This window comes from Cibotium barometz, chromosome 8 (assembly GCF_041138505.1).
Source record: "Cibotium barometz isolate CiBa-2024 chromosome 8, ASM4113850v1, whole genome shotgun sequence".
Lineage (NCBI taxonomy): Eukaryota > Viridiplantae > Streptophyta > Polypodiopsida > Cyatheales > Cibotiaceae > Cibotium > Cibotium barometz.
In genome coordinates, this window is record NC_141053.1 from 2839120 (window position 1) to 2983298 (window position 144179).

Consider the following 144179-nt stretch of genomic DNA (forward strand, 5'->3'; position numbering starts at 1 on the left):
AAGAAATCACACTATATGGCTCGAAATGCATAGTTCAGGCACACACAACATGGTGGTGGAAAAAGTAAGGCAAACAGCCTACAAGAAGTGTTCCAATGGTTCTATAGAAGGATACTACAACAACTACATAAAAAAGAAACCTTGAGGTCATCCAAACTGATGCAGACACTCAGACATATGGAAAGGAAGAGATTGAAGCGTTTCAAAGCATTTAAAAACTCAGATGCCATCGAAGCACAAAACAAATGGAGAGAACAAATGATTTTTGTTAATCATCATTGGACAGATAGATGTTACACATAATTCTTTCACAATGTACCTTTCCATTCTAATGACTTTGGCAATTCTTATGGTTCTGGCTTTGGTTTATACCTTAGCAAACGGTGTTTGCCATACTCTTCTAGTTCATCTGGGTTCTCTATGCCTAGAGACAATGCTACTGCAGCATATGTATGAAAGTAACCCCTTTAGTTGTTGCTGACAGTATAACCAGGGTAGCATCCAAAAAATTTTAAGGTAGTAGGCTTCTCTATCAAAATAATCTTCTCATAACTTTTAGGAATAATCATTGCACCTAGGAACAGGGACAATGTCTTGAATTAAAAAAATTACAACTCTCCCTTCCTGGCTCATGGCATTGTGGTAGATTATAATCTTTGCCTTAGACAATTTGCTTAGGTAGTGAGAGAGAGCTATGTCTCTGCCACGGTACTCCCTTTTATGCCACTGTAAAAATTCATCATTGACTTCAAATGTACTCTGCAAAACAAAATAATTAAGGAAACATAAGTCTACATATCACATTCACACACAGACACAGACACATAACACACACATACACAAAGAGAGAGAGAGAGAGAGAGAGAGAGAGAGAGAGAGAGAGAGAGAGAGAGAGAGAGAGAACCTGAGTCTCATCTGTCTCACAAACAGTTGGTCTTGCCAAAGAATAATAGAACTTTTATTGTCTTCTCCTACTCTATTCATCCACTCCTTTTTAAGGTCATTCAACTTATCAAAGCCATATTTGGCCTGCAGCTCCATGAAGGTTTTATTGTTTAGCACAAATCCGTCATCTTTGAACTTCTGTGCTTTGCCCAAACATATGCGGAGACACTCTTTACTATTGTAATTTTCCTCCAATGCTAAGTCATCACTATCATCTTCTGAGACAAAACCACTACCCTCTTCCTGAAAATTGGCAATAGCACATAAAGCAAAACCTTCCCTAAGACTGAAAATATTCTGAATGTCAAACAACAGTACATAACGTTTGTTATCCACAACGAATTCTGGCAACACTGGCAATACTAGACCAAACTGGTCCACTTTGAAAAGATCTACATCCAGAGGTCTCTATATTGTTGATGTCTTAAGAGCAACAATATCCATAGACTTTGCCTCCTCTTCCTCTCCTGTAGTAACTGTATCTCTTTCTTAACTTCTGCCTCCTCAAAAGGTAACTTATCTTCTTGGGGAATTTCATCTTGAATAGTACCTTCATACAGTACCTTCATACAGTAGTTCTTCACCCCTTTCACAGGAAGCTCTTTATAGAGAATTTCATCTTGAATAGTACCTTCATACAGTAGTTCTTCACCCCTTTCACAGGAAGCTCTTTATAGAGATAGTGCAAGTAGCAGAGGAATCCAAATGGCTCATACAACAGCTTGCAGCAGCAACTTAAATGCAAGGTACACCAAGTAGGCTTATAGGAAGATGGGAGATCCTAGTACTTCTTGTATAGAAAATAGTTTGCCTTCTTGCTTCGTGCATAATCCAGCAAGTGCACATAAGCCTAATTAATTAAGCAGTAGCCTTCCTTTGGATACTAATTTTTTGAAACCGTCCTTGTGTTTCAATAGGTACTCTGCATGATGCTAGTCCAAAATTGACTCTACTGGTAAAGACTTGTTAAACATCTTAGCAATAATGTGAAATTCGTCATCAGCAGCTCCCGCGTTACAGACAAAATCCAAAAGTTTCTCATCAATTAGAGCAAGATCATTGCTCTCAAAAATTTCCTCCTTCTTTTCCTTCATGTCAGTGCTAAGACGTTGCTCCTTCTTCTTCTACTTCTTCCTCTTCGGCATCTCTTCCTTAGCCTTCATTGAGAAATCGAAATCCCTCTTAACAGAAAGACTCTGGCGAGCAGGTCGCTTAGAAAGGGACACCAGACTAAGAACACCTGCTTTCTCCTGTTCATCTGTCTCCAAATCTTGGTCTTCTAAATGGGGTTCCTCATCACTATAATCCAAATCTTGGTCTTCTGAATGGGGTTCCTCATCACTATAGTCCTTTGCAAAGTAAAGGGGGGAACTTGATTCTCCCAGCTCCATAGTTGGAAACCCTTGATCTTATGTCTATCCTCTCATAAGTTGTGGCTCATCTCTCCTTGCCATAACCTCTGTAGGGTCGTCAATAGGTGAAGTCAATAGATCTTTTCTTTGTGCTCACATCAATAGCTTTGCAGACTTCATCTGCATGTCGCTCCTACTTGCAGCACTAAACTCAGGATCCAGCAGTGACTCCCCACTTAAGCTTTCTCTGTTTTGATACATAAGACACTGGCATGAATTAGAAAAGGAGAGAAACCCCTTCTTATATTTGTGCAATTTGGCACGATAAAGCAACTACATTACCCTTACAAAAGCCATATCGTGCCAAACTGCACAAACTTCTCTCTCTCTCTCTCTCTCTCTCTTCTCTCTCTCTCTTTGTGTGTGTACTATATGTGTGTGTCTGTGTTGTATATGGTTCTCTGTGTTGTGTGTGTATTTGTGGATGTGATATAAGTGTATATGTATGTTGTTGAAATATACAAGTGAATAGGGTGTGTGCGGGAACAAGCCCTTGGTTAGAGGCTATAAAATAGAATGTGTAAATGTGAAAGAACCTGTGAAAAGGTGAGAAGAATCTACTGGGAGAGAATAAAGGGTAGCATAAGAAGATTTAGGAAGTGTGGAGATATTCTGGGAGATATTCTGAAAAAAGTGAAGAGGTCGAGAGAATCAAGCAAAAGAGGTGGAGTGAATCAAGGAGAAATCAGTGGGATTCCATGCTTGGATGTAAACTCTATAAATTGAGGCATTGGCCCAATGAGAATTGGATTAGATGCTTGGATGTAAACTCCATAAATTGAGGCATTGGCCTAATGAGAATTTGCTAGTTTTTTATTATCCATGCCTACATTAAGCTATTTTCTAATTACTCACTAATTATATCTTAATTATTTGCTAATTACTCACTAATTATATCTTAATTATTTGCTAATTATATCTTAATTATTTACTAATCACTTTGTTAATGATGTTGATTCTAGTATTTGATCCTCCATAGCTAATCACATTACTCTAATTTCAACATGGTATCAGAGCCATGCCTAGAATCCATCAGGTTTATGAGCCTATTATCTAATTAATTAGGATTAGTAGATAATTAGAAATTAATCAAATTTTTAGTTATTTTTCAACTCACCTCTACACCCCTAGCCAGTGGGGAGGAGCTCCCTCTCCTTGCACACATCAAATTAGCCCAAACCCTTCTAGCCCAACATAGCTATCTCATTGCTACTCAAGTTCATCAAATCAGCACAGCAAACCGCCGCCGCGAACGGGTTCAGGAGAAAACGCGTTTTTTCCAGGCGCCTGTTTTTTGAGTGAAAAATGAGATCGTCTCTTCCACATATCCAATGGGTCTAATTCCTCTTAGCCCCAGGGGTTTTCAAGCATGCTTTACAAGCTGGTGAAGACAAAATTCAATTTGATCAAGTCTACAGTGAGATCCAAGCTCTTCATCAAATCTGCAAGTGACTTTGGTAAAACAGAGATTAAGCATTCCATGTTCGGTCAAATCTTGTGTTTCTTGGCTTAATCCTCTACTAGACTCATTGCTATTGATGGCTGTGAAAGCATTTGAGCTCATTTGAAGTCTAAGGCCCTAGATCTGGACTCCCCGCATACTCTATTTTTTACACACAAAACAGTGGATTAATTTGCTAATCAATGAATTAATCAGAGCTAATCACTATAGTTTGGTGCAATTGAGGGTTCAAATTAACCATTAGGTATCTGATAGATCCCTATAACTTCATATTGTAATTCGGAGTTGGTTTAATACTCCAACCATTCCGTACAAATTGGTTACCCTTGATTTAATGTAATTTTTGGTAAAATTATACTGATAAATTTGTGATAATAATCATTTTACATTTAACCCTCGGTTAATGCCTGTAAATCTCACTCAAATTCAAGATTATTCACAGCCAGAGTTGCATTTGGGAATGTGCATAAGAATGAATGCTAGATGCATTATGTATTAGACACATTACATTAGTGTAAAAATGGGATCAGACACTGTCCTTGTCCAAAATAAGGCAAGAGGTAAGACCCCCCGCATAAATTTGGGTTTGCATTGCATAATGACACAAGATAAACATCAAAAACCCAAAGGAACTGTCAGGAAAACATTTAAACATGTTGCTCACATGGAGCAAGAAGACCTGACGGACAAGCTCATGGCCCCAGCCATGAAAGAAGAAGAACATCTCTTTCCAAGAAGAAGATCCAGACCAAGAAGATCTAAAGGAAGCATTGAAGGAAGACATGGACACGAGAAGAGAAGCTGCCATAAGAAGATTGAAAGAAGAGGAAGACATGGATGCGAGAAGAGAAGCTGCCACACGACAAGAAGACTGAAGACAAGAGAAGATGTGAGGCTCCAAAGAGTGAGGAGCCATGTGAAAATCTCTGAGAGAGAGAGAAAGAGAGACCCCACAACCCAATGTAACCTGCCCCAACAAAGTAAAACCACCTCTGAGCCACCGATGATGTAGGCCACGTGGTAGATATATGTGTGAGCACTTTAGTCAAGGTCCGGGCACTTGTAGTAAGCCTTGGACACATAGAGAGAGAGTGTGTGTCAAGGACTATGAGATTAGGGAGTTGAGGCACTGGTCTCGCGGGCTATCAAGTAAGAGAGAAACTTGGTATAGGGTCCATGTGTGCTAAGTTAACTTGAGGGGAGGTGTGCTAGACACTGGTCGCAGACTATCAAGTAAGAGGGAAACTTGGTATAGGGTCTAGGTGTGCTAGGAGTATTCGTTTGAGGGGAGGTGTTGAAATATACAAGTGAATAGGGTGTGTGCGGGAACAAGCCCTGGTTAGAGGCTGTAAAAGAGAATGTGTAAATGTGAAAGAACCTGTGAAAAGGTGAGAAGAATCTACTGGGAGAGAATAAAGGGCAGCATGAGAAGATTTAGGAAGTGTGGAGATATTCTGGGAAAAGTGAAGATGTGGAGAGAATCAAGCAAAAGAGTTGGAGTGAATCAAGGAGAAATCAGTGGGATTAGATGCTTGGATGTAAACTCTATAAATTGAGGCATTGGCCTAATGAGAATTTGCTGGTTTTTTATTATCCATGCCTACATTAGGCTATTTGCTAATTACTCACTAATTACATCTTAATTATTTACTATAATTACTCCACTAATTACATCTTAATTATTTACTAATTACTCACTAATTACATCTTAATTATTTATTAATCACTTTAATGATGTTGATTCTAGTATTTGATCCACCATAGCTAATCACATTGCTCTGATTTCAACATATGTGTGTGCAATTTGGCACGATAAAGCACCTCCACTACCCTTACAAGAGTCATATCATGCCAAATTGCACAAACTTCTCTCTCTCTCTCTCTCTCTCTCTCTCTCTCTCTCTCTCTCTCTCTCTCTTTGTGGGTGTACTGTATATGTGTGTCTATGTTGTATATGGTTCTCTTTGTGTGTGTGTGTGTGTATGTGTGTGTGTGTATTTGTGGATGTGATATAAGTGTATATGTATGTGTGTGTATGTGTGTGCAATTTGGTGCAATAAAGCACCTCCATTACCCTTACAAGAGCCATATCGCGCCAAACTACACAAACCTCTCTCTCTCTCTCTCTCTCTCTCTCTCTCTCTCTCTCTCTCTTTGTGAGTGTACTATATGTGTGTGTGTGTGTGTTATATATGGTTCTCTCTATATGTGTGTGTGTGTGTGTGTGTGTGTGTGTGTGTGTGTGTGTGTGTGAGAGAGAGAGAGAGAGAGAGAGAGAGAAATAGATTGTGTATGTCTGTTCATGCATGTCTGTGTGTGTGTGTGTGTGTGTGAAAGATTGTCTGTCTGTGCATGCATGTCTGTGTGTTTGTGTATCTGAGTGTGTGTGTGTGTGTGTGGTAAGAGAGAGAGAGAGAGAGAGAGAGAGGAGCAAGCAAACTTACCTGTTGCCATTGCTTTTTGGTTACGTGGGCGTGGATGTTGGATTCTCTCTCTCTTTGTCGCTCTCTCTCTCTCTCTTTCTCCCTCGGGTTCCTAAAAACACTGGATGCTCTCTCTCTCTCTCTCTCTCTCTCTCTCTCTCTCTCTCTCTCTCTCTCTCTCTCTCTCTCTCTCAAATACGAGAACCGTTAATAGTGGCATGAGGATTAAATAACTTTATACAAGCCCACATGTGTAGTAATAATGGACATGTGTGATGTTGACAATTGAAATGTGGGATTTGTGAATATTAAAAATGACTCTTTTTTTATTCTATTTATAACGGTGCGCTTAAGAGAGAGAGAGAGAGAGAGACAGATCCATCAAGCACGACAGCGATCCATCGAGCACAACCGCGATCCATCGAGACACCGATAGCTTTGGTATGTGTTTCTCTTGCACACACTCATGGACGCACACGCACACACTCATGCAGGAACACACAGAGACACACACACACACACTCAAATGTCTACACACACACACAAGGAGAAACACATACAACACAGACATACACATCCAGTAATGCTAGAGAGAGAGAGAGAGAGAGAGAGAGAGAGTGCGTGGTTTTTGCAATTTGACGCGATAAGGCACTTTGAAGCCAAACTGAAGAGCTTTATCGTGCCAAATCGCACACACACATATACACTTACGTGACATCCACAAATACACACACACACACACAGGGAGATAGAGGGAGTGGGAGTGAGAGAGAGAGAGAGAGAGAGAGAGAGAGAGAGAGGGAGAGAGAGAGAGAGAGAGAGAGAGAGAGAGAGAGAGAGAGAGAGGTATTTTTACGGTTTGGCACGCTATGGCGCTTGCATGTTGAACGCAAGCTTGATATCATGCCAAACGGCACTAATTATTATAGAGGCTCGCTGGTGCAATCTAACACGTGAACACACACAAGACATACAGAAACACACACACACACACACACACACACACACACACACACACACACACACATAGAGGCACAGAGAGAGAGAGAGAGAGAGAGAGAGAGAGAGAGAGAGAGAGAGAGAGAGAGAGAGAGAGAGAGAGAGAGAGATTGTGTTATGTCTCTTTCTACCAAGCTAATTGGTAGCTCAGGCGAGGACAAAGGCCACTGCAAGGAGACAGGGTAAGGGGCTTGGATTGGCCGCAAAGATTGCCTCTTAGAAGAAGCCAAGGAAATGAAAATCTATCCATATTCTGAAGCAAGCCAAAACAAGGAGATTTTCACAGAACTTCTACATTCTGAGAGGGAGATCAGTAAGCGCACAATTGTGTAGAGTTATGTGTTCCCAAGCTCCCTTTCCAAAGGGTGTGCAAGTCTATATATGTGAGAACTGGAGCCTATCCGTAAGGTGGAAGAGGACAGCCTTGCTCTATCTACAGGAGACTGCTGAAGACTTTCTCATAGAGTACTTCAATGACCTATGTGTTGTGTGTGCCCACCACGCACATAGGATGACTATAATGCCCAAGGATAGTGAGACATTGAAGAGGCTTAGGTGGAGGTATGAGAAGCTTCTACACCCTACAGAGCTTATAGACCCAAAGATGAAAAACATCCTCATGATTCCACCAGTAAGAGCTCCTCATGAGTGATAAAATAAAAATAATAGATATTACACATGATATTAACACAAGAGCCAGGGCAGAACAACAGGAGGCCAGACGGGAGGAAGAGCAGAAGGCAAGTAAAAACAAACCCAAAGAATCTCCAAGAACAGTACATCAAAGAAACAGAAGAGTTGGAGTCAGTCAACCTGGAGACTAAGGAGCTTGAAGAGGGGCTGTTTTGTCTTCGTCGTGTGAATATGGAAGATGGTGAGAGACAGCTCTCTCTTGACATTGTGGATGTCAGAACTTTGATGGATAGGACATCACAGATCACAGATCACAGATACTATCCTATATGTATGTTTAAACTAGGTATGTGAATTGCATTTTTTGATGATATGGTCCTTCTGTCTTTAGTTCTTTCCTTTTTCTCAATGAATTACCCTTGTTTTTACAATTTAATAAAATGCCAGCTTCCACGTGAGAGCCATTCTGAGGTGTTTATTCTCAACTCTCAGTTGGCACACCACTACTAAGAAGAAGGAGTACTTCCCACAACAAGAGATTCAAAAGTGGTTCACCTATTTGAACATGTTGGAGGTTACCGTATATTAATTTTTCCATATGAATCAAGGTATGTTACTCCTCTATCTTGTTAGTTATATACATCTAATAGATAGGGGATGCCTTAGTTTTAGATATTTCTACTTTTGTAGGAACCATTGGAGCCTTGCCATTATTGAATTGGATAAGAGAATCGTGTGGACTCTTAATTCAGTACCAAGATCATATCCTGAGTTAGGCTTGTAAGTAAACATTCAAAGCACCTTTCTCTAGTATCTATGGCTCCTTGAAGTTGGCAATGTATCTTTTGTGAAATCTTATTTATTATGTAGGTGTATAAAAAGGCTTCTTCATGTTCTTGGTTCCCTATATGGAGACTATGAGCTATACAAATCAGAGGTCAAGCTTGTTCAAGTGCCCAAGCAAGGAGACTCACACTCCTGTGTAGATGGAGATCGATGATACATGTAGAATATATTCTCTAGAGTCTCTTCTCCATGAATTCCTTCATGTCCAAGGTAAGTGGAAGAATCATTGGGTGGACATTGATTTAGCTCAATTTGTGGTATGACATTGTGAATTTTGTTTTTTCAGACCGCATTACAAAATTATGATAGGAACTATGTGGAGCGGTATAGAGTGACCATGATACAATTAATACTAAAGAATAGCACAAAGATGTCTGAGGAGAACTAGCCGGAATTCCCCAATCCTGTAGACATCGAGGTGCTTCTTCAGGCTGAAGGGGGCGAGCCAAATCCCTCTGAGCACATAGAGGTAGAGCCAAGGTCCAATGTGGAGGTTAACATTGAACAACCCAAGGCTGATGAGGTGGAGCAAGTTGAAGAGGCAGAGTGGAAGCCTAAAGAGAAGACAAATGTGAAGCAGACTGTAGAGGCCAAGCCGGGACCTAGTAGGAAGGCGAACAATGAAGAACCTAAGTTTGATGAGGATCCCAAGGCTAGTGAGGATCCCAAGCTTGATGAAGATCCCAAACCTAATTTACCTGATGTAATGTAACTAACTCAATTTTAAGAATTGTTCTATTAGCTATTTTTGTGCCTTGACAAATGATTATAAGCTTCAATCATATTCAGACTGATTAGAAGTATGAATCATGTCAATAATGGTTCTAGGTGCTCAGGAGGCTTATCATCTTGGATGTTAATGGATTGCTGCTCAAAAGACAGCCCAAGAGCTTTGGACCAAGTGTTACAAGAAATTACAAAGTCAGGGAAATGCATGTCATGCTAAGGCCCAAACTGTATCAATTTATCAACTTTGTAACTAAGCACTTTAGATTGGCCATCTGGTCCTCAATTATGATGCATAATTTGAGGCCTCTTGTCACACTAGTTTTGAGAGAATCTAAGATTGAGGAAACACAATTGTATTTTGTATATGACCAAAGCACTTTAGATTGGCCATCTGGTCCTCAATTATGACGCATAATTTGAGGCCTCTTGTCACACTAGTTTGTAACTAAGCACTTTAGATTGGCCATCTGGTCCTCAATTATGATGCATAATTTGAGGCCTCTTGTCACACTAGTTTTGAGAGAATCTAAGATTGAGGAAACACAATTGTATTTTGTATATGACCAAAGGGACTGTTACATTAACCCAGGTGTTTTTCATCCCAAAAACAAACCTAGGGTGCCCTTACTTATGAAGCTCTATGTGGATATCCAACACCCATATAATCCCACAAATACATTATTAATTGATGATACCCTGAGAAGGCTATGTATAATCCCATTGGAATGGATATCACCCCTGAGAAGGCTATGTATAATCCCATTGGAATGGATATCACCCCTTCCTTTTGAAGGTAATGCAAATGATGTTTATTTGGAAGAATAATTGATTCCATATTTAGATGGATTGTACAAATCAAAAGACTCTGTAGTACAAGATTATGTAATGAGAAATCCTTTTTTGTAACGTAATGTCTTCAACTGTTCTATTCTCACTCAAGTATTGTGTCTTGGAAAATAGTATATATTGTCTTGTTTTTTGAAAGTACTGCCTTGAACAAAAGGCTCTTGATTAATTATGTTAAAAGAGTACATTCAAATTTGTAATGTCAAGTAGGAGTGTCATTATCAAGATAGACTTGATTAATTATGTCAGAAGAGTACACTGGAGTGGGTATTGTCAAGTAGGAATGATCTTGATGACTGTGTTACCCAATTCTTTACATTGTATTAGTCGCTCCCTTCTAAGGAGGACCTTTCTTCCATTGTGAATGAAATTAAAGTGTGTTGGCGTGTCTTGCAACAAGGATTCTTTGATAATATCCTTCCTTGGCTGTTGTAAATTGCATCTCTTGTATAGAAACAATTGTCACCAGTGTTGAAGCTTCATCAACCACTTCAATGTCTATGACTTTGTCATCCATTGCACTTGCGGCTTCCTAATCCATTAGTACCAACTCTCCATTGATGTTACGGGACCTGCTATACCAGAAGGACAAGATAAATTTTTGAGTTGCAATCATGTACTTCGCAAGATAAATTTTTGAGTTGCAATCATGTACTTCGCAACTACTGTCTCCAGTGCAATGTTATAATGGATATCATCAAAAACTTTACTCGGCCATCCCTCATCAAGAAGTCTTGCTAAGAGGAATGTGTCCAAATCTTTGCAGACAAGCATGGTTCTCGCTATCTTCACCTGAGCTGAAAAGTTCCACAAACATAGTAATTGGTAGGTAAATAATAATTTTTACTACACGAGTTGGAATGCTCCCTCGTAGAGAGCGCTGCACATCCTTGAAGAGCTTACTCTTTGATGAATCCATTACTGAGGGGTCTGGGATAGGCCAATCCATGTAGTTCCACTCAGCTTGCAAAGGTAGCTCTTCCAAGTGGCCACCACGATTGTGTTTCTTGTTTAGCAGCAGACGGTAGAAATGATCATAGAAAAAGATTCCTGCATCTACAAGGCTTTTGCTGCTCCTTCCCTCATACTGTAGCCAACCAATGTGTGCGTGAACCACATTCATAATTTCAATGATGCATTGAACTGGCTCCCACTCCTCATATGATGAGGGGTACACATGTGCAACCATAGACATGGACAGTTTACACAGTTCATTAGACCATTATGAGAAAATGAACGATTGGCCAAGCGTTAACTTATAGTTTGGTCTATGCGAGGGAAATTTTACGTCATCTAGATTCTCAAGCATAAGCTCATTATTCATATATATATGTTGCACTAGGACTTCCTTGATGGTTGTCCTTTTACAGCCTCTATCTTGAAGTCTTTCACTCTTCCTTTCCATGATGCCCTAAATGTATTCTTGTTGCTTGTCTTTCTTCTCTTCCTCCTTGACTGCAAAGGACCCATGTGCCCTTGGTGATTAACACTTCAGTCCATTGATTTTGCACATTGAGAGAGTTGGATACAAGTATAGCAAACATTGATGATCTTGGTCTCCTTGCCCTAAGAATTGATGGGGCAAAATCGGGATGATATAAAACGAGATTTGCTACCCATCTTTTCAAGAAGAAATGGAGTACAAAAGGCTGAAGCTTCAGAAAATGGACTGCAGAGCAGAAGAGGTAGAGGAAATGAAAAGAGCGTGAGATATTGTTTAAGCCCAAGAGGAAGTTTGAAAAGGAGGGAATTTTTCCTCCTTTTGCAAAGATAAGTATTTAATACATGGATACGAATAGAAGTTTCCCTCCTACAAAAGTGTAGGTGTGTTTAATGCATTCGGGTGTGAAAAGTGACTATCAAGTGTAAGTAGAGTACATTTTGAGGTGAAAAAGAAGAGTTTTTGGATTTAGAAAAAAGAAATAACCTATTTTTCAATGTAACGTTGCCTTCTTCCTGATTGGATGCACTCCTTTTTCTCTCTCTACTAAAAGTCCCTACAAATGACCTCCAAAATGTCCTAATGGTTCTCATCACAAGTAGGAATGCATGTTTCTAAGTTTGACATGGAAGATCTACACAATATTCTCATTAAGGTAAGATTACATAATATTCTTCCCATTAAGAACGGTTAAAAATTGACCAGCACGTGGCCCTGATTTCCACCACTACACATGGGAGACCTGTCAAAATTATGTACGTGGGAGACTCACGTACATAATTTTGTACGTGGGAGACTCACGTGGCCCTAACTTCCACTACTGCACATGGGAGAATTATGTATGCGTGTACCTATGTGGGAATATACGTTCACAAATCCACATATGTTCTCATCTCAAATCAGATATTCATAGATCTTACTTGCCATGCACATTCTCAGTTCCCCATGCACATTCCTAACATTATGAAAGCAGGTTCGCAAGTCTTGGCCGTACACGTTTCCAACTCACTTAGCCATCCATGTACCTACATGGAAACACACGTTCACAACTTGTGAATGCATGTTAATAAGTCTAACAAGGATTAAAAAACATAAAAAAATTCTTCTAAATTCAGAATATCCAGGACCACCACTTGACTTGTGTCAGGCAGTTTGATCTAAGCTAATCACCCTTACATGTACATGATGTCAGGAAGGATTTTTGGACTCAATCCCATGCTTGAGGAGAGTGCCTCAAACGACGTTAAATGAAGAGCACCTTCCCAAGAGGAATGTCTACATGCTTAATAATCATTGAGACCTCATAGGAGCTAAGAAATCCTAGGAACTAAACATTTGAGCAATAGCAAAATGAGGATGCTAGCTTGAGTGAGACTTGGAAACCTATCATTTCATAGATGCATATGGACTAAGAATTTGGAGTACCACTTCCCTACAACTACTCAAAGGAGTTTTATAGACATCATTAGAGGACCAACCGCAATGAGTGGGAGTGAAAGACTCATCAAACTATCCAGCAAGCAAGAGACTGCCCACTAGAGAAAGACCAAACATGGAGGCATCTACACCCAATAAGGCTCCTCTCTCATTTGGCTCAAAATTGAGAAGCACAGACCCTATAGAGGAAGAAGTAATCCTTCCTAGACCACAATTGGAATGATCACAGACAACAATCACATCTGTACCTTTTGGCTCAGCTAGCTCTTAGAATACGAACCTTGGAGTGTTCGAAATAGCCGAGAGGCCCACTGTATCTTTTGGCTTTATAACATCAAACCCCAGTACAAGAAAAGCATGGGGATTCTAGTTCAATATAACCATAGACGTTGCAACAACCTAGGCAACTAGGGTTAAAGAGTCAATCCAAGCTGCTAGGTACACGAATATGGGAATCTTGTGGCACATAGAAAGGAGATCTAGACTAGACCTGCTGTCTGACACTCAACAGTATGACCCACAAGGACAAGGACAATACCCAACATATGCCATGCCACCAACCTACCCGTTTCCATATTATTACTCACAGCCCCCACTGCCTCAACCTCCACCTATACCTTTACGTGTGCTCTAATTGTGCTGAAGACATCTTGAGGATAGTATCCCAAATAGGGAGAGGATAGAAACGAGGCTGGTAGGAGCAATAATTGTAGCAATTGGACTAAACCTTTGGCATCAAAAAACTATCAAACCTATGCAAATCATAAAATTTATGTCCAAGTTCAATGAGACTAGAGATCCCATCACACACTTTTGCAAGTGTTTGATCAAATGTGTGACACATGTGGTCATGGCTTGATGACCTTCCATGGTGAGTGCCGTCGGCCTCACCATGGAAGAAAATACAGGTCTCAATGGTTCCGATCACTGAAACTAGAAGACAAGGCTGACTTTGACACCCTAAAGATTACTTTCACAATTGGGTACTCCTGCCTAGGAACCCGATGGAATCCAGTCGATCACAACTTTACCATGTCAAACAATAAGAGAAAGAATCAATCAAAGACAACATCAACACGGTGAGATACCTCCACTCTGCTAGTCGCACCAACTCCACCCACCTAACACCTAGCCTTGCCTACTTCATCGAAAAGACCCATTCTCGCCAATGTGTCTCACTTGAAGTAGTATATGCCTCAAAGAGGAGTTTTAAGAGTTTCCCTTGCTACTACCTCTAGTAGTGCCACAACAACAACCAGCCAGCCCCATTCCCAAGGTGATCCCCACAAGCCAATTAACCCTGACAAAAATACTTAAGGGTGAGGAAGAGAGAATAGGGGGGACTCTAACTACCTAAAACCCCTAGAGGCTCTATGTTCCCAAAGCTAAATCCTAAGTCACTACATTCACAATGGCAATGGTGTCTACCCTGTATATATAGCAGCAATGCAATCCAATAGGGAGAGTGACATCAATGCGTTAGGATCCCATATGCCACACTATAGCACTACAGATGGTAGAGTGTCCCATCAACAAGGCTATAGTAGCTACACCACTGACCAACCCAACTTTGTACAGGTTGCGGTATTTACCATATGTATAAGGATTTTCCATTAAGAGCATCCATCCTAGGTCTAGCCTAAGAGCATAAACCAACAAGAACAAGCCTTAACTTACTAAGCATCAAGTATGGGTTGCTACAAATGATTCCTCTCAATGTGACTAGAATGTAGAATAGGGAGGAGAGCCGTCACACTTATCAAGTCGGACAAGCTTCAGATTCCTGTACTCAAAGGGTATGAAAACCAACCTAAGTCCTGCTAACCGACGAAGTTTTGAAAAATGTTAAAATTACTCCTAAGACCAAAAGATAAAGATCTGAGAAGATAGGACAAGGGGGAGACTATGTGACATTTTAAGAGGAATATCAGGAGAGGATACAGTTTCCAATATCTCTTCATCCTCTTCAGAGGGAAGAAATAAATCATCATCCCTTTCTAGAGATGTGGAAGTACTACTCATAGAACCTAGTTACTTGCCTAGGAAGCCAGAAAAATATCCCAATCCTATTGAGAAAAAAAGCAAGCTAGAAGTGGCCTAGGAACTAGTAAGGGCATGCCAAGCATAAATGGATGCTGAGCCTCTCGTAGTCCCCACACGATTGAAGAGGGTTCCAAGGCAAAAAACAATTTCACCTTACTCAAGAGAAGACTAGGAAAAGAAAAAATCCCATCCACAACCCAAGAAAACTTGGAATAAGAATTAGGGGATGACAACAAAAGCTTTGAGACCATGGCCTCCAAACTCTAGGGTGATGATAGAAAAGGACCACAATCACCTATACACATTCCATGGCCCAGTACTGACCCTAAAATCTATGTAAGTGATGATGCATAAAAACCTGGAGACATAGCAGAACTCACCACCTTCCTTTCCTCCCAAGTCCAAATTTTTATTGGCTCCTTACTGTGTGCAAGGAATCTCAAGCCTATGATGGAAGGACTTAAAGGATTGGATGGATGTAGGGTTGAAAGCAAGTATGGAAGAATAATCAATTCAAGACTCCTCAAATGAGTTAAATAATAACGGTAGTTCTCACTAAGCCTTTTCAAAGGTACCTGTGAATAAGTTGGGCAACTACTTTAATAGTGATGTCATCCTCCCCTATAAAACACAAGGACAACCCAAGTCATAGCCATCCTAGTTGGAGAGGCTATAGTCAACATCATTACCCAGTAGTGCTGGGAGAAATGGGAACAACCATCACTTGACACTACCAGTCTATAATAGTCAAGCTGGTTGACAGGGCAAGAGCCAAAACCATGGGGCTATTATAAAATTTGAGAATAAAGCATTTTGCTCTAAGCTTCTACCACTCTTTTGTGGTGTGAGGATGAACTTTCAAAGTAGCCCAATTCTTGTAACTATATCCTTGTTAGACCCTTTATGAGAGAGACCTAAATGGTCCATGATTGGGACACAAACCACATCTACATTTGGAAAAGGAATGAAACCCTCAAAGTAAACTTACAAACATGGAAAATTCATTCTATGAGTGGTGGACCTTTTGTTGGAGATTCAATAACCACCAATAATGCCATTGAGCTAAACATGTGTCAACAAACTTGTCATAAAATATTGGATGAGGAATGTGAGAACTTGGAGTTTGCCTCGCTTCCTCATGACTATGTACATCCATCCAACGGGAAAAAATATGGCAAGGAAATCACTTTGATATATATATTGAGTGTGATGCACAGTAATGTAATGAGTACCAAAATTTGAAAGGCAATATCCATGAACAGTAGGAAGTATCTTGCGGCCCAAAAAGATAAAAAAGGGATAACCTATATCTTTTCTAATGAGGAAATGAATACCATTGGCTTCTCAATATGTTGAGGCCAAAGACTTCCACCTAGACTTTTGCCGTTAGTGGTGGCAAAGAGAGCTCGATATTTCCAAATTTTTGGTCAGGCCCAACGGCCACAAAGAGAGGTAAAGCTACAAGATCAAATGAGTCTATAAAACACTCTCACTCTGCAAGAAGAGAAAAAAACATAGCCCTAGCAGCAGCAGAGGCTGAAAAAAAACCTAAGCATATCCTACAAGATAGCACATAGAAAGGCACCTAAGCATTTCAAAACATATAATGTGGGTGACCGATTTGTACACTATGAGAAGGCAAAGAGAATCCTTGACAAGAAGCTTGGAACATCCTACGATGGAATTACTAAAGTTAAGGAGTTCAAGTAAGTAGGACCCGAAGGATCCAAACTTGTATACATTGGAAAAGACCTATCTTCAGAAGAACAAAAAGCATTGAGCTACTCACAGAATTCCAAGACTGCTTTGCTTGGAAATATACTAACATGAAGGGTGTACCTCTAGAGGTGGTCAAACACACTATTTCAATTATGGAAGAAGAACGGCCACATCAAGGCATAGCGCTTATCAGAGATGAATCCAAAATACTTTAGAATGGACAAGAACAAAATTGACAAACTCATCGAAGTTGGATTTATTTTACAAGATAGAGCACACAAAATGGTTAAGATCTCCCAACTAGGATATTATTTTCCATATGTACATAGATGCCTTGGCTTTTGTAATTGGCTACATTTTGGCACAACCAAGAGATCATAACATGGACTTTCCTATTAGCATTGCCAACCGCCAATTGAATGATGCTAAATAAAACACTACCACACCCACCACAAAGAACGACTCTCAATGGTTTATGCTATAAACAAGTACCACCATTATCTTTTATAGCAAATAAATTCATGTTTTTTGTAGACCATTAGGTGCTTCTTAACTTGGTCAATAATCCTTCTGCTATGAGAAGGATAACCTGATGGCTCGTAATCCTACTATAGTTTGATTTCACAATGATGACCATGTGCAAAGGCTCACAGCATCTGCATGTCGATCACTTGTCGTGCATCCCCAATGGTGGAGAACCATCGGTTGGAGTGGAGATGAACTAGCTAATGTCAATCATTTTCATTGTTGTGGAATGGGCCAAATAGATTGCCCATTATTTAGCTACTAACAATTTTTCCCAAGAGAGACACTTCAATCGAGATAGAGCACAGTGCCTTATCAAAATGGTAGCCCCTTACCAATTTATTTCTGTGGGGAAATTGTACAAGTTAGGCCTAGACAGTATCATGAGCTCATCATGAGGTGCTATCCTCAGGAATTTGAATATGTCAATGTCCTTGAGTAAGCCCACTCCGGTGCGGCTAGTGGACATATCTTGGGAGCAGATATACCATCACAAAAAAATGCTATTAGCAGGCTTGTGGAGGTCTAATTTTTTTGCTTGGAGATGCAGCTAAATTTGTAAAAGGTTACAATGAATGTCAACGATTCGTTGGGTTTCACAATGGTGTATGAAAATTTATTACTAGATTTGGGTGTCCACTCAAACTAGTAAATGACATAGGGCTCATGATGGTGCACCGTAAATCCTCACCCTACTAACCCCAAGCCAATGTCTAAGATAAGAGTACCAATAATATTATTTGTGTTATCTTGACTAAAATAGTGGAAGTCTCACGTAATGACTAGAAACATAAGTTACAAGGTACTCTTTGGGCTTACAAAACAGCCTACAAGGTAGCCATCACACAATACTTTTCAACTTGACATACATAATAAATGCCGTCACACCCATGGAATTCTTAGTACCAAGCTTAAGAATTACCATCAAGGAAAGATTGACGATTATTTAAACTTGAACACTTAGAAGAAGCTAGACTACTCTGTGCGTTATCTATGGAATGATAATTAGAAAGCTGAGGCACAAGGAGTGGTTCAATGAAAAGCTCAAATACAAAGATATCAAAGTCGTGTATATAGAGATGGGATTGTTTCTTGTGTGCAAACTCACCCCACAAGGATCATATTCTACATGCATTGAAACAGTTGATAGTGTGACAATGAAAGGATTCTTCAATGGTAGCAAACTTAGATGCTACTATGGCCCATTAACTACAAATGTCTTGAAGGTTATTCATCAAAACAAAGAGGAGAAAATAAAAGAAGTTGCGCTAAAATGTGAGGCCCAACAAGATGCTAAGGCAATCTTGACAAGAAAAAGTTGTGCAACTTGTGCCACATTTCTGTTAACATGGCCCAAGTCGTTAACTTAAAAAATGAGGACTAGTAGGTGCTAGACTTTGGTAGAGCATGACCACAAAAAATGGCTTAGAACACAAGCTCTCATGCTCGTCGTTGATATACAACGGGTGCTAGCTATAGTCTAATGTTCCACACAACTTGGTGTACACTGCAACAACCACAGTTGACATCCACAAAAGCGAGAGGTAAAGGAGTAATCGCATTCAAAACCTCATGTATAAGTTCGTTCACTGCTATGTTTCACATTAGAAATAACCCCTTGGAAGAGAAGTTTTAGGGCATGATTGGTGCCAAATATTGGACTCACGTTCCATTGAAGATGAATTTCTTTACATTAGGTTCTCACTTTATCAGGAACGTATACATATGTAATACATCTAAACACTTTCAAGTAAGATACATCTAGTTTTATGCATGTAAACTTCTCTTTAGGCATGAACATCAGCAATGGGAGTCCTGTTTATAATGTAAACAGGAGTTATTTTACTGGTACTTTAACCCAAAAATAATTTGACATGTTCTTTTTAGACATCAAGGTACAAGACACTTATGTAATGTGCCTATTTTTTCATCGGATAGGTGAGTGTCCTAATGAGGAGCCCATCTCAAACTTCAACATCAAAAAACCATTCTGCCATCAAAGAAGTGCTCCAACCCATTGAACATCCAAATGTATCCCACACTCTAGCCATACTTCTTAAAAAGAGGCCTATTCTATAATTGGCCATAGGGGTAAGTCTCACCAAGCTCCATTAAAAGCCTTGCCTAAGCAAGATCAACCTTCACTATCCGAGTACCCCTGAAATAGGTGCCTGAAATAGGTGGCCTCTCCAAAAACTAACCTAACTAACATAAGTACTGCTAGCATTTCTAACCTTACAGAATTAGCACCGCCCCAATGCCACCCCCACCATCAATCCCCCGCAAATACTAATGTTTTCATGATCAAGGTGACAAATGGTGGGTACCAAAAGTAATGCTCCAAGAACAAGGTTAATATGAAGAGAAAAGGAAAATCTGGGTACCCAAGAGAGGGGTCCAGCAAAACACGAATCAAAGCGCCATCAACTTACAAACCACGTAAAAAAACACCGAAGCCAAATCCAAACCAAAAACATGGTTCATTAAAATGGAGTTGTTGGAAGCCCAAGGGCACTATGTTGGACAAAAACAACTCTAGCCACCCAAATCAATGCAGTTAAAACCAACCCGTCGACAAGACAACCCTCACAAAAATGCACTAGCCAATGATCATGGGTACTTAACCCTCTTCTCATGGCCAAAGGGTATTATGAAGGAAACAAAAGCATTTGGGTCCCTAAAGTCACACCATCGTTTCTCCAACTGCTTCAGTCACAACAAAAAGAACCAAGAAGAGAAATGGCAACCTAACAGAATCCAATTTGAGAAGAACATGGAGCACAAGCTCACCTATCACACATAGGAGTGCTACCAAGTTGCCTTGAGACCAGAAATCATGGAACACCTGGATAGGCTTAGACTTGGGGGGCTAGCCACTCTTCAAGCTTGGGAACTAGACCTCACCACCTACTTTAGATTCATTTTCGCTTAGACACCCACCTTAGTAGTATTGGCACACTCCATGATTATATAGGTGCTAACTTAACCTTGGCCCTCATTGTGGATATTATCCGAGAAGCCTTGCACTTGCCACAACTATAGAGCCCTACCAAACACTAACTAGAGCACAAGGACATCATAAAAGGCCAAGTGAACAAGGATGAACATTTCTTGACTTGACTTGCTTACCTCAGCCCAAGTCATCACCATGTTGACCAACCTCCAATGGATAGATAGGTATAGTAGTTGTAAACCGCGCCCTCCTCGCCCACATCAAACAATGGTTGCCACTAAACTAGGCCGACTATTTCCCACCATGAACTTAACAAACATTTGCACGAACTCGGTCTCAATAAGTTTGGAGCAGCCATGGTCCTCATGAAGGTCTAATATTATGATGTCAGTTGGGAAGAGCTCCCCAAACTATACAGTTCGGCCACCCCTAGCAAGCCTCTTCCGTGTGGCAAGCCCCCATAGCACCCTCCTCCCCTAAAGACTCTCGTAGACCAAGAGGCTTGGATTAGGAGATAGTTGCAATTACAGCCTTCACGGATTTTTTGGAAACAAACCTAATGTGGACACACCCATAGGGCACGTGGCAGCGAGCATCATAAGTGGAAACCACGACAACACAGTTTGGTGCTACCCCCCCCACAGATCAATCCCTAGGCCCGAGGAAATACAAGCAAGTTCCAAGAACAAAGTTTATTTATAGATTTTGAGGGTAGCAAATTCTCCAATCCAGAAGATACCCAAAATATTATTGAAACACACGATGGATCTAGAATGGAAATCTCGCCTCTACTAATAAGCTTCTCCTAGGCCATACTAAACTCTTAGGACCGCCTTTTGGATTTTCCCACCACTTTTTCTTCTATGATCCACAATATTGTTGGGCACATGAAGGGATTTCATGGCATGGTGTAGCCTAGCAAGCACTTCTCCAATCTATAAGATACCCAAAATATTATTGAAACACATGGTGGATCCCAAATGGAAATCCATCTCGCCGATACTAAAAAGCTTCTCCTAGGTGTTATATGCACATTATGTGTGCATATACTAGGAGGCTAACCCACATTAGGCTTGTGAGCATAGGAGTATGGGAACAAGCTCTAGTGGAGCATGGGTTAGGACTAACCTTAAGGGTTAAGGTTAGGGTTAGGCATCCAAGGGTCACACATGGAAAATGGAGAGTCAAGAGTCACTTGAGGGCCCTCCTATATAATAGGGACATGGGACACACTCAAGGGGAGGCTTGGGGCTTGTGAGGCCAAGGTTATGTTATGCTCTCTTGTGTAGAGGATCATATCTATTCACCTACCATTTCACACTATAGCTACATGCTATTGGATTGGAGTTATACCTCTTGATGGTATGGGACATCAAGGTAAAGGTATGATGTATTTCATTATATTTCATGTGTGCATCCCTTGGGCTTGGGGGTGGTCGAGTGGATGAGTTTATGCTTGATTTATGCATGTTTATGCATAACAACTATCTAGAGAGATCTTAGGGTTTTTACAGTGGTATCAAAGCAATCTCTAGTTAATTGTTGTTGATTTTTTCTTTCTTATTGTAAATTTTAATATTTACTAAATAAAAATATTATTTTGTTGATTTGTGTTAATGATTTGCACGTGGATCATCGATATGGCGGTTGGAATGTGTGTTACTACTATTGAATGGACGAATCGATGTTGCAGGGGAATTCCGTGAGTTTAATGCTATTTTTTCCTATTTTTTGTGGTTTAAAATAAGCATTAATAGAAATTTTTACCAAAATACCACATATTTCATTGTGGATATTTTTGGTAGAATGGATTCCTTGAATTTCTACAATTTTTAGGAAATTTTTCCTAATTTTTAAGAAATTTTTAGAGCATTTCTATGGTTAAAATGTATTTTTTAATGCATTTTTGCGGGTTTTCCACGGATATTCTATCCATTTTCTACCGATTTTCTGTTGAAATGCAGTAGGGGTAGCATGTTGATGCATGGAATGCTCTCACATGTGCATGGGATCCTCTTCATCTCTCAAATCTGAATTTCTCTTCTATTTTCCTCCCGTCGGTGAGAACGCCTCTTAAGGCACAATTTTATCAAACACTAATCATAATTAATTTTTAATTATGATTATGCTTGGTTTAATTAAATTCTTTAATCAAAAGATTAATTAATCTTTAGTCCTCCTCTCTATTATTAACAGAGAAGGAGGGGATGGAGAGAGAATTGAATGGAGAAGGAAAGGAGAGAGGGGAGAGGAGAGAGGACTCCCTCTTAGTTTCAAAACGCGCACGAGCGGGGAGGAGGCTGCAGCGCAACCTGTGGGCAAAAATCCCCCCCCCCAAAAAAAATTCAAAAGCTTTTTATCAAAGCTTAAAAGCTTTAATTTGAATTTTGATTTTTTAATAAAAAAATAAAAAAAGAGTTTTTTTTAAATTAAAAAAAAGCTTTTCAAAGCTTGGAAAAAATAGGAGAAAATATGAAATTTGAGAAAAAAAATCTTTGGATTTTTCTAAAATTTTCTCTTGAAGCCCTTTGGCTTTCCCCGTTCCCGGGAAACCTTTTGACCTTAAGGGTTAAGGTCAAAAGATTTCTCAGAATTCGGAAACCTTTTGGCTTTCCGAATTCCAAGAAATCTTTTGACCTTAAGGGTTAAGGTTAGGGTCAGGCATCTAAGGGTCACACATGGGAAATGGAGAGTCAAGAGTCACTTGAGGGCCCTCCTATATAATAGGGACATGTGACACACTCAAGGGGCCCTCCTATATAATAGGGCCCTCCTATATAATAGGGACATGTGACACAATCAAGGGGAGGCTTGGGGCTTGTGAGGCCAAGGCTATGTTATGCTCTCTTGTGTAGAGGATCATATCTACTCACCTACCATTTCACACTATAGCTACATGCTATTGGATCGGAGTTATACCTCTTGATGGTATGATGTATTTCATTATATTTCATGTGTGCATCCCTTGGGCTTGGGTGGATGAGTTTATGCCTGATTTATGCATGTTTATACATAACAATTATCTAGAGAGATCTTAGGGTTTTAACACTAGGCCATACTAAACTCTTAGGGCAACCTTTTGGATTTTCCCACCACTTTTTCTTCTATGATCGACATTATTGTTGGGCACATGACGAGATTTCATGGCATGCCAAAAGGAGCAGGTGGATGCAGCCTAGCATGCACTTCTCCTGCCAAATGCCACTATTACTCAGCTAGAAACTCAAAACATTGTCATTGCCCTAAATAATAGGCTACAAGTGCAAACCTAGAAGTTAACTCCCAAATCACTTGTCTAAGAGCAGGAGGTCATACACACTGAAGTCAACGGGGCTAAAGTATCCAAAGCACAAACATATGAGGAACTCACTTTGGCTCCCACAACAGCACTCGAGAGGGATGAGACCATGGCACGCAACCGCCGCTAACAGCTCGTGGATTAGGTCCACAACTAGATGTTTGAGCACCTCAAAGACTTCCAGAGGGCCATCGACGCAAAGGAACTAACCATTGCTCAACTAGAATAACACATTACAAAGCTAAAGGCTAAGCAACAAGAGCATATCATAGAACGTAAGGTAGACAACCTGATGGATGAGGCTACCGACCTAGCCAACCTTGCCATCCCTCTAGCTCAACCACCCTCTAGCCTCCTCGAACCTGCAGCACTCGAACCCTGCAGCTCAACCTCCTCCAACACAAAATCTTCATCGATGAGTAGATTCCCATCTCCAAAGCCCCTTATGCTTCCCACACCACCCTCTCCATTCTCTTCTCCCAAAACATGATCTCATTCACTGAGCCCTCCAGCATCTTTTGTTTCCCTGACCACGTCATATGCCCAAACCTTCAATCCTAGTTTTGTGTCCTTAACTTTTATGATCGCTTGGATGACTACATTGAGCTCTTTATTCTTGCTGAGTTTTGCCCATACCCCTCATCCATGAACATCATCAACAAAGCACTTCAGTGGATGCACACACATGCTTGGCATGCCATGGATGAGGCCTACCACAACTCACCGTGTAGAGGCCAGCACTGTCTGTGAGTGCATTAGCATCCTCGTCCTACCCTGCATCGAGACAGACATCATCAGTAGAGCACCTCAGCCGGTGGATGCACACACATGGCTATGTTGTGGATGAGGCCTACCACCATCTGAGCATGCAAAGGGGCCACACTATCTATGTGCATCAGCATCCTCGCCCGGCGTATCATAGAATTTATAAGCAGCTGCTGTAACTTATGAGCACCAAAAAATGCCACCTTTTTGACACTGCGTGGCCGATCCCTAGGACATCTTGAATGAAGAATACACAAAGGCGCACATGCATTTTATCCATCCTTAAAGCTAACACTCATTGGTGAAGGGAAGAGAAAGAAGATACAATCGACACCGCCAAGGACAAGGGCGATGATGATGCATCCTGTAGCAACGATGATGATGCCCCTGGAGGACAACTTAGAAGAAGACCGTGCAGTAGTTGGTGGCCCCAAGTGAAGCCTATCATGGCCCTTCATCATTAGGCCACCCCTCTTCAGTTCCACATGCCTCAAATGCTTCTACCAAGGGCAAGGGAAAGGAGCATGCCTCGACCTCCCTTTCCCTAGATCAACCCTCAATGTCATCTCCCCCTCTTGTCACCTTCACCTAGCCACCTCGGCCACTCCTCCTTGGATTACCCCCTGCATCTCTACCACCACCGCCCACACCCCTCTCGTCTCCCAAGCCACCCCCACCTCTTACCTCTCTCAGGGGGAAATCCTCAAGGCATCAACTTCGCAAGACGATCATCCCTCTCTCCGACCATAGGTCTTAGAAGAAGGCAAGATCCCTCAGGATCATGAAACAACAACAGCAACACACTAACTCTACCCCCTCAATACCAACAGGATCATTGATTACCTCGATATATGCCTCATCAAGCTTTATTTAGAACAGAAGTTCCATCAATGTTCCATATCTCACCACAAGAGGGACCGAGGGGGGTACAAAAGGCCACACACCAAGGCAGCTCCAATAACGCATGACCTTATGGAGGAGCAACAGATATGGCAGCGGCCTTACCTTGTCTAGGCCAAGTATTGGAAGAAGTATTGTTATTCTCCAAGGTACCTTAGGATTATGCCTCTTTATTTCCCAATCGAACATAGATAGGCCTAGGACCTCTTGGAGAAAGAGCAAAATCCAAGCTGCAGATCAGTTTTCCCCAAATATACCTGTACCTCGACCTCGACCATTTCTCCTTCTAAATGAAGATGGATGCTTCATACAATGCAATGTTGAAATCCATGGTACCTTCACTAATGCAAGTGAATGGTACTAATTGCACTCATGTGATTAGCATGTGATTAAGCTAATCACATACTAATGATGAGTGATTATACTAAGCTAAGGTGGATGGTGCTAATTACACTCATGATGATATGTATGTGCAATAGACTCAAATCAATTAGGTTCCAAGATAGATTAGCTTGGACTCATAGAGAGACTTGAGGTATGTGCAAGTGATTGTACTTCCATTTCTTGAAAATGACCCTTTTTATATTGATAGAGTACATCTTTTCTTGGTCCATGCACGTGGGATAATCTACTTTTTTCATATGGCTTCATTCTCACCTACTCACTTCCTGCCTCTACATCTTCTCTATGGCACCACACTTCTCAACACCCCCCCCCCCTTGGTGCCATATATCTAGGCTACTCAAGGTGGTCGGATGTGAGTTACAATAGTCATTACCCCCCCTGAGTGCTCAACTAGTTACTCTTAGGTGGTCAGGTAGATACACATAACAAACAAGATGAAATGATAAGATGGGTGTCTACTCATATGGTGACCCCTCTTTTACAATAGATGGCTAGGATAGTGGTGGTGTTTTCCTCCTTGCTCTTTAGAAGGGCCGATCTCTTAGGATCTCTTCATACTTGGTGGTTGAATTAGTCCCCCATAAAGTTGCATTCGCTTTTCTTCAATCTGCAATCTTCTTCTTTGTGCCAAAACATGTTGCAATAATACACTGTGGTTTATCTTTAAACTTGCATTCATTTTGAAAGTGTCCTTTCCTAGCACAATTGTGACACTTTGCATTGCTTTTGTTGAACAATGCATGCTCAACGGTGCTGGGATTGCTTCCTTTTAATTCTCTCTCCTTCTCCAAAAGGGAGGATACATATCCATCAAATGTTGGCTCTAGTAGATTCTTCAAGGTTGTGACAAGTGTATTGTATTCCTTTGGCATGCTTCTTAAGATTATTGTAATTGCATCTTTATCTCCAATCTTTGCATCAATGACATTTAACTAGGTTATGATGCTTTTCATTTTACTGACAAACTGAGCCAAAGATTCATTACAATTCATTTCTAAACCCTAGAACTCAATCTTTAAGTGAATTTCTTGGTTCTTTGCCTTAGCACCAAACACAAGATTCAATGTATCACATGCATCCTTTGCGTGTTCCTTAGAGTCAATGCGATGAATAAGACTAGTGTCCAAGTGTAAACCAATGAGTGACAATGCTTGCTCATCTTTTTCAACCCACCCTTCACTTGGTTCATCCAACACATTTTCCTTAATGATTTTCCATAGTTTCTTATGCATTAGAAGGTACTTCATTTGTGTAGCCCAGGTGTGGAACCCTTCCCCATTGAACTTCTCTACATGCGAAGTGATGCTTATTGATGTTGCCATAATGAGAAGATCTTATGAATAAGCTTATGATTCTTCAATTGGTTGTCTATTCTCACACAACTTGGCAAACGCATGTGCTTTAATCAAGATGGAATGCAAGTAGTGTGAGTGCTTCCAATTTTAAATTTTTGCTTCGAGAGCTTCCTACTAAGGGTAGCCCTAACGCAAAATTAATGCTTTTGATGTGTAAACAAACTAAATGCAACACTAATTGCTCAATTGTATTCCCAATTACACCCAATTACTATTAATGATCCTTTAATGATAGTGATTAAGACTAAAACCCAGTGATTAGCGAGGCTGAGCTTGGAGGATCAAATTGAGCATGTGGAAGCAACCATTAAAGGGGGTTTTTCCCAAGGTTACTACCCTTGATATGAGAGTAAAACGTTTGAGTGAATAGAACCAGCTCAAACATCGAAAACGGTTGATTTAGGAATTGGGTTGAACCCTTGAAGCTGTGAGTTAGCAATGAGGTCAATAAGATATATCTAAGAGGGATTCAGCAATGGTGAAGAAGGTGTGGAGAATCAAGCTAGGAAAATTTTGGCCACAAGTGGGAGCTATGGATAAGGTTGAGATTAGTGGATAATTAGATGATTAGTGAAGAAATTTAACTAATGTGAGTTGAGAATAGTGATGTGGGGATAGGGAAGGCTCTGATACCATGTTGAAATCCATGGTACCTTCACGAATGCAAGTGGATTAAATTAATCACATGCTAATGATGAGTGATTATACTAAGCTAAAGTGGATGGTGTCTAATTACACTCGTGAGATGATGTGTATGTACAATAGACTCAAATCAATTAGGTTCCAAGATAGATTAGCTTGGACTCATAGAGAGACTTGAGATATGAGCAAGTGATTGTACTTCCATTACTTGAAAATGACCCCTTTTATATGGGTAGAGTATATCTTTCCATGGTCCATGCATGTGGAATAATCCACTTTTGCCATATGGCTTCATGCTCACCTACTCACTCCCTGCCTCTACATGTGCTCTATGGCACCACACTTCTCAACATGCACGAGTTCGTCCACGACTATGATGTAGTCCCTAACCCATACATAGTTATTACAATTTGCTTTTTTGGCTCATCAACATCTTTTTAGTGGAGATCTTTGATTGGCATGCATTTGATGGTCAAGAGAGCATGGCCTTCGACATCAACAAGGTCCCAACTCTTCGCCAAATACTCAACTATTATAAGCGAGTATAGTATATGGAAGGCTAGCAGATGCTCACATTCGAAGATATATTTGAAGCAACCTTCTTAACATCCTGCAAAGCCTTTCATCAAACCACCCAATAGTATTCGAATTCCTGCTTCGACTTCTACTAGAACTTCAATGACTTCTACCACTAGCCTCTCCCACCAAGCTTCACTCCCAATTCCGAGGATAGAACCGTGATTAGGGACAGGACCAGTACACGAAGTCCTACGTCGACTTCTACTAGAACTTCAATGACTTCTACCACCACTAGCCTCTCCCACCTAGCTTCACTCCCGATTCTGAGGATAGAATCGTGATTAGAGAGAGGGGTATGTTAAATACATTGGTTAACATTACTCTGAATGAGTGGTAACACTTTCAAGCCATATTTTTATACCACGCAATACACTTTATGTAAAATGATTATAGAAAATCTCCGAGCGTAAGACTTGTGTAATGCCAAAAGAAGATAGTCAAACACCAAGCTTACAACTTGTGTAATATTTGTAATGTATGTAAATAGACTAGAAAATTAGCCTAAGCGAACGTATTGGGCCCCGGAACATTATTTGGACAACGGGTCATTGTACAAATAAGTTTTGTATATTTACATATACATATAAACGTACATGTATATATGTATATGTATATAGCAATTTGGTGAGAACCTAGTCAGAAGAGGTTTAAACCTCCAACATGATGCTAGCTCTAATCACTTGCTAAGATGGAGCCCTACTACCTTGAAAAACATGCAAGCTAGTGAGGTTCAAAGCAATCCACGATTAAATCAAGATAATGATGTACCAAAGGCAACAATGATTAGCATAAATAAGAATCCAATCACATTGCAAAATCACTCTCCTAGATCAACCCATGCTACCCTTGATTCTGTCCATTACATGATCCACTCCTAGAATCTCTCATTTACCTTTCACCTTCCATTGTCACCTTTTACAATGTCGGTATTTACCTTTCACCCTCAATTGTCACCTTTTACAATGTTACCCAAATAATGTACTGCTCTCCCTTCATCTATACAAGATTATGAGACCACTTTTTCAAAATCTCTCTCTCTCTCCATATGTGGTTATGAAGAGTATTTTGTTTGGTTTCTTTTGTGTATTTCTAATATGCCATACCATTTTTTTTAGTTGTTTTGAAGCTACAGATAAAAATATGTTCAAGAAACATTCCTCTTGTTTTTTTGGTTTTTTTTGTGAGTAGTTATTGTTAGCTTTGTTAGAATTATTTTTGTAAGGGTAAAAATCACCACATTGAAGTGAAGAATCTTCTAACTTTAACATGGGAAAGGCCGCCAAGGCTCAACTTTATAGGGTATATTTTGATTCCTGGAGATCAGATGATTTAGGAGACAATGGATTTCATGGTCCATGAAGTAGCCATGTACTCAAATGCCTGCCGGACAGGGTCATAAACAAGAGAGATGAGTAGCCAAAAAACTGAACCACATGATGGAGTTTGCCAGACACACCAAATTACTTATGAAGAATATAAAAAGGCGATGTCTAGCTATACTCAGTAGTGCTTCTCAACTACAAGAAACTCAAGAAAGCTCCTAATGTAAATTTGTATTTCTCCAAAAACCCTCTCAGTGGAGCTCATCAACACCTGCTTCGCATCTACAGGCAACAGAATTAGATTACCTCTTGACAATTTCCAAGAGTGCAGTTTGTATTCAAGTTCTAGTCGTTTCCAAAATTCACGTGTACATGAGTTTTCAATCTCACAGCATCATCTATGCATGCAGAATCTGCTGCGCCGACAGTCAACATGCATTGGGGGTTTCCAGATACAAATACTGCAATACCAAAGCACCAAATTTGCAATGAGAATTCTAACGCAGTCTGCCTACATTTTCCAGAGCAGATCATATTTGAACTGCGGTCTCAAGTTCTCCTTAAACTGTCTTTGAAACAAATCCACTGTTGTTACGGGTTTAATGCCATATAAAAACAAGAACATACCTCAAAAGACTTTCCATTTTGCTCAAAATCTAGCATGCTCAAAGCTACCTCACAACTTTGAGCTACAATAGGTTCCAAATCACCTTGAAGTTGCCTCAGAAGTGCAAGACTTTCATTATCTACAGGATGAGCAGTAAATAGGTGCTCTCTCTCTCTCTCTCTCTCTCTCTCTCACACACACACACACACTCATACACACACACAGCCAAAATATGTGACTCCCCCCGCCCCCCCCAAAGAAGTCTACATACACAAAGAGCTTTGACCAGATTGGAACAAGGATCCCCGTACCATGCCCAGGGGTATGCAATTATAGAAGAAATTCTATTGGAAGGGAGAAGTACAATTAGTGGGAGATTTCAATGCAAGGACGGCACAAAGACAAACAGAGATGCTAAACTCTCAAGGGGATGCATTAATGCTAAACTTTCAAGGGGATGTATTAATGATCCCTGGGGTCGTGCAACATGAGGTGGACACAAGCAGAATGCTCGAATCCTTAGCTGATATGAACGCTACGCAAACACTACGTTGAGATGGGCCTATGCTTTTTCATGATGCAACAGAGTATGTCAAACGATGTGATCAATGTCAAAGAGCCAAACCTCCTACCAAGTATGAGGACATGCCATTGAGACCAATTATGGGGGTTAGAGCTTTTGCAAAATGGGGAATTGATTTTGTGGGACCGATTAAACCACCAGCACGCCATACACATGCTGAGTATATCATTGTAGCCACAGATTATCTTACAAAGTGGGTAGAAGCAAAAGCCACAGCAAAAAACGATGCTAGGACCACTGCAAAGTTTTTATACGAACATGTGTTTACACGCTACGGTTTACCTATTGAGATTGTGAGTGACCAAGGTGTGCATTCTATCAATGAAGTCATTACCTTTCTTTTGGAAGACTTTATGGTCATCCATAAGACATGGTTTACTCATAATCAACAGAATGAGATGTTGGCCCACATCTTTGAGCCCTACTTGTCATTTGTCACCAGGATGGGCTCCAAGATGCCCAAATGATGGGAATGGGGATTATGCAGTACAAGAACCTTCATGATAAATGCTCTCTCTCTCTCTCTCTCTCTCAACGGTTAGGAAAAGTTCTTTCGCATAAGAATCACGCCCAGCAAGTCCCAAAGTTGTGATGCTAGTTTTATGCCCGAAATAGGCCATTGGCCAAAGAGAATGGTTAAGGAAAAGTTCATTCACATGAGAATCACGCCCAAGTTGTGATGCTAGTTTTATCCATGAAAACAGGCTCTGACAGGGCTGTCCACACTCACTGGGGCCCCTTATAGTGTAAAGCTTTAGACTCAATTAAAAATGGCGGACGAGTTGTTATGTGGGCACACACCGTGTTTTGAAGGCTTCAAACACATTTGGGCTCGACATTAATGTTTGGGCGCCCAAGAAAGGCAAGAAAGTTCAACTGCATGGTCGCCACCTCTGTTTTCATGGGCATGATTCTCCACGCCATCTTCCATGTTGCTGGTTGGGCCTGTTTTCTACCCTTCCGTACCATCAGCACCTGCTGTGCAGCCCCATACAGTTCTATTCTGGTCATACAGTATCAGCAGTTGTACTAATCACTCGTGTTTTGCGTTTAGGAGATCCATGGGGAAATAACACTTGGCCATACTACACCTTTTTACCGGCCGTACCCTTAGTGTACCGGATTTGTTCCTGCTGCTGACGTCGACCCTGTACTTCCTGGCCCTGGCATCAATATAGCACTTGATTTATGTATCTTGAGTGTATGTGTGCCAAACAAGAGGGGAAGATCAGTAACAGCTACAGGTGGTATACTTATTTTTTCCTTGGGGTTTGGGCAATCCCTGTTGTATTTGAAATAATGAAGTTTGTATATGAAATAATGAAGCCTGTCTCCATGTGGGAGGTGGCCCCCAAAGCTTGTTTCAAATTCTCCTTGGTAATAGAAGAATTCCGAAGGGGGGTTGGCCCATTCCAGCCCCAGTGGTGTCTTTCATGCACAAGTCATTTTCAGCACTGTGGACGTACAAATTATCTCTGTGTTTGATGTTACTAAGCATTGATGGTACAATAAGTGTGTCAAAGACCCTAGTCCCCTGGCCACCCAGGAGTTGCATCATCTACACGGGAGTAGCATTGTTGTTACCTGATTGATCCCCCACCTTGATTTCCGATATGCCTGATTCTCCATGGCCTCTTGCTAATGCCATGGTTTGATCATTGCCATTCCTTTCAACTTCAAAAGCTCTCAAAGCCCACCGACCAACATGAAACACCTCCTTATCACCCAAGCAGCTCCTGCAAGACCAGTCACATATGCAAACCCACATAACGATATGGTGCTAGTAGCTCACCACCCTTTTCAATGTAGGCTATGGAGATTGAATGATGTGCATGAGAGCTTGCATGAGCCTGTTTGTCTTGCTGGTAGCCTGAGAATGTGACATTACTCAAACCTTCACAATGCTGCAGAGCAGCCAAATATGTTTGGGTGTCCAACTCAAGAGGTGGGAATGGGGGATTCCATCCCCCCCTCCCCCATCTCCTACCTACGGTTAGGGTATCCATATTGTTATGCAGCGCTAGAATTAGGGTTTTGTTGTTTCTAGGTTAGGGCATCGATTTCTAGCATTTTGCTGCTGCTCCAGAGTTTCGTAATCAGCATGGACAGACTTCTGCAGACATTTTTTGGGATGCTGTACAGAGATTAGTTTATTAGGCTTAGGGCAAGCTCACCTCCCAAGCCATAGTCCCCTGGAAAAGAGCCCCACGATTGAGTCTAGACCAACACCAAGCTTAGCTTCTTAGCCCAAACCCTGGTATCTTATACCACTAGAGCCCACCCTCCAGGTGAAAGGCTCAAGCATGGCCACAGCCTGATCTGGGTAATGATTCACCAGGCTTCCACCCATGGGAACAGCTACTGACGAGCATGGTACTTATATAGACTCTAGGTGAGTGTCCTTAACTTAAGGTCATTTTATGCAGTCGCATGCATTAATAACCGTTTGCATTAGTCTAACCTCATCATAAAATGCTGGCTAAGTAGTGTCTTTTTGGGGACATAACAATAGAAGGATTTCTTCTCCTCCCAACTGCAAATACCTCTACAAATCAAGAAGGCCCTACAAATCTACAACACTTATGGGGGTTGATTTAAATGGATTTTGGCAGCTGTATTCTTGTTCAAGCAGGTCCAAGGATGGAATGAATGCTCTAATGTCAGCCTGCTGAAGGGGACTCCAAACTGCGGGAAAATTCTCCTTTTTACTATATGGCCACTTTCACATAACCAGCCCCTGGCCGAACCTAGTTGGTATTGATTTGGGGCTGATGCCCAAAACACTCTTCCTCATTCTATAATCTGCCCCCTCTTAGCTGTCCATGCATTGCTCCTGTTTCCAGCCTGTCTTTTTCATAGCCTTTAGGCCAGTGCCTCAAGGACTTGGAAATCCTTCATAGGCAGCTAAAGATTGTGCAGCAAGCGTCTCGAGACTTCTATTGTTTTAGACAGTCTTTGATTTGAATTGACTGACTTGAGAGGGTTCTATCAGAGTTTGATCATCATAGACTTGCTTTTGATTATTTTTGAGCCAGTTATATCACCATCCTAGTCACACACAGTACACTACAGCATACTATTACTTAGATACATGATGAACGTTATCCCATGGAAGCATAGGATGAGAGCCAAAAACACACTAAATTTAGCCAATTATTCTAACTTAAACAATATTTTCAATTTGAAGGCAGTTGATTGAGGAGGCGCATACTGAGTGTGAGAAAGTCTATTGCTGTTTTGTGGAGTTCGCATCAGCATTTCGACCTTGTTGGATGCTAAAAGCTTTTTGCCGTACCCCTAAGGCTTGACTTTCTAGAGATGCCCAGCCATACATATAGGTGTGACTGTGCACTATCAATGTTCTAACCCACAGTGTGGGCCCATGATAACCTGTCAGTCAGTGGTCTAGTTCATATTCATTTATTATGGATAGTTAAAAATAGTGTGAAGAATGACTTGGTCCTACCTATTTAGAAGGAAATACTCAAATGGATAATTACAAGGCATACAAACAAGTAAGAAAAAGGATATAAATTCTTATCATTAATGCTGTAGGTTGTGACATCCTTCCAAAACCTATGTATGGGGAAACTTTACCTTTTCATAGCATTTGGACTTAAAAATTATATTGATTATGACGTTCTCTAAGTTCATTACCAGCAACCCTTCACTTCCACATGAAATCACCTTTGCAAATGTTTGCAACTTCACCCCTTGAGTTTGATGTGATCTCCTGTGCAGTCATCATCTTTATAGGAAAAGTCCTTGGCACCTACCCAGGACAGCACTTGTGTTATTCATTTAGCTGGCAAACACTGGGACCGATAGATTGCTCCTCTCCCAAGGCCTCTGGAGTTTGAAAGAACAGATTACTGCATCATTGATACATTTGAGTCCATGGCAAGCACATTTGTAAAGAGCTTGCAACTTAACCCCTTGAGGTTGATGCAATCTCCTGTGTAGTCATCATCTTCATAGGATTTAGTCCCTGGCATCAGATTGTCTACCCAGGACTGCACTTGTGTTATTCACTTAGTTGCACCAGGACCACAATTGCTCCTCTTCAAGGCCTCCAGAGTTTGAAAGAACAAATTACCGCATCATTGATACACTTAGAGTTCATGGTAAGCCCATTTGTGAAGAGCTAGAACATGCTCATTTTAGGTGTAGATACTCCACTAAATTCACATGCCAAGGCCAGTCATTGTAAGAGGCACAAACCAAATATGAGAAAGTCTTCTGTTTTGTGGACTTTCAGAAAGCTTCAACATGGTCTCACAAAGAACTCACAAACACACACACACATACGTGACAGCAGGTTGGGTGAATTGTACCACTTTGGATAGAAAGAATTGATATAAACTAGCTGGCTGTAACTTGGACAAAGACTTCATGAGAAATCTGCATGTCCACTAATATAGCAAAAAATGTATACCAATGGAAAGTTCAGGTTATTTCCCAAACTTGACCAAAAACCAAAGTGTGATCTTGACTCCATGACAATCTACTCAAAAGTTAGCCGCTTACCAGCAATGGAGCCAAGAGCTTCAGCTGCCTCATGTCGAACCATGGGATGTTCATTGATGTTCTTTAGAGTCTCAATAAGAGCATTGGTGGATTCTTTATCTTGAAGCTGCCCCAACACATAAGCTACCTGAAAAAATAAAATGATCAAAAAAGAAGTATTCTATTAGATATGAGAGACAAACAAATTTCAAACTCAGATCACAAGTCAACCAAGGAACATGGAAGACAACTCGAGATACAAATTCTGGTGGAGTCAATCAGAGAGCAAACAATCCCAATACTGAGAGAGAAACGAAGAGGCTGTTACCCCAAATACTTAGTCACATGAACCTCTACTAACTTGTACCTGCCCAGAATCCCATTTGAATAGAGGAGAAGGTGTGGGCTGTATCAGACCAAATGAAGGTGTGGGCTGTCAACCAAGGAACATGGAAGACTCCTCAAGATACAACTACTTCTGGTGGAGCCAATCCGAGAACTGATAGTGCCAAACAATCCCAATACTGAGAGAGTAACCAAGGGGCTGTTACCCCAAATACTTAAGTCAGATGGACCTCTACTAACTTGTACCTGCTCAGAATCCCATTTGAATAGAGAAGAAGGTGTGGGCTGCATCAGACCAAATGGAGGAAAGAATATAGGGCCATACCAATAGTGTCCTCAATAGCCTCTTTTGTTGCATAACCTGTAGTGACAGTACCCTAGAGGCTGCTACATAACTACGCGATCTAGAGGGTTCCCCGATGTCTGAGCACGTGGCAAGGCTTTGGTTTTAGGCTAGACTAAATGAGAAAGTGCCAAGAGGTTAGGTCAAGGCATAAATTAAGAGGTCCACTTGAGAAGTGGAAAGGCTAAAGTAAGAAGTGGCCACTTGACACACAGTCGGTTAGGGGTAGAATGGTCACGGCATGGGCTCAATGTTTCTCTAGAAAGAAGCCCAAAAGAAAGAAGCCCAAAAGGGGGCTTAATCAAGTTTATACCCATTTATCAAAACAACATAGCCACATATCAAGGAACCAGCTCATAAAGTTGTTATTCCACTAACATACAACCATGGAAACAAGACAAAAAAACAGAACCTTCTCAAGTCCTTGAAGAGCATAAACCATTCTTCAGTCCTCCAACTCCTCATGGAATTGGAAACCTAAAATCACCGAGAGAAGTATTTGATAGCTGCAACATAGTACCCATCCTTTTCAAGATCTGGTAAATTCTCGTACCTATGGGATATCATATCTCCCTCTCAAAGACTCCTAAAACCATCACGTAACACAATCATGTCTCCTTCAAGCTATCAAAGTCAATAGGGAATCTAGGTTTTAACCCAACTACTACCAAACATACTCTAGCTATTGCCATAACTATATGCTAATAGTACCATAGGCAAACTCGACCATAGGGATGTATCACTCCCAACAAAATGATCGCCTCGAGCCATATGCACAAAGCATAACCTCCAAAACCTGATTCCACAATCCGTCTGCCTATCGGACTGAGGGTGATTAAAAAAACACAAATCTGTCGAGTCTCCAGATGACCTATTGTAGGAGCGTCGCGACAATTACAAGGAATTCCTCTCCTAATCCCAGCACAATCAGGCACAAACTCTACCAACAACTCATTCCGATTATGGTACTGACTACCTTCCACCCTAACAAGTGGATTGATCCATGAATCATGAGTCCTAGTCTAAATCAATGGAGCTCCCCGCCTGGACCTACTACCAATACTGAACGAAATGCCCATCGGCTCGTCATCTCTCTCTCTCTAAATCTCTTTAATTATATATATATATGTATGTATGTATGTATGTATGTATGTATGTATGTATATATATTTATATTTATATTTATATGTATGTATGTATGTATGTATATACATACAGACATATATATATATATATATATATATATATATACATACATACATACATACATACATACATATATATATATATGTAGGTATATATATATATATGTATGTATGTATGTATATATATATATATATGTAGGTATATATATATATATGTATGTATGTATGTATATATATATATATATATATATATATATATACCTACATATATATATATATATATATATACATACATACATACATATATATATATATACCTACATATATATATGTATGTATGTATGTATGTATGTATGTATGTATGTATATATATACCTACATATATATATATATGTATGTATGTATGTATGTATGTATGTATGTATATATATATATATATATATATATATATATATATGTACGTACGTACGTACGTATGTGTATGTATGTATGTATGTATGTATATATATATATATATATGTATATATATATATATATATATGTATATATATATATATATATATATGTATATATATATATATATATATATGTATGTATGTATGTATGTATGTATGTATATCTCTCTCATAGTCTCTCTCTCTCTCTCTCTCGCTCTCTCTCTCTCTCTCTCTAAATTTCTCTATCTCCCTAACTCTTAACTCTCTCTTACACTCTCTTTCTAGCTCTCTCTCTCTCTATATATACATATATCTATCTAGAGTCTCTCTTTCTCTTTCTCTTTCTCTCTCCCTCTCTCGAAATCTCTAATTCTCTCTCCAAACAATCTCTCTCTCTCTCTCTCTCTCTCTCTCTCTCTCTCTCTCTCTCTCTCTCTCTCTTTGTAACTCTCTCTCTCTCTCTCTGTCTACTCTCTCTCTCTTTCTCTCTATCTCCCTAACTCTCAAATTCTCTCTATCTCCCTCTCAAGGAATCATAAAAGTCAACACAAAATTGGGTAAAAGATTCACCCTCCCAATCCTAGCAACCCCCTCCAAATTACCCTTCTGATTTCCTTGTCAAGTCTTGCGTAACTCTGTCTATCATAAAGTAACTAACCCCCATAAGGACTTATAAGACATAGCAAGGTTAGAAAATATAGATACACCCAAAAACTCTACATGTTGCAGATCCCAGAAATACATCATATAAAATTTCCTTGAGACTTTTAAAGCCGAGTCAGGGTGATCAATCCTTTCGCAACTAAGTCTTGGTGCACTACACCTTCACCCCATGTCATGCTCCGCCCTACAAGTAAACCATTGGAATAACAATGAAATAATTCACATGTCCACACATCCGACAACTCTTGTCCTAATGGAGCTTCCACACGGAAATATACCATGACATCTGTCCCAATCCTGAGATATAGTAGTCAGGAATTCTCGTCCTTCCCCAGTTGGCTCATCTTGTAAGATGCAAAACTCAGAGGCTAAGACCCTCGGATGCAAATAAAGAGACATTCTTCTGAGTCTAGCCGGCCATCATCTCTTCATAAATCCTAGCATACCAGATGGCATCCTCCAGTGTCCTGCTATGATTTTTTTTTACCTAGAGCTTGTGTTCCTGTGCCAATCCACTAATAAAAAAAATCCACACAATGTTGCGGCATCCATGTGTGCCACTCGGGACTGCAACTCTCAGAATCTCTGTAAGTACGTGTCGAAAGACAGGTTTCTCATGTCCATGTCCATAAACTTGGCCACAATATCAAATTCATTCTCCACCTGGAGGAACTCATTCCGAAATAGTATCGAACTCTATCCACATACTCGGCTTATTCTTGAACTCTCTCCACCATATCAAAGCTTTCTTCTTCAAGAGACCCCTAACCATCTGAATCTTATGGGCTTCCAGAAATGGCTGGAACTCGAAGTGTACATTAAAGCAGTTGAGCAAAGAGTCAACCAACTCTTGGGTCCTCTCCTTTTTCTCACCCACAAAAGCCTCCGGTGCAAAACAAGGAGCTACTATGTCAATCCCGCAGGAGCCACTGCACCAATCAAGAGCAAGTAACTTTGCTTGAGAATCCTCTTCTATGAGCCTTAAACTTAGAGGTAGAATGGAGAAAATCTCGGGCTAGATTCCAACTTCATGAGGAGTTTGGAGTTCTCTTCTATTGCGAGCTCTCTAGTTCATGTTGAGGGATCTCCACCTTACACTTCCATTGAAGCAGATGTGCGTGAGGACAGATTCTGATGGAGGCAAGGAGATCGAGAAAGGAACAGAAAGCTCACAGTTGAGTCTCGGCCGCATTGGAAGCATGTTGGGAATTTTTCCCGAGGGACTTGGGTCAAAGATTGATAGCTTTTTACATCTTTCTCGGGAAAGCCTCCACTATTGTAACCGCTCCCTAGAGGAGACCTACAAATCAGAAGACAAAATACACATTTTTAGATCACTTAACTAATATCAACAATAGACATTCTTGGCAACATTAAAACTGAAAATGACCAATAACACTTGACACCAACATTGGGGCCGGAAAGCGCCGCCCCCCACCCCCCCCCTCCCTCAATACATTTGTATTTCTTGGAGTATTTATATCTACAAGTATCACGGGCCAATAGGCCAGATTTCTCCTCACATGTAGTGAATACAACTCAAACAATTGGGTACTTGTCGATGAAGTCTGGACAGTCGAAGAAGTCCCAAGTCACAAGCACACTCCCACCTTCACTGGGTGCACACCTTCCTTTCACTGGTCTTCCGGGACCGTGCACCAACAGGCACACCCATACTAGCACAGACAAAGGGGTACACCGCGGAGGGAACATTGTCTGGTTCTCCCAGATAAGCTTTGCTCCTGGAGTCCCTAGTGTTCTAACCTTCACTTGCTCTCAGAGTTCAAGGGGCGCGGTTAGCACTACCACTCAAGGAAAAACAAACCAAACTAGGAAAGTTTCCTGAGTATGGTTAGCATATATATGCTTTGTTCTTACTCTACACAAAACTTAAAGAAATCTTTGAACTTAATTTAGCAAATTTTAGTTTTACACAAATAAGAAATACAAGGCACCTGGAATAGCTTGTAGCAGGAGTCAATGAAGGTGCATTCCCTTCACCATGCAGTCAGGTCCACCTGGTACAATAAGTATAAATCTTGGTACATCAAGTACAAGTCCTGGTACAGCAAGTACAAGCTTGGTACAGCAAGTACAAGTCTTGGTACAGTTCAGGTACAATAGGATACAATCTGGTACAGCAGGTACATGTGCAGTCTATAGACAGGTACAACAATCGTACAGCAGATGCAAGCATATACAGGACAGATACAGCACATGGGTGCAAGTACAACAGAGGTACAGCAGTCGTACAGCATATGCAGGCATATATAGGGCAAGTACAGCATATGCAGGCATATATAGGGCAAGTACAGCACACGGGTGCAGGTACATCAGCAAGTACAGTAATCGTACAGCATATGCAAGCGTGTACAGGGCACGTACAGTACACGGGTGTAGGTACAACATATACACGCGGCTCTTTCCTTCAACCAACCCCTTCTACCATCCACGTATAAAGAGAATTCTCCCCATGCAATAGTTGCTTTAAGTATTATTAAACTTTAATCAAAGGTTAGTTTATGGACACCCACACTAGAAAATAAATGTCCAGTCCAAATTTTAAATGTGTGTGTACACATTTACTTATAAACATTAAAGTTAACCATAGCTTATGGATTTTACATTTTAAAAGGAAAAAAATGACAATACTTACCACCTGTTCACACGCCACACCAATGTGTCAGCAAGCAGCACTCCCACGATACACTGGGGGCATCCCCGTCCAGTGTACTGGCACGACAAAACAGGCAAACACACGCAAACAAATCATGCAAAAACAAGTTTATGCATGCAGTCATAAATGCATGTACACATGTAATGGACGAAATTCCCATTCCATGAAACTTGTACAAAAAGTTCCTGTCGGACACAAAACTGGCGTGACAAAAATATGAATATATGTCCTGGTCTTCCTATTATGGAGTGACAATCCCATAGGTAGGTGGCACCAACAGGCTCCTATCCATACAGCACGAAGCAGGTCACACACGGGTGGCACAAAATTGGTTCCCGTCCATATGACGCAGTACTGGTCACACATGGGTGACGAATCTGGCTCCCATCCATGTGACACCAAAAGACTGGCCCTTTCACATGGGACACCGGCCTGGCCCCAAGTGAACATGGCACAAATCTAGCCGCTCTATGGAGTAACAATCCCAAAAGAGTGGCTCCAAACATGGAGATGGACTAAATGGTGATATCCCCCGGGCTTCTAAACAGTTGTCCTCAACTGAAAAGCCTCAAGATATGCCTGCAAAAGCTGAGGGTAGTCAGCAAAATAATCCTCGTCTACCCACTTTGCATCAATTGGCAAATAATTTTTGAATTTCACAAGATATCTCCTGGAAAGCTTCCATGTGGTAACTTTCTCTTCTTGTACAATCTGCTCTGGTTGGAGGATTTCCTCTAGCTCATCAACTTCTAGCGGATCTTCTGTGACAGGCTCCTCTGGATTTGGCCCCACATACTTCCGCAAAAGACTCACATGAAAAGCATTGTGAATCTTCCAATGGCTGGGTAAAGCAAGGTTGTAGGACACTTCATTGATCTTGTCAACCACTTTGAAGGGTCCATAATATCGAGTAGAAAGCTTTGGATATGATCCCTCTCGTCCTGGCCTCTTCCGAAGCCTAGCTTTCTCAAATTTCAGCAATACCCAATCACCTTCCTTGACTTGCATGTCCCTTCTATGCTTGTCAGCAGTCCTCTTATGCTTGTCTTGTGACCTTGCAATGGATGTCCGCACCTAAGCAAAGGCTACATCCAAGTCACGCACATACTCATCAGCTACAAAAATCTCATCCTTTGTACGAAGGATGGGTGGCAAGACCACTTTGCCATAAATTATCTCGAATGGGGCCTTTCCCGTGGAGGCATGTACTGTGTTATTGTAGGCAAACACTACAAGTGGAAGATACTTCTCCCAAGCACTCTTTTGATCTACCACATAACACTTCAACAAATCCAAAACAGCAAAATTTGCAGCCTCACTTTGACCATCTATTTGGGGGTGACAAGCCGATGAGAACTCGAGCTAAGTGCCCATGTTATCAAATAAAGCCCTCCAAAAGAGGCTCATAGTCCTGGGATCTCTATCCCCAACAATGGACTTAGGCATACCATGATGCTTGAAGATGTGAGTAAGAAAAAGCTTCACCATATGATCAACTTTAATGGTTTTCTTGACAGGCAAGAAGTGAGCTTGCTTGCTAAACCTGTCCACAATGGTCCAAATAGCATCATTCCCATGCTGGGATCTAGGCAAATCCATAATGAAGTCCATAGTAATGCTTTCCCATGGCTGCAAGGGAATAGGCAATGGCTGAAGCAAACCTGGAGACTTTTGCCTATCAAATTTCACCTTTTGGCAAGTAATGCATGCACGTACATATGCCTCAATGTCTTTACGCATGCTTGGCCAAAAGAAAAATCTTTCGATCATGCGTGTCGTAGGTGAAATACCTCTATGACCAGCATAAGGTGAAGCGTGACATTCCTCCATAACCTTTGGACGCATATCCCTCACCACACATAAGCAGTTATCCTTCATAAGATAGCCCTCTTTGATCACATAAGAGGCATGCGAATGACCAGCCATCAAATCAGTCCATATATGGGAAAAATCAGCATCCAAATGATAAAGATTCCGCATGGCAGATAAGTCCCCATGAGAGACCACTGAAACTGCAGCTATATAAGGCTTCCTGGACAATGCATCTCAGGTGTGATCAGCTCATGACCTTGTTGTTTTCATCATTAACAAAAAAAAAGCGCAAAATACAGCCCAAATTCACCTTTTAGGAATGTGCATGCTATATACTCATGGTAGTCAACCCACAAGACTATATAACTATCAACTCCATTATGCATAGTATGGACTAGATACTACAACGTCCCCACTAACATCATTAGTGCCCAATAGTGGGTGTAGAACTCTGTATCAAGATATGCTCTCACACACGCACTCCACACACACACACACACACACACACACACACACACACAAGAGCATATGTTCACACAAAGCCCTTCGTACTGAGTTTCTATCGAACCTCCGGAGATGTAGGGCAGACTCATCCATAATGAAGCCTAGCACTAAGGGAAGTAGCAAATAGAAAGAATTAGTACAGCAAATAAGTAGTTGATAGGACAAATGCACCAGTAAAGATAGAACGAATAAGCACAATATCAAGTGGCCGCAACTCGAACGAAAACTCCACAATGTGAAATCTGCATGTCCGCTAATACGGCTGTGATCTCAGGTGTGATCAGCTCATGACCTTGTTGTTTTCATCATTAACAAAAAAAAAGCGCAAAATACAGCCCAAATTCACCTTTTAGGAATGTGCATGCTATATACTCATGGTAGTCAACCCACAAGACTATATAACTATCAACTCCATTATGCATAGTATGGACTAGATACTACAACGTCCCCACTAACATCATTAGTGCCCAATAGTGGGTGTAGAACTCTGTATCAAGATATGCTCTCACACACGCACTCCACACACACACACACACACACACACACACACACAAGAGCATATGTTCACACAAAGCCCTTCGTACTGAGTTTCTATCGAACCTCCGGAGATGTAGGGCAGACTCATCCATAATGAAGCCTAGCACTAAGGGAAGCAGCAAATAGAAAGAATTAGTACAGCAAATAAGTAGTTGATAGGACAAATGCACCAGTAAAGATAGAACGAATAAGCACAATATCAAGTGGCCGCAACTCGAACGAAAACTCCACAATGTGAAATCTGCATGTCCGCTAATACGGCTGAATTATATACCTAGATGAATCTAGGAACATACCTGAATTCACCTTTTAGGAACGTGCATGCTATATACTCATGGTAGTCAACCCACAAGACTATGTAACTATCAACTCCATTATGCATAGTATAGACTAGATACTACAACATCCCCACTAACGTCATCAGTGCCCAATAGTGGGTATAGAACTTTGTATCAAGATATGCTCTCACACACGCACTCCACACACACACACACACACACACACACACACACACACATAAGAGCATATATTCACACACAGCCCTTCGTACTGAGTTTTTGTCAAACCTTCGGAGATGCAAGGCAGACTCATCCATAATGAAGCCTAGCACTAAGGGAAGTAGCAAATAGAAAGAATTAGTACAGCAAATAAGTAGTTGATAGGGCAAATGCGCTAAAGATAGAAAGAATAAGCACAATATTAAGTGGCCGCAACTCGGACGAAAACTTGACAATGTGAAATCTGCATGTCCGCTAATACAACTGAATTATATACCTAGATGAAACTAGGAACATGCCCAAATTCACCTTTTAGGAACGTGCATGCTATATACTTATGGTAGTCAACCCACAAGACTATATAACTATCAACTCCATTATGCATAGTATGGACTAGATACTACAACATCCCCACTAACGTCATCAGTGCCCAATAGTGGGTATAGAACTCTGTATCAAGATATGCTCTCACACATGCACTCCACACACACACATAAGAGCATATATTCACACAAAGCCCTTCGTACACTAAGTTTCTGTCATACCTTCGGAGATGCAAGGCAAACTCAACCATAATGAAGCCTATCTTGAGTCAATACATCCACATTCACATTACTTTGTTCAATTTTGTCACGAACAAAAACCAAGTACGTGGAAAGACTCTTTTTCATTGCCTTATTAATTTGGATGTGAGAAACAACCGGAATGGAATCCCCTTCCTTGCCTGTATCAATAACATGCATGCAACCTCTATGCATATATGTGATCTTGAGTCAATACATCCACATTCACATTACTTTGTTCAATTTTGTCTCACGAACAAAAACCAAGTATGCGGAAAGACTCTTTTTCATTGCCTTATTAATTTGGATGTGAGAAACAACTGGGATGGAATCCCCTTCCTTTCCCGCATCAATAACATGCATGCAGCCTCTATGCATAAATGTGATCCTGTTGGTTTTATATTCTTTGCGAGACTCAAGTCAATGATGCCAAGGCTTGCCAAGTAATACATCACATCCATTGAGTGGAGCAATCAAGAAATGCTCATGATCCAAATAACCCTGTATATGAATGCGCAACTTTCCAATAAGAGGCATGACCTACACCTCTTTGCCCACAAAAGCTATCTCTACTTCAATTTGGGATCCCATGTCCCCAATCTCTATGCCCAAGGCGCCTGCCATCTGTGTAGAGATGAAATTATCTGTTGCACAATCATCAAACATGAATAAGGCGGGTTGATCCTTGAGTTGGCATACCACTCTCTCTTTGCCATCATGCTCAGTGGTACCTTGCACATCGGGTATGGCATGCACATTTGCCTTTGGTGGCTTGTCTTCATGCTTTTGCTTGTGGGTAAGGCATTGCCTAAACATGTGCTCTTTACTACAACAAGAAATACATTTCCCCTCTTTGGCATATTGCTCCCTTTGCTCGGGGGTCAAGCTAAACTTGTTCTTCTTTGGTTGTCTTTGGATGGGGTTCTTTCAGCTTTACCACCCTTTTGGGCTTCCTGAAAGCTCTTTTAAGGTGGCTGTCCACCTTTTTGAAGGTTTGGGACAGCCCTCTCTTTGCCCTTGGAACCTCCCTGATCTTGCTTAATTTTAAGCACCAATAGCTCCGTAGCAAGAGCAGATGCTATGAGCTGCTAAAGAGTGTGTTTCAGATGCAATTCAATGCCCGAACGATAAGCTGGTTGCAATCCGGAGCGAAACTTCCTCTTCCTTTCATCCTCGGAGAGTTGCATAAAGGGAGTTACCTCAAGCAACACTTTCCAAAACTTATTGACATATTGCTGCACACTTTCATTGTCTTTTTGCTCAAGTCTATCCCACTTTTAGGTGAGAGTTTGCTCCACATTAGGAGGTAAAAATTGGGCATAAAATCTGTCCTTGAACTCTTTCCAAGTGCAAATGGGATCTTTTAGTGATCCACCAATGGGCAGCTGTCCCCTTCAAGAACATGCTTGCATGACGAATTTTGGACTTCTCAGTGAAGTCCTCATCACTAAAAGCAATGTCAAACTATGCTACAAAAGCTAGCACCTTAGAGGCATCATACTCTCCATAAAAAGCATCAAATTTCACGGACTTGTCCCCTGCCTTGAACTCCTTAAGCTTCTTGGGATGTGGTACATGTTCTTCTCTTTTTCTCTTCCCCTTATCCAACAGGGCAACCCTCTCTGCATGGGCTTCATGGGCAATCAAAGATATTTCAAGAGGCACGGTGGCATGTGCATTATGAATCTATGGCCCCGATGCATGTGACCTCCCCAAATGATGCAATGTCTCATCATGAGACAACTCAATGGGCAAAGTCTTTCGGCTTGCATGCCGACCACTCTCTCCATGATATACCTTCTTTGAATCCACAAGGCCATCATGTGGCCCACTAGCTCCAACATGCACATGCTTGTTGCCTCCTGTCCCATGAGGAGTAGATGCATGGCGAGAAGTGACTAATACTTTTCCTTGTGTATAAAAGACCTCAACTGTTGAGATGTTGGGTCGCCCTGCTTCAAACAGGGTGGATTCTTGAATACTAGCTCTCCATCCTCTCCTTCCTTGAGATCACCCTTACAGATGAGATAGGGGAGTGCCAACTGCCTTGGCTTCTTGCCCACTTCACGAGCCATGGACTCAAAGGTCATATCCACCATAGCATCAGATTTCCTTACTTCAATGACACTTTGTACATGGGGATCTTCATGCAGAAATCTCAGCTTTTACTCCTTTGCCTGCAAAAGCTTCTTCATGTGCTCCAATTCAACCCTCAAGGCATTGGGCTCATCCTCATGCATAGGCTCTTTTCCACGGGATGGTTGTCCCATGAATGCACTGTCATAACCTCTCTCAAGAGGTTGTGCCTTCCAAACAATGTATCAGAATCACATGAAGCACTTGATTGACCTCTTGAATCTGGCACCTCCAAAGGATTGCCTTGGTTGTCCATTGAGTCAAGTGTCCGTGTCTGCTTCCAATCTCAAAACACCGTGTCTCCTCTTGAGAAAGAGAGACAGCCGGGCTCTGATACCAATGTAACCGCTCCCTACAAGAGGCCTATAAATCGGAAGACAAAATACACATTTTTAGATCACTTAACGAATATCAACAATGGACATTATTAGCAACATTAAAACTCAAAATGACCAATAACACTTGACACCAACATTGGGGCTGGAAAGGGCCAACCCCCCCCTCAATACATTTGTATTTTTTGGAGTATTCATATGTACAAGTGTCACGGTCCAACAGGCCAGATTTCTCCTCACATGGAGTGAATATAACTCAAACAATTGGGTACTTGTCGATAAAGTCTGGACAGTCGATGAAGTCCCAAGTCATAGGCACACTCCCACCTTCACTAGGTGCAAACCTGCCTTTCACTAATCTTCCGGGACCGTGCACCAACAGGCACGCCCGTACTAGCACAGGCAAAGGGATACAAGGCACCTGGAATAGCTTGTGGCAGGAGTCAATGAAGATGCATTCCTTTCACCATGCAATCAGGTCCACCTGGCACAGTAAGTACAGGTGTTGGTACAGCAGTACATGTCTTGGTACAGCAAGTACATGTCTAGTACAACAAGTACAGGTTCTGATACAATTCAGGTACAGCAAGGTACAATCTGGTACAACAGGTATAGGTGCAGTCTGCATGCAGGTACAGCAATCGTACAGCAGATGTAGGCGTGTACAAGGCAGGTACAACACACGAGTGCAGGTACAACAATAGGTACAGCAATCGTACAGCATATGCAGGCGTGTTCAGGACAGGTACAGCACACGAGTGCAGGTACAGTAGCAAGTACAGCATATGCAGGCGTGTACAAGGCAAGTACAGCACACAGGTGCAAGTACAACAGCAGGTACAGCAATCGTACAACATATGCAGGCGTGTACAGGGCAGGTACAACACACGGGTGCAGGTACAACATATGCAGGAGGCTCTTTCCTTCAACCAACCCCTTCCACCATCCACGTGTGGAGAGAATTCTCCCCATGCAATAGTTGCTTTAAGTATTATCAAACTTTAATCAAAGGTTAGTTTATGGGCACCCACACTAGAAAATAAATGTCCAACCCAAATTTTAAATATGTGAACACATTTACTTATAAACATTAAAGTTAACCATAGCTTATGGATTTTACATTTTAAAAGGGACAAAATGATAATACTTACCACCTGTTCACACGCCACACCAATGTGTCAATAAGCAGCACTCCCACGGTACACTGGGGGCGTCCCCGTCCAGGGTAATAGCACGGCAAAACAGGCAAACACATGCAAACAAATCATGCGAAAACAAGTTTATGCATGCAATCATAAATGCATGTGCACATGTAATGGATGAAATCCCCATTCCATGAAACTTGTACAAAAGGTTCCTATCAGGCACAAAACTGGTGCTACAGAAATATGAATATATGTCTTGGTCTTCCTATGGAGTGACAATCCCATAGGTAAGACGCCATCTTGGCCATACACAGGTGGCACCAACCGGCTCCCATCCATACAACACGAAGCAGGTCACACACGGGTGGCACAAAACTGGTTCCCGTCCATGTGACGTAGTATTGGTCACACACGGGTGGCACGAATTTGGCTCCCATCCATGTGACACCAAAAGATTGGCCCTTTCACATGGGACACCGGCCTGGCCCCAAGTGAACATGGCACAAATATGGCCGCTCTATGAAGTAAGAATCCCAAAAGAGTGGCTCCTGACATGGAGATGGACCAAATGGTGACAACTACATCAGAACTTAGGGCTCTTGGTAACTAGGGCCAATTTTGGTAGACCAGAGGAGCTTCTGGTCGAAAGATGTGAAGAAGCATCTAGGTCTATTGACTAAGCTTGATCCACTTCTAGCAAGGTCACAATTTAAATTAAGACCAACAGGATCTTGATTGGATTATGGTGCTTTTAAGCACATGTTGCGGGGCAACATAGTATGTTTTCCTACGTGTTCAGTTGTGCCACAAGACTGCTTTTGTGCATTGGTGTTTGTTCCTATGTGAGTTGTACATACTTGAGGCAAGGGAGTCAGCCCTTGTTACAAGTACTCTTGGTTGTGCTCGTACGTACTTTAACAAAGTATGCGGTGTTGGATGTAAATGAGACACCATTAACCTTGTAACTAGGGTCAGCTTGTGACTACTAACAACCACTGGTCTACATTATTTACCTTGATAGCTGAATAATACAATGGCCTAAGCTAAGGTTATCTTGGTTGAGCTCTTTACTTTTCACCATCAGCAAGCATGTTGCCTTATTTGGATTTCCATACCCTAGTAGCAGTATCGCTTGTCTGGTGGCTACGGAGGATCATGGAAACCGAGGTTTGCTTACCACAGTTCTCTTCTGTTATGGATTCACGAGGACGCGAATCTAAAATAAGGGAGGGATAATGTTACGTCCCGAACTAGCTAGGGTTAATTAACTCGGGTTAGGGCATACGGCTAAGCCCTAGGTTAGAGGTTAGTAGTGTGTGGGCCTGAATGGCCACGCTCGGTCAAATGCTAGCATGGATGAGGTGTGAATTGACCTTGAGTCAAAATAGTAACCTATGGGCTAGGTATGGCAAGTTGGCAACTTTCTAATAAAGTAAGAGCGCCATAATAGCAGCTCCAGTATTAGCAGGTTGCTAGGTCCCTTGTTATATAAGTGACCGCCGGCATACAAGACTTCTAAGCCGGAGTGGCTGTCGGGGCTTGGCTAACTCATGGCAGTTCCGACCTCAGGTTCAGTGGGTGACTGCTGAATGGAGCCTATGGCTGGGTGGTGAGCCCCTAGCCACAATCCTTCGCGGTCATGGATATATTGATCTGACGCACGCTTTGAGTTACCCTTATGGAGTTGTTTGGGGGCCTATTTTCTTATTTGTCTCCTTTGTTGGTATCATGGCTTAATCGCAGGTTATACAGCCTGCGGGGATTTACAGTAAGGGCTTTTCCTGTCAGGAAATTGTTAAGCTGATGTCTAATAAGACTTTTGGGTTCCCTCCATCAAAAGTTCATACATCAGTTAAAACTATACCAGCTGTATCTTTTTATCCTCGGGGAAAGGATGGAGCTCAAAGTGTGTACCCCATCTATGAAGCCAGGAATCAACTACCTCCTGAGTCTTCTATTTCTGCTCCCCCGTATAGGGCTCTAGAGTAAAAGGGGGTGCAATTAAAGCTATCCAGCGCCCCTATTGTCACCAAACCCACCAAAGTTGCTTGCATAACAACCATGGTGTTAGTCAAGTTCGCAATCTGCCACTCTAGTAAGGTCAACCATCCTTGCCTCTCAGTCCACCTTAGTGACCAGGTCATCAACCATCACATTGTCATCCCGATGGCCGTCGTCAAATTGAACATTCTCGTCCATCCCACGATCGTTGTGTACTTCATCAGCCATGACAAACCCAAGGTAATTTGTTGGTACTCAAGGAAAAAACTCACCTATCGAGATGAATGTTACCCAAAATCCCACTCATCCACAGCCACAAGTACCACTCCTGCTCTTGGAAGCTGGCCGTGTACTCTCAAGCCTCTTAACCAAGGAGATTGTGCTTTGAATGTGGAGAACTTCCCCCCCCCCCCCCCCCCCCCCCCCCCCCCCCCCCCGAGAAAAGATCCTTTCATTAGTTATATAAAAAACGCCCGTAGGACTACAAAAGACCCTCTCCTGCTCATAAGAAAAAACAGCAGAGATCCAAGCAAGGCAGCTAGGGAGACTCTCCCTAGGTGCAGAAAAGTACAAATATCAGTACAAAGAACTGAGGGGCTATATCATACAATAGGAGGGGGGAAAAGCCAAACAGGTGGCCTGTAGTGCCAGCGGGGGGAACCCGCGTGTAGGGTATAGAAGGGGCCGCTGCGCCAAGTGGTGTGAAAGGCCTAGTGCCGCAAGATCGCCTCATCCCCCGAGTCGCCCCGGATGCGGTCATACTGTCCTCGCAGGGTGTGGATCAACTCTTGCCAAATCCCCCGAACAGTCTCTGCTGGTGGCTCCAGTCTCCCCTCAAAGGCCCTGAAACACCGGGCTCTCCAGGTGAACCAGATGGTGAGGCTGCTGAGGAGCTCCCATCGTAGATCCCTCTCCTGTGTCCAGCCGGCGGACGAGAAATCCGGTGAAGGAACAAGGCGAGGCTGGCCCCTAATGAATCTCATGGCCTGGCTGTCCTGCTCCATCTCATAGCCCATAGCAGGCCCTGACGAAGTCGACCAAGCAGCGGCACCCCACGTATACATGCCCTCTGGAGAGAGGGGGGCCAGAATGCGCAGCATCCGCAGCCAAATCTGTTGCGCCTGAGGACAGTCCCATAGGCAATGTCTCTGTGTCTCCAAAGGGTGGCCGCATCGGACGCAGGCCGCCGGAAGACCACTGTAGACAAGCCAGGTGCCAACTGCAGAGCCCCTGTGGGCGACCAGCTACTGGAAAGTCGAGATCCTGCGTGCCTGTCGACTAGCCCAGAGCCTGGTCCAAAAATCCTCCAGGAACTCCTGTGAGAGTCCCTGTAGCCGCCAATGCTTCGATGCAGCTGGAGAGACCATCCTCCTCGACGTCAAAATATGTCTCCCCAACCGAACAGTGTACTGAAAAAAGGTGATCTCTGTGGCCTCGGGGGATGCATAAGGATCATGCCACTCGTACTCGCCAAGGTCCCATTGGAACCAGGCCAAGGGGCACACTGCATATGCCCATATGCGCCAATCAGAGTCCACATCTGCAGGGTCTGGATCAATATGCCACTTCCGGGAAGCGGCGGCCACTACTCGTATCCTCTGAAAGATGCACTTTGCAACCAAAGGCGACTCCGCCTCCACTCTCTGAAGTCTGCCCTCATCCTGGATCTCATAGTAGAGGCATCTACCATCCTCAGTGCAAGCTCTGACAGCAATCAGGATCTCCAACTGTGTAAAGGCTCCCATCCACCGTGGGGCCACTAGCTCGAGAGGCATGAACCACTCCTCTGTGAGTGCCTCCTGAATGTCATCCCTCATAATCAGTCCCCCTCTGAAGTGACTCAGCCTCTTCACCTGGATCTCCACTGGGAGACTGCAGAAGGCCTGCCAGTCTCCAAAACTACGTGCTGGGCCTGCCGCCAATGGTCCCCAGGCTAGACGAGGCCGAGAACCCAGCATATGACCCTGCTCTGTGCGTACCGCTGGAGCTCCAGATGAGCGGCTGTCTGGCCTGCTCCTCATCACAAGAAGGTCTCTAAGAGAGTCCCGGTCTCAGCAACTCCCAAGCTCGCAGGATGCTCAAGGCAAATCTGTCCTCCCATCCTCTACAACTGAGGCATGTCCTCCTCATCTCTATGAAGATCCATCGTATCTCTGGTGCCCAAGTGCCTCCTGCTGGGGGAGCCCTAGCCTGCAGCCGCTGAAAAAGAAGCTCTTTCCAAGGCTCAGCTCCTGGAAGCAGCCCCTGAACAATAAGCTTCCCCAATAAGGCTTACTCTGATCAACTGGATCTATAATGCCCAAGCCCCCCTGGGCCAGCGGAAGTGTAATAATTGCCCAAGGAACCTTAGCCCGGGCTCGCTGACCATCCCGCCCAGACCAAAGAAAGTTCTTGATCAGCCTCTGTACCTGGCTGATGCAAGAGCTCGAGAAGATCCAGCAAGACGTGATGTACCACATGGTCGCTAAAAGCACCTGATTTGCCACCACCACCCTCCCAGCCAAGGATAGCCGAGTTGTACTCCAATACAAAAGCTTCTTCCGAATGCTCAGAAGAAGCAGGGTAATCTGCTGCTCAGGTGACAAATCTAGTCCAATCTGGCATCCCAAATACCGCACTGCTGTGCAAGGAGAAATCCATCTAAAACCCGGGTCTGGGCTCCATGCCGGAGTGGGAGCGCTACTGATCCAAAAGACCACTATCTTGCGCCAATTGATCAATGCTCTCGAAGCCGCACTAAAAACCTGAAGCGACTGCTCTGCCCGCTGAAGATTGGCCTCCTGGCCATGCAAAAACAAACCCGTGTCATCAGCAAACTCAGCATCGAGCAGGTCCTCCCCCCGGACTGGGAGCTGGAGTCCTCTCAAACCAACCTCCTCTACCGCCAGATACATGCTCATAGACTCAGCAAAGAAGAGAAAAAGAAACGGGGCGAGAGGACACCCCTGACGGACTGATCTGGTCAACTCAAAACTCGGCCCCCGTCCTCCTGCCATCAGCACCTGGCTGCGAGCTATGGAATATAGAGCCACCACTCCTCGAATCCAAACTGGCTCAAAGCCCAGGCAAAGCATAGTGCCCTCTAAGAAACCCCAATCGACTCTATCGTATGCCTTCTCAAAATCGAGAAGCATCACGACCAGGTCCTCACCGAGAAATCTAGCTTGGGCCGTCACCTCCCAGAAGGTGAAAATGTTGTCAAGGATATTGCGCTCCTTGACGAATCCTGTCTGGGTAGCATGAATCAACTCCCCCAGGAAGGGCTGGATCCTCAAACTCAAGGCCTTTGCTAAGACCTTGTAGACAGTATTGAGGATCGTAATAGGTCTCCAATGCCGAATATCATCTGATACTCCCTCCCCCTTGGCGATAAGAAAGATCAAGCCCTCTGAAAAGCTCTATGGCATCACCCCAGTGTCCAAAACATACTGAAAGCCCTTGCGGAGGCCTGGCCCCAAAAGGTCCCAATAGCGCATAAAAAAGGCAGGCGTCAATCCGTCCTCCCCACGGCAACTATGGCGCGGAAGGACCCTCAAGGCCTCAGCAAGCTCAACCTCTGAAAGAGGCTCACCCAGAACTGTGCGCATACGATCTGTGACCCTCCTCTGCACATGGGCCCACACAGTCTGTCTGCAAGCATCCCGAGCCTCAGTGGCTGGCTCCGCTGAAAGCAGGTCTCTATAGAACTCAGCGGCAATGGCTCTGATCTCCCCGGGCTCAGTGGCTACCGATCCGTCCTGCCTCCTAAGCTGGCGAACTCCTGCTCGAGCATGGTGGGGTCTAGTAATCTCAAAAAACTCCCCAGTCACTCTATCACCAAGCTGCGTCCACTGTGAGGCCTGGCAACGATAGTAGAACTCATGTCTCTGCTCCTCTGCCTCTCTAACCTCCTGGCGTGCCTGTCTCAGCTAGGACGCCACCCACTCACATGTAGGCTGCTGCTCCTGAAGGCGCTGGAGCGAAGCAAGGCTACGTCTCAACCGACGCTCCCGCTCGCGAGTCTCTCCCAGCCGTGTCAATGCTGCAGCGTGCAAAAAAGTGCTGAGCTCGATGAGTCCCTGGGCACACTGGCCTACTGCATCCTGGTCAAAGCTCTGGCTATCATGCCATATCCTCTCAATGTCCTCAGAGAGACTAGGATCTGTAAGTACCCTCTCTAGGATCCTCAACTACAAGCTGGTCTCCCGTGTCCTCTCCTTAAGTGTCAAAATAACTGGCGCATGGTCTGAAAAAGAGATGCCAGCGAGAATGCCAACGGAGCCCCCACGCTCCCCTAAGCTGTCGCCCACATAGAAGCGATCAATCCGTGATAGATTAGTCCCTCCCTGCCGGCGATCCGACCGAGAGAAACTAAGACTGTCCTGAGAGAGGGAGAAAGCCTCATGCTGCCATGCATCAGTGATCCTCAGTGTCATGCAAAATCGCTCCCAAGCTGCAAGCTCCATGCCGTGCACTGTAAAATGACTGCCTCCCACCCTATCGGCTGGGTCCTCAAGCATGTTGAAGTCTCCCCCGACACACCAATGTGCGGCCTCTGGCAATGCATCCGTAACCTGGGTCCAGAACTTTGCTCTGGCACTAGCATGGTTGGGCACATAGACATTGAGCACGCCAAAGAGCTCATCATGCATCCTCAGAATGACATACTGTGCTCTACCAGGCACCATGATCCCGCGATCCACAATGGCCTGCCGCCATACATCCGCAATGACCATACATACTCCTCCCTGCCCACCCAAGGGGCCAAACTCTGCAGACCAAAATGTGTCCCATCTACCAGGCATCACCGAACCGTATCTCCGGATCCTGCTCTCACCCAAATGGTGCTCTTGCATCATCAGAATATCAATACTGCCCCCAACCACGCATCTCTGAAGCTCCTGCCTCAAGCAACCACGATAACGTATATAGTGTGCGCCGCCAAGGCCCTGTACATTCCATGAGATGATCCTCATGGATGACCTGCTGAGGTGGAGGCTGTCTCAGCCGTACGGCGGGCCTTCGCAAGCGGCTTGGATGGAGAATAGTCCGCATCCGAGTGGCTACGAGTCTGCCCACCCGGTGTGCTACAAGAATCTCGGATCGGGCGCTAGTGGCTGTGTCCCATGGCGACTGCCTCCCGCTCAGACAGAGCAACCTCATGTATGCATACATATCCAGGGTCGCACGCTAAGTCTGCCACTATGCGAACCACCAAATGTCGAATCCCGGAGGCAGCCACACTCTCGGTATCAAAGAAAAAATGAGCCAACTCCCATAGTCGGCCTATCACGTCTGTCACCTCCAGATCGCTCACATGGTGAGAAAACTCAACTGCCTGAGTCTTCAAAATGCTAAGAGCGAGATCTAGAGTCCACTCCCGGTCGCTAGGGCCACAGAGAGGGAATGAGAAGGCCACCGCTGAATCAAGCGCCTCCTCCCCTCGGGCCGGAGGTATCACTACATGAACTCTGATGGGTGCTGGCTCATGGGGGCCCTCCGCTCCAAAAAGCCGTGTGAAGGAGTAATCAAAAGCCTCCAAGCGATGTCTAGTGTCGACTGCGGATAGAGGATATCTGTGAAGCCCGAATCAGCATGGTAAGTCTCCTCTGCGATGCTCGAGCAAGATCGGTGCTCAGTGTCCGCCGGACTGCAGGTGAGCGCCAGGGAACTGCCAGGGCCTCCCGGGAAGTTGAGGCGAGCGGGGGGGGAGGAGGGAGGGGAGAAAGGGGTGGAGAAGGAGCGGTTTCCAAAATCGGAGCGGGAACGGGAGGAGGCGAAGGTGGAAGCGAGGCGGGAGGGGGGGACGGGGGAGGGGGGGGCGAAGGAGGGGGTGCTGGCATCTCCTGGTCCTCAGTCGGCGCTGGGTCTCCTCCTGGCAAAGTTGTTCCTCACGGGAACCCAGTGATGCTGAGACTGTGGCTGCTGCTGCATCGGTCTCTGGGCGTGCTGCTGTGGCTCTCTCCCTCGACGGCGCCCCTATCCACGCTTGAATGTGGAGAACTTATGAACAAACCCCTCCTTTTATACTAAAAAGTGAAGAGGTTAACTAAGTCTTCGACGATGCGGGAGCACATCAACAAACTCCCGGCTCTTCAGCGGGATGTTCTTCAGGCTGGGAAGGAGATATCTTCAGAGGACATGGCCATCACTTTGCTCTCATCTGACCCCTCAGTAGTCAGCTTTCTATTCCTCTTTGATCACCAGTGGGAGGCTCAACACCATCACATGGGAGGAGCTTGTGCCTATGGTCTTGGACCAGGAGGAGCGTTTTACGAATCCTCCACAGGGTGGAGGTTCTGAGGCCTTGACTGGCCAACGGTCGAAAGCCCGCAACAACAACAACAAGAAGGGCAAAGGGAAGTCTTCACAGGCAAAGTCTTCTGAGCACGAGCCCGAGTCGGATCGTGACACTTTGAAGGCAAAGCAGACCTATAACCATTGTGGCGAGAAAGGCCACTATAGGAGGAAATGTCCTCAGCGGAGCACCGAGAAAGGTGCAGATTCCTCAGTAGTAACCGTCAAGACTCCAGCTTTTATGCACTTGGAGATTATGGACACCGGAGTTTCGTCTTCTTCAAGCAACGAGGCGGTTGGACTCACCGCTAGGGATACTCGGGAGTGGATTCTAGACAGTGGTGCTTCCAGGCACACGACTCCTTCCCGAGAGTTATTACAGGATCTTCGAAGGCACGCAGGTCACATCCTTATTGGTGACAAGTCCACTATCCTATTCACGGTGAGGGTAGGTTAGAGATCGTTCCCTATGGCAGGGGGGAAGCATTCCTCCCAAGTTCTGTATGTCCCATCCCTTGGTTTTCATCTTTTGTCAGTGCATGAGGTTTGCAAGACTGGCATACGGGTGGAGTTTGATGAGCATTTTGTTGCTCTATGGGACAAAGCAACAGGCCAAGTTGTACGAGAAGGCGGAGTGGAGAATGGGATCTACAAACTCTCAGCACTCTCTCTTACAGGTTCTCAGTTAGGCGATTTGTGGCAATTTCATCATGACCACTTGAATGTGGATATGTTGCGGCAGGCCTTCCAAGACCAAATGGTGCTTGCCAGATGTTGGCAGAAGGCAAGGACATTCCAGTTCTTACGTTCGTCAGTCAGAGGAGCCTTTACAGGTGAACTATGCTTTGATGTCTCGTATCATTCGAGATAAGGAGCCTATTGCAAGAGAGGAAGCTCTTTCCCAAGAGACTTGTAGGAAAGCCAGGCAAGTGGCAGATAGTGACTTGCAGGAGGAGGTGTATGTTGAGCAGCCTGCAGGCTTTGTGGTTCCGGGATCAAAGGGGTTACGGAAGACCTTGTATGGTCTTCAGCGGGCGGGCTCCCAGGAGTTGGCATACCAAAGTTACAATTGATGATTCTTGTGAGCACGTTGATGCCTCTTTGTATCAGAAGCTTGTTGGTTCATTGATTTGGATGCTGAACACCAGATTGAACTTGAGCTTTCTAGTGGGGCTATTGAGCTCATTCATGCAGACGTCTGACGACTCAATGGGACGCAAGATTGCAGATCTTGCGGTATCTGTAGGGTACGAAGGATCTTGGACTCTTCTATGACACTAGAGAGGGAATGACGGAACGAGTCAGACTCCAAGGTTGGAGTGACTCAGATTGGGGAGAAGATCCAGACAAGAGGAGATCTACATCAGGCTACAGATTCACCCTTGGCTCAGGAGCTATTTCATAGAGCAGCAAGAGGTGGCCAGAGGTACCGGGCTGCTTGTGGTGCTGCTTGCGAGGTTGTGTGGTTGCGGATGTTACTTGGTGAGATTGGGTTTCCACATAAGGAACCCACGGTCATCCAGAGTCACTTTGTTCATGAGAAGATTTTGGCTGATGACATCTTGCTAGAGCTTTGTTCGACGAAGGACAATGCAGCAGACCTCTTCACAAAGTCTCTACCTCAGAGTATGCTCCGGCAACACTCCAGCTCATTGGGGTTGGTTTCACATCCAGGAGCTAAGAGGGCGTGTTAGCAGTCATCTCCTGGCTGTACATATTACTCAGTGAGGGCCTATGTTGTGGGTGTGCCCGCCCAGGAGTTTTCTCCATTCTTCCCATGTTTTCCATGTTTTCTCCCTATTTTTTGGTCATGGGGACTGTATGGTGCTTGCCGACTTGATCTGGTCCTGGTCAACTATGTTTTTCTCCTGGCCGACTATTGTAGGTGCTGGCCGACTGGCTTTTTTCCTGTCGTGGACATGTTTGCACCCAGTCGGCTATTTTTGGGCTGGCCGACCAACGACCTAGGGTGGTATTTATGTAACATGCAGCGGAAGTATTTGTATTGGAGGATCCTGTCACACAAATGCTCACATCGCCTTCTGTATCCCGCGAGTTTAGCAATCCACTTTAATGACTTCAAACTTTAAAGAGATATGAGAGAGAGAGAGATGAGAACTGTACACCGTATGGGGTCCTGAATTACCCACTGAAGGGCCCCCTATCTCATTACCGAGATAATATTTGCTTTATTATCTTTAAAGAGACTGACGGTGTGATTGACAATAAGCCAAACGCAAGACCTCTGGAGACCAAGTGTCGGGCTGAACTGTACACTGCTGTACAAGCACCAAAGATGTCCAATCTCAAGCCTATGCACCCTTCCCAATGGAATGAGAAGGGGATGCAAAGCTGAGGCTGAGAGAGGGGCTGTTTGGGACTGTTCTAGACTGAGTATGAATGTTGTAAATGAATATGAATGCTGCGTTTTACCTTCACCAAGTGGCTGGAGTAAAACGATGAATAGATGAATGCTGAAAACTGTATAGATGCAGAAAACGCAAGGCTGAATGCTGGCTGAATGCTGAAACTGCTGCGTTTTGCTGATGTAGGAGCTGAATGCTCATGCATTGATGCGCCTAGGACTATAGGAGAAAAACGCTGAGAGAATAGGGCTGAAACTGCAATAGCTTATGCTCCTAGTGTTGAGGATGACAAGCGCTTGAATGCTCCTTTGCTGAATATGATGAATGAATGAATGAGTATGCAAGAACTCTATTTATATGGACACAAGGAGCCAGTCGGCTGGCTACGGAGATGGCCGATTGCTCATGTCCAACATAAATGCCTAAATGATGTATAAAATGCTGAAAATGATGGAAAAAATACCAAAAAATTCCTAGTAAATATCCTGATAAATACTAGATGATATCTGGGGTGTTTGCCATGGTCTAGATACAATGGATGAATGATGTGCAATGTGCAGAATGCTTTCTAACGCAAACCCTAAGGTTTCTACTAACTATATATGCATGAATGCGTCTCTTTAAGTGGGTTAAGGGACTTAGACTGACTGACTAACTTGCTATGGCTGAGAATGACCTACGTAGCTCATGCCTAGCTTATCCTGAACTGAGGATTACAATGGGGTCACGGCGTACCACAAATATTATCCTGAATGGAACTAATACTGTACAATGTTGCACTGATGATGATGAGCCAGTTTGTCACCATGCATTACAGTGCAGGGTGCATGTGACATTCCCTCCTGCTTAGCTTGGCGGCAGGTTCATGGCTTCCAAGTAGTCTGCCAACAACTGGGGGTACTCTTGAAAGAACTCCTCGTCTAGCCATACAGCTTCGTGGGTACCTCGATCTCGAAATTTCGTATAGAACTGATGTTTTCGTCGACCGGAACCATGGTTCCAACAATGAAGAAGGATCTGCTCGGGTTCGATGACTTCAGCTTCGTCTACCACGTCTAGCTCTGCTGTTTATCTGAAACATCAAAAACTTCTGGTCCAACATATGGTTTTAGCCAAGAAACATGGAAAACATCATGCATCGTCCAACTGGTAAGCAACTTTAACTTCATGGAGACATCACTTAACTTCTTAACTATTGGGAAAGGTCCAAAACTACGGAATGAAAGCTTGGAACAACGTTTGCCCACTTGTTTCAATCTTTGTGTCATGATGTGCAGATAGACCCTATCCCCTTTCTTGAAGTGGATATCTCGTCTAAACTTACTTGCCTATCTTTGAACTAAATAATGGCCAGGCTCAAAATTGAGAGCCAAACTGGGTTGAGTATCAAACTCTGTGAAACCGACATACTGATCTTCTATGCTATTTAAGTCTTTTCCAGAGATGTTGAGAATGGTAGACTCCTAACTGGTCTGGATGCTGGTCTTTCTACTAAGAACATCTGCTACTGGATTATGCTGACCAGGGATGTACTTAATCATTCCTCCAAACTGGTGGAAGAGTTGACCCTGTCTAGTGTGTTGATCACTCCACTGGGCACTTGGCATCGTCGGGAGCCACTTAAGTGCTTGGTGGTCTGTGGTGACTGTGAAAATGCGTCCATAAGAAACAGGTTTCAAATGTTTGAGTATTGACTGTTGTTCTAGCTTGCCCTTAAAAGTTTTGGAAAGACAAGAGGGAAACTTGCTAGGAGGTTCTACCCTAGGGACCAAATCGATATGATGATACACAGGACGAGAGGGTGGGATTCTGGGTGGGAGATCATCCTAAAAAATGTCTGAATGAGAAAGGAGATCTGCCAACTGAGGGATTGAAGAAGATGAGACAGCGGTTATCGATGAGATAGAAGTTGTCTGAGCATAAATCAATGCTCCTTCCGCTCCCTTGCGGATAGCTCGTCGGGCCTAGAGATAAGAAATCACAGGAATGCCAAGAATACTCCTATCCCCCCAAATCATGACACGCTCAAGCAAACCTTTAGAGATAATAAAAGTGTCCTGCCCCCAATTGGGAAGACTCATACTGACAAAACCACTAGATTCCTAAGATCATGTCACACCCCAAAAGAGGAGAGACAATGAAATCTCGCTGGAATGACGCCTTTTGAACTTGAAAAGAAAACTGTTGTGCCTGTTGAGATATGTGGGTGCGGAGACCAGGTGTAAACCCGTCTACCTCCAAATGATAGGGCACTAAGGTACAGCTCATGTTGGTAGCCAACTCGGAAGAGATGGCATCCTCAGAACTACCCATGTCAAAAAGGATTATGAACTAGCGGCCCTTGGCAGAGCCATAAGCTCGGATCAAGCTTTTCTGTGTGGTTGTCGCCTCACCCTCCTGCTTAGTATCAAGTACCACGGATGGCATGGGATGCATAGAAGGTAAGATCTGAACCGCATTGGTGGTAGCAAGCGGGTCTGGAGGAGCGGAGGATACTACGACAACTGTGGCAGAAGGCTCTTTGAAGGCTTGCTCCACTTGCCTTTTTGGACAATCCTTCTTACCATGCCCAATGGTATGACAGAAAAAACATCGGTTTTCTGACTGATACTGTCTTTGCTCCTCTGGAGAAAGATAGCCTCCAATAATGCCTGCTGGAGAAAGATAGCCTCTGGAGAAAGATAGCCTCCAATAATGCCTGCTTTAGCCTTTTCCTCAGGGGTTTTCTTAGGCTTGGATTCCTTACCCCCTGAACTAGAGCTAGGACTATTGTCTATCTTAGTGTCTTTAGAAGACGAATTACCCTTCCCCAATTGGGGTTTGGTACTGGACTGTGATGACTGCTTGGGCTTGCCTCCGTTCATCTTCATTTCTTCATTCTGAGCGAGAGTTAAAGCCCAGTCATATGTGCTGGGTTCAAAGTTGCGAACTGTGAACCGAATGTTAGGATCCAATCCACGAATGAATTGCTCCATCTTGGCCTGCACAGATAGCCCTAACTACTGTGCTAAAGTAATAACCTTGCCGGAAAACTGAAGCACTGGGAATCCGTTCAGTCTGAGTCGATAGAACTCATCTGCCAGACCGGTCATGTACTAGGGCGGGAGGAATCTGGTCTTCAGGTCATGGACAAAGGTATCCCAGCTAAAAGCTGTGACACCTGTGGTCTGGTCTATATAAAGATTAGACCAATGCTGCACCAAGTGACTGCCTCACCAGTGAGATAGGGAGCCGCTACATGGACTCTATCCTGAGGATCTGTGATCCTAGCTAATGAAAAATGAGCAATCACACCGTCTTCTGTATCCTGAGTTTCGCGAGTTTAGATAGTATTTGCTTTATTATCTTTAAAGAGACCGACGGTGTGACTGACGATAAGCCAAACGCAAGACCTCTGAAGACCAAGTGTTGGGCTGAACTGTACACTGCTGTAGAAGCACCAAAGATATCCAATCTCAAGCCTATGCACTCTTCCCAATGGAATGAGAAGGGGATGCAAAGCTGAGGCTGAGAGAGGGGCTGTTTGGGACTGTTTTAGACTAAGTATGAATGCTGTAAATGAATAAGAATGCTGCGTTTTACCTTCACCAAGTGGCTGAGCAAAACGATGAATAGATGAATGCTGAAAACTGTATGGATGCAGAAAACGCAAGGCTGAATGCTGGCTGAATGCTGAAACTGCTTTGTTTTGCTGATGTAGGGGCTGAATGCTCATGCGTTGATGCGCCTAAGGCTATAGGAGGAAAACGCTGAGAGAATAGGGCTGAAACTGCAATCGCTTATGCTCCTAGTGCTGAGGATGACAAACGCTTGAATGCTCCTTTGCTGAATATGATGAATGAATGAATGAATGATTATGTAAGAACTCTATTTATATGGACACAAGGAGCCAGACGGCTGGCCACTGAGCTGGCCGACTGCTCATGTCCAACATAAATGCCTAAATGATGTGTAAAATGCTGAAAATGATGGGAAAAATACCCCCAAAAAAAAAACCTAGTAAATATCCTAATAAATACTAGATGAAATCTGGGGTGTTTGCCATGGTCTAGATGCAATGGATGAATGATGTGCAATGTGCAGAATGCTTTCTGATGCAAACCCTAAGGTTTCTATTGATTGTATATGCATGAATGCGTCTCTTTAAGTGGGTTAAGGGACTTAGACTAACTGGCTGTCTTGCTATGGCTGAGAATGACCTACGTAGCTTGTGCCTGACTTATCCTGGACTGAGGATTACAATGGGGTCACGGCGTACGACAAATATCAACCTGAATGGAACTAATACTGTACAATGTTGCACTAATGATGATGAGCCAATTTGTCACCATGCATTACAGTGTAGAGTGCATGTGAAAATTTATAAATACCACCCTTGCCCCCACACTCATCTTTGTACCGGATCTTGTGTATATAGCAGAGTTTATACAGCTTCTCTCTCTACACTTCTGCGTTTTCTTTCTCACAGCAGTTCTCATTTTTTCCGCTATGCATTTCGACACAGTTGACCACTGAGTTGCAGCTACTTGGTGCCATCTTCGTACTATTGAGAGCTGCCCCAACTACTGACTAAGTGACAAAGAATGCCACCTCTGTGCCGACTGCTGACTGTCGCCTGAGCGCTGCCCTACAGCACCACATGGCTAGTGCCGCCCATGCTAGTAGCCTCTCCATCATGTCTCCCATGCGTGCAACCTGTGTGGCTCTGTTCAGCCAGCTCCGCCCAGCCTGATTGGTTGCCACCCTTCTGTGCAGCTCTGCCCTGCTGCTACAACCTGCCACCTATTAACAAGGGCCGCCACGCATCTGGTGCAGCTTTGCCATGCTGAACCATCGAGCTGCTCGTCATAAGCAGCACGTCATTAGCACGAAGCAGCCTGACACCTGCAAGAAAAATCAAATCGTGAAATTCGCCAAAATCAATAGCTATACGTCAACAGAATATTAGTTTTCTTGATTGTTTACCTTCTGCATCAAAATTGAAACTCCTACAGGCTACACATCCAAATTTCGGGGTTTCCAAAATCAGGGCAATAATTGCCTAATTAAAGCCTACAGCATGTCAAAAATTGGGCTTTTTCCAAAATCTCCACCCTACATCGACATTTGAAGGGCTACATCCTTCAAATTTCTTGGGGGTGGAGACTCTAGATGCCCCTTTCTTTGCATATACAGCGAGGCTCGGCCGCACCCAGATGTCGGAGATAGATGGTGTGAGGCAGCTCAGGAACACAAGAAGGCCACTATAGCTCGCCGACTCACCACCTTCGGAACACTCACAAGCACAAGGGGCACCACCAGCTTCTCTAGCTAGAAAGAAAATCAACAGTAGACCACACCTTTCCTCATATCCCTACTCCTGTACCCTCATCCATCCACCACCATCACACACCACAGACTCAAATCGGAAAAGCAAGACACCTCTATTGCTTAATCTGCAACTCAATCGGGGGAGTACAGAGGGGAACTTACAATTATCCAAACACAAACACAGAAAATAATGACAGAAGCTTGTCGAGCTCCAGCCTGATCACATCAGCAGGCGAGCAATCACACAAAGACAAGTTCACCACTGCCACCACTTCCGTTATTAACACATTACACACTCCCTCTCATAGCTCACACAGCATCACCAACCTTGCTCTTGTATCCAGCCCAAGCCACATCACTTCAGTCCCTACTAACAGCAGCTCTCTCTTGCTGCTCCAATCACCCAAGGCCCACACCAGCCCAAGGCTACTATCTTCAGCCTCTGTTTTGCTCTCCACACTTGCTGCAGTTATCACCAGGGCATCTGCACATCCACACGGCTCGTAATGATTGCCTGCAGCCAACACACACAACACCCACTCCTTTCAAACTAGGCGGCTTCCAACTCTGTCGCGCTGACCACACCGGCGCACCCAACAGCTACCACACCAGCCGGCTCTTCACACGCACGGCGGCTCTCTCTATATCCAAAACCCGAAGTAAGGGGATGCCTCCACCACTGACCCCCGGTCCCTAGGTGATTACCTGCAGCAGGCCTCTCCTAGCTTGCAGGAAACGTGTGTGGAAGAGTAGGAAACGCCGTTTCGGCGTTTCTGTAGAAGGGCCACGTTTCTCACCATGGGAAACGCTTAGGAAACGGCGAGTTTTTACCCAAAAAAAAACGATTTTTGACCTTGGGTGTGGCCCGCAGCACATTAAAAGAAAAACGGTATAAGTGGCCCAGCCCATTAAAAGAAAAACGGGGCCACTTATAAAGTGGTCCGTTTTGTTGCAGTTTATTAAAAGCATTAAAAAACAAGGGCCAACATATATATATATATATATATATATATATATATATATATATATATATACTTTTTGGCTTTTTTTCTAAGGTCCATTAAAAAAAAAGACTCGCCAGCCTTTTTTTTAAGAAATACGATTTCTCAGTCTTGTTCGAGTGTTCACTCTACTCGCCTTCATCCTCCATGGGTCCATGCAACCTCAATGAGTGCCTTGAGGATCTAGTTGAGGATGAGGGTGTGCTTCCCATGTAATAAATTTGTATCTTGCACTGTCATTGATGGCTGAAATTCAGCCCTTATGGACTCCTACTTCCCATGTAAACAAGTTGTATCTTGCACAATCATTGATTAATGAATTTCAGCCCTTATGGTCTTCTTTTCATCTACTTTGTTACATGCTTTTACATGTTTCCTCCCTTCAAAAACTATATGTAAACATGTGCTATATTTTTTCTAAATGTCTGTGTTCTTTTCAAATCTTTTCCTAAATGGGTTTCACGTTTCCTTGCGTTTACTTAGGCTTGCCGTTTCCTGAACAGAAACGTTTCCTGCAACCTAGGGCCTCTCCCTCCAGGCGGCAACTTCCACCTCGTCTCGTCTCTGTCTGCTGCAACTCCACAAGCTCAAATTCTTCATAAGATCAACCATCTGTTTCATATCCTGTCGCAATCCCTCATCAGAACCTACAGGAACCATAGGTACTCCTTGACTAGCTTGTGGCACCATCTGCATAGCTTGGGCTTCAGTGGGCTTCATCCTCTCAATCACTGCATTCATGGGTGTAGCCTCCACTCTACGAATCTCCGGCTGTGCTACAACTGGAATCATCCCCAGCTGATTCATCCGCTGCAACTTCCAGTCTTTTGATTTAGCATCCACCGCATCCTCAAAAGACCTGGGCTTCTTCAATTCCACTTTCCAGCAAATACTCCTCTTAAGCCCGCCTACAAACTTGTTTTTCTTCATCATGTCAGGGGGTACCTGGTCTTCCCCTAAAGCCCTGCATAAAGTTTCCCACAACAAAGAAAATTTCTTGATATAATCATCAATTGATTCCAACTCACCTTGTGTCAGAGCTTGCACCTCATGCCAAACCTTGTCGGGGTCTTCTACCTTCTTGAACCTGTTGCTAAGTGCTGTCTTTAATCCATTTTCAGTCATATCAAGATGTGGAACAGCAACCCTCAATGACTCCTCATAAGTCCTGTACCAGGTCCTTGCATCCCCTTTCAAGCAAATGCTCAGTAGCCGCAACACCTGTACCGACTCATTGATGTGGTTGCTTATGCATGCAACCTCCATCCTTTCCAAGAAATCTGCCACATTCTCATTAGGGCTACCATAAAACTCTGGATAAGACATCATTTTAACCCCCAAACTTCACCTCAAATCCCAAGAAAGCACCTTCCCTGAAACTCTCAACTCCTAGGGCACACACCCTGATAAACCGAAGACAATGCCAGAGCAACTCCTCAGTGGGGGCACCAGAAAGATGTGAGGCAGCTCAGGAACACAAGAAGGCCACTATAGCTCGCCGACTCACCACCTTCGGAACACTCACAAGCACAAGGGGCACCACCAGCTTCTCTAGCTGGAAAGAAAATCAACAGTAGACCACACCTTTCCTCATATCCCTACTCCTGTACCCTCATCCATCCACCACCATCACACACCACAGACTCAAATCGGAAAAGCAAGACACCTCTATTGCTTAATCTGCAACTCAATCGGGGGAATACAGAGGGGAACTTACAATTATCCAAACACAAACACAGAAAATAATGACAGAAGCTTGTCGAGCTCCAGCCTGATCACATCAGCAGGCGAGCAATCACACAAAGACAAGTTCACCACTGCCACCACTTCCGTTATTAACACATTACACACTCCCTCTCATAGCTCACACAGCATCACCAACCTTGCTCTTGTATCCAGCCCAAGCCACATCACTTCAGTCCCTACTAACAGCAGCTCTCTCTTGCTGCTCCAATCACCCAAGGCCCACACCAGCCCAAGGCTACTATCTTCAGCCTCTGTTTTGCTCTCCACACTTGCTGCAGTTATCACCAGGGCATCTGCACATCCACACGGCTCGTAATGATTGCCTGCAGCCAACACACACAACACCCACTCCTTTTAAACTAGGCGGCTTCCAACTCTGTCGCGCTGACCACACCGGCGCACCCAACAGCTACCACACCAGCCGGCTCTTCACACGCACGGCGGCTCTCTCTATATCCAAAACCTGAAGTAAGGGGACGCCTCCACTGACCCCCGGTCCCTAGGCGATTACCTGCAGCAGCAGGCCTCTCCCTCCAGGCGGCAACTTCCACCTCGTCTCGTCTCTGTCTGCTGCAACTCCACACTTCACTTCCCGCTGTAGCTGCGCCTCTCTGATTTCTGCAGCGCCTCGCCAGCCTTTACTCGTTGCCCAGTCACGCCAAGGTCTCCAGCTCCTTTACGTAGCTCACAGCAAGGCGGTCCTTCTGCAGCCAGCCCACTCTGCAGTGTGCACACCATGACGCCTCCAGTCACCAACTCTGAGGGGGCCACTCCATCGCTCTTCTGCAGAATCACCTTCACCCGGGGCTTCTTTTTTCCAGAGCTGCCGTCCTTTTCTTCGCCCTCTCCTTTTCGTTTTTTCCACCACCTTCTAGACCTTCGCCAGCCTCTTGATGGTGTGTTGGCGTCCAACCAAGCTTCCACATGGTCTCTATTCACATTGGCCACCTTGTATAGTATATTTATTATTATTTTTTTAAAGCTCTAAAATGATGGCCACACTAGCAACAAGTGTTGGGGTAAAGGCGTTATGCCCACCCTTATAGTGTGTACATGCCCATAAGTTATAGTACATAGTACACTTAGTACTTTTAATGTACTAAGTGCACTATGTGTACTAGTGCAATATACATGTGTGATAGGGGAGTCACACACTCATGCCTCATGAGTTGACTTATCCCCACAACTCTCTCTCTCTCTCTCTCCCTTGTGTTTCTCTGTGTATGTCTCCCACATGACCTAACCCTAATTCTGTTTCTCCCCATCAACTGGTATCAGAGCTGTGGTCACCAGGTTCCCCTCCCTCTCATCAAGAATTGTTTGCCCTTTTGCTGGTTGTTTGCTCATTCTGTGAGTCGCCTTTTTGCTGGTCGCCTGCTCCCTCTACTGTTGATCTCATTGCTGGTCATCTTGAGCATGAACCTGTCCCGTTTTGCGATTGCAGCCCATTCAATGCTGATCGCTGCCCAAACTGCAGCGCTAACCAGCCTGTAGTGCTGCCCAGGCAGCCAGCGTTACCCTGGCTGCTGCCCAACTGGGCTGCCATGCAGCCAGCACAGCCAGAGCAGCAGCGCCCACAGCAGCAGCAGCAGCAGCACTAGGCGCAGCCAGCGCCTGCAAAGCAACGTGCAGCAACAGCCAGGCGCCGCCGTACAGCGCAGCAGCAGCAGCAGCACTAGGCGCAGCCAGCGCCTGCAAAGCAACGTGCAGCAACAGCCAGGCGCCGCCGTACAGCACAGCAGCAGCAGCAGCAGCAGCAGAATCCGTATTGCAGGCAGTCCAAATACCACGCCCCCTTCCTGCAACAGAAATCAATCTGCAAATCTCAGAGAAATTCAGAATTTCATAGGTATTTGCCTCTAATTTTTGCGAATTTCTTATCAATTAAATCAATTGAGCAGGTACAGGTGCCCAATTGCTCAATTTTTTGAGCAAAATTGGCAAAATTGGGTGACATTGGTCACAATCAGGATAAATTTGCAGGAAATTGGTCAAATCAGGATCAATTTGCAGGAAATTGGATGTCGAAATTTGGGGCTTTTGATGTAATTGTACAATTAAGCACTCATACATGCTGTATGATGTGAAAAATCGCACATTTGGACAAAATTGCAGCAAATTGCAGTGCAAATCAAGGGGCTTTTGTGCCGATTTGGTTGATTTGCATGCAGGCAATCGCATTTGATGCTGTGAATAATGTGTTGATGCCTTACAAGCACTCAATGTGCCTGTAAATCAAGGGACTTTCATGTATTGGATGTATATGTGGCCAAGGGGAAGCATCGTGAACACTCTGAATGCCTTCATGTGCGCCAATGTACCATGCATGATCAGAAATTGATCTCAAATCAAGGGGCTTTTCAAGTTTGTATGCTTGTTGAGCTTGGCAAAGCAGCAGGCAAGACATTTATGCCTTGAATCCTCAAAAATCAGCTTGCAGTCAAGGGGCTTTTGCCCAATTTCTGTTCGGGACTGTTGTATGCAGTGTACAGGACTGTAAAAGTCTGATTTTCACTCATTTGGACAGCCAGGAGAGCATTTATTACTATTGTACCTGCTGGTACAGATTTGGCACAGCTTTGTGCATGTTTTGGCATGGCTGTACACTGTTTTGAGTGACCAAAAGGTTCAAATTCAGCTGCTGTACTTGCCGGTACAGGTTTGGTACATCATTGGTGAGCACTTGGTACTGCTGTACAGTACTTTCGAAGGGCAAAAGAGCACATTTGAGGTGCTGTCCAAAATCTGCAGCAACCAGATTTTGGTGTTTTCATCACAAAAAGTGGGAGAAAAGTTGCATTCTTGCTTCCGCAGTGGGAGACAAAGCTTGGGAGAAAAACTGTGAGCACTTTGTGTGCTTTTGGTGCAGTGATTGCACATTTTGCAGGGAGTCAGGCATTGACAGGTTGCATATTGCTATGGCAACCACAGGTGAGAGCTCTTCATTGCTTCACATCAAGAAGCTTGAAGGCTCGCATAATTATGATATTTGGCAAACCCAGTGCTACAATGTGTTGCTCCAGAAAAAGCAGCACAAGCCTATCAAAGAAAGGGGTGTGATGCCCGCTTCTCTTACTGCTGAAGAGTGGGAAGATATGGATGAGCTGGCAAGATCTACTATCATGTTGTCTGTGTCAGACTCATTACTTTTCAGCATTCGTGAAGAGAAGACAGCTTGGGGAATGTGGCAGAGATTGCAGGACTTGTATGCCCAACAAAGTGCCTCAAGCAAAGTGTATTGGTTGAAGAAACTCATAGGTCTTCAGATGAAGGAAGGGGCGTCTATGACAGCCCATCTAAATGAGTTTAATGGTATTGTCAGCCAGGTCATTAATCAAAAGTTGGCAATGGACGATGAGTTCAAAGCCACTTTTCTGTTATGCACTTTGCCAGAGAGTTGGGACACATTCAGGACAGCCACTAGCAATTCGAATGCTATGCTGTCATATGCAGATGTTGAGGGTGCTCTTCTTCAAGAAGAGATGAACAGGAAAAACAACTCTGTTGGAAAGTCCAATGCAATGAATGCACGTGGGAGATCCCAGCAAAGGGGTAAAAGCCAAGAAAGGGGAAGGAGCAAGTCTCGCTCCAAAAAGGATTTGGAATGCCATTATTGTGGCAAGAAGGGACACATTAAAAAACAATGCTACAAATGGAAAAATGATCAAAAGGAAAAGGGAAAAGGCAAAGACAAAGAGAAAGATGAAGCCAAAGATGTAAAGACAAAGGGCAAAAGTGGAGTCAAGATTGAAGAAATCAATGTGTCACATGCAGGTGGCAGTGAGGATGAGGTCCTCTTTACGTCTTCACTTGATGCCCATTCACTTCTTACAGGTGGTCATGGTATGCACTCATGGATCATTGATTCAGGTGCCTCCTTTCATGTCACAGGTTGCAGAGACTTGTTTGTCAGGTACACTGCTGGCAATGAAGGAGTGGTTTATTTGGGTGATAACCATGCATGCAAGATTCTTGGCAGAGGTGATGTAAGGCTTGTATTTTCAGATGGCTCACAGCTTATGCTCCATGATGTCAGGCATGTGCCTGAGATCAAGAAGAACCTGCTTTCTACTGGACAGCTTGATGATGCTGATTATGTTACCACATTTGGTAGTGGAAAGTGGAAAATTAGTAAGGGCTCACTGGTTGTTGCCAGAGGCTCTAAGGTGGACACTCTTTACTTTATGCATGCAGGTGTTTGTCACCATGCTAATGTAAATGCAACCGAGCTGCCGGAAATTTCTATGTGGCATAGCCGGTTGGGACACATGAGTGTCAAAGGAATGGAGCAATTGTCTCGTTTGGGTTACTTGCCTTCTCTAAAGTTTTCAAGTTTTCAGTTTTGTGAGCATTGTATATATGGTAGGCAACCACAGTGCCCCCACAAGAAAGCTCTTGGACAGAAAGATGCTCAGTTAGAGCTTGTGCATACAGATGTATGTGAGATGCCTCAGCTTTCTTTGGGAGGGGCAAAATATTTTGTGTCTTTTATTGATGATGCCACACGCAAGGTGTGGGTTTATCCTCTTCGTTTGAAGAGTGATACATTCTCAGTGTTTCAGAAGTTTGTTGCTCATGTTGAGAATCAAACTGGTAAAACACTGAAAGCTTTGCGTTCCGACAATGGTGGAGAGTATATGTCCAAACAGTTTCAGGACTTTTGTGATGCTAAAGGCATCAAGAGGGAGCTCTCTACTCCTTATGATCCTCCACAAAACGGGACAGCAGAGAGGATGAACAGGACCATACAGGAGAAGGTCCGTTCTATGTTGTCACATGCTGCATTACCTCATGGTTTTTGGGCTGAAGCTGTTATGACAGCCGTTCACCTTATAAACAGGTCACCTAACACGAGGCTTGGTGGGAAAGTGCCAGAAGAAGTATGGACAGGGAAGCCTCCGTCATACAAGCACTTGAGAGTGTTTGGTTGCGTTGCGTACGTGCACATACGCAGGGAAATGCGCACCAAACTTGATCCTAAGTCTCACAAATGCATATTCCTAGGATATGGTGACAGAGGTGAAATGGGGTATAGACTTTGGGATCCCATGAATAGAAAGATCATACGCAGCAATGATGTCATTTTTGATGAAACATGCATGTATAAGGAGCCTGCAAGGCAACAGGAGCCTGGCAGAGTCATCTTTGATGATGATGGACATCATGGACAACAACCAAGGGCTGTAAATCAGCCATTACAGCAGGAAAACCAGCCCTTAAATGGTGCTGAAAATGGTCCAAATGGACAGCCAGAGATGGCAGAAGATATCCCTATGGATATACCACAGTTGGAGGAGATACCGGGCATGATATTTCAGCCTTATGGCATGGAACAGGAGCCACCAATGGGTGATATGCAGGCTGGACAGCAACCTGCAAATGATGGTCATTGGGTACGGAGGTCCACAAGACCCTCCAGAGCCCCTGACAGGTTTGTTCCAGGGGTTGACTACTTGATGCTCACTGACTGTGGGGAGCCCTCATGTTATAAAGAGGCTTTACAGAGGGCAGACAAAGCTCTATGGGAGCGTGCCATGAAGTCAGAGATGGATTCTCTGCACAAAAATGGAACATGGAAGTTGGTGCATTTGCCTGCAGGCAAGAAGGTTCTGCCATGCAAGTGGGTTTACAGGCTCAAAGTTGCACCAGATGCAAAGCCAAGATACAAAGCCAGGTTAGTGGCTAAGGGCTTCAAGCAGGAATATGGTGTGGACTTTGATGAGATCTTCTCTCCAGTGGTCAAAATGACCACACTTAGAGCTGTGTTAGCTTTGGTTGCACATGATGATCTGGACTTGATTCAGATGGATGTGAAGACTGCTTTTCTTCACGGTGATCTCCATGAGGAGATATATATGCAGCAGCCAGAGGGCTATGCAGTAAGTGGAAAGGAGAAGCTTGTATGTAAGCTAAAAAAGAGTCTTTATGGGCTCAAACAGGCACCAAGAGAATGGTATCATAAATTTGATACATTCATGAAATCACAGAAATTCAGGAGAAGTGACATAGATCACTGCTTGTACACCAAGAAAGCTTTGGATGGCAGTCTATTGATTCTCATTTTGTATGTTGATGATATGTTGATTGCCGGGAAATCTCGTAAAGAGATGGATGCCTTGAAGAAGAGGCTGCATGAAACCTTTGATATGAAGGATTTGGGTGATGCAAATCACATCTTGGGTATGCGGATACTTCGGGACAGAAATCAGCATGTGTTGTATTTGTCTCAGAAGGAATACATTGCTAAAGTCTTGCAGAGGTTCAATATGGACGGGGGGAAGAAGACTAGTACTCCTTTGCCTCCATATGTGAAACTCAGTGCTATGGACAGCCCACAGTCAGATAAAGACAGGGCTGATATGGCCAAGACTTCAGCTTGTGGCAGTCTCATGTATGCCATGGTTGCTACTAGGCCGGACATCGCATTTGCAGTGGGAGTGGTTTCTAGATACATGGCCAACCCTGGCAAGAAGCATTGGGAAGCAGTGAAAGGTGTCATGAGATACCTGAAGGGCACACAGGATATGTGCATTTGCTTTGGCAAACAGGATGCATTAGTGCATGGTTACACGGATTCAGATTATGCCGGTCATCCAGATAACCGGAAGTCTACTACCGGTTATGTATTTACATTCACAGGAGGTGCTGTGTCATGGATATCCAGGATGCAGAAGTGCACTGCCTTATCTACTACAGAGGCCGAGTATATTGCAGCCACAGAGGCTTGCAAGGAGGCATTATGGCTATCTCGGTTAGTGGTTGATTTGGGCTATACAGGGGATATTCCATTGTTGCATTGTGATAGTCAGAGTGCCATCCAGTTGGCAAAGAACCCTGTCTTTCATGCAAAGACGAAGCATGTGGATGTGAAGTATCACTTCATCAGAGAGGTGATAGAGAACAAGCAAATTCAGCTTGTTAAGATTCATACGGATGACAACCCGGCTGATCTGTTGACGAAGAGTTTGCCTCCGGAGCGGTTTGCTCATTGCAGACACTTGATGGGCATTGGATGAGGCCATTTTCAGCCTTGATATGGCCTTGTATATTATCATGTACATGCTGATTTTTTTTCTTTTCCTTTACTTAAGGGCACTTTGCCTTTAAGTGGGAGGTTGTTGGGGTAAAGGCGTTATGCCCACCCTTATAGTGTGTACATGCCCATAAGTTATAGTACATAGTACACTTAGTACTTTTAATGTACTAAGTGCACTATGTGTACTAGTGCAATATACATGTGTGATAGGGGAGTCACACACTCATGCCTCATGAGTTGACTTATCCCCACAACTCTCTCTCTCTCTCTCCCTTGTGTTTCTCTGTGTATGTCTCCCACATGACCTAACCCTAATTCTGTTTCTCCCCATCAACAAGGCTCCTCCTTTCTTCACAGCGATCCACAATTTTCCAAAACCATATGAGAGCTGCCCACCGCTCATCATCATCAGCACCCACTTACCAAACCCGACAATTTCCCAGTCGGTGCTCTGTATTTAGCAACCATCCGCTCAACATATGTTGCAATAAACTCCCAGATCTCCAGCGTTTGTTCCCTTAAAAAAACACGTGCTTATACCAGCTCACAACAAAACCACTCAGCCTGTACATTTGCCAGGGCATTCAGGGCAAAGTTTTATTGCACACCATGCGTCCCATATGTACACGGATTCAAAACACCTTTACAGAAAAATGCCTGACAGATGGCACACTGACAACAGTAGCACTCTGGCAGTCTCAGGGCCTATCACAGCGTTTCCTTTCAAAATTCTAGAAGAGGCTTGTCAGAATACGCAGTGGAGATGATGACCAGATCTGGGAACACGAGCAAAAAACGCAAGCACAAAAACAGCACAAGAGAGAGAGAGAGATGTAGGCGTGTAACTCTACTCTGATATACACAAGAAGATCCCGAATATGATACAATCAGTGGTATGGGGGTGGGGGCCTATTTATATGCCCCCACAAGTGCAATCGGCCTGCTGAAAAAAAGGCTCCACGACTGCATATGCAGTCGGCCAACACCATGCATCCAGTCGGCCAGCTCGGAGGAGTCCACGACTGATCAAGTACAGTCGGCCAGCTCCAATACACATATCAGATGTAGTCAGCCAGCATATAGATCCTCCTGCCAACTCAGGGATGCCTCCCAAGCCACAAAAAAATGGGAAAAAATAGGGGAAAAATGCGGAGAGTGGGGAAAAATGATAAAACACCTCATAAGGGCGGGCACACCCACAACAAAGGCCCTGTTGTATAAAACTAGACAGGAGATGACTTCTAACACCCCTTCTCAGCTCTTGGCTGTGTAACCAACCACTGGGAGCTGGGGTGCCGCCTGAGCAAATCCTGAGAGAGCGACTTCGTGAAGAGGTCCACCGTACTGTCCTCCGTCGAACATAACTCTAGCAAGATGTCATCAGCAACGATCTGTTCACGAACAAAGTGACTCTGGATGACCATGGGTTCCTCCAGTGGAAGCCCAAACCTGCAATGTAACCTCCTGCTGCTCCGTAAAACTGCTCCTGGGCCATAAGTAGATCTCCTCGTGTCCGGATCTCCTCCCCAAACCGAGTCACTCCAACCGTGGAGTCGGACTCCATCCAACAATCCCCCTCCTGTGTACAAGAGTCCCTGATCCTTCGCATGCCGCAGAAACCACAGGAAACGCAATCCTGTCTCCCAAAGAGACATCTGCAACCATGAGCTCAACTGCCTCATCAGGAAGCTCCCGTCCAATCTGGTGTCCATCAACCAGATCAATGAACCATACAGCTTCTGAGTCACAGAGACATCACACTGCTCACAAGGATCAGCACCTGTTACGGTGCACAAACAAGTCCTGGAAACCTGCCTAGAGAAACCACCTCCTTCTGCAAGTAAGCACCTGCCACCTGCCTGGCTTCTCGAAAGTGGAAAGAACATCCTCAACTACTGGAAGTTCTGTCCCCCGAACACTACGAGACATCAAAGCATAAGTGACCTGTTCAGCTTCCTCTGACTCACGAACACAAGAACTACCAACATCAGTACTGGAAAGTTCCTGCCATCTACTGGTAAGCTATCCACCACCTGGTCTCGGAAAGCTCGCACCTGCAGCGTATCCACACTTAAGTGGCCATTACCAGACTGCCACTCATCACAAACCTGAGGACCTGGGAGAGAGAGTGCTGAAAGCCTGTAAACTCCATTCTCCACTCCACCTTCCCAACCCACTTGGCCTGTTGCTTTGTCCCGGAGAGCAACAAAATGCTCATCAAACTCCACCCGTACGCCAGTCTTGCAAATCTGATGCACTGACAACAGATGAAAACCAAGTGACGGAACATACAACACCTGGGAGGAATGCTTCCCCCCTCTGCCATCGGGAACTATCTCCATCCTGCCCTCACTGTGAACTGGGATAGTGGACGTATCCCCAGTAAGAATATGACCAAAAAGCCTGCAGAGATCCTGTAAACCGGAACGGGAAGGAGTCATGTGCCTGGAAGCACCACTATCTAGAATCCACTCCCGAGTATCCGTTGCGGAGAATCCTCCAATCTCCTCCTTGCCTGAAGAAAATGAAACATCGGTGTCCTTCACATCCAAGTGCACAAAAGCCGGAGTCTTCATGATTGCTGCTGAGAAATCTTCACCCTTCTCGGTCTTCCGCTTGGGACACTGCCTCCAATAGTGGCCTTTCTCGCCACAATCATTACAGGTCCTCTCTCCCTTCAGTTTCTCGCGGTCAGCATCGGACTTCTTCTCAGAAGACTTCTCCGATGAAGCCTTCCCTTTGCCCGAGTTACGGCCTTTCGACCGTTGGCCAGTAAAGGCCTCCGAACCTCCACCCTGAGGAGGGTTCGTGAATCGTTCCTCTTGGTCCAGGACCATGGGCACAAGCTCCTCCCACGTGATGGTGCTGAGCCTGCCCACTGGTAATCAAAGACGAGTAAAATGCTGAGTATGAAGAGGGCAAATGTGACAGCAACGTGATGGCCATGTCCTCTGACGATATCTGCTTCCCAGCCTGAAGAACTTCCTGCTGAAGAGCCTGCAGCTTGTTAATATGCTCCCGCATCGTCGACGACTTTACAGGGCTCATAACCCGCATCTGTACTTCCAAAGAAATCCTCTTCATGGGCGATACCCTGTTGTAAAGTGAGGCCAAATGCTGCCATATACCTCTGGCCAGCGTCATATGCTTTACATGATTGATTACCTGTGGTGTGCAGTTGAGGAAAATAAACGAACGGACCCTGGCGTTGACACGACCCCACATCTGTGTCTGGGCCTCCCGGTCCTTTCGGATCGACGGTAACTCCCCTTCCTCAACTTCAGGCCATGGAACACCGACAACGACGAAATCGGCAAGGTCGTAAGACTCCAGAACGGATTCCATCATCACCTTCCATATGCCGTAGTTGCTCCCGTCCAACTGACGGTCCACCGGGAACGTGGGGAGTGTTGGGATCTTCACATGTCTCTCGGCCATCTCAAACAGATATGCCATAGCGGGGATGTACTCTGAAAAGGGTGGGTGGGTGGGAACAAAGAAGAACTAAAACCTGCAAGTGGCTGTCCAGCAAATCAGCCCGCCTTCCTCTTGCTTCTCCTCTTCCCGAACAGTCCAAAACAGTCCACCAATCAGCCACAAAACAGCCCCCTCTTGCTCACACAAATCCCAAGACCTATCTAGAGCCTAGGGCTCTGATACCATGTCAGAATACGCAGCGGAGATGATGACCAGATCTGGGAACACAAGAGCAAAAAACGCAGGCAGAAAAACAGCACAAGAGAGAGAGAGATGTAGGCGTGTAACTCTGCTCTGATATACACAAGAAGATCCCGAATATGATACAATCAGTGGTATGGGGGTGGGGGCCTATTTATATGCCCCTACAAGTGCAGTCGGCCTGCTGAAAAAAAGGCTCCAGGACTGCATATGCAGTCGGCCAGCACCATGCATCCAGTCGGCCAGCTCTGAGGAGTCCACGACTGATCAAGGATAGTCGGCCAGCTCCAATACACATATCAGATGTAGTCGGCCAGCATATAGATCCTCCTGCCAACTCAGGGATGCCTCCCAAGCCACAAAAAAATGGGAAAAAATAGGGGAAAAATGCGGAGAGTGGGGGAAAAATGATAAAACACCTCATAAGGGTGGGCACACCCACATCAAAGGCCCTGGTGTATAAAACTAGACAGGAGATGACTTCTAACAGCTTTGGGACAGCTTTCGGCCGAGAAAGATCACTCTCTTCCTCTGGTTGACGGCACACAGGAGTCTGGCAGTGGGTACTTGGCTGGCAGTCGGAGGGCAGCCAACAGCTTGCCTAAGGTGCGGCCACCCCCAGGAGTCTCAATGACCTTGCCTTTGGGATTGCCCAAAGGCTCACTAGATTTGGCAGTGGATTCCCCGCATCTTTGCTATGGACAGGGCAGTGACCCGGATTATCACTTGGGGTACTGTCACTTGGGCCACCGAGGCTAGAGTGGTAACGACTTACGAGGAGGATGGGGGAGGCCATGCCCTTCACATCTCCCACCATCGTATTATAGTAATACCAGTCACAGCCCCACCTGCAGGTGTTTGGCGTCTGTCATGACCCTGTGTTTTTCTCTGGACAAGATGCAGGTGTGCACGGGGACATGGTGGACAGTGTGAATGGCATCAGGTTGGAGTCAAAAAGGGAGCCCATGTGTGCACAACCCCAAGTGTGAAGGGGGCAAAAAGATTTTAACTTAAAAGGTTTCAGAAACCTTTAAAGATTATTATAAAGCCCTTCATTAAAGAAAAACGTGGCCCTTATGCTATTTTGGGGCCACGTGTGCTTTTTGGGAAAAAGAGGGGCTACCAAGCAAAAGGGGCGCCTATCTCTTGAGGAAGCATGTGCTTTTTGGGAGAGGTGGACTGCATGTTGGCTGCGCATAGAAGAGCCTGTGCAGAACTGTACGACTGCTCTGCAGGTACAGTGTACGGCTGCTGTGCACGTACAGGCTGCGCAGGTCGGGCTGCTGCAGGTGCAGATTCAGGCGGTGCAGGTACAGGCGGCGCAGGTCAGGCTGCCGTCTGCAGGTACAGGCGGCGCAGTCAGGTACAGCTGTAGGTACAGTCCACGTGGCAGCTGTACAACTGCAGGTTCAGATGTACAATTGTACGGCTGCAGGCATATTTGTATGGGCAGGTACAGCTGATATAGGCGGCTGCTGTACGGCAGCTGATACAGAAAGGAGGGGCTGTTTTTTTTTTTCATGAACATAGACATCTCATCGATGGCGTTCATCTGATGAAATTTTCAGCTTCTCTATGCTTTGGTTCGGGACTGTTTTGGGACAGTTTATGGGCTGTTTTTGTTTGGCTGCAAATTCAGCTATGTACTTGGGTTTTTGGCTGCAAGTACAGGTCACTTGGTTATGTTTCTTGGCATGGGAGTGATGCAAGCTCGCATGGCTGCGTGCTCATGGAGCACATTGTTTTCTTCCTGCTAGAAAGGAACAGTGGGACCTACAGTTATGGGCATCTCTATGTTGCCAGATGTTTCATGAGGGAACAGGTAACTAGATGTATGGAAACAGGACATAAGTTTCAAAGGGAAACAGGCCTAAGGGTTTCATGTGGAAACAGGTCGTAGGTTTCTCGATGAGGAAACATGTTTTTGGGTTTTTCCAGGAGATAGGTCACATGCAGGCAGAAGGTACAGGAATGGACACATGTATGGTACAGCCTTGCTACTGATTGGACAGGGGACAGGGAATCCATGACAGAGATGGATAGTACCCTTGGAAGGTAGAGAGGGTTTGTACAGGTGTGTCGACTGTATGGTATGCTGTGCTGTGATACGAGTTCTCTTTTGAGAGACAGTTTGGGAGTCTGTGTTGTGATGCAGAAGCACTGGATGTGTCAGGGTGTGATGCTGTTCATAGTGTGAGAGGCTATGGATGGTTGTGGCAGCCTTGATCATGGGAGAAAGCTTCTGTATGTAGACTCAATGTGTGAGAGTCTTTTGATATGAACAATGGCTGGACTTGTTTGTGGATGCCGAGTGGACAAGAAGCCAGATGCAGGTTCTTTGCAGGCTTCAAGGGTTCTACTGAGACGGCTGAGTTCCCAGCCTTATATTGTAATCAAAGCTCTTATAATCAATTAAAGAAATACCGCAAGGGGTGCCACTGCGATTTGGGGCCAATCGGTGTCCGTGTACTGTTTGCAGGAGCACTCTAGCTCCCCTTGTTTGTTTTCCTTTTCTAGGTCCTCAATGGTGTTGAAGTGTTTTATGTGCAAATGTTTGTTTCACCGCCCGTCAAGGCCGGTTTCAAGGTTCCGTTGCCGGGACACATCGTCGACTTTCTCAAGGAGGCGAGTCCGTGGTTGCTTTGGTCGGGACACATCGTCGACTTTCTCAAGGAGGCGAGCTCGTGGTTGTCTCATGAGAGTCACATCAAAAGCTTCAACATGAGGAAAGTGAAAGGGAAGTACAGGACACAGTACAGGATTTTGTGTCTTTGCCTATATGAGGTGAAGAGCAAGAGCTGAAGATGAAGCTAAGGAGAAAAGACACCAAGGACAAGAAGTAGTCGGCCAGGAACAAGAAGCAGTTGAAGTGTTATGGTGCAGGAGATGCGTTGAAGGCTATGGCTTTCGACAGTTTGTCACCAGTGGTATCTTCACAGAGGCTTCATGGGTTCGGAAGACAGTTTCTTTCTATGTTTAGCAGTGGTGATCTACTATGCTTCGTCGAGGACTTGTGCTTACCACTTGGATGGAGTGCAAGCAGGTTTTGGGTGTCTGAGAATGTATCAGATGAGGCTCAGATGGAAGCGGAGGAACTTGACAAGGTTCTTATTCCTGAGCATATACTGGCACATAAGGAAAGAAAGGTACAGGGTAAGGTTTCCCGTCGCTATCCTGTGAAGTTCAAGAGCTGTTCATTGATGGATACGAAGTGGATGGAGGAGGTTATGCGAAGTGGATGGAGGAGGGTGACTTAGCAGATTCACCTCAGGAGTTACAGCTTTATCTTGATGCCTTTGAGTTGGAGTCGACTCTTGTTACAGCTCATTCAGGTTCAGCAGAGCATAGGTCTGGAGCATTGCCTGATGCTCAAGAGGGGGGTAGCACCTCCGCTCCCTTGTTACAGACAGGCTCAGTTGTTATCTAGGAGTCGCTTGGTGACATCTTTGTATTCACCCGAAGGTACTGAGGCTGACAGTACATCTGCTTATGGGACTTCTATGATATTGTGTACTAGTCACATGAAATGGTAAAGTTGGCAATCGCGCGCACCTTGAACTATAACTGCAACTATGGATAACTCTATGGAGGACATAAGTCTTGCGAGCAGTCCTAGAGTTGGTTTGGTTCATGGAAATATGGATCGAACTCTATTTGTGCATGTATGCATACACTTTTTGAGGTAGAGGTATTTTTGTATTCTGGTGCCATTGGATCCTGGTATCATTGAGAATACATTGGGAAATACTCTGCATTGTGTCATGTGCTGCATGTATGTTGGTATGATACATCAAGTACTTTATTATGTGCATGGATGCACCACCGGGTGTAACTCCTACGGGATGGCCATGAGACATATGTGGGAAGTACTTAGTGGATGTAGTGTTTGGATGCATTGAGTGCTTTCATATGCTCATGTTGTACCATCAGTCGTGAGTCCTGCGGGATGCCCATGGGCGTAAGGCTTGCGAGCAGCCCTTAGACTATTACTTTGGAGTAGGTAGAGCATTTTGAGGAGCATATTGTTTGCGAATGCATGTGTGTCATGCATATGTTTGTCATATGTAGAATGATGCATGGTTTTGTTTTTGGCTAACACAGTTAACGTGTTTCCATTTGGTTTTAGACTTTTGCTGTAGGTTCTGAAGGAACAAGCAAGAGGACAGTGTGGCTTATTGTGCAAGATGATTATTTTATCACCCAGATGCATTGGAAGGCCATTGTTTTTGCCATATGGGGTGTCTTTGCTCATAAGATGCTTTACTGTGCCATTGAGTGCAATCAAGGACGCTTGCCATTTTTCAAGAGGGGGGTATGTCATGACCCTGTGTTTTTCTCTGGACAAGATGCAGGTGTGCACGGGGACATGGTGGACAGTGTGAATGGCATCAGGTTGGAGTCAAAAAGGGAGCCCATGTGTGCACAACCCCAAGTGTGAAGGGGGCAAAAAGATTTTAACTTAAAAGGTTTCAGAAACCTTTAAAGATTATTATAAAGCCCTTCATTAAAGAAAAACGTGGCCCTTATGCTATTTTGGGGCCACGTGTGCTTTTTGGGAAAAAGAGGGGCTACCAAGCAAAAGGGGCGCCTATCTCTTGAGGAAGCATGTGCTTTTTGGGAGAGGTGGACTGCATGTTGGCTGCGCATAGAAGAGCCTGTGCAGAACTGTACGACTGCTGCAGGTACAGTGTACGGCTGCTGTGCAAGTACAGGCTGCGCAGGTCGGGCTGCTGCAGGTGCAGATTCAGGCGGTGCAGGTACAGGCGGCGCAGGTCGGGCTGCTGTCTGCAGGTACAGGCGGCGCAGTCAGGTACAGCTGTAGGTACAGTCCACGTGGCAGCTGTACAATTGCAGGTTCAGATGTACGATTGTACGGCTGCAGGCATATTTGTATGGACAGGTACAGCTGATATAGGCGGCTGCTGTACGACAGCTGATACAGAAAGGAGGGACTGTTTTTTTTTTCATGAACATAGACATCTCATCGATGGCGTTCATCTGATGAAATTTTCAGCTTCTCTATGCTTTGGTTCGGGACTGTTTTGGGACAGTTTATGGGCTGTTTTTGTTTGGCTGCAAATTCAGCTATGTACTTGGGTTTTTGGCTGCAAGTACAGGTCACTTGGTTATGTTTCTTGGCATGGGAGTGATGCAAGCTCGCATGGCTGCGTGCTCATGGAGCACATTGTTTTCTTCCTGCTAGAAAGGAACAGTGGGACCTACAGTTATGGGCATCTCTATGTTGCCAGATGTTTCATGAGGGGACAGGTAACTAGATGTATGGAAACAAGACATAAGTTTCAAAGGGAAATAGGCCTAAGGGTTTCATGTGGAAACAGGTCGTAGGTTTCTCGACGAGGAAACATGTTTTTGGGTTTCTCCAGGAGATAGGTCACATGCAGGCAGAAGGTATAGGAATGGACACATGTATGGTACAGCCTTGCTACTGATTGGACAGGGGACAGGGAATCCATGACAGAGATGGATAGTACCCTTGGAAGGTAGAGAGGGTTTGTACAGGTGTGTCGACTGTATGGTATGCTGTGCTGTGATACGAGTTCTCTTTTGAGAGACAGTTTGGGAGTCTGTGTTGTGATGCAAAAGCACTGGATGTGTCAGGGTGTGATGCTGTTCATAGTGTGAGAGGCTATGGATGGTTGTGGCAGCCTTGATCATGGGAGAAAGCTTCTGTATGCAGACTCAATGTGTGAGAGACTTTTGATATGAACAATGGCTGGACTTGTTTGTGGATGCCGAGTGGACAAGAAGCCAGATGCAGGTTCTTTGCAGGCTTCAAGGGTTCTACTGAGACGGCTGAGTTCCCAGCCTTATATTGTAATCAAAGCTCTTATAATCAATTAAAGAAATACCGCAAGGGGCGCCACTGCGATTTGGGGCCAATCGGTGTCCGTGTACTGTTTGCAGGAGCACTCTAGCTCCCCTTGTTTGTTTTCCTTTTCTAGGTCCTCCATGGTGTTGAAGTGTTTTATGTGCAAATGTTTGTTTCACCGCTCGCCGTCAAGGCCAGTTTCACCGTCCAGGCTCATGCCAGCGCTGGGAGATTTGCAATAGCATAGCAGCCTGGCACATCTGGCGTGCTAGATGTAACAAGGCCATCGAGGGTACCCACACTCCACCAGTTGAGACCATCAGGAGCATATGGCTCGACATCATTCACACCCTCCACGGTTAGTGGGGGAAGCTGCAAGGAGGTTTTGACCGTATGTGAAAGCGGCGGGAAGCCTTCTTGAGACTTTGGAGGCCTGGCACTTTCCTCACAGATAGAGGCGGTGACCCCATTTGGCATTGCAGACCACCTGTGTGGTTGTTCCCCCCCCCTCCGCCTGTATGAGATAGCCTTCTCCTCATAGAGCGGCCAGCCGGAGGAGAAGCATCTCTCCCCCTTATGATCACTTGTTTCCCGCCCTTATATGAGGCGAGTTTGTATTTATCCCTTCGTGGTTGTACTTAGCCCTTTGTGGTTGTTTTCTCTTTAACAAATTGAAGGATCTTTTTCCTGGGAAAAAAAAAATCTTGGGGGTTGTCTTTCTTCAGCATTCACAACATCAAGGAGCCACATTGCTATTGAGAAGTTTACTGGAGAAAACTTCCCCACATGGTAGACTAAGTTCAGGCTTCTTATGATGCGAGGAGGAGTGTGGAGCATCATCAAAGGATCATGTGGAGCATCATCAAAGGATCAAAGAAGAAACCTGAAGAAGATGACCCAAAAATCCAAATATGGCAGGACAAGAATGACAAAGCAATGGCACTAATTGGCTTAGGGCTTGCGGACACCCTCATCCACCATGTGGACAAGAAAGCCCAAGCGGTGTGGGACAAATTGGAGAATCTCTTCGGCAATAAAATCAACAACTCAAAGGTATTTCTCCAACAAAATTTTTTTGGCCTCAAGATGAAAGAAAATGATACTTTAAGAGAACATTTGAGCACTTTAGGCTCTCTCCTTCAACAACTTACTGCCCTCAACGCAAAAGTTGATGAAGATGATCAGAAAGCAATCCTTAAAAGCCTTGAAGGCATTACAAAATACAATGAGGTTCTAGTAGTTCTAAGAGTGGCAAGAGAGATGGCACATGATGAGATTGTAGCAATTCTCATTGATGAAGTCTGAGTGTCACAGAACAAGTTGAAGTCATGCTTGAGTCGGAGAAAATGTTCTTTTCAAAGATGAAAGGTAAAAAGGAACGTAGAACCTTCATGTGCACCTATTGCAAAAAGCTTGGACATACACAAGAGAGGTGCTTCAAGCAGATGGCCAAGGTACAATCCAATGAGCATGCAAACCTAGTTGCAGAAGAAGAAGAAGAAGACGAAGACGAGGATGGAGCAGACTCTTATGCTGCTGCTGGCAAGGCTCTTACGGTGATGACTAATCTTTCTCTTAACGAGGAAGATTATGACTGGACTTTATAAAGCCTTTATTGTATGGGTCAAAGATCCCGAAGGGGGTAGCTCGGAAACCACAATGGTCAACACAGAGTGTACCGCCTGAGAGAAGCTCCTCTTCTCCATTTGGAGCCTAAGATACTCACAAACCTTTTACACTATTGGAGTCTTTAAGCCATAGCAACTAGGTCCTCAAGCAATCATTTAAACACCAGGAACAAGCAGCAATAAGGCTCTTTGTGAACAACCATGAAGCATGGAAAAAAGTGACAAAATAAATGAGCAAGAAAAAGCTTTAACAAAATGCACCAGATTGTATATACATGTGGATGTGTGCATGTCCCTATACGAGACATGCCATGAAAGACATAAGCATCCATCGGTATAAATATCCATGTGTTGGAAAATCTGCCCACAAATATCATAACTTTTCATACAAGTACCTTCAACATAGTAACTTACCTCATGTTTTAAAAGTGCACTTTGGCACCTTAAAGCAGCAATGATGGCTCCAATAGCTTCCTTTCCTCCTTGATTTCGTAATGCAAATAATGCAGCGTAGCGTTCATACATCTCCTGGTTCTCATCCAGTAGCATCTTCCTTCCAACCCAAATGTGCACAAGCATACAGTGAGTTTTCAATAAATATCCTTCGATCAATGGTACTGTCATCTTTGTTGAAGTTAAATAAAATGAAGCCCACCTGAGATCAGCTACTGTGGTACTCATCGGCGCAGGCATGGCTGGATCTATTGTTAAAAACCGTGACTCATGTGCTTCATCCACAGCCCGCCCTTGTTCTAGTCGCCTCAAAGCCAATGCACAAGTCTCCCTAACCTCTTGAGCCGGGTCTACCTCTAACATTTTCCTCAATACATGCACACAATCACCTTGTCCAATAGCACCAAGAGCTTCAGCAGCCTGCGAAATAAAATCATCATGTGTGTTTATTCTTTATAACACGGGACACAACACACAACTTAACCCCTTCTGTAAAACAGCATACAAACATGACAGACAAAATCCGTCAATCTAAAGCCACTAAAGGTCTTTGTAGACAAGGAACTTAACCATGCTTTCAATCTTTTTCTTGCCCAATACAATAAAAAGATCACATGATCACATTTGAGGGCATAATGAGGATGATGAAATGCAAAGTTTGGGGATTATACCTCATGTCGAACTATGGGGTGAAATGAATCGGTGTCTTCTAAAACATGTTTTAAAGCTGGAATAGCCTCAGCGTCCTGCATTTGCCCTAAGGCAAAGGCAGCCTCATGTGCCAACAAGTTAGATGAATCCCTTACGGCTGCAGTACGCAAAAAAAGCTTATTATCGCTAACCAGTAAAAACGACTACAATGAAGAAAGATGGCACTAAACCCTCTTTCTGCCAAGCATTAGTCTCTAACAGATCAATGGCCTTTGATGATTGAAAGCTTATATACACAAAGCAATCCAACTGCTCTCATTCAAAAAAATGGGCACAAACAAGAAATATAAACAACTACACATACCAATGGAAAGTTCAAAACATTTCCTAAACTTAACAAAAACCAAAGTGTGATCTTGACTCCATGATAGTCTCCTCACAAGCTTCAAACATCGACTCTATCGCATAGCAAACCTAGCATGCTATGACATCCCCACTCATGTCATCAGCGCCCAAGAGTAGGTGCAGATTCATGCATAAAGATATGTCACCAAGATTACAGGCTATGGCATCCCTAAAAATATCATCAGCCCCCCAAAAGCAGATGCATGTTTGTGCACAAAGCTAACTTATTAAAGCATTGGCAACAGCAGAAAGCACCACCACTTCCTGGTCCTTCACTTTATCCTACTCCCAAAGGACTTGAGACTCCTGAATTTCTCAGTCTATTAAGGGCTTTCCCTCCATCTTAGTTGAAATAATGGAAGAAACATATGTTTTCCCCCCTGAAGCACCACCACTTCCTGGTCCTTCACTTCATCCTACTCCCAAAGAACTTGAGACTCGTGAATTTCTCAGTCTATTGAGGGCTTTCCCTCCATCTTAGTTGAAATAATGGAAGAAACATAGGTGTTCCCTCCTGATTTCCTAACCATTGTGTTTTTCGCTTGCTGATAATAAAGCTTGAAAGCACCTTGAACGTCTTCAAAACATTGTTGGCAGACATCCTCTGAAACAAGGGCCAATCATTTTCAGCCTCTTGGCAATAGATGTCTGATTTTCTTTTGTAGAGCTCTCACTTGCCAACATAAATTGCCAATCAACTGGGTTCATTCGCAGAACAGAGAGCTCCCTTAGCAATCTACACCTCCTTCTTGCAAGTACTCCCACCGTTTCCCATGACTATAGTTTGAGTTGTGTTCAAAACAAAGAAAAGAATAAAACAAAATAGGGTAGCTAGTTGGACAACAGATACAATACTCTAGATAAAGCAGCAAGTGTCACTCACACAAATCAACAATGCAGGGGAGCAAGAGTTACCACGGATCAACGCTTCGCGAGTACCCCGACCTCTTAAGTTCCGTAAAGAAAAAAGTGCTCGGAACCGCAGAGAGATGGCTAGTTTGGAGTCCAACAACTGGTCCACTAAGAACTCTTCTGTCACTAGAGATGGACTAGTGAATGTTTTCTCCATAAGGAGCTCCACCACAAAATGTCTCCTACAACATGGACGGCAGACTAGCTTTCAACCTTTGATTTTATGTTGGCTTCAGCAAAAGTTATGTTGATACTGTGTTTTTTAGGCAGACACAATGCTCAGAGATGAGAAAATAAGGACCTCGACGATTGGCTTGATGCTTTCCCACCTTCTAAATGAGATGGATGCAAACCTCTGAAGACATAGAGAAGTTAGAGTGCTCTCTCTCTCTCTCTCACACACACACACACACCAAATCAATGTTGAATTATAGTCCACCTAGAATTGATACACGACATGACATGCGATGATAAGGCAAAATTAGCTGCTCATTCAGTTCGGAGCTTACAAACCCTAACAGAATGTGGTGATGTGATGATCAATAGCCATGTTCAAAAATTTACCTGGAAGTTTAGAACCACTTTGCTGTGATTGCGTCGAAAGATCGACACTGCGTCTTTCTCACGAGCGTGTCTTCTAATTACCTTGATTTTGGGGAGAGAAATGTCATTTATCCTTATTTTATAATGTAAAGAACAAATTATTTATATGCTCAAATAATTATCCATGATTGTCCTTTTACATTAAAAGGTATCAATCTTACCAAATGCAATGATATCATTTTGATTTATTAAGTTGTTGGGTTAGTAAGTTTACCAGTACTCTCTCTCTCTCTCTCTTCTTAATCTGGGCATTGGGCCCAAAAATGGCCCATGAGATCAAAAATAAAGTGCAAAATTTTGATATATGAGATCTAACTAAGTATGTGTAAGTGAAAATTTATCTAGTGTTGAGCATAGCAAGATATGCCCATTTGGTGATGAATATAGGTGAACTCCCGTGCAAGGGGCTCTTGTATGAGCTAGTGTTTATTCTCTCACTCCCAAGGTAGTCTCATTGGTTGTTACATCATCCTTGCATACTATTTACTAAAGACAACATGATAGCCCCATGTAACTACATAAGGGTTCCTACAACTAAGTACTTGTAAGGGCTACAGCCTTAAATATTTTTTCCAAAAGACAACTTGACATAACTACATAAGGTTTCCTACACTTATGTGCTTTTATGGGCTACTCTATTCTTTAACTCCTCTCGAAGGACCTCTACTATTCTTCAACAATGTACCCGTAACTCCGCCAAGTGTGCCGATGGCACTTCCAATCTTCATATTCCAGATACAGATCTCCGGGAATCGATGGGCTCATCTACTAGGATCTTGCTCCAAAGATTATGGACCTCTATTGTTATTTTCAAATGTTCTTTCACATCTCCACTTGACTGCGTACACAAATCTTGAAAACAACATCAAGGGTATCCTTGAGAGTAGAGTTGGGGCCATTTGAAGAAAATATAATGAGATCGACAAAGATAGAGGATGAGGAAGAAGGTGAGGGTTGGTGAGGTAGAGAATGATGGTGAGGGAGAGTGAAGTGAAGAAGGATAAATAGGGAGGGAGAGAAATACAATAAGAGAGAGGGAGACAATGTGATATGGGAGTGAGGGTTAAAGTAAGAGCCAAGGGATCATATATATAGATACATCATGTTAAAAGCAAAAAGGGATCTTGCATGGATATTTTCTAAATTTAAAAAAGTAATAGCATGGATAAGTGCTAGAAAAAGTAATTGTATGAATAAATGCTATATTTAATAAAATTGATGTAAACATCAACATTTACAACATCTTAAAATAATAAATGGAAATATTCCAACCATCAACATACAACCATATTGATTGTCCTACTAAGACATGAGAAAAGCAAAAAGTAAATAGACCTTCATGCAGAGTTGATAGAGCCATGATATAAAAGATATTTTATTATCATAAAATGAAGGACATTTTCAAAACAACAATACAATGTCATCAAATAGTACACGGTCCTTTTTAGATTGTTCTCCTACTACTGAACATTCTCATTAGGTCCTCCTTTTTTAGAGTGGGTTGATGTATAAACATATTATGGTTCACATCTTATCCAAAAATACCCAAATACATAAAATAAAGGAGCTTGCATGCACAATATGGTCTATTAGCCCCTACCCTAATTTGAAAATCCAGACATGTGCATGATGGATTCTTTCCCATAGTCACCCTGTATTTTTCATTGTGTATTAGTGATTTCTCGGTCTCAATTACAAACACTTCCATCTGCCTGGCCTTAATGACCAAATGCTCAAAGACTGTAGCTGTGTTTGAAATTGTCGAATCTATTCTCTTGGCTGCCATTATTCGCTATGCCACCTATATACTCGATGGGCTACATCATTTGCTTCTTGCCATAGTCTCTTTTGCAACACAAATACACTAGCCTCCAATGCTCGATCTCATCAACAGTAAGGTTTATACCTCGTCCAACTAGCAATACAACCAAGGGTCTAGCATGTGATTGATAGATAGTATTACTTTCAAGTATGATCCACGCTGTTGTTACAAAACCACATGAACTCATACCTTTGGTCCCATAACCACTCTCTCATACCATAGAAAGATGGAGCTGAAATACCTTGCCCCCAATTCTTGATGGCCTTCTTACACTTGCCATCTTGGGCACCCAACCATCCTTGGCAATTGACCTTGTTGTGTAGTGGTGTTCGACATATAGCCCACATTGAGTCATGTATGTCATTCTCCACAATTTCATGCACCTCTAATTTACTTACTAATCTCTCTGCATTGTGCTGACCACCTTCTGTAGAGCTGAAGGAATAGTGGGTGTAAAGTTTAATCTCCTACCTTGTTTCTTGCATGGCTGGTTTTCTGTGACATACTTTGAACAATGTGATGAGTTGTCTTCCTCAAGGTTTGGTTGCACATGCATTGGTATGCCATTCACTGCTTCCCCCACCAATCTGTTGGTGGCTGACGGACTTAGAGCTTTTGATATTCTAGCCTTCTCCATCAGCTTCGTTATTGTAGGGCGTGCTCTGTGATATTTGCATGAATACATGCTTCTTTGTGGATTGCAAGAGGGCATTAACGAGATTTGAAAAAACAGCAGCATCATATAAAGAGATGGTTCCCTTGAAACCCTCTCCTTCTAACCAACTTGTATGTTTAGTTTCCACTAGATTGGTGGTTGGCATGTGCGACAAAGTGGCATCGTCCACATCCTATTACAAGAGATTAAGTCAATTAATGAGAATCCAAGTTGAAAGCTCTAACCACATTCCATAACAAAAGATTAACTTAACAATTGAGATTCGAAATGTAAGCTATGTGTTTTCAAAACTTAGAAAGTAATACTTATCCCTACAAGGTGCTTTCTCCAATGGGGATACTCGTAAGTTTGCATCAGCGACTTTACTATTCATCCACCATAGTATAATGTGTCTGTATTTCAAAAGTGCCTCTTCTTCACTCAATGCACAATGCCACTGATAGCATAATCGCGTGTATTCTTCTTGAAAATTCTTGACTACATATTGTACTGTATAGATGTTCAAGCTTTGTTCCCAATAAAAAAGACATGACAGCTCATGACCCTCTAATATATTCTTTGGTCCATTGTTGTAGACTGTTCTTATTGCCCTCCAATTGGCTCGAGCCTCATCAGCCACCATGAAGCAAAAAAAAACTAGTTTGGGAAAGACTTTGTGCACCACAACATTGTTAATCATCTCCTAGAATAGAACTTGTGCCAGTGTGTCTTTTTCGCAAGAAGCAATTGTCATAACTTCTTGCAAGTTACATGTCATCATATAATAGTTGTAAAATAGTTGAAAATAAGTTATTTTTTTTAAGAATTTTATAAGACCAAATTGTACCTTGGATCATATACATGTACAACCATTGTTGTTCATCGCTTTTGCAGACGCCTGATGTGATCTCAAAACAAACACAAACCCTTCTCAAATCACCGTCTCATGTTTGACATATATGGTTCACTGGGTCTAAACCTAATGCGGGCCTTGTGGTTGACATTTTAAACACGTAACACTGCTCGGACTCATCCAAAGCTTGCCCAAGAAAATGACTACCATGGAAGAACTCAAAAGTGCATTGTCTCTTCAATTCTAGAATACTAGACTCTGCACCTTGCACTATAATGTTGATCTTAGAAGCATGTACCATCCTCCTGAATCTACAAGAGAATTGGAAAACTTAACAAACTATGTAAAATTAAGTCGATAAGAACAATCAAAAAATTCAAATCAATATGGAGTTAACATTACCTTTGACATTGAATTAGGGAATGCATGTATTCCAATAATAGTGACAACTCCATGTTGCTAATATTTGATCCATCCTTCGTATGCTTCCTAACAACTATATACAATACAAGTTGTTTGGTGATATCTATTTATATCTTCCTTGGACCTCTTGTAGCCACCTCTGAATCTACCTCTTGTACAAGTTCTCTTATCTTTTGCAAATCTTGTCTTGATGTGTCCCTTTACATCTCATGTCATACAGGTTTATTCTTGTAGTAGAAACGAGCTAGAGAGCCATATCCGTCCGATGTTAAGCCCAACAAGTGAAGCTTCTACGTGAGCTTACCTATTATTTTAAAAAATACAAAGTCTCAATAAGTACTTTTATTAATCAAGGTTTACTGAAATTGAGCTAAGGTAATAAGCTTACCAATCCATGATGTTATATTCGGTGTGCTGTTCATAGTCTTGCTTCCACACAAGGCATAAGTGCACTCAAACAAGCCTCACAAGAACTCTTTTGGACTACTCTAGGAAACTTTACGTGACCCTCTGCAGGTTTCACCCAATAATTCATGTGCTTGCTCTATTCCTTGGCACATTGGAGAGGCTAAAGGATCACGTACATTCGGTAACTCAAAAACTACATTACCAATGTAAATTTGAGGAATTTCTTCCACCTTCTCAATATGAGTTCTTGCTAATATCATTCTATAAAGAAAACCTGCATGAGATTCCTCGGATAATAAGTATTTGACCACACTCTTTTGATAGGGTGTGCCTGTGGGAAAATCTTCTATTGTAAGATCAATAATGACTTGTTTTGTGCTTGTTGTAGTGTTGCTTAACTCTGGTATTATTGGAACGACAAGGTATTCTTTTGTTATATCTTTATCAAAGATATAACATGGTTCCTCTCCAGCGAGCTAGCTTATTGGATAGTTATAAGATGATCCACACCATTATCTTATGGTTTGATTGCAAAAACTTTCAATCCAGAATAACATTCCAACATAATCATCACGTTTACTAATATAAAAACATCCTTGCACAATCCTAACAATAGGATCACTCTCCAAACCTTCTACAAAAATGTGGAAAGTTGTGTTCTCCATGTGAATAAACAAAAACATAGACTAAAAGAAGATAGAAGAGAAAGAGATCTCTATTTGCATAGTACTATATCTCACAAAAATAACTCACAAACACATAACAAACTAATAAAAATGAATTTGAACTTTAACCACTAAATCTATACATATTAAAATAAAATTTAAAAAGTATATTCATTTTTCTAAAAAATATATTATTTCTAACAATCATAAAAACATTATTCAGTCATTATAAATAGTGTCATTAATACACAAAATCTAAAAAATAATAATTAATTAATATTTACATAACTAACGTCCATAAATTATTAATATTATCTATAAATAATATAAATTATTTGAACTATAAATAATATTATTTTATCCTTGATATTCAAATTAAATAACTTTAATTAATAAATTTTTAATTATAAATTAACATTGAGAGGGGTGAACCGGGTCGCCCTTACTGGGGAGGTGGTTGCCCTTGGTGACGGGACCACCCCTCACTAACGGGCAACCCCCCCCACCACCACCACTAAGGGCAACATCACCCTTAGTGTGAGGGGGGTGTCCCATCTCCCTCACTAAGGGTGTTCCACCCCCCTCACACTAAGGGCGACGTCGCTCTTAGTGTGTGAGGGGGTTATCCCACCCCCTCACTAAGGGCGACCGCCCTTAGTGAGAAGGGCGACCAGGGTGGTCTCCCCCTCAATAAGGGCGCTGCCCTTAGTGAGGGGGGGTGACCCCCCTCACTAAGGGTGACTCGGCCCCTCACCACAAACCGGGTCACCCTTAGTGAGGGGGTCAACCCTCCATCCCCCTCACTAAGGGCAACGTCACCCTTAGTGAGGGGGGTCCAGCGATATCACCCTTAGTGGGGGGGTCCCCCCTAAGGGCGACCGCCCTTATTAGTGAGTCTTAGTGAGGGGGGTTCAGCGATGTCGCCCTTAGTGAGGGGACTGCCCGCAAGCCTCTCACTCTCTCGCTTGCCTCCCCCCCCCCCTCTCTCTCTCTCTCTCTCTCTCTCGCAACCCTAAACCCTTTGTCTCTTGCCTCGCCTCTCCCCCCCCTCTCTCTCCTTCCCCCCCCCCTCTCTCTCCTTCGCCCCTCTCTCTCCTTCGCCTCTCTCTCTCTCACACATCCCATCTTCCCCCTCCTTCTCTCTCTCTCTCTCTCTCTCTCTCTCTCTCTCTCTCTCTCTCTCTCTCTCTCAAATGCCTCTCCTCCTCTTCCTCTTTCTCTCTGTTTCTCTCTATGTCTCCTTTTTTGCTTGTTTTTCTATTTCTTCTTCTCTTTCTCTCCTTTTCGTCTCTTCTCTTTCCTATTTCTTGTCTCTTTCTCCCTTTTTTTAATCAAAAACCCTAAAAGTTTGTCTTGTTTCTCTATGTCTATTTATATCTCTCTTTACCCTAAAAGTTTGTCTTGTTTCTCTATGTATATCTCTTTCTTTCTTTTTGCTTAGCTTCTCTTACTTTTCTCTCTCTTCTCTTGCTTGTCCACTAACTTTTCTCTCTCTTGTTTCTCTTCTCTTGCTCTTTTTTCTTTTCTATATGGCGCCTTTAACATTCAACGGTATGAAAGTAGCTACTAGTACCGTGTTGCATGTAAACGCCACTGTCAATACCGTCCATGGAATTCCTTTGTCAACTGGGTATGTTGGCGTGTCGATTGAAGATATCGAAGTGGGAGAAGTACCCTTTCTTTTTCCTCTTGATGAAGATGGTAATATCTCCACATTAAATCAAAACAAAGGCTACATCATTATATGGCCAACAAGAGATTGCGTAAGTGTTTTTATACCTATTGTTACCTTTGCAATTATGTTTATTTTTTTGGTTTTACTTAGATTAATTTATCTTGTATATGTCATTGTATTAGATCCACATTCAATGGAAACCCAATATGTAATTAAATCTCCAAAGCGTGCACAACACTTAAAGAGCACTGCTATCGACAAGCAAGCCAAGAAGTAACAAGCATGAAGAAGAGGAGGAAAACAATGCAAGAAGAAGAAGAAGACAATTGGGTACCTCCATGAAGAAATCCAAGTCAATCTTCTAAGTCTACAAAAAAAAGGTACTTCTTCGAAATCTATCAAAAAAATAAGGGAAGTAGAAGAGGTGGAAGAGGGAACTGAAAAACAAGGCGAGAATAAAGACCACTACATGGGCCACACATGCAACTTGTCTGCGAGACTAGAACTCCTACAGGATAGTCTAAACAGAGTAAAGGTAACTATTATCAAATTTTTAAGTAATCTTGTATAAGGTATTTTTATGAGTGGTAAGTACAACCTCTGTGTACATTCTGTGTACATTGCCAGTGAAGAAATCCACTCCTTTGTTACATATTCCTTGTGCAGACTTATGCCTACCTCCCGATACGAAGAGTACAGTTTAGGTACGAGAATCTAGCAAGGGAATTCTACGCAAATGGCTATGTTTTCGATCAATGCAGGTTCATTTACTCTATCTCCTCATCCCACAATCTTGTTAGAGAAATATCGCAAAATGATGTTAGTAGATGGGATGACATATAGCGAACAAAAATCGAGGAGGTCAAGAATGTGATCAAAGACACGAAGTGTGCATTCTTGTCCAACAAGATGTTTTATTTGTGGGATGACAATCATCGTGTTGTGGCATGCATGGAGGAGATTAGTAAATGTGAGTCATCTTAAATTGCTAACTTTTTTTACGCAGTTTTTTAAAATAGCAATGGACTAATTAGGTTCGCACTCAATGTAACATTCAAGAATGTTGTATCAAGACATCCATATGTTGATGCTATCCTTATTGAATTTAATGAGGATAGCGAGGGGGAGGTCCTCATAGTCATAGTTTGCATAAACAAGTAAGGGAACATACGCATTATGAGAACATATATCTTAAATCACTTTGACTTATGATGATCTAAGTGTAGCATGTTTTAGCTTTCTTCATAACTCATAATTTGTTTGCCATAAGATGAATGAAGTGGGCTATGTTTCATTTACTCTTGTGGACAAAGTGTGCCTCATTAGAGCGCTCAGATTAGCAAATAAAGAAATAATTATGAAGCACACAAGAGCGATGAACAAAGCATGGATGGAGAAGCATGCCTCGATGTAGAAAAAAAAGGATCTCCTATCCTAGTACAACTGTGAGCTTTCAGAATATCCGAAATAGTATTCTAGGTACAATCTCCTATCTTCCAATATTTGCAATATATGATTAACATTTATATATTTTCATACTAATGTAGTAACCTATGAATAATAGGATGTGTACCTCACTAGCCACCCGAGAGATTGACCCCCTAGTAGATACCTTGCATCAAATGAGTTCAAAGACAAATGGAGAACTGCATTTTATAAAGATGAGAGAAAGTGGAGGCATGCTACTAGACGGTTGGCCGTGATTTCAAACCCTGCACAAGGAGAAGATTTATTTAAGTAAGAAAGCCTACACTCCTCTCTTAGACTTATCGGTAGACAATGACATATTTTGGTTTTAATGTTGTGGTTTGATTTTGGTGTTATGTATTACAATCGACTAGTGTAAGTAAATTGGGATAAGAAACCAGATTGTTTTGATAGAGGATAGGCTGTATAGCTTAGCATCTAGCTCATTGCCAAATGACCAGAAAGTAATGATTTTAGATATTTTGATCGATGGAGATTTGCATAGGCTCAAGGACTTACAAATCCCAAAGAGTAAGTAGTAATTATTTTTTCTAGTTTCTTGATATATACAAAGCATTGTATATTGTATTAATAACAATTTCAATGGCAATGCAACAAATGCAAGTTTATTTAGAGATTGGCTAAGAAGAGAAGTGATATGGCATGAGATTGAAGCACAAGGTGTGGCAGTCCTTGCAGAAATAACAGATAATTAAAAAAAACATTTTTTCAAATACATTTCAGGAGGACCTCCGCCGATCTCAAGAGACTGTATTTCGGGAAACTGTTTGATAAAGTGATGGAGTCGGTGTGGTAGCTTCAAACCTTGATGTCATCAAAGCTACTAAGCGTGCTATGTTTAGGTGTGCAACAATCTACAAAGACTACTTACTACTTAATTGTGATCTTATATTTACGTAATTGTGATCTTATATTTACGTAATCTAAATGGAAAACAAGGCGTGGTAGCTTCAAACCTTGATGTCATCAAAGCTACTAAAGCTTGCTGTGTTTAGGTGTGCAACAATCTACAAAGACTACTTACTACTTAATTGTGATCTTATATTTACTTAATCTAAATGGAAACAATTATATGTAGATGGATATGTAATAAGTGCTATGTCAAGAAATATATTGCAGTTGTGCCTGCCATCTTAAATTTGTGGCGCGATCCATGGCATGAGAGCACAATGTATACACAACAACAACTCTGAGAACTTTGGGATGCAGGGATATACTAGAGATGCCCACTATTCCTTGACTTTCCAAATGGAAAATTTTCCAAGAGCGAGAAGGAGATGTACACTCGGGCTTGTAAATCAAAGCAATCCAAGATGGTATGTACTATATAATTAGATATTTCAGTTCATTTCTAATATTGTAGCTTATATCTTTTCAAATCATGATTTCTATTGTGAAGACCCGAATTCTATGTGACCAATCACATCTTCAAGACAAGGGCAAAGAGGTTATGAAAGATCAAGGGGCCGATGGAGATGAAGAGGATAATGATGATGAAGGATGCCGCAAAGGAAGAGGAAGAAGCAAAGACATGAGGGGAAGAAGATGACTCTGATGTCTTTGCATTAGAGTATGATGAAAATGATTCCGAGGATAACTCGACCCATCGAGGCAACCCCAAAAGTTGACAAAGTGGGCCAGAGAAGGATGCCGCCGCAAAGGAAGAGGAAGAAGCAAAGACATGAGGGGAAGAAGATGACTCTGATGTCTTTGCATTAGAGTATGATGAAAATGATTCCGAGGATAACTCGACCCATCGAGGCAACCCCAAAAGTTGACAAAGTGGGCCATGCAACAACACAGGCAGGGCACTCTTTTACTCGTGATTGATTAGTCTTATTATTAAATAGTTTGGATACTAATGTACATGATTTAGTACATCAAAATAGTTGTATACTTTAATGATAGAAAACTTAAACGCTAGTACGGGCCTTCAACAAGAATGCTTTACATGCCAGAGATGCTTGGCAAGAGGTGAGGGGTTTTATTATTACATAGTTGGAATACTAAGGTAGATGAATAAGTTATAAGTCCAGATAAGCTTGGCAAGAGGTGAAATGCTAAATGCACCATTGCGACATAATAATCCACCTAGCCTAGGTGTTCTAACACCAATTCAAATGAATTTGCCAGGTATGATTTTACTAAATAGTAATGACAATGTAATGTATATGTGTAGTGCATGCACTTACATAATGTATGCTTTGTAGGAGTGTCTCATCGTGTGTCCTCTACAGTAGTCCTCAGTGTCCAAGTATGTTGCAACATCAAAGTGCTAGTTCCTCCACTGTTATAAAAGCCTCGGCACTGATAGGTGTACTAATCAATTATGAACATACGTTTAACGATAGTAAATATGTGTATTTTATATCGTTTAATAACAATTAATGTGTAACTCTTCTCAACATGGTGTAGCAAGACATGAATTTCCAAAGATGAGAGCGTTTGTTAGGGGTCCTTTTCAAGATAGGCCATGAAATTTAGAACCAGGAGTGTCCAGAGGAGCTAGTACGTCTTTTGATATGTTACAAATCGTGAAAGAGGCAAACTGGACCTTTAATATTAAAGGCGGTGATCATCCCCAAGGGCTAACTACACAAACTTCTTACCAAAATTTTGAATTACTTACTTGGGATGTGTAATATCTAGAGATGGTGTACACATAGATTCCAAGAAATTAAATGCGATCTTAGAGTGGCCAACTCCCAAATTTTGTGAAGGAAGTGAGAAGCTTTCTTAGCCTATCTCAATATTAGAGAAGACATATCCAAGACTTCTTCAAAATAGTGAGTCCTTTGACTAATTTAACAAAGAAAGGTTCCAAGTTTTCCTATGGACAAAAAAGAAAGCTATTAAGGAGAAGACATGCTGAGAATTGTATCCATAAAATTCATGAAATCGGTAAACCATCTATTATCACATGTGATACTAGTGGAAACTATAATGGATGTATTCTATCTTAAGATGAGAGATTTGTTTGTATGAGTCTAGAAAATTCAATAATCATGAGTTGAAGTATCTAACACATGATTTAGAACTTGTTATAGCTCATGCACTTAAACATAGGAGGCATTTTCTACTTCTTTTTTTGAATGACCTTAAAGCGTCTATTTACTCAACCCCTAATCATTAAAGAAAGTGGATGGAGCTTTTATGCGAATATGACTTTAACACTTAGTATATTATGGGTAAAGAGAATAGGGTGGTAGCATACACTCTTAGTAGAAGACCCATAGTAAGGTATGAGATTATGGATACATTGAAAAGTAATCATGTTCAAGTCAAGAGCTTACCTTATCCTTGTCAAATCAAGTGTCAGTGGGTCTTGCCTTGGAGCCACAAATGCAACTCCACGATGTGGGCGTGCTCGCTTACATGCCGCGTCCTCACTCCCTTGTCACACCAAAATTTTCCATGGCTATGGGGGGTGAAGGAAGAGCTCTCGTACTACCATTATAAGCTTTCAAGATGCAAACAATTGTGGGAGCATCTAGAGAGATGCATTTGTTAAACACTAGAGGGCTTTCTCACCTTGTCCATGATCCAACATATCATGTGGTATTAACTGCCATCATCCATGAGATAACATTTTGGATTGGCACTACAAATTGTTTATTAAAACCTATTGAGCATCACACATGCCCAACTGTCTAAAACCTATTGGGCACCACACATCACACATGCCTTGAGCTTCCACCAACAATGATGCTTCAAACTATCTAAAAAACTATTAGGCATCACACATGCCCAACTGTCTAAAACCTATTGGGCACCACACATCACACATGCCTTGAGCTTCCACCAACAATGATGCTTCAAACTATCTAAAAAACTATTAGGCATCACACATGCTTCAACAATAAGTTGAGGTAGTTCCCTAGTGATCTATGATCTTATAGCTCACTTTTACATGCACAGGCATGAAGTGTATAAACTTGGTCTCTCTCCTTCCTGCATCATGAGATAGTTTTCCATACCTCTATGCATTTCCATACTAGCAGCATGTTTAAGCAAGTATAGACACTTGGCATACATCAAACAACAGAGCACCTCTTTGTAACATAAAGCCTTACAATGTTTGCATGCTTGTGATGACCCAAGAGCCCAATGTATAACTTGCCGTCATGGATTCTGTGATACTAGTTATGGATCTAGTTTCTGTTAGTTGAACCAATAGAAGAGATTATGGACATGCTCAAATTGTTTCCTCGCTACCTTTGATACACATAGTGATTCTTCATGGGTAAGTGTAGTTGTGTTGTTATGAAAAGAATGACATTGTGAGGAGATCTACAAGAGAGCACATCTTGTCTAAAAATAATGCCACTGTGTTGTTATGAAAAGAATGGCATTGTGAGAGGAGATCTACAAGAGAGAACATCTTCTCTAAAAGGAAAGATTTGCACATCTATGATGAGACCTGATTGATCCCAAAGTAGAGCATGTCCTAGATTCTAAAAACCCATTCATCTATGGAAAATCTTCCTTTTGGTCGATGGGGGAAGTATCTAATATGAAGTAGCATTGTCAATATTAGCTCACATTTTTACAATGCTACTCTTCAATGATGTCATCATTGAAGAGACATAGACCCTATAGAGAGAGATGAGGTAGAATTTAGCTATTTTTGGAGTAGATTCGACACAACGTGATGGGAGAGGACCCTGTGTGATAGTTCCCCACTTCTCCAAACATCAAATTATACTCTCCTTTCATAAATTCAGGGAAAAAAGGGGTTAGCAAGAAGTGTGAAACATCCCCCACATCTCCAAACATAAAATTATACTCTCCTTTCATAAATTTAGGCAAAAAAGAGGCTAGCAAGAAGTGTGAGCACTCAAACCACCCTCTTGGTTGATGCCATTTACTTTTCTCATTGCATTCCATGATGTAACATCATGAACTTGCAACTTGTCAAAGACATCCTATGCCTCTAAAAGAAACCCATATTTAGCATACATGTCAACGAAAGTGCTACCCAACAGAAAGAAAATCCCTGACACCCCTCACTATGTAGCCTATGTACATTTCTTGTACATTGCCTATGGCTTCCATATTTCCACAATCTTTCAAGGCACACACAAAGGTATCCGTTCAAAAATGCCTAGCACCTCTTAGCACCTCTTGACCAAAAATATTTCAAGGTGCACACAAAGGTATCCATTCAAAAATGCTGTGACCATGTTTGGCATATCCTCCTACACTAATTTGTCTTAATTTTTAACTAAAGGTAAACTACTTGGTGCTCAACATCACAAAAGAAGCCATCATTAAGCAATAAAGAATGAACAAAGCCAAACAACCCTAAGTAATCAAGTTCATGTAGGCTATGAAGTAGCTATGGACTCAAGGCAACATGCCCTAGGTGTATATGCTTGCCTAAGCAAGATAAGATTAACTCTACTACTTTGTAATCTTGTATAAATTACACTTCAAGTTATAACTCGAGGGATGGTCAAGAAAGATAAGATTAACTCTACTATGTTGTAACCTTGTATAAATTACACTTCAAGTTGTAACTCGAGGGACGATCTAGCCTTACATGAAGCCGGCACATCCCATGCACCCACACTCTTGTGTCTATATTAAACTGAAATTAGAGTAAGATCTACTTGGGTTCCTAAAAGTCACTGAAGTCTGGATGCCCCCAAAACTAATAAGTGACTTGTATATGAGTGAACTTGTCTAATGATGAGAAAGGACAATTCCCTCGGGTTGGATTAAGAACTAAACTCTTGCCTCTTGTTCTCTAGTTTCTCTCTAGCTCTATGCTATCTTGTCACTTAGTAGTGCTATGCTTTTGTGTGTGTGTGTGTGTGTGTGTGTGGGTGTGGGTTTGAGTGTGAGTGTGTGTATGTCTCTCTTCTTCTCTCCCATATTCCTTGTCATTGTTGCTAGTGAGATTGTGAGAGTGTGTGTGAGGAGAGAGCCATTGTATTAAAGCTATCTTGGACCTCTTCAGGCCATGGCAATCCCAAGCTCAACAAGGAAGCTCCTTGGGTGACATAAGGAGGGATCTTCTTAAGTGCTAGCTTGCTTCTACGCAGTTGTCTCTTCTCTAATACAGTGGGTAAGAATCCAAGTTCCCAACAACACGTGAAAGGTAAGTGCACTCCACTTGGTTAGTCTTGTGCTAGTGAGTGTTCTGTTTTTAGTCTTTCCATTGGTGTTGCTACTCGGGAAAATAGTTGCTTGTCCTAGTGGTTGAGAAGGCCCTTGTGTTGGGATTGTTTCCCTTGTCACATGGTGAAAGACCCATGTGTGGGCATGCTTTAAGAGAAAATTAATGTTGAAAGGTTTTACTTGGTTCTTTTTTTATTTTTTGGTGCTTCATTCTTGTGTTTGGATTGATTTTCCTTGATGAAGAAAAGATTAAGAGTTTTCCTTGTATGCTTATGGTAGCTCTAGGAGTGAGATTTTTTAGAGCTTTTAGTGTGGAAGGGTAATGGCTTGCGTTAGGAGTATTGGCTTTGTTGCTTGCATAGAGTGTAGCTTAATCCATTAGTGGCTTAGCTAGCTAGTAGAGAATAGTTAGCATGCATTCATTAGTAAGTGTTAAGCAGTTGGTGCACTTAGGTTTACATTACTTAGCTACATTAAGTTAATAAGTTAACTAAACTCTAGTTAATAGAATCAGTATTAGCCTAACTAGTATTAGTTCTTTTAGGTAGATTGATTGCATTAGATTAGTTAGAATGCATTCATTAGTAAGTATTGCACTTAGCTTTACATTACTTACCTATAATTAGTTAATAAGTTAACTAAACTCTGGTTAATAGAATCAATATTAACCTAACTAGCATTAGTTTTTTTTAGGTAGATTGATTACATTAGATTAGTTAGTATAACTAGTTAGTCTTAATCAATAGTATTAATTAATTAGTTAGTATATTTAAAAGGATTAGGATTCATATACATTAAATTAGTATTAGTTTAACCGATTAGGTTAGTTGCATTATGTTAATATTAGAGTTAGAATAGTTTAGTCAGTATTAATTAAATATATTTTAGCTTTAGGGTTAGTAGCTCTAGGATTAATTAATTAATTAGTAAGTTAAGACACTAATCTATTGATTTAGCACTAGTTTAAGTTAGTGTTAGGATTAGGGTAATTAAGAAGGAGAAGAACACACAATTTTTTTAATATAAAAAAGGCAATTTAAAAAATAACAAAAAGAAAGGGGAAGGGAAGGAGAGAGAGAGAGAGAGAGAGAGAGAGAGAGAGAGAGAGAGAGAGGGTGGTTTTCAATAGGAAAGCGTAACCTTGCATTAAAGGGAGGAGGAGAGAGGAAAAAGGATTGAGGCAATGAAGGAGAGAGCATTTATAGGTAGCATTGGATTAAACAAGTTTGAAATTATAATCAAGAGATGATTAATCTCCTTAATCAATCATAAGTTTTTGTTAAAATAATACACAAAAATATCATGTAACATTGAGGATATGGTCTATGGTTCTATGGTCTAAAGGCCTTAATTATCATAAGGTTTATGGGCATGACCACACCTACAAGATAGCTATAGCTTGTGGAGAAGGGTAAAAGGTTGCACTCCATTCTAGGCCGCCATAGGTGCTCTTTTTGATGCAACATTTGGATTAGGTGGATGTGATTATCTCTTAATAACCTTTAATTACTTTTGTACCTAGCCTATAATAGGATGGCATCCAATGAATATTTCTCCATCCTCTACATTGTCATTATGTTGTGATCTTGATTATGCTCAATCCTAATCACTCTTTATCTACATTCATCATGCTTAATACACTTGATTAGGATCTTGCATAAGCCACCATGAATTCTAACATGGTATCAAAGCCTTGTTCTTCATTGCTTAATCTGTGTCTAATCATTTCTCAGTACCATTGATAGGCTTGATCACCAAAACGCTAAAATTAAGCTTTGTGAGTTTGTTGCAAGTCCAGTGGAGGATTGATTCCTCTCCATACATAACTCCATTGCTCAAGGTATCACTTGGGGCATCTTCTCTACTCAAGGTTGCATCTAACTATAGTCCCAATGGTAGAAAAACGCAGAAGAGGAGGGCATTAATGGTTGATTTTGGGCAAAATGCTCCAACACGCCAACAAAGCAAAATTGGAGCAATTCCATGAGTGCTCGAGGTTTTCGACCATGGCGAATATGATGGCAATGTATGTTTGGTGATCGGTGGTTTGTAGCATCGGCTCCAGCCCTGTGCAGCCAGCCCTGTGCTAGCCCCAAACATAGGTTTTAATAATACATTGATTAATATTCGATCAATATTCTTAATCTTGTGTTTGTGGACTTAGATGATAATAAGTAGATATATTACTATTGTTGCCCCTTGAACATAGTCTGAAAAGAATATGGCAGGCCTTCAATTGGATGCTCCAAAGAGCCTCTATTTTTTGTCTCCAAAAATATTGTTTTCTCACTAATCTATAATTAATGATGGATTAATCACTAAAGATCTCAGATAATCAATGAGTATTAATCATGTCTTCATCATGTGAGTCATCCAATACAAAATATATTAAACCAAGGGAAAAGGTTAGAAAATCTAAGGCCAAAACCAAACCCTACTATTATTCTAATGCAAAGAAGATTAGGTTTTAAGACTTTCTTGCTGCACACATGCATTTGTATGGAGAAGGTTCTTTTTAATATTGAGTTTTGATCTCTTTATAAGGGTTTTAAACACTACACAGACTAATTTCCAAATGGTAAGACCTACCCACATCATGTCTAACTCATTCAAGTTTGAAAAGTTTGAGGGAAATGGTTTCCACATATGGCAAACCATTTCTCTCAAACTTTTCCAAGTAATAAGATTTGCCCACATCATGTCCAGCTCATTTAAGTTTGACAAAACATATGGCAAACCAAAATCAAGATTACTTTGATGAGGAAGAGATTGTGGGGTGTTACAAATGAAAAAGAGAGAATGTCTGCTACCCCAGAGAAGAAAAGAGTTTCTTTTCCATCTGTATGACGGATGTAAGTGTCACTAAGGCCCAAGGCAATGATTGCCAATGGCTTTTCATCCTTGCTTACCCAAATTCTCTTTTCCATCATATAGATGGAAAAGAAACTTCTCAAGAGGCCTAGAATACTCTTGATACTTTTTTTAGAGCTTAATCAAAAAACTCAAAAATAAGTTTGCTCATTAAATTTTTTGAACTTACGATGTATTCAGATGAGTCGCTTCCAAATCTTAAAGAATAGTAGTCAGGAAATGCATTGAGGAAGATGTCATCATAGTAGTTCTTTTAAGAAGTCTCCCTTAGGAAGAGTATAGTAACATTGTTATTACTACTCTTACCAACTTGCCTGTACCCACACTTGTGGATGTTGAAGCATCTTTGCTAGAAGAGTTAAGCAAAGTCAAGCAAAGTCAAGCAAAGTCAAGCAAAGGCAAGGTAACATAGAAGGAGATTTCTTCAACAAAGGTGTTACATCCACCATAGCCACCACCATAGCTTAAGAGGGCAAGGAGCTCTAGTCACCAACTAGCCATAGAGGGGAATGTGGATAACACCACACTCTCGGGCACTTATAGGGGCCTTCCCACCCATAAGCCTGCCCGATCGCCCAAGTGCTCTGACTTGGGCGCCCTCACCCCTAGACCCCAGATGCACTCACCGTTCGCACTTTAGTGTTCGAGCTCCACATCTGGTTGAGCTCCCACGCACCATTCCAGGCTACATGAAATTACCCCCCCTTAAGAATAGTTTTCATCTGTGGCAAAAACAAACTGGGAAAAGCTCGGATACCAATGTTACATCTACCTTAGCCACCACCATAGCTTAAGAGGGCAAGGAGCTCTAATCACCACCCAACCATAGAGGGGAATGTGAATAACACCACATTCCCGAGCACTTCTAGGGGCTTGCCTAGATGTCCAAGTGCTCCAACTTTGATGCCCTCACCCCTAGTCCTTGGATGCACTCGCCATATGCACTTTGGCGTTGGGGCTCCGCATTTGGTCGAGCTCCCATGCACCGTTACATGCTACATGAAAAAAGGATGCTTTAAGAAGTTTGGCTTAAAATCTCTCTTCAAAGGATCGCATTAGAAAAAGGATTTTTCTGAAAAGTCTTTTAACTTATGTGGAAAACGAGGGCATGAAAAGAATGACTATTTCTTCAGAAACAAAGAAGAGAAGGCACTTCTTGCACATGTGAAGATAACTCAAGTAAAGAAGAAGCAAAGAAGAAAGAATTCAGAGGATCGCATTTTTTTTTTGAGAAGTATAACTTATGTGGAAAAAAAGGGCATGAAGAGAAGCAATGTTTCTTCACAAACAAAGAAGAGAAGGCACTTCTTGCACATGTGAAGATAACTCAAGTGAAGAAGAAGAAGCAGAGACCTCATCAAATATTAACTTTGCTCGAGATGACTAGGCATTCTGGACTAGCCATACCTATGGTCACTCCTATCTTAAATGAAATATAATCATAACTAGATGTCTAGCATCTGTCATCATAACTAGATGTCTAGCATCTGTCATCATAAACTGGCATTGTAAAACCTCCATTAGTAACACCTACAGGCACTTGGATGGTGATCATAACCACATTGTAAATAGTAACTAGAGTTAGCATTGACATCATTGTAGCCATGGATATTTTATTGAGGGAGGGTGTTGAAATAATACACTAAAAGATCATGTAACATTGCAGATATGGGTATATGGTTCTATAGTCTAAAGGCCTAAAATGGAAAAAGATTTCTAGGCATGACCACAACTCCAAGGTAGCCACAACTTGTGTCAAAGAAATCTTATGTTGCACTCCATTATAGGCAAGGTGGGTGCTCTTTTTGATGCAACTTTTGGATTAGATAGATGTAATTATCTTTTAATCACTTTTTAATTACTTTTATACCTAGCCTACAAATAGGCTGGCATCTAATGAGAAGTTTTTCTCCATCCTTTACATTGTCATTTTATGATGTGATCTTGATTAATCATGTGTGCTTAATCCTAATCACTCTTCAGCTACATTCATTATGTTTAATATACTTGTTAGGATGTTTTTGAAGCCACCATTAATTCTAACAGTTTTCTCCTTGTTGTTAAGAGTTCAAAGAGTTGTCGATGTAGATACTCACTCCACACTCCTCTTTGACAAGCCCTGCAAGTAGGCATAACTAGCAATTGAATACTCATCAAGTTTGGGGTGGTGTGGTTGACTTGATCCACTAGCTCCATGTGGACACTTATCAACATTCCATCTCCCACCACCTCCCCCCACACAGTCACCTCCTACCTCTACGTTGTGGTTGACATGTCATCCCACTTCACGACACCATGCATCACATCTCTGCCCACATCACCTTCTGACTCTGCGCCCAACTCCTCCGAGCATCATCCCCTTTGTTGTGTGCGTAGGTGGATGTCCCATGGCTTCACAAGGTAACCACATGGCTGCTCTCACATTACCTCCTCCTCACGCCTTCACACCTCTTGTCCACTAAGTGGTCACCTTCACATGTCTTGTCCACCATGTCTTGTCCACCTTATGGCTTCACACGTTATCTCATGGCCATTTTACACTTCACAAGGTAGCACACATGGTCAACAACCACCTGCCCTTCACTCATTCCACGCTTCATGGCAGCTTTCAATCCATGGCTTCACACCACCTCCACCATATGACCTCACACATCATGGCCTTCTCTATTTTCTCTAGATTTCTGTCTCTCACCATCACCCTTAGCTCACCTCTTCATGACCCCTCACCACTACCCCTAACCTTACCAATCTAACCTCACCACACAATCTTAACTTTGTATCTCTCCATTTCATTACGTTACTCTCACGTCGTCTTTTGACCTCTGCTAACGCCATCACCTCCATCCAGGATGCCTTTGACCACATGTCTGTTATAGGAAATGGGCAAGTCTGCGTTGGTGTCATCACCTTCAAAGTAGTGGCCCAGCGCATTTACGCGAATTGTTGGTGCATCTTTGGGTTGTGGTGATGGAGTAGTTCAGGATGATGGGGCTCAGATTCATCCAAGGAATCTGAGTTAGCTCCCTCCTCCATATAATCTTGTAGTTTGCGTTCCATCTAATCCCGAAGGTCACACAAAGACCTGCATGTACTCTCCAAAAATTGTTCCATGTGTGGTTAGCTTAAAAGAGTAGTAAACTAATCAAGTTTTCAAATTACAAGAAGAAGAAATTGAGCACTCTTCTGGATGAGGATGACCTAAGTTGGTGGGTGATAGAGGATTACAAGAGGTTTTAGTAGGCAAAACATATTGTTTTACACTAGTACAAGCTGGATTCTTGTCGGAGCAACTACAATATCTCCTCAATTTCAAGGGTTATCCCACGCATTTTGGTTTGATGAGGATCATTTCACGGATGCTTTATTGAGAGTTTATCAGGAGGCCATGCATAATTGAGGATAGCTACATTGTAAATGGGGGAGTATGCCACACCTACAGGTATTAAGGGTGCATCTCCCAAAGTCTGGCATCAAGGAATAGTATCAAATAGGTGCACAACGAGTAAGAGGATTGGATGAGCACATATTAGTTGGGCAGGATCTTGGCAGTAGTAGGTGCCACGTGACACTTCCATGTGGCAGTTGGCCAGGCTATGTGGGCAATCGAGCATGGTCTTAGGTTGTGGGCACAGCAGTGGCCAATAGGCCACAATGCAAGCTGACCAAGCACCAATGTGCACATATCTATATATACATGCCAAAGGAATTCATCAAATTCATCTACATTTCTCAGCACTATTCTTTCTATTCTTAGAGCATGGGCTGGCCAAGAGATCTCCAACAATGTTGGTTGTCTTCATTTCTCAGCCATCTTTTCTCCTTGACGTACAGTTGTAACACTTCTTTCTTGTCCACCATAACATAGATCAATAGTTTAGGACTTCATTATGATGTATGTGTGATTCGGTGGTGGTGTAATATGGCAGCGATTGTACTCTTTGCAATCTCTAAAAACCCTAGCATATAGGCATAGGTGTTCTACAAGAAATGTCTAGAGAGCAGGTTGATGAGATAAAAGCAATTAAGGTATAAACAAACTCCTATAGGGAAGGCCCACCTCCAGAAGCTCCTTTCTTGGCAAAAGGTGTATATTGTGTGTTAATAGCTCTACAATCCCTCAGCTTTTCTTACATATGCAAGTTCGTGCATGAGAGAGAGAGAGAGAGAGAGAGAGAGAGAGTCCTTTAGCCGAAACTTCAAAAAGAAAAAATGAGTACATTTAGACTTCAAAACAGTAAGCAAGCTTATTCAAGTGTTAAGTAATAAGTAAGCAAGCTTATTCGAGTTTTAAGTAATAAGTAAGCAAGCTTATTCGAGTGTTAAGTAAGCAAGTTTGTTTAAGTTTGTTAAAAGAACTTAAACAAGATTAAAGACAACCACATTAAGGTACAAGGGCCACCATGTGTGTGTGTGTGTGTGTGTGTGTGTGTGTGAGAGAGAGAGAGAGAGAGAGAGAGAGAGAGAGAGAGAGAGAGAGAGAGTTAAAAGGGCTACTATTGTGGAAAGTCTCTTCCTTGCGGACAGCTCATTTGGTGGAGAATGACACGGCTATATATTGGATGAGGGTATTCCGAGCCACACCTATGGTTCAGAGTAATTAGTGAGGGAAAGCTAGTACATCACATGGCAGCCATGTGGCCATTCGTAAAGTAATTTTTGGTAATATATCTTCTATTATGAAAAAAAGATAGTTAAATTAGGATTTCTAATGGTATCTACACTTAATCCTAGTTAGTTCATGGTTAAACACTTAATCCTTGTTAGTTCATGGTTAAACACTTAATTCTAAGGAACAAATGGATATGGTGGCTTGAATGCTGATGTGGCAGAGTATTAGTCCACATGGCATTTTTGATTTTGCATTGGTGATTTGTTGAGGCCCAAAACGATGATGTGGTGGCTTGAATGGACTATGTGGCACAACAATGCCATGTAATATTAGCAATGGTGGGCAATATTATGTGGCAGTGGTGTGCCACATTAGCAATGCCACCTAAGCCCTTGTGTCAAATTGGTTTGGGGGATATGTGCATGGAGACTTCTCGTGTGGACTTCTCGTCGATGTATTCTTGTATGGAGATGGTATCATTTATGACTAAGTGGAGCTAGTGTCCATGTTGAAGAAGCCACCTTACTACTTGCTTTGGAACCAAGGCAGGCAAAGTGGAGCTTATTATGTCGTGCAAATAGTGGGAGGTGTTGCTTTATCATCTTTTGTTGGTGTTGGGAGATGCACCACACATCCATGCTCCTTACATAGGCTACAACTTGTCACATGTATACCATCAATATCTATTATTCAATTTTTAAACCTTAAATAGGGAGTACTTGAATTTCATAATTGGGACTCGTATGCTTAGAAAGGGGTGTAGTTTATTTTTTAGAGAAACTTAAATAGGGGGTTTTTATGAGTTTCATGCATGTAGATGATGTCCCCTTTCCATGGAAAGTGAATTCCCTAGGTATACAAGGCCTGTGTAGAGATGGTAAGGACTCCCCAATCACCTCTAAAGAGTAGTTAAAAGTACCCTAGAAATTCAACATATGCTTCTTGTGGTAGACCATGCCCACATGATCATATAACCATGGGTGGCCTCCTAGAATAATATCCACATGATCCAAAGGTGACATCTTGAGTGTTTGACATCTAGAAAACTCACCAAAAGATGATGGGACATCCTCCAAGGTCTCCGCAACCCAAAATTGGTTCGATTTCTTCTACTTGACCCTATGCCACTAGTGTCCACCATTGTAGGCAACTTCAACCACTCAACCACATAGTCTCTAGTGATGTCCTATATTCCTCCATCATAGAGTATGGACATTAGATGTCCCCATGAATCATCCCTTGACACATCAATGTATTATGCCTAGCGAGGACCATTCTAAGTGGTCCTTGCTAGGGTAAGTGAAGAGAAATTATGGCCCTTGTTATGTAATCAAGTTTAAGATCTTCAGGTTAGGTTAACCATAGCCAAGGGGTTAGTCATCTTAAGTGGGGGCTAGTATCTTTTATGAGACATGTGCTATATTTGGCTCCTCGTTTATAGGATGCCTAAATAAGCGACTTTATGAGTCACTTTGAGAGAGAGATCCTTAGACCTAGACTCAAGGCCTTAACAGTGTTCCGTGCTTACATCCGATGGATGTGTAGTACTGGTGGTATGGACACTAGGGACTTTTCAAGTGGAGCCATCTATTCCCTTATGCTCAGGGGTGAGCTTGAATGGCTCAATGGTTGGGCGTGATGAGCTAGATGCCTAAGTCTGTGTGTGTTTTCCTTTTTGCTTATGCTTAATCGCAAGGTCTATTAGCCTAGGGGCTTGACATTGGTATCAGAACCAGACCTTCTCAAATTAAGCGGGAAACACTTTGTTGCGTGGATCTTTTGTTGGGTTCTAATATGTGGGCTGCTTTTTATCTTCCAAGGCCTGTTGGTATGGGCACTTAGGGTGGTGTAGGAGGATGGAGCAAAGTCAGAGGTGAACGGGGAAGACGCTATGGTTAGATGTGCACATACAACTCTTGAAATCGTTGCATATTTATGGAAAAAGCAAGAGCTTTTGTTGTGTTTGTGTAGTTTGTTCCCTAATAGTTCTTGTATGCTATGGTTAGATGTGCACATACAACTCTTGAAATCGTTGCGTATTTATGGAAAAAGCAAGAGCTTTTGTTGTGTTTGTGTAGTTTGTTCCCTAATAGTTCTTGTATGCATGTCTTTGAAGGTGAAACCCTAGGTCTTGGTCGTTTTTATGCACATAAGGTTTTGTGGCTATTGCATAATATAAAAGAGATGGTTAAGTTTTGCATAACGTTGTAACCTGTCCACTAGAGATGCTTTTTGGGAGTCCAATGTACCCTTTTGCTGTGTATAACACTACCTTGGATGATGAGTAGTCGAGTGAGAGAAGAGGGGGAAAACCTTATCACATGTGTGACTACAGAAGGGTGTAGGGGTGGTGATAAATTGAAGCATGCTTTTTCTAGATGCAAGACACGAGGTTTGGAGATCTAGCCACCATGGTCAGGGATCGTGGGAGGGTTAATCCTGACCCTATTTGGCAAGCATTAAAATCACCCCAGGATTTTGACAATCCGATACCCACAATGTGGAATGCAATAGGGTTTGGACAAATCAGCACCCTGAATGTGGAATGCAGCAGATTGCACCACCTCAACATGCGGACGCAAGATTGAAGGAGAGGAATGCAACAAGGTTTTGACAAATTAGCACCTAGAATGAGGAATGCAACAGATTGTACCACCTCAACATGGGGAATTGAGATTCAAAGAGATGGCACCACCTTAACATGGGGAATTGAGATTCAAAGAGATGGCACCACCTTAGCATCAAGAATGCTCAATGATCAGTTCTGACATTTCTGACCATCCTCCCCCTCCCCTAGACCATGACAGCTGAGAAAGGCCGCCGGGAGGCCTTTCCGGTCAGAAGGGGGCTCCCGGCCTCCCAATGACCTTTCCCTACTCCATGGGGAGTGGAGATCTAACCATGTGTCGTGTAAAGGTCCACGTGTGTATATATTGGTGAACATCACGACTAAATCTAGCTGTAGGCATTGTAGAATCTACTCGCAATCTGAAAAAATTAAGTATTTATAGTATTTTGAAATTTTCTTTAAAAAGCGGTGGCTTTTCTCCTAATTTGTGGGTAAAAGAGCATGATGTTTGTAGGCGCATGCTTTTGGAGGAAACTTGCTTTTTCTGGGACATGATCAAATAAGCTCGTGTGTAGCTTCTCACCCCCTGCCTTCACTCTCCTAGTCACATCTCCCCGCGCCAATGTTTCATGACGTCCACCATGTGGTCCTTTATCCACCTTATGGGGATGACATCACTACCGCCGGCCGGCTTGTACTCATCCTTGATTTGATTTATGACTCTATCTTTCTTGTCTTTATCCAACTTTGGCCATAAAGTCATAAAGTCATTTGCAAAGACAATGTGGCAAAGCTCGCGGATGCGGCTCTTCATCTCTTGCCCGACATTAAAGCATGCTTTTTCCTTCACATGTTGAGCATGCCCTCACATCGCACCAACTTTTTAGTCCTTGTTTGCTAAAAATTTGGCATCCTCTACTCCATGGCAGAATGACAAGCAACTTCGAGGTTGCATGCGGATGCTTTTGGTGGTGGCCTGTCGAGACGGTGTCATATTGTTATGACCTTATGAGCAATACTACCATGCAATTCACAGAGATACCTCTCGGCATATGACTTAGATACCTGAAGTACCATCTCAATATTTAGGATAGCCAATTTCTATGAAAATTTTTGGTATTAATCCTAATCTTTACTCCTCAATAATGAAATGGGCTTTGTGTCTAACTCAATCTCTTGCATCTTCTTTGTTGGATTCTTTATATTCCAATGTGCCTGATTTATAGAGATAAGTGTTGATAAAATGAAGTACAATAGCCACATAAAAGATGTGACCTAAAAGGTGTGTTCACATGGTCCGGACATTTTTAGAAATTTTTGGATTATGGTCTAATTAAGGTTCCAATGGGCCAATTGGATTAATCCAAATGTTGAGATGAGATAAATCCAAAAGAATAAAAGAAAATACCCAAAAATGAGTAAATGCTCACATAAGATGAAGAGTTGACTGAATATAAGATTTATTAGTTAAAAATTATGAGATATTACTAAAAAAATGAGATATTTTAGAATAATGAAGAGTGAAGAACTTTACTTGGATAGCTAGCTTGGGAAGTGGACAACTTTTTCTATCTATACAAATACAATGCCTTAGCTGGAGGTCAAGATTTAGAACTACCAGGAGGCTTTGGACTTCCACATCATGAACCTTGATAAGGTGGATGTGGTCTTGGAAATGTCTTGGTTTTCTTATGAGAGCGAGACAATGATGTTAGATTATCAATCTCATAGGCTCTCATTTGACGATCACCTTTATATAATCTCGGGTGATGTACCCCGTGGATTTTGTGATGTAAACTCAACTTAAGCTTTGGTCGAGGATATATGTAAAGTATTTTTTATCCAAATTCTGAGTCATATTGTTGTTTTCATGATCTTTTCAATTTTGTAATGTTGTTAAGATCATCTGCTTGTGAATGTAGTTCCATCTCAAGTAGTGATGTTTCTAAAGAACAAATTTTGGATGATATTTTAAAAGAGTTTTGTGATGTATTTTTGAGCGAGTTACTTGATGGTTTGCCACCTGAGAGGAGCATTAACCATGCAATTGAACTATTGCTTAGTAATCCCATCTCTCAGCAACCTTATCAGTTTGCTCATGAGATTGAGCTATTGCTTGCTCTACTGGTAGTAATCCCAAACCCAAGTTCACCCTCACCCCATGATGTAAACTACGAAGTAAACTATAATTTACCGAGTAAACTAGGAAGTAAACTATGATTGCTAAGTACACTACAAAGTAAACTAAAATACTCAGCTAAGTTTACTTCATCTGACGGCCCAAAAAAGGCGTTGAAATTTAGATGAATGCCATCCATTGATGTCACTTGACAAGGGTCTTTAAGACCCGTGGTAGATAGTGGTGAGGCTCAACCACCCCTCACCTCCTCCGGTTCATTTTTTCTCTCTTCCATCAGAATCCGTATTATATGGCCTATACGACTGGTACGATTATACCGTTGCGCGCCTGGGCTAGTTGCTGCACACTATTTAGTGTTACCTGAAGTTTGTATGTACATTTTTGTACATACAGTCTACAGGTAATGTATGGCATGTATGACTGGTACAATTATATGGCTAGGCCTGGTAGCTGGGCTAGTTGCTAGACACTATTTAGTGTTACCTATAGGCTATATGTACATTTTCATACATTGTGGTAAGTACAAGCAATGGCAACCTATCATCTATGTAGTATGGACGAGGGTCAAGGTACAAGCAATGGCAACCTATCATCTGTAGTATGGCCAAGGGTCAAGGCCCGGTACTAGGCAGCAAGCTGAAGTTCTAAACATAGAAGCATGAGTATAGGGCATTGGGCCTCTGGGATTCCTTGTCGATGTACTCTAGCGTCACCTACTCTTCCCTCTCAGGATCTGCCAATGGCTAGCCTCAATGTTGCACAATGCACTCTATTGAAGCCTAAAAATTGGTGTACATGATTATATTATGTAATTTGAATTTTGTACAATGCTCATTGCTAAAGCCGTAAAATTGGGCCTTTAATGTTCTTCAGGATCCAAATGAGAAGACCAAAAAGCTTGGAATGGAAGCAACATTTTGAAATATGCAAGCAAGGGTGCATACCAATACAAGTGCAAGTATTGCGCGCACGAGTGAAATGGAGGGCCATTGCATATAAGGGCCCATATCCTATGTATTACTAGCCATGCTGTTGGCAAATGCACTTGTGCCCCCCAAAATGCAAAAGATGCATGAAAGAGATTGCATGTGGACTTCATGCCTAAAGGAGGAGATGGTGATGTTGATGTGGCATGCATGGAAAGTACAAGGAAAAATGCAACCATGGCCACTAGAAGAACATCTCACATTATAAGGTCAAGAGTCCTTACTTTCTTGACATGGTAAGGGCCATTGGAGATGTGGGGCCTAGATTTAAGGCACCTTCCTATGAAGCTTTGCACATGAAGGAGCTTAAAGAGGAAGTCAAATGCACGGATAGAGATTTGGGAGACAAGTGGAAGAAATATGGATGTTCAATTGTATGTGATGGTTGGTCCGATACTAGGAGGAGCCCTATTATCAATGTCCTTGTGTCTTCCTCGTGTCTTCTATCCATGGCACTGTGTTCCTTAAGTCTATGGACACTAGTGGCCAATACAAGTTGGAAGAATATATTTTTGGCATCTTAAAAATTGTCATTCTTGAGGTTGGGCCAGCAAATGTAGTACAAGTATGCTAAAGCCGAAAATCAAGCCTTTTTGAATGTTCTTCAGGATCCAAATGAGAAGACCAAAAAGCTTGGAATGGAAGCAACATTTTGAAATATGCAAGCAAGGGTACATACCAATGCAAGTGCAAGTATTGCGCGCACGAGTGGAATGGAGGGCCATTGCATATAAGGGCCCATATCCTACGTATTACTAGCCATGCTGTTGGCAAATGCACTTGTGCCCCCCAAAATGCAAAAGATGCATGCAGGAGATTGCATGTGGACTTCATGCCTAAAGGAGGAGATGGTGATGTTGATGTGGCATGCATGGAAAGTACAAGGAAGGAAAAATGCAACCATATCCACTAGAAGAACATCTCACATTATAAGGTCAAGAGTCCTTACTTTCTTGACATGGTAAGGGCCATTGGAGATGTGGGGCCTAGATTTAAGGCACCTTCCTATGAAGCTTTGCACATGAAGGAGCTTAAAGAGGAAGTCAAATGCACGGATAGAGATTTGGGAGACAAGTGGAAGAAATATGGATGTTCAATTGTATGTGATGGTTGGTCCGATACTAGGAGGAGCCCTATTATCAATGTCCTTGTGTCTTCTATTCATGACACCATGTTCCTTAAGTCTGTGGACACTAGTGGCCAATACAAGTTGGGAGAATATATTTTTGGCATCTTAAAAATTGTCATTCTTGAGGTTGGGCCAGCAAATGTAGTACAAGTATGCATAGATGAGAGGAGGAAATAATGCATGAGATAGTCAAATGGTGGGAGGCATTTGGTGCATGCACTTCAAAATTGTAGGCATTGGCATTTCATGTGCTTTTCCAAGGGAGTACAACTTCTCCATGTGAGAGAAATTGGAGCACTTTCTCTCTCATACATACAAAAAGAAGTTGGTTGTCACACTGTCGTACTACACAAAGAGGAAAAAGGTCTGGCTCTAGTTCACCTCCTAGCCGTAGAGCAAAATGAGGAGTCTCCCATTCCACCGAGTTATATGTAGTGGCCCGCCTGCCCACACTACCCGCGATGCTACGATTCGGACGTCTCACCCTCCTTGAACCCAAACTCGCTTGCCGCCCGCTCTCCGTGCATACTCGGGAGCCCTCATGCAGTCACTACCAACTACATGACATTGGTTTACATACACACAAACCTTCAACTCATTTCAAAATCAAGGCTAGAGGGTATAAGAAGATGGATGTTACTTTGGAGATGATGAACAAAGATAAAGATGATGAAAGGTTGATTTCTATGCAAGAACTTTGAGAGCTGAGGAGGATAGGGCATCCACAAATGACAAGTGGAAGTTGCTACTAAGGAGCAAGTTGAAGAAGATGATGACTCACATGATGATGAGATTGCTTCGTCTCCGTCTCATGTGGAGGAAGAGCAAGATGAGCAATACTCTATATAGGTTGTACCATACTCATGCACAAGGATGCTTGCCTTTGTATCTCTAGAGTTTTATGGTATTATCTATCTTGGTTTTTATATCAATTCACATAAAAATATTTGAATATATTGGCATATGTCATGACCCTGTGAAATAAGTGTGAACATGGTGGTCGGTGAGCAAGATAAAAATTTCACGATTCATACTTGGGTAGCCGGAAAAATGGTAACATGTGTGGACATCCCCAAGTGTGAAGGGGGACCAAGGGATTTACGTTTTTAAAGTTTATAACCTTGGGTGGCCCCTAGGCATAAGTGGCCCTTAGGAAAATTTTAATAAACTTTATGGGCCTAGGATATTTATGGAGAGAAGGGGCTACTCCACTTTTGGAAGTACACGCCTCTCTCTTTTCTCTCTCTTGCTTTTGGAAAAAGGAGGGCAGTTGGGCAAGAGCTAGGAGTGTGGATTCTTCTTCTCTCTTGGTCGACTGCTGCAGAACTACGCTGAGGCTCTTTAATCCTTGATGAGGCTGGTGGGCAGAGCTAAGTGTACAGGCCTGGAAACATAGCCACAGGGGTCTGCGCATCTGGCTACACCTCTGTTTTTGGAAGAAACTGTGTATGGGCTGCGCTTCCTTGACTGGCTGCTATACTATAGGGGAGATATAGGTGACTGGTTTTATGAGTCACAAGCAGGCTGCTATGCTATACTACATAACAGAGACACATGCCTCTTTTCTTCTCTCTCTTTCCCTTTGGCTCTTGGAGAATTAGTCGCCTGCTGAATTGCAGAAGGTACAGGCGCCACAGCAGGTTCTTTCTTTTCTCTCTCCTTTGCTTTTGGCAAGAAGATAGTTGTCAGTTGGGAAGTGTGAATTGTGAGAAGGGAACACAAGGCTGGACAGCAGGTTCTCTCACTAGTTTTCTCTCTCCCAACTGTAAGACAAGAGGACAGGACAGTTCAGGGCTTTTCCTCGAGTCTTTTCTCTCTTGTGGAAAGCGACATAAAGACTGTAAGTCTCTCTTTCTTTGTGAGCAAGTGGGACTGCAAGTGATGTCTTTTGGAGTCTCTCTTTTCACTGGCTCAAGACTGTTCTAGAGTGGTTCTCTCTAGCCCTTTGTGAGAGGAAGGGTTTGGCAGTTCAAAGGGTGGAAACAAGACAAGATTGTGGGTTGTTTTGGATGAGTTTGTGGACTGGTTTTTATGGCTGAGTTTATGGCTATGTGCATGGTTCAGTCAGATGCATATTCAAGGCCTCATGGATGTAAAGACTTAGCAGATTAGAGGAGATAACAATGTGATGTTCTTGGGACACAAGGCTGTGTAACTTCTATGCTAAGAGGTCCTGAGGATTGCAGATTGGACTTGCAGACATACGAGCCATGGATGGTCATGTTGTAATCATCTAAATCTTTCCATTGAATTTGAATAAAGAAATACCAAAAGGGGCACCAAGCTTTGGGGCCAATAGGTGTCGTTCTCTTTCTTGTTTTGGAGCACTCTAGCTCCTGTTTAATTGTTTATTGGCTGGACTACAATTGGATTGGGTGACTGCTAGTCTACCGCACTTTGGTTTCTACCAGAGGCCGGTTTCAAGGTTCGGTTGCCCGAACCATCATCAACTTTCTTAAGGGGGTGAGCACGTGGTTGTTTCGAGGAAAGCCATTGCTGAAAATTTCAACAAGATGTCAGACTCGAAAGATGACTATGTTTATGATGATGAGGAAGAGCAAGAGATCTTGTGAAGTTCAAGAACTATTCATCAATGGATGCGAAGTGGATGGAGGAGGGTGACTTAGCAGATTCACCTCAGGTATTGCAGCTTTATCTCGATGCCTTTGGAGCCGACTCTTGCTACTGCTCATTCAGGTTCAACAGGGCATGGGTCTGGAGTATTACCTAATGCTCAAGAGGGGGGTAGCACCTCCGCTCCCTTGATACAGACAGGCTCAGATGACATCTAGAGATCGCTTGGTACGGTTTTTGTCTCACCCGAAGGTACTGAGAGCTGACAGTACATCTGCTTATGGGACTTCTATGATATATGTGTACTAGTCACATTGGATGTGGTTGTGTATGGTTCACAGTGGTATACAACTTGGACTATTACTACACCATTGGTTTGGAGTGAATGTTGTTACATATGCATGGCTTAGAGAGATTAGGACGTTGATCTTGCCATATTGTACATTTCACTTTTAGTTGGATCACAAGGCTGATATCTTATTGTATTGGGCAGCCTTTGTTATCAGTGTGGTTCCACTTTGGATGTCTTGCTGTATCACAAGATTGCAATCGAGGACGCTTGCCATTTTTCAAGAGGGGGGTAGGTCATGACCCTGTGAAAATGGGTGCAGCATAAGTGTGAGCATGGTGGTCGGTGAGCAAGATAAAAATTTCACGATTCATACTTGGGTGGCAGACAAATGGTAACATGTGTGGACATCCCCAAGTGTGAAGGGGGACCAAGGGAATTAAGTTTTTAAAGTTTATAACCTTGGGTGGCCCCTAGGAAAGTTTTAATAAACTTTATGGGCCCTAGGATATTTATGGAGAGAAGGGGCTACTCCACTTTTGGGAGTACACGCCTCTCTCTTTTCTCTCTCTTGCTTTTGGAAAAAGGAGGCCAGTCGGGCAAGAGCTAGGAGCGTGGATTCTTCTTCTCTCTTGGTCGCCTGCAGAACTACGCTGAGGCTCTTTAATCCTTGATGAGGCTAGTGGACAGAGCTGAGTACATGCCTGGAAACACAACCACAGGGAGTTGCGCATCTGGCTACACCTATGTTTTTGGAAGAAACTGTGTATGGGTTGTGCTTCCTTGACTGGCTGCTGTACTACAGGACAAGGGGAGATACAGGCGACTCGTTTGATGAGTCACAAGCTGGCTGATGTGCTATACTACATAACAGAGACACATGCCTCTTTTCTTCTCTCTCTTTCCCTTTGGCTCTTGGAGAATTAGTCGCCTGCTGAATTGCAGAAGGTACAGGCGCCAGCAGGTTCTTTCTTTTCTCTCTCCTTTGCTTTTGGCAAGAAGATGGTTGTCAGTTGGGAAGTGTGAATTGTGAGAAAGGAACACAAGGCTGGACAACAGGTTCTCTCACTAGTTTTCTCTCTCCCGGCTGTAAGACAAGAGAACACGACAGTTCGGGGCTTTTCCTGGAGTCTTTTCACTCTTGTGGAAAGCGACATAAAGACTGTAAGTCTCTCTTTCTTTGTGAGCAAGTGGGACTGCAGGTGATGTTTTTTGGAGTCTCTCTTTTCACTGGCTCAAGACCGTTCTAGAGTGGTTCTCTCTAGCCCTTTGTGAGAGGAAGGGTTTGGCAGTTCAAAGGGTGGTAACAGGACAAGATTGTGGGCTGTTTTGGATGAGTTTGTGGACTGGTTTTCATGGTTGAGTTTATGGCTATGTGCATGGTTCAGTTAGATGCATATTCAAGGCCTCATGGATGTACAAACTTAGCAGATTACAGGAGATAACAATGTGGTGTTCTTGGGACACAAGGTTGTGTAACCTCTATGCTAAGAGGTCCTGAGGATTGGCAGATTGGACTTGCAGACATACGAGCCATGGATGGCCATGTTGTAATCATCTAAATCTTTCCATTGAATTTGAATAAAGAAATACCAAAAGGGGCGCCAAGCTTTGGGGCCAACAGGTGTCGTTCTCTTTCTTGTTTTGGAGCACTCTAGCTCCTGTTTAATTGTTTATTGGCTGGACTACAATTGGATTGGGTGATTGCTAGTCTACAGCACTTTGGTTTCTACCAGAGGCCGGTTTCAGCATATGTGAAGTATGGGTAAGAACAAATACCCCTCAAGAAGAGGATTATACATATACATGGTATTTTTGGGCATGCGTATAAAGCCCTTTGTATACTTGGATTTTAAATTTAGATAGTCTGGCAAGAATCCTAGTAAATGGACGAATCCCCAAAGCTTGTACAATGAAAACACTCTTTCATATTAAAATTATCCAAGCGAGGGGCCAGCCATGTGTTGTCATATGTGCTAGTTTATTTTTCAACTATGTGGATATTTATATTTTCAACTTTGTGAATATGGTTAAGTGGGTGTGGCCTATTATATCGAGCCATATATTTGCTACAACGACCTATTTGTACCTACTGTTTATACTCTACCTGCTACCAGTTGTACCAATTATCCCATACTTGCCATGGTGGCTACTTGTGCATATGCAAGATTGCCTTTGTGGCTCTCAAGCTTATTTTTTTTTGTAAAAAATCACAAACAAATATTTGTATATATTGGGTACCTGGAATATGTGTAAGAATCATTACCCCTCAAGAATCAGTATCCCTCATGAATATTTGTATAGTATGTGTAAGAATCATTACCCCTCCTGAATATTTGTATATATTGGCATACGAGAAGAATGTGTAAGACTCAGTAACCCTAATGAATATTTGTATATATTGGCCGATCTGAAGTATGAGTAAGAATCAATATCCATTCATGAATATTTGTATATATTAGAATATGTTAATATTCGTATACATTGGCATATGTGAATATTTGTATAGATTGGGATATGTGAAGTGCGTGTAAGAATCAATACTCCTCAAGTAGCATATGTGAATATTTGTATATGTTGGCTTATGTGAATATTTGTATATATTGCCATATGTGAAGTATGTGTAAGAATCAGTACCCCTCATGAATACTTGTATGCATTGGCATACGTGAATATTTCTATATATTGGCATATCTGAAGTGTGTGTAAGAATCAGTTCCCCTCATGAATATTTGTATATATTGGCATATGTGAATATTTGTATATAATTGGCATATAAGAAGTATGTGTAAGAATCAATACCCCTGAGGAAGAGGATTACACATATATATATGGCCTTTTCTGGACATGTGTACAAAGCCCTTCCTATATATATGTGAAGTATGTGTAAGAATCAATACCCCTCAGGAAGAGGATTACATATATATATATGGCATTTTCTGGACATGTATACTTGGATTTTGTATTTGAACCGTAGTGAACGGGTGAGTCCCCAAAGCTTATACAGTGAAAACACTCCTTAGTAATAAATTATCCACAGGGGCAGTCAGCCCATACCGGCCCTAGTGCCGTGTCATCTGTGCAAGTTTATTATACAGCTGTGGATATTTATATTTTCAGCTTTGTGAACCATGGTTAAGTGGCTGTGGCCAATGTTCAAAATTTAATACACGTTGATGGTACTAAAAGTGTGTCAAAGGCCCTAGTCTCCCAGGCATAGTTCACCGTGATAGTCTCCCAGGCACAGTTTGTTTCAACCACATGAGAGAGAGAGAGAGAGAGAGAGAGAGAGAGGAACATGCCATCCTACCAAACCAGAAATACTCAAAATCATAGGCAGATTTTACTCATGTTCTTCAAAGAAGTCGGTCTCTTTGCTCACATTCTATCTACTAATATTAGATGGGAGTGACATAGAGACTCATCACACATTTCCTCGTGTTTTTCCCAGGTCGGGTGATCATGTCCAGTCGGCCAGCTCCTTATGCTCCAGTCGGCTAGCCCCTTTTTACCTACAAATAGGTGGGCTGGCCCCTCCCTTTTAATATCTTTCATTGGTGAGTTGTGTGGTTCATGTGTTGACACACTAGCTCTCTGTTGTATCCTTCACTTATGAGACTATTTTGTCTCTTGCTCTGGATTGCTTTCACTGCAGTATATTCAGCTTATTAGCTCCATATCTCTCTCTCTTGCACTCTCAGTTCAGTACATTCTAGTGCTCCCCTTGCTCCCGCTCTGGCACACTCTATCAAATAGAACTCTCTCTCTCTCTCCCTCTCTCTCTCTCTCCTCAGCAGCATCCAAATCATAATAGAAACAAAAAACAAACCTTAACTTTAAGGTTTATCCTTTATAATCCAGGAGACTATTCACATGGGCAAGGAGTGAATGTGCCAAAGCTGCTCAGTTTTGTGGCTTCTTTGGCAACACCAAGACAAGCCCCTGCAATCCACTCAAACAAGTTAACTACATATCTGCTAAAGCAAATTACATAGCTGAAAGGTCAGGTTCGTGAGCTCAAAAATTTTGGAAAACAAGCCAGCTCCAGACACTCAAAATGCAGTAGAGCTCATTGCAATGGTACAATAAGAGGTGAAGAAAGAACTGATAGAAGAGGTGAAAGATAATGTAAGGAGAGACCTGCAAGAGACAGCTGGTAACATGCAAGCCGTGGTTGCAGCCGAGGAAAACAAATGAAGGCCCTCAAAATCTAAGTAAGAAGATTACCAGAAGAATGGCGGAACTATGGGATTGAGAAACGGGGGAGAGTGCATCTCACAACTCCAACCATCCAAAGGATCAGTAATAAAGGAAGAAAAACCATGCAATGGTCACCTTTGATAACTGAGCCAACAAGGTAGATATCCATAAGCAATCAAGGAAACTGAAGGGTACCAAGGTATGGATCGCAGATGAGCTTACCCAAATGCAAGGACCAAACTTGCTAAAGTTTGCACAGCACGTAAAGCAAACAAATGGGCTGTTTTTCAGAAAAGCTCTTATCCAAAATTTGAGCAACCTGAAAGCAAACGCTCTTCCAATGGCACAAGCTACCAACATAGTCTCACCAACATCCGACGTCCTCCAATCTGGCATTGTTGTAAATGTTGCATCTCCTAGTGGCCTAGTAGATGAGCACTAGGGCTTCCTTTTGAGTTTGGTTTGATGTTTCTTTTTTAAGACCACAGATTTAGCATCCAAATCATCAACAGCTGGCCACCCAAACAGACTACTCCTGCAGCAGCCTGACTATGTCTACCCTTCTCAACACCGCCTCGATCTGCAGCAGTTCCCAGAAGTCAACGGCAACTAAGACCTTATCCTCTCCAGCCCACTCAGACAAGACAGCAGGACATCCAGTCGTCGTCATCTTTGCACAACGAGTAGTAAGGGGGGGAAAAAAAACAAACCTTAGCTTTAAGGTTTTATCCTTTATAGTCCAAGAGACTATTCACATAAGCAAGAAGTGAAAATGCCGAAACTGCTCAGTTTTGTGGCTGCTTTGGCAACACCAACACAATATTCTCTCTCTCTCTCTCTCTCAGCTCACCCCCTCAGCAGCATCCAAATCATCAACAGCCGGCCACCCAAACAGATAGACTCCTGCAGCAGCCTTACTACGTCTACCCTTCTCACCACCGCCTTCATCTGCAGCAGTTTCCGGAGGTCAACGGCAAGCAAGCCCTTGTCCTCTCCAGCCCACTCAGACAAAGCGACAGGACGTCTAGTCATCATCATCTTTGCACAACTAGTAAGTGGAAACAAAAACAAAAAAAACCTTATCTTTAAGGTTTTATCCTTTATAATGCAGGAGACTATGTCGGAATGCACAGCAGAAAATGAGACAACTGCTGTGAGAGAGGAAACGCTGAAGTGTAGAGAGAGAGAAGCTTTATAAACTCTGCATATACACAAGATCCGGTACAAAACCTGGTGTGGGGGGCAACCAAGTATATATACTATTTGGGGAAGGTAGTCGGCCAGTAGCAAATTGGGCCGACAGCCCCAGATGTGCCCACGACTGAAAAATACCAATTGGCCAGCAGTATATCACTCGGCCAGCTCCTGAATAAGTCGGCCAGCATCACAGGACAAGTCGGCCAGAAATAGACAGCCCCCACAACCAGAAAAAACAGGCAAGAACATGGAAAATAAGGAAAAATGGTGACAACTCCTAGGCAGGCATACCCACAACAGAGGCCCTCACTGAGTAATATGGTACAGATAGGAGATGACTGCTAACAAACTATTCGCACGGGCAAGAAGTGAAATGCCGAAGCTGTTCGGTTTTGTGGCTGCTTTGGCAACACCATGACTATGTGAGGGCAAAAGGACGAAAGGACCAAATTTATGAGAGATCAGAGAAAATCAACACAGCATGAAATGAGTGAGTACAAGAGCTCAGTGTGAGACTCTGAAGGAGCAGAGAGGGCTGCTGTCCCGTGATAATGCACAGGGTGGAGAAGGCCACAATCCAAGGAAGATGGTAGGCTGTTGTCCCGAAGAAACAAGTAGAGAGGGCTGCCGTCCCGATGTCAAGGTAAAGGAGCAAAGAGGGCTGCTGTCCCGGTGATAATGAATGAGGGTGGAGAAGGCCGCGATCCCGAGGTAGTAGATGCTGAAGTAAACCTACTGGAAAGCTCTACTGTAGATAAAACGCCGATATACTGTAGGCGAAAAGCTGCTGCAGATCTGCTGCTGAGAAACGCTGAAGTGCAATAGACGAAGGCTGCTGTAGAACAGTAGCTGTAGGTAAAAACGCAGATAGAAGAGGATGCTCAGCCTGTAGCAGCAGCAGGAGAAGATACAGCAGCAGAAGGTAACAATGCACTGCCTGAAGATGAGGGAGCACCAGCTGCAGAAAGACTCCAGGTTGTGATGTACAAACTGAAGTGAATAATGTTGAGTTTCTTATATATGCTGTAGGACTGCTGGTCGGTCAGGGTAAGCTATTGGCCAGCAGCAAAGACACATAAAATGCCAAAAATACCCTTTTGGGCTGGATAAAACGGCAGGTAAAGGCATGTTTTCACACACCCCCTCTCAAGCCAAAAGGGGACCATGAGAGAAGATATGAAAAGGGATTGAAGAGGATCATGAAGACGAATGTGGCTTTGGTTTGTCGACGGTGTAGAACCTTTTGAGTTTGGGCGATACTGGATCAATGCCACAATGCAAGAGGTTTTCACATGCATGAATGCCCATTTTTGGGTTTTCATTCACACATGCGCCCCAAACACCAAAAAAAGAATGCTATGCACAAGGAATGCAAGATGGTAAATGCAATGCAGTGGGTTTTCACATGACCCGTGCCCTCATGGGGTTTTCACTGACTCATGTGCCCAATACAACAATGATAAAAAATCTGAAAGGAGAGGAAGATCACCCTCTCAATAAGCGGAGGGTGATGGTGGAGGACCGATGCCGATCTGTTCGCGAAGATGCTGGAGGATGGGCCGGTTGACGGACTTTGTAAGGATGTCTGCATGGTTGTCTACCGTAGGAATGTACTGGAGCCTGATGGTACCAAGCTCAACCTATTTCCTAGTAAAATGAAAATGGACACCCACATGCTTGGTACGGTTAGAAAAATAGGCTTGCCAGCAAGGGCAATCGCACTCTGACTGTCGACGAAGATGGTAGAAGCGGTGTCAATGTGAACGCGCATCTCCGTAAGAAGCTGACGATACATAGCCTCAGTGGTGCGTCATAGAGGACCCGGTATTTGGCCTCAGCACAAAGAAGGTATCCTGCTTCTTGCTAGACCAAGAGAAAGGGGCAAATCCGAGGGAGTACAAATATCCACCATGAGAACGTTGGGAATCGAAATCATCAGCCAATCGGAGTCCATGTAACCACGCAGGGTGATCCCACGGCTATAGTGAAGTCCAAACATATAGGTACCTGCTAGATAGTGAACAACCCTCATTGCTGAACTCCAATGTGGCCCCTTAGGAGCATTGAAATACTGACTTAAAATGGATGTGCAATAGGAAATGTCAGGTTGAGAATTTGTGAGGCATATGAGTTTCCCAACCACTTGGCGAAAGGCTCGCTCTTCATGTGGAGGTGAGTCCTCTTCCTTTGATAGTTTGATGGTTGGATCCAATGGGTTAGCCACAGGGATAGCACCATCAAGAAAGTAGGAAGTAATGAGTTGAAGACAATACTTTTGTTGTAACACAAAAATACCATCACAATGTTGGACCACCTCCATGCCAAGGAAATCTGAGAGAAGACCGAGATCAGTCATCTCGAAAGTTCGTCTCACTTGTGCCATGATATCAGCCACTTTGGCTTGATTTAAACCAGAAATGATGAGGTCATCGACATACAGCGCTAGGTAGCAAACCATTCCTTGATCTGTATGGATATATTAGGATCACAGTGAGATGGTTGAAAACCTTGGCTACAAAAAAATTTGTCGATGCGATGATACCACGCTCGGGGGGGTTGCTTAAGCCCATAAAGAGCTTTATGCAAGCGGAAGACTTTGTCCTCATACCCATGGAGCGGGAAACCCGGAGGTTGGTCAACATAGACCTCTTCCACGAGAATGCCATTGAGGAAGGCACTCTTGACATCCATCTAATAGATTGGCCATGTGTGGTGTGCGGCCAGATTAAGTAAGAGACGGATTGTCGTCATTTGAGCGGTAGGTGCTAAGGTCTCGTCAAAGTCAATGCCTTCTTTTTGGCGAAAACCTTGCACCACAAGCCAAGCTTTGTATTTGTTCAAGGTACCATCGGCTTTAAATTTGGTACGAAAGATCCATTTGGTTCCAATGACCTTCTTATGACGAGGGTGATCCATAAGGGACCACGTGCCATTACGATCAATGCTTTCGAGTTCTTGTTCCATAGCATGTTTCCAAGCTGGCTGTTGGATGTCATCTTTCCACGATGTTGGCTCATCATGCGCCACATAGTCTACGGAGAAAACAGAGGCAAATGAGGCATGAGGAGTGAGCCTGGTGGACCGACGAGGACTGTCCAAAGGGGTATCATGGGGAAGCATGCCAGAATCACGCATGGTCTGTTGGTACCAACGGGGAGCTGCGGAGTAAAGGGTCCCTGGGTGGTTGTCAGGAGGAGGAAGGCTCCTCAAGAGGCGGAGTAATAGTTGACTAATTGGGTTCATGTGGCACAGTCGAAGATTCTTGTTCGGATGGTATGAGCAGCGGAAGGTGAAGTAAATCTCGCTCATCAAAGAGAATGTCTCGACGAACGAAGACTTTGTTCGATCTTGGATCAAGAAGTTTGTAAGCCTTTGATTCAGAAGAGTAGCCCACAAAAATGAGCAACTCACTCCTTGGCTCAAGCTTGCCCCTTGTGTCATTCGGGGTGTGAGTGTACACATGACACCCAAAGACAGAGAAATGGAAAACAATCAGTTTTTCGCCATAAAATGCCTCAAACGGGGTTCTGTGAGAAACAGCGACTGTGGGGCAATGGTTCAGAAGGTACCCTACAGTATTGACCGATTCTGACCAAAGGTGTTCAGGCAACTCAACTGCAAAAAGCATGGAGCGTGCCATATCCATCATAGTTCGGTTCTTGCACTCAACCACTCCATTTTGTGAGGGGGATTTGGTGGAGGTGAGTTGGCGTTGAATGCCCTATTCTTGCAAGAACTCAATAAATTGTTGAGAGATAAACTCACCACCATTGTCACTACGAGCAATCCCAATCGAGATGCCCATTTGATTAGTGACTAACCAAACCCACGTGGAAAAGTATTGGAAGGCATTTGAATGTTGCTTCAGGAAATACACCCACATGTACCTTGAATAATCATCAACAATTAACATGTAGTAGAGAGATCCATTCAAGGAGGGAGTTGGGGATTGCCCACTCAAGTCGAAGTGAATCAACTTGAGGATACCCTGAGCACTATGATGGGACTACTACTCACACACCCCTATGAGTCACCCAGTCACATGGCAACACCCCCTGAGCTCTTTGGTGTTAACTATGGCACTGAGCTCAAGAGAGCTCTCCTGCCAAAACCTGACACCCCCAGCTGGCAAGCTCCCAACCAACCAGTCATGTGTCCATGTGGAACCAACCATCCACAACTTATCATCCCAAAGCACAATCTGATGTTAATCATCTGCTCCAAACTACTGCTCCACTGGTACCTACCTGTACCCGATGAACCTGTACACCTGCCATACATCTTGTTCCCATCCTGCAATTGAGCAAGTACCTGTGAACCTCGACAACAGCTCTCATCACCAAATGACCTAGCCTGCCTGTGCATGAATGTCAATATCAACCTGTACACCAAGCTCCCAAATCAAGATGATGTCCATGCACATATGAAAATAGTACCAAACAAATAGGCTTGAAGTCGACGTTCGAAGCAGAAACGACCACTAGTGTGGTCCAGTCTCTACGGTCCTGTGCTTTCACTGGACTCCGCGGAGAGCGCCTCACTGGTGTTACGAGACCACGCACAAACAGGCGCTCTCGTACTAACGCCTGGCTCTCCCGATCTTAGCGCCTTTGGACCGAGGTTCTCCAATAGAGCTTGGACTACCCGGCACCAAACAGGCGCTCTCGTACTAACGCCTGGCTCTCCCGATCTTAGCGCCTTTGGACTGAGGTTCTCCAATAGAGCTTGGACTACCCGGCACCGAACGGGTGTTACCGTGGGGGAAGAATCCCTTATCAGATTTAACACAGAATACTTTATTTAAATCTGAAAATTCACTTACTTGAGGATGGCAGATAGAGGAAGTCCAATACCCATGTGTACAGTTACTCGAGTGAAACACCAGTTGTTGCCACTTGAAGATGTGCAACCTTGTTGAGATGGCACAGCCGCCTCGTTGAGAACTTAGCGCAGCCACTAGGATAAGTACAACCACAAAGACCACAGCCGCCTGCTGTGAGAGAAGGAGTACCCACCGGCAAGAGAGAAGATGCTTGGCTGCTGTGTCGAGGAGCCGGCTAATTTGAATGTGCAGCCGTCAATAGATGGTGAGCCGTCCTGTTGGAAGACAGGCGCTGCACGTGAGGTTTGCAGCCGCCAGTAGATGATGAGCAGCCGCCTACAGATGGTGGGGATGCAGTCGCCTTGGAGAAGTGCAGCCGTCTGCTAGGAACCGCCTGCAGTTTGCCAACCAGCCATAAACAGCCGCCTGAGATAGCTGGCGCAGAGAGGGCAGCCTGTGCAGTTCAACTACGCCTGGCTGCAACCTGCGCAGCCCACCTGTAGGAGAGAAGATGTGGTAGGCGCCTGTAGAAGAGTATGCGCAGCCACTGCCTGCAAGAGAAGGCAGCGCAGCTTGCAAGGAGTAGCCAATCGCTTGGATGAGAGTTGCGCTTGCTTGCAGTGCAGAGAGCACAGTTGCCGCATGGAGAATTAGGGCAGTCGTCAGCCAGCAAATCAACGTAGAGATGGTCGCCGATGGATGTACTACCAAAGGTGGTCGCTTTCTTTTTATAAAATTAAAGTGGGGTTACACTATAGTGATTTCCACGCTTGCATGTGGGTGACCAGTGTGGGTAGGTGACCATGCCCACCCCCACACTCACTTAAGTGGGGCTCCCCACCTTGGCCCCTAAGTGGGTGCCCAAAGGGGATGCCCACTTTTAAGTGGGTGTGAACCTATAACCTTATAAATCAAAAGGTTAGAAATAAAGTATCAAAACAAGTGCGATATACTTACCACCTGTTCACATGCACCAAAACTCGTCAAAATACAGAGCAGACTTCACGACTCACTGGCAAGCGTCCCCGCTCAGTAAGTAACACGTCAAGCAGGCAAACACAAAAATACATGTCATGCGAAAACAGTTTCAAACATGCAAATTATGTGTGCATGTGCAAATAGTAACATGAACATATCTCCCGTTCATGGAACAAGTACAAAATATCTGTCGGCACAAAACTCGCACGACGTAAAACATAAAAACCTGGTCTTCCTATGGAGTGACAGTCCCATAGGTAAGACACAGTTCCAGGCACGAGCCTCCCTATGGTGTGACAGTCCCATAGGCAAGACCCGGCACGAATACTGGCTCTTCCATGGCGTGACAATCCCATGGGTCGAACACAGTCCAGGTCATACACGAGTGGCACCAGTCTGGCTCCCGTCCATACGACACCATCCTGCTAACACACGGGTGGCACTAGCCTGGCTCCCGTCCATGTCAGCGAAATACTGGCCTCTTCACATGAGACACTGGCCTGGCCTCAAGTGAATGAGACGCAAAAACTGGAGATGGACCAAATGGTCGGCCAATTGGTGACATCCCCCCGGGCTTCTAAGGAGTTGTCCTCAACTGAAAAGCCTCAAGATATGCCTGCAACAAGTGCGGGTAATCAACAAAATAATCCTCATTTACCCACTTGGCATCAATAGGCAAATAATTCGTTAACTTCACAAGGTATCTCCAGGAAAGCTTTCCTGCAGGTAGCTTTCTCTCCTTGTGGAAAACAATCTGTTATGGCTGGAGGATCTCCTCAAGCTCTTCAATTTCTGGCGGATCTTCTGTGACAGGCTCATCAGGATCTGGCCCCACATATTTCCGAAATAGACTCTCACATGAAAAGCATTGTGAATCTTCCAATGACTAGGTAAAGCAAGCCTGTAGGACACTTCATTGATCTTGTGAATCACCTTGAAGGGTCCATAATAGCGAGGAGAAAGCTTAGGATATGATTCTTCTCGTCCTGGCCTCTTCCGAAGCCTAGCCTTCTCAAATTTCAGCAAAACCCAATCACCTTCTTTGACTTCCATGTCCCGTCTGTGCTTGTCAACAGCCATTTTATGCTTATCCTGAGATCTTGCAATGGCTGTCCGCACCTGACCAAAGGTTACATCCAAGTCACAAACATATTCATCAACTGCAAATATCTCATCCTTAGTACGAAGGATGGGTGGCAATACCACTATGCCATAAATAATCTCAAACGGAGCCTTTCCCGTGAAAGCATGGATCGTATTGTTGTAGGCAAACTCAACAAGTGGAAGATACTTCTCCCATGCACTCTTTTGATCTGCCACATAACACTTCAATAAATCCAACACGGCTGAATTTGCAGCTTCACTTTGGCCATCCGTTTGGGGATGATAAGCTGATGAAAACTCAAGTTTAGTACCCATTTTATCAAATAAAGCCCTCCAAAAGAGGCTTGTAGTCCTGGGATCTTTATCCCCAACAATGGATTTAGGCATACCATGATGCTTGAAAATATTTGCAAGAAAAAGCTTTACCATATGATCAGCTTTAATGGTTTTCTTGACGGGCAAGAAATGAGCTTGCTTGCTAAACCTGTCCACAATGGTCCAAATAGCATCATTCCCATGCTAGGATCTAGGCAAATCCATAATAAAATCCATAAGAATGCTTTCCCAAGGTTGCAAGGGAATAGGCAAGGACTGAAGCAAACCTAGGGCTGAAGCAAACCTGGAGGTTTTTGCCTATCAAATTTCACCTTTTGGCAAGTAATACATGCACGCACATAAGCCTCAATGTCTTTACGCATGCTTGGCCAAAAGAAATATCTCTGAATCATGCGAGTAGTGGGCATAATACCTCTATGACCAGCATATGGTGGAGCGTGACATTCGTCCATAACCTTTGGACGCAAATTCTTCACCACACATAGGCAATTATCCTTCATAAGATAACCCTCGTTGATAACATAAGAGGCATGTGAATGACCAGCCATCAAATCAGTCCATATATGGCAAAAATCAGCATCCAAATGATACAAATCTCGCATAGCAGATAGGTCGCCATGAGAGGCCATTGAGACTGCAGCTACATAAGGCCTCCTGGATAATGCATCGGCCACCACATTTTTCTTTCCTGGAGTATGCACAATCTGAAAATGAAACATGGAAAGAAAATTTGCCATTCTCATCTGCTTCTCTGAAAGCTTTGTTTGAGATAGAAAGTATCTCAAGCTTTGATGATCTGTCTTGACTACAAATTCAGCCCCAAGAAGATAATGTTTCCATATCTTTAAGGCGTGAATTACAGCCAAGCGCTCTTTCTCATAGATATCCATATGAAGCTCGGCATCATGCAAACGACGGCTCTCGTATGCAACTCCATGCCCTTCTTGATTTAGGACAGCTCCAATACAATCACCACAAGCATCACATTCAACCACGAATGACTTATGCAAGTCAGGAACAATCAATACTGGACCACATATAATAGCATGCTTGAGCTGCAAGAAAGCATCCTGTTCCTTTGAGTTTGAAAGTGATTTTCTTCTTTGTGAGATCATGTAGAGGAGTGGCAATCATGGCGAAATGCCTTATGAAACGCCTATAATACGAACATAATCCCAAAAAACTACGTACTTGATGTACGTTTTGCAATTCGGGCCAATTGCGAATGGTCTCTATCTTTGCAAGATCCATGGTTACTCCTTCTCTGGATACAATATGACCCAGATAATGAATCTCTGAAAGGAAAAACTCACTTTTCTTGGCATTAATGAAAAGTTTATGCTTCCGCAACTCTTCGAACACTGTGACCAAATGAGTTCTGTGTTCCTGCTCATTCTTGGAGAAAACCAAGATATCATCAAAGAATACTCCTGTGAATTTGCGATGGGATCGGAATATCCTATCCATCATACGATTAAAAGTAGCAGGAGCATTGGTGAAACCAAAAGGCATTACCAAAAATTCATATAATCCGAAGGCTGTCCTGAATGCAGTCTTATGGTCATCTTGTCGCACCACGCGTATCTGGTGATAACCACTCTTCAAATCAAGTCTGCTAAAGCAAGCCGAACCATCAAGCTTGTCCAAAATATCATCAATACGCGGAATTGGAAATCTGTTCTTGATGGTAAGCTTGTTCAAAGCTCTATAGTCCACACACATAAGAAATGATCCGTCCTTCTTTTGAACAAGAAGTACAGGAGAGCAGTAAGGTGAGGAACTGGGCTGAACCAAACCTTTCTCTAAAAGCTCATTTACCTGCTTCATGATTTCTTCTTATTGTGTAGCACTCACTCGGTATGCGGGTTTGTTAGGAGGAGAACTACCTGGCACAAGATCTATGCGATGATCTTCGGGCCTTTGGGGAGGTAATTCACCTGGCAATGAATCAGCAAAACAGTCATTGAATGCATAAAGAAAATTCAGCCTATCATTAGACATAGCATCCACATTTTGATGATTTGGCACAAGGCTATCACGAACAAAAACCAAGTACGCTGAAAGACTCTTTTTCATTGCTTTATTAATTTGGATGTGTGATACAAGTGGGATGGAATCCCCTTCTTTGCCAGCATCAATAAAATGCATGCGGGCTTTATGCATAAAAGAAATCATATTAGACTTGTAGTCTTTGCGGGGCTCAAGCCTATGGTGCCACGGCTTGCCCAACAATACATCACATCCATTCAGTGGAGCAACTAGGAAATGTTCATTATCAAGGTAGCCCTGGATATGGATGCGCAACTTCTGATTCAGATGGATGTGAAGACTGCTTTTCTTCACGGTGATCTCCATGAGGAGATATATATGCAACAGCCAGAGGGTTATGCAGTGAGTGGAAAGGAGAAGCTTGTATGCAAGCTGAAAAAGGGTCTTTATGGGCTCAAACAGGCACCAAGGGAATGGTATCATAAATTTGATACATTCATGAAATCCCAGGATTTCAAGAGAAGTGACATAGATCACTGCTTATACACCAAGAAAGCTTTGGATGGCAGTCTATTGATCCTCATCTTGTATGTTGATGATATGTTGATTGCCGGGAAGACTAGTACTCCTTTGCCTCCATATGTGAAACTCAGTGCTATGGACAGCCCACAGTCAGATAGTGGCAGGGCTGATATGGCCAAGATTCCGTATGCTTCAGCTTGTGGCAGTCTCATGTATGCCATGGTTGCTACTAGGCTGGACATTGCATTTGCAGTGGGAGTGGTTTCTAGATACATGGCCAACCCTGGCAAGAAGCATTGGGAAGCAGTGAAAGGTGTCATGAGATACCTGAAGGGCACACAGGATATGTGCATTTGTTTTGGCAAACAGGATGCATTAGTGCATGGTTACACGGATTCAGATTATGCCGGTCATCCAAATAACCGGAAGTCTACTACCGGTTATGTGTTTACATTCACAGGAGGTACTGTGTCATGGATATCCAGGATGCAAAAGTGCCCAGCCTTATCTACTACAGAGGCCGAGTATATTGCAGCCATAGAGGCTTGCAAGGAGGCATTATGGCTATCTCGGTTAGTGGTTGATTTGGGTTATACAGGGGATATTCCATTGTTGCATTGTGACAGTCAGAGTGCCATCCAGTTGGCAAAGAACCCTGTCTTTCAGGCAAAGACGAAGCATGTGGATGTGAAGTATCACTTCATCAGAGAGGTGATAGAGAACAAGCAAATTCAACTTGTTAAGATTCATACGGATGACAACCCGGCTGATCTGTTGATAAAGAGTTTGCCTCCAGAGCGGTTTGCTCATTGCAAACACTTGATGGGCATTGGATGAGGCCAGTTTCAGCCTTGATATGGCCTTGTATACTATCATGTACATACTGATTTTTCTTTTCCTTCATTTAAGGGCACTTTGCCTTTAAGTGGGAGGTTGTTGGGGTAAAGGCGTTATGCCCACCCTTATAGTATGTACAAGCCCATAAGTTATAGTACATAGTACACTTAGTACTTTTAATGTACTAAGTGCACTATGTGTACTAGTGCAATATACATGTGTGATAGGGGAGTCATACACACACACTTGATGAGTTGACTTATCCCCACAACTCTCTCTCTCTCCCTTGTTTCTCTGTGTATGTCTCCCACATGAACTCTAACCCTAATTAACTCTCCCATTCAAATCTGAGGTCCCATGTTCTCAACCTCAATACCCAATGCAACTGCCATTTGCATAGAGAGGAAGTTGTCAGTTGCACAGTCATCAAACATGAATAAGGCGAGCTGATTGTCATGGCCCTGTGAAAATGGAGCAGGACAAGTGTGGGCATCGTGGTTGCAGGGTCAGAATATTTTATGATTCACATGGGGGGTGCCCGGACAGTGTTTAAAGATGTGTGGACAACCCTAGGTGTGAAGGGGGAACATTAAAACATTAACTTTTAATGTTTATTAAAGTTGCCCCTAGGCCTTAGTGGCCCTAGGGAACTTATTAAGTTGGGGCCCTAGGGATTAACTTGGAAAGGAGTTTTCTCTCTCTTCACTCTCTCTCTTCCCTTTTTGGGGAGTCGTGTAGCAAAAGTGGAGCTCCCTTCATGCGCTTGTGCTCAATCGTGGAAAAGCTGAAGAGAAGGGAGAAGGCGGCTGTTTTGCTGCAGATTGTTGCTGTTTTTCTGAAGGAACCAGCCGTACAGCACTGTACGGCCAGTACTGGACACTCTCTCTTTCTCTCTTTCTCCTCTGCTGCTGGCAGCGCACAGGACAGCTGCTGGTTGGGCTGCGCAGAAGACCTGTGCAGGCTGCACAGTTTGTTTTTCAGCAAGTACACCTGGTACGGCTGCCGTACAGTGTACGGGCAGCAAGGTACAGAAGGTACAGTTGCTGCAGAAGTGTTTACAGGTGCTGGACAGACCTGTGTATGCTGATTCAGGCAGGTACAGAAGTGGACAGCAGGCTGTTTATGCAAGTACAACGCCTGGCACGTATCCCGAGGTGGTACAGACGGGTACCGTGCTGATTTTCAGATCTGTACTTTACAAGGACAGCATAGAAGTGAGCATCAGGAGGAAGATACAGGCAGGTGCAAGCACATGTGTGAAGCAGGATTGTGGATTCAAGTGCCTGCAGGCACAGATTGGTGCTGTTGCTTCCTCAAGAGTTGTTTCACGAGCTGAACTTGGTAAGCCTTGACTCTGTTCATCTATCTCTCTTTCTATTGCTTGATGTCTGCTACAGGTATGTGTTATCTGGCTCCTTGTGAGAGGAGGAGTATGGCAGATTGACAAGAGATTAAGACAGGGATTGAACAGCATATGTATGTTGAGCTGAGAAGATGTATCATGCTTATGAGTTATGCCAGATGTATGCCCATGGCTGGCCTGCTTTGTGAACTTGGCTGATCAGAGGGAGGCACAGTGTGTTGCTTGAAGACACAGATCTGTGTGCATAGATCCTCTGTGCTGAGAAGGATTTGTGGGCAGTCAGATTGGACTACAGGTGTAAACTCTTGGCTGGTTTTTGTGTTGTACTCAGCCATACATATTATTTTTAATGGAATAAAGAAATACCGCAAGGGGCGCCAAGCTTTGGGGCCAACAGGTGTCGTTGTGTTTTCAGATTTGGGCACTCTAGCTCCAATCTGTGTTTTGTTTATCATCTAGACTACAAGTGGACGGGTGTTAGCTCTTACCGCACTCTGGTTTTCTATCAGAGGCCGGTTTCAAGGTTCCGTCCCCGGGACCAATCATCAACTTTCTGAAGGGGGTGAGCTCGTGGTTGCTTTGGAGAAAGCCATCGCTGAAAATTCAGCAATCATGTCTGATACAGAGGAAGAGTACTTCTATCATGAAGAAGAAGAGCAAGAGTCTTCTCCTGAAAGAGATGTATCTGAGGATATTTTTGCAGGAGAACAGGCTGCAGATGTTGAGCCTTATGAGGATGTAACACAGCCAGAAGATGTGCATGGTAAAGAGGATGATGATGCTCGGTTCAAAGATCGCTTGGCTAGTGTTATGGATACTTTTATGCAGCTCACACAGAGTGAGAGATTTGCTGAATTTTTGAGATCTCGCTCAGAGCCCCGCACAGAGCCCCAGAAAAAGAAGAAGAAGGTTCGTTCAAAGAATCTTTCTCAAGGTCATAGTGGTACCACTCCACAGGATCCATCTCCTGCACAGTTTCCGAACATGCAGCATGCTTTTGGTGCTAACCCACAGAGTTCCTTCTATGGACAGCCACCTATTCCTCAGCAGAACATGCATCCAGGTTATTTTGGTGGTGGCTCGGTGTTTCAATCCATGACTGGGGGTTATCCTCAGGGAGGCATGGGTATGTATGGGCCTTTTGGAGCCAATTTTCAGCCTGGCATGCAGGGGAATATGTATGGTGGTATGCAGTCCGGTATGCAAGGAAATGTGTTTGGAAGCATGCAACCTGGGATGCAAGGCAATATGTTTGGTGGTATGCAGCCAGGTATGCAGCATGGAATGTATGGAAACATGGCTGGGATGTATGGTATGCCTGGTGTTGGAATGGGAAATGTTGACCCTGATGGGAGAAGGAACTGAATTAGGGTTTAGAGTTCATTCATGGGAGACATACACAGAGAAGCAAGAGAGAGAGAGAGAGAGAGAGTTGTGGGGATAAGTCAACTCATGAAAAGCATGAGTGTGTGACTCCCCTATCACACATGTATATTGCACTAGTACACATAGTGCACTTAGTACATTAAAAGTACTAAGTGTACTATGTACTATAACTTATGGGCTTGTACACACTATAAGGGTGGGCATAACGCCTTTACCCCAACAACCTCCCACTTAAAGGCAAAGTGCCCTTAAGTAAAGGAAAAGAAAAAATCAGCATGTACATGATAATATACAAGGCCATATCAAGGCTGAAAATGGCCTCATCCAATGCCCATCAAGTGTCTGCAATGAGCAAACCGCTCCGGAGGCAAACTCTTCGTCAACAGATCAGCCGGGTTGTCATCCGTATGAATCTTAACAAGCTGAATTTGCTTGTTCTCTATCACCTCTCTGATGAAGTGATACTTCACATCCACATGCTTCGTCTTTGCATGAAAGACAGGGTTCTTTGCCAACTGGATGGCACTCTGACTGTCACAATGCAACAATGGAATATCCCCTGTATAGCCCAAATCAACCACTAACCGAGATAGCCATAATGCCTCCTTGCAAGCCTCTGTGGCTGCAATATACTCGGCCTCTGTAGTAGATAAGGCAATGCACTTCTGCATCCTGGATATCCATGACACAGCACCTCCTGTGAATGTAAAGACATAACCGGTAGTAGACTTCCGGTTATCTGGATGACCGGCATAATCCGAATCCGTGTAACCATGCACTAATGCATCCTGTTTGCCAAAGCAAATGCACAAATCCTGTGTGCCCTTCAGGTATCTCATGACACCTTTCACTGCTTCCCAATGCTTCTTGCCAGGGTTGGCCATGTATCTAGAAACCACTCCCACTGCAAATGCAATGTCCGGCCTAGTAGCAACCATGGCATACATGAGACTGCCACAAGCTGAAGCATACGGAATCTTGGCCATATCAGCCCTGTCTCTATCTGACTGTGGGCTGTCCATAGCACTGAGTTTCACATATGGAGGCAAAGGAGTACTAGCTTTCTTCCCCCCGTCCATATTGAACCTCTGCAAGACTTTGCCAATGTATTCCTTCTGAGACAAATACAACACATGCTGATTTCTGTCCCGAAGTATGCGCATACCCAAGATGTGATTTGCATCACCCAAATCCTTCATATCAAAGGTTTGATGCAGCCTCTGCTTCAAAGCATCCATCTCTTTACGAGATTTCCCGGCAATCAACATATCATCAACATACAAAATGAGAATCAATAGACTGCCATCCAAAGCTTTCTTGGTGTACAAGCAGTGATCTATGTCACTTCTCCTGAATTTCTGAGATTTCATGAATGTATCAAATTTATGATACCATTCCCTTGGTGCCTGTTTGAGCCCATAAAGACTCTTTTTCAGCTTGCATACAAGCTTCTCCTTTCCACTCACTGCATAACCCTCTGGCTGCTGCATATATATCTCCTCATGGAGATCACCGTGAAGAAAAGCAGTCTTCACATCCATCTGAATCAAGTCCAGATCATCATGCGCAACCAAAGCCAACACAGCTCTAAGTGTGGTCATTTTGACCACTGGAGAGAAGATCTCCTCAAAGTCCACACCATATTCCTGCTTAAAGCCCTTTGCCACTAACCTGGCTTTGTATCTTGGCTTTGCATCTGGTGCAACTTTGAGCCTGTATACCCACTTGCATGGCAAAACCTTCTTGCCTGCAGGCAAAGGCACCAACTTCCATGTTTCATTTTTATGCAGAGAATCCATCTCTGACTTCATGGCACGCTCCCATAGAGCTTTGTCTGCCCTCTGTAAAGCCTCTTTGTAACATGAGGGCTCCCCACAGTCAGTTAGCATCAAGTAGTCAACCCCTGGAACAAACCTGTCAGGGGCTCTGGAGGGTCTAGTGGACCTCCGTACCCAATGACCATCATTTGCAGGTTGCTGTCCAGCCTGCATATCACCCATTGGTGGCTCCTGTTCCATGCCATAAGGCTGAAAAATCATGCCCGGTATATCCTCCAACTGTGGTATATCCATAGGGATATCTTCTGCCATATCTGGCTGTCCATTTGGACCATTTTCAGCACCATTTAAGGGCTGGTTTTCCTGCTGTAATGGCTGATTTACAACCCTTTGTTGTTGTCCATGATGTCCATCATCATCAAAGATGACTCTGCCAGGTTCCTGTTGCCTTGCAGGCTCCTTATACATGCATGTTTCATCAAAAATGACATCATTGCTGCGTATGATCTTTCTATTTATGGGATCCCAAAGTCTATACCCCATTTCACCTCTGTCACCATATCCTAGGAATATGCATTTATGAGACTTAGGATCAAGTTTGGTGCGCATTTCCCTGCGTATGTGCACGTACGCAACGCAACCAAACACTCTCAAGTGCTTGTATGACGGAGGCTTCCCTGTCCATACTTCTTCTGGCACTTTCCCACCAAGCCTCGTGTTAGGTGACCTGTTTATAAGGTGAACGGCTGTCATAACAGCTTCAGCCCAAAAACCATGAGGTAATGCAGCATGTGACAACATAGAACGGACCTTCTCCTGAATGGTCCTGTTCATCCTCTCTGCTGTCCCGTTTTGTGGAGGATCATAAGGAGTAGAGAGCTCCCTCTTGATGCCTTTAGCATCACAAAAGTCCTGAAACTGTTTGGACATGTATTCTCCACCATTGTCGGAACGCAAAGCCTTCAGTGTTTTGCCAGTTTGATTCTCAACATGAGCAACAAACTTCTCAAACACTGAGAATGTATCACTCTTCAAACGAAGAGGATAAACCCACACCTTGCGTGTGGCATCATCTATAAAAGACACAAAGTATTTTGCCCCTCCCAAAGAAAGCTGAGGCATCTCACATACATCTGTATGCACAAGCTCTAACTGAGCATCTTTCTGTCCAAGAGCTTTCTTGTGGGGGCACTGTAGTTGCCTACCATATATACAATGCTCACAAAATTGAAAACTTGAAAACTTTAGAGAAGGCAAGTAACCCAAACGAGACAATTGCTCCATTCCTTTGACACTCATGTGTCCCAACCGGCTATGCCACATAGAAATTTCCGGCAGCTCGGTTGCATTTACATTAGCATGGTGACAAACACCTGCATGCATGAAATAAAGAGTGTCCACCTTAGAGCCTCTGGCAACAACCAGTGAGCCCTTACTAATCTTCCACTTTCCACTACCAAATGTGGTAACATAATCAGCATCATCAAGCTGTCCAGTAGAAAGCAGATTCTTCTTGATCTCAGGCACATGCCTGACATCATGGAGCATAAGCTGTGAGCCATCTGAAAATACAAGCCTCACATCACCTCTGCCAAGTATCTTGCATGCATGGTTATCACCCAAATAAACCACTCCTTCATTGCCAGCAGTGTACCTGACAAACAAGTCTCTGCAACCTGTGACATGAAAGGAGGCACCTGAATCAATGATCCATGAGTGCATACCATGACCACCTGTAAGAAGTGAATGGGCATCAAGTGAAGACGTAAAGAGGACCTCATCCTCACTGCCACCTGCATGTGACACATTGATTTCTTCAATCTTGACTCCACTTTTGCCCTTTGGCTTTGCATCTTTGGCTTCATCTTTCTCTTTGTCTTTGCCTTTTCCCTTTTCTTTCTGATCATTTTTCCATTTGTAGCATTGCTTTTTAATGTGTCCCTTCTTGCCACAATAATGGCATTCCAAATCCTTTTTGGAGCGAGACTTGCTCCTTCCCCTTTCTTGGCTTTTCCCCCTTTGCTGGGATCTCCCACGTGCATTCATTGCATTGGACTTTCCCACAGAGTTGTTTTTCCTGTTCATCTCTTCTTGAAGAAGAGCACCCTCAACATCTGCATATGACAGCATAGCATGCGAATTACTAGTGGCTGTCCTGAATGTGTCCCAACTCTCTGGCAAAGTGCATAACAGAAAAGTGGCTTTGAACTCATCGTCCATTGCCAACTTTTGATTGATGACCTGGCTGACAATACCATTAAACTCATTGAGATGGGCTGTCATAGAAGCCCCTTCCTTCATCTGAAGACCTATGAGTTTCTTCAACCAATACACTTTGCTTGAGGCACTTTGTTGGGCATACAAGTCCTGCAATCTCTGCCACATTCCCCAAGCTGTCTTCTCTTCACGAATGCTGAAAAGTAATGAGTCTGACACAGACAACATGATAGTAGATCTTGCCAGCTCATCCATATCTTCCCACTCTTCAGCTGTAAGAGAAGCGGGCATCACACCCCTTTCTTTGATAGGCTTGTGCTGCTTTTTCTGAAGCAACACATTGTAGCACTGGGTTTGCCAAATGTCATAATTCTGCGAGCCTTCAAGCTTCTTGATGTGAAGCAATGAAGAGCTCTCACCTGTGGTTGCCATAGCAATATGCAACCTTTAATGCCTGACTCCCTGCAAATGTGCAAACACTGCACCCAAGATGTGCAAACACTGCACCCAAAGCACACAAAGTGCTCACAAATGTTCTCCCAAGCTTTATCTCCCACTGCGGAAGCAAGAATGCAACTTTTCTCCCACTTTTTGTGATGAAAACACCAAAATCTGGTTGCTGCAGATTTTGGACAGCACCTTAAATGTCCTCTTTTGCCCTTCCAAAGTATTGTACAGCAGTACTAAGCGCTCTCCAATGATGTACCAAACCTGTACCGGCAATTTCAGCAGCTGAATTTGAACCTTTTGATCACTCAAAACAGTGTACAGCCATGCCAAAACATGCACAAAGCTGTGCCAAATCTGTACCAGCAGGTACAATAGCAATAAATGCTCTCCTGGCTGTCCAAATGAGTGAAAATCAGACTTTTACAGTCTCGAACACTGCATAAAACAGTCCCGAACAGAAATTGGGCAAAAGCCCCTTGACTGCAAGCTGATTTTTGAGGATTCAAGGCATAAATGTCTTGCCTGCTGCTTTGCCAAGCTCAACAAGCATACAAACTTGAAAAGCCCCTTGATTTAAGATCAATTTCTGATCATACATGGTACATTGACGCACATGAAGGCATCCAGAGTGTTCACGATGCTTCCCCCTGGCCACATATACATCCAATACATGAAAGCCCCTTGATTTACAGGCACATTGAGTGCTTGTAAGGCATCAGCACATTAACCACAGCATCAAATGCGATTGCCTGCATGCAAATCAACCAAATCGGCACAAAAGCCCCTTGATTTGCACTGCAATTTGCTGCAATTTGCTGCGATTTTGCCCAAATGTGCAATTTCTCACATTATACAGCATGTATGAGTGCTTAATTGCACAATTACATCAAAAGCCCCAAATTTCGACATCCAATTTCCTGCAAATTGATCCTGATTTGACCAATTTCCTGCAAATTTATCCTGATTGTGACCAATGTCACCCAATTTTGCCAATTTTGCTCAAAAATTGAGCAATTGGGCACCTGTACCTGCTCAATTGATTACTGTACTTGCTCAATTGCAAATCCCAAAAAAAAAATTTGAAGCAGAATACCTTGTAATTTCTGAATTTCTCTGATTTGCAGGTTGATTTCTGTTGCAGGAGGGGGTTGTGATGAATATGCTGCTGTATTGCTTTATTGATGCTGCTTGTGTTGATGGAGATGCACCTGCTGTGCTGCAACTGCAAGTACTGTACGGGCTGGGCAGCGTAGCTTTCCTCAGCAGACCACCGATTTGCCCAGGGCGTGGGATCCTTGCCGGCAGCCTGGG

The 144179-nt window shown here is 43.3% G+C and overlaps 1 protein-coding gene and 1 pseudogene across 10 annotated transcripts in view; both read right to left on the reverse strand.

Moving 5' to 3' along the window:
- Positions 1–29124: 29124 nt before the first annotated feature.
- Positions 29125–88496, reverse strand: LOC147635830 (ARM repeat superfamily protein). Of its 7 annotated transcripts, none has more exons than XR_015266428.1 (10): positions 88372–88492; positions 88109–88162; positions 87811–87989; positions 86511–86647; positions 86042–86259; positions 85801–85939; positions 35397–35523; positions 30307–30425; positions 30052–30140; positions 29125–29950 (listed from the first exon to the last, which is right to left on the reverse strand). XR_015266428.1 is itself a non-coding variant. In XM_086801190.1 (10 exons), the coding sequence occupies exons 3-9, from the start codon at positions 87962–87964 to the stop codon at positions 30108–30110; spliced, it is 927 nt and encodes a 308-aa protein (XP_086657316.1). In that variant the 5' UTR covers positions 87965–87989; positions 88109–88162; positions 88372–88492; the 3' UTR covers positions 29125–29950; positions 30070–30107. The 7 variants fall into 7 exon arrangements, 4 of the variants coding, with proteins under 4 accessions (XP_086657316.1, XP_086657315.1, XP_086657314.1 ...); XR_015266427.1 differs by having other exon boundaries at positions 29125–29961; XR_015266426.1 differs by having other exon boundaries at positions 29125–29737; positions 29986–30140; positions 88372–88491.
- A 34514-nt stretch (positions 88497–123010) lies between these two features.
- The window catches only part of LOC147635831 (F-box protein At5g39250 pseudogene), a 58881-nt pseudogene continuing 37712 nt past the window's right edge, over positions 123011–144179 (reverse strand). For all 3 annotated transcript variants that reach the window (XR_015266432.1, XR_015266434.1, XR_015266431.1), the window contains one exon: positions 123011–123338. The product of XR_015266432.1 is annotated as an F-box protein At5g39250 pseudogene, transcript variant X3 (transcript). The remainder of the gene's footprint in view (positions 123339–144179) is intronic.

What these genes read in the sequence shown, in the direction of transcription:
- LOC147635830 (XM_086801190.1), bottom strand. Translation starts at nt 87,964, where the DNA reads ATGGAGAAAACATTCACTAGTCCATCTCTAGTGACAGAAGAGTTCTTA. An exon ending in ACCACAGTAGCTGATCTCAG is followed by an intron (nt 85,940 to 86,041) that starts GTGGGCTTCATT and finishes TTGGGTTGGAAG; the next exon opens with GAAGATGCTACTGGATGAGA. An exon ending in GTGCACTTTTAAAACATGAG is followed by an intron (nt 35,524 to 85,800) that starts GTAAGTTACTAT and finishes TTATTTTTTCAG; the next exon opens with GTAGCTTATGTGTTGGGGCA.